Below are 144,179 nucleotides of genomic sequence, written 5' to 3' on the forward strand. Positions count from 1 at the left end.
AGCTTATTCCATACCACCCAAATAGTCAGAGCCCAGATGTCTCAGGTCCAATTCAATAGGGTGTTTACAGGATCATGATAGCACCAATTGCACTGGTTATACTCAATGAAAGTATTGAACATGCTCTCAACATTTTCTGTCTTTAAAGGGACAGTCTCCTCAGATCAGATTGCAATAGTGCCTTCTGTGCACATTTCTCAGAATAACCAACATTAATTCAAATAGCATCTACAAGAATTCAAACAATCTGAGAGGCCTGTCTGAGTCTTGAGGAGAGTCTTAGGAGAAAAGGCAGTCTCCTTCTGCATACTATTACTTAAACATGGATAAAAACGTCAGAAAAAACAATGCAATCTCCAAGTCATAGTCATTCAGTCATAGTCACAGCTCATTGACTTAAAAGACAGTAAACAAACACAGGAATCTATGACTTTATGGAGAGAAGGGCACAAAAGTTGTTTCACTGGAACAGCAAATGAAAAGACAGAGGAAAGCTTTAAGATGCAGAGAAGTGTGCTCATGCTCTTTTCCCCTGACAGTTTAGCATCTAAGTCTTCTCTCTCTGCTTCTTGCTGAACACCTTTGATCTTGTTTGCTTCACATTGGCTGTCTAGGTTGAGGGATACACTCAAGTGCAAAGGGAATAGAAGGACATGTACAACACTCAAAGCAACTGTAAAATGGTCAGCAGATACACATACTGAGGTCACACATTTTTAAAGTATGACCTTATGATAGTATATGGTGTCTGCTGACAGTGGGATGCTAGATATGCTGACTGGTGCTTGCTCTGGCTTCTGCAATTCTTGTGCTGTGCACAGGATCAGAGGAGAGCACAAGTGGTCCTACAAAGTTTTCGAGTTGCCTGGACTTTGGGGAGATTGTTCTGGCCAACAGAACAAATATGGGGCACCCAGTCTATGCTGAAGACTGTTCTGTCACAGCTGTGCTGCAAATAGTCCTCAGATATTCCCTAAAATTCTTGCTCAGGAATGTCTACTCACACTACACTCACTCTAGTGTAAACACACCCTTAAAGCAGATGTAGAACATGCCCCAAGAGAAGATAATGCAACACCCTGGGATGGCTGCTAAATAAAGCAGTCTATGTACAGTCATTTTGCCCTGATTATTCATACTAAACTGAAGGTCAGACTTCAGATCAGTGGAAAGCTAGTGGAGCATGACAGACATAAAATACATAATAAACATATGGGAGTGTCACTTTATTCTGCTGCTATTGGTCCTCTTAGATGTCAGTGGAATGAAAATTTGGCCTGTGTTGTGTTGATGTACAGTAGTTTTACAAACAAGGTAGATTTATATGGCTATGGAATTAAGCTACTGCTGCAAAAATGAGTCCTGTAGAAATATTTGGTGTGAGAGGCTACACTGGTTCCTTTTGTAGTAATGCTGAGGCTCTTAAGGTTATGTTGAGCATAATTCTTTTCCATTTCTGCTTAGGGAGGGGTTGAAAAGTTATGCTTTTATGGAAAGTTCCACAATCCTAATATACTTGGCATAAACTAAGCCCCTTTACGAAATGACTTGAAAACCACTGAAAACCAGTAGAGAAAACTTTATATTGACTCATCCTGCATATGTAATGCAATCTATCAAGACATTCAGTTGACAATGCTGTGTAGCACATCCTTGAGGAAAGGCATGTCACCGCCATCACAATTTAACAGAATATTTCCTCTGAAGATCAATGAACATCAGAGTTTGAGTTTGATGGTTGCTGAGGTCTATTTCCCAAAGTTGCAAGGGTTCCTAACTCCCAAATAATTGTCTTGAATATCTTTGACGAGATCGACCCAAATTTTGTTTCTATTTTCATCTTATTTTCCAAACCCATTTCTAATAATTAAAATGTTTTGAAACACCAGGGAAAGAGATGTTCACATGCACATTTAACAACAATTATATCAGCATCTCCACTGAATCCTGAGAACAGTGTGCCCATGACCCTCAGGAAGATAACAGGAATATTTTTTTTCAGTGTGGTGCAGAAGTGACATGAGGGCTCCCATGCATCACTGTTGTCTGACATTTTGCTGAACTTCTTTAAAAGTAAAATAGGACTACCACACATAAATATGCATGTTGTATGTGAAAGTGAGAAAGTGTCCTCCTTTCCTACTGCTGTATGTGAAGAGAGCAATAAAAGTTTCAAATAAAAGTTTCTCTGACTGCAAAGCAGGGTCAGGAGGAGAGTTTTGTCAGAAGGAGGTTTGGGACCGAGTTGGAGGGGTGCTTATAAAAATGACCTTACGAATGGAAAGCACCCATTTCCAAGTGCTTACAAAATTTGGGGCATTGCATGTATCTTGCAGTATTTTGAATAAAAAATGACAGATAATGGAGTAGATCTTACCATGCCATTTGTCTTGAGGGTCTGGGACAAGGTTAATTTTGCCCCCGTGTCCCAAGCCACAGTGAGGTTTGGGGTTTTCCAGTCTCAGACCTGTGAAGAGCAGCAGGTGGGTGCGTTCATCCTGTCAAACTGTGGGCTCTTATCTCAGGTAGGAGTAAAGTTTATATACCACAGGGAAAGGCGAGTTTCCTTCAAAGCATAGAGTACACTATGAGCCTAACTAGGATTCTCCAAATTGCTTTTTTGAGGCTCATATCTCTCCTTAATGACTATAAAGAGAGTGTAGGGTGACTGGCCTCTGAAATTAGTTGCTTCTATTGGTATTGTTGAGTATATGGTGAGCACCACCTGGAAAGGATTTGCTTCCTCCTGACCCTCTGAAGACTGACCCTGTCTGTGCTTCTGGGAGAGCTTTTGCCCCTGCCTGAACTCGGATAGAGTAAAGGTTTGTTTACATCCAAACTGATGAATATTTCCAAATAGTTCAGGGTATAGAGCTGTGTGAAAACTACAGCTCTGACTCCAGGGAGTCTTGGTTTACAGTGAACCATTTCAGCAAAGAAACATGAATTTTCTTTTCCCTGTCAGTTCTCTGATTCCCCCACGATGAGCCAGAGTAATGCAGTCAGTCATAGGGTGGCTTAGACCGTGCTCTTGGGGCTTTTCACTGGAAAGATGCTGACTCTTCATGATGCTGCTGGTGGGCTGAGTGTAAATCCACTTTCCCACCTCAAGGACTTGCCTCTGGCCATGAACAGAAATTTATAATTTGTTTTTAAAAAAAATATTTCTCTCCATCATCCATAAAAGGCAGAGGCTTGTTGAAGCTGCACACCTCATAGGCACCGTGCTATAGGTTGCCCTGCTAGCCCTGTGATGTAAATTACCTTTGCACTTTGTAATAGAGTCAGCACCATGACAGGAACTCACACATCACTCAGTTGGCTAAGGGTAATAAAGAAGAAAATCAAAAGGAGCATGAGTTCATGCTGGAGGTATGTGCAATCAAGGAAAGAGATTTATGACAAAAGCTGAGTTATAATATTAAAGGGTATAAACAGCTTCTTACTGTTATGCTTTCATGCACTCTATGTTCTTTCACTAAGTACAGTGTTAAGTTTGGGAGAGACTTAGCTGCGAATCATTTACTTCTTAGACATGGTTCTGGAAAAACAAACTCGCATTTTTGTGGTGAAAAAATCATTGCTGAGGTTCAGCCTGCATCAGTGTGGGTGAATATGAGGTAGCAGTTTCTGGCTAACAGGCATCAAAAGCATGTTTTGAAAGTCTGGTGTGATAATCCTTATTTGTAGACAGCAGCTTAGCATCTACGTAACTTGCTCTATTCACCAAACTGCAGCAGTGTCTATCATCAGAGTCTATCATAGAATGGTTGGAAAACACCCCTAAGATCATTAAGTCCAACCATTATCTAATTCTAATACATCTATGCATCTTTCTAACACCTCCAGGGATGGTGATTCAATCACTTTTCACTGAAGAAATTTCTTCTAATATGCAATCTAAACCTCCCCGATGCAACTTGCAGCCATTTCTTCTCCTATCATTTTTTGTTAGGGAGAACACCTACCTTGCTACAACCTCCTCTCCAGGAGTTATAGGGGTTTAGAAGATCTCCCCTCAGCCTCCTTTTCTCCAGGCTAAACAACCTGTTCCCTCAGTCACACACACGTCAGATGACATGTCCTCCAGATCATTCACCAACTTCATTGACCTTCTTTGGATCCACTCAAGCACCTCAATGTCTTTCTTGTAGTGAGGGCCCCAAAACTGAACACAGTACTCAAGGTGTGGCCTTACCAGTGCTGAGTACAAGGGGACAATTTCTACAATCACTTCCCTGGTCCTGCTTGTCACACTATTCCTGGCACAGGCGAGGATGCTATTGGCCGCCTTTGCCAGCAGAGAACACTGCTGGCTCATATTCAGCTGGCTGTCAGTCAACACCAACAGGTCTTTCTCTACGGAACAGATTTCCAGCCACTTTTCTCCAAGCCTGTAGCATTGCATGGGGTTATTGTATTTACCAGAAACATAGCCAAGTGCTTGACACTGAGATGGCATTAGTACAGATGATACCAAATTGGCTGTACTGTCTTGAGCTAAAGCTTCACCCATACCAATTTTAATCCTCTCACTCAAATCACTGCAGATGCTGAAGGAGGCTTGTACCAGCAAGGCACAACACAGGGAGCAGCTTGGGCCCAGGATGGTAACTCATCCACCAAGCTGCTCCCTGGCCACCAGAGCCCTTGGGCAGTCTCCTGTCCACAGTGAGGTGGGTCAGCAGCCCTGAACCGTCCTTCCCCTCCCGGCACACCAACCCCTGCCTCCAGTGAGGAACTGACTACACGCTGAAAGAAGAAAAATTGTAACTCAGAAATAGCTCTGAAGAGAATAATAGAAGAAATGAAATTCCAGAGTATAATGAAGAGTGAGCCATTTCAGTGTACTTTTTTTGTCTCTATCTCCAGTGTAAGTGCTCTTTGCACTTACTAGCAGTACCTGATCTGCATTTTCCTAGAAGACAGTAAAGTCAGCCTTTCTGATTTCTATAATTTTTCCAGTGGTTTTTATGCCTTTTTTTATTCTCAGATGGGAAACCAACAACAAGCCCAAGCAATGAGATCTCCTGCCCACTGTTTGCTCACATCCTTTCCTTGTTAAGTTGTAGCTAGGTCAAAGTCCTACAGGACTTCAGTATATAGCACATATGTGAGCCCCTCCCTTTGGATGCCCATTTTGCACCCCATTTCACTACCCAACTCAACTTGCTGTGGTGAGATAAAGGAGGAACCAGGTTTGGCCCCAAGGATATAGTCTCATAGTGTGACACAAGGGTAAAGGGAATGCATGGGAAACAGCCCACTTTTTATGTTACACTGAAAAGGACAAAGCAGATGTTTTTAAGTAAACATGGGCTCTCGTTATGCATTTCTGAAAAGTCAAGAGAAGCTTTTTCAGGAGCAGGAGTAGCCCATGAATTTAAAGGAGTTTTAAATACTGTACTTTCCCATAAAGCTATAAAACTCTGGCAGAAAGCTCAGCAGCCAATCAATGAGGAATGAACCTGAGCATGTTATAACTCAGATTACCAATAAAAATGTCAGGCTGAAATCAGAAGTGGGTAGTTTTATAATCTTGAACTGAAAGTATTTTTTTTAATTGCTTTCAAATGGGGAACTTAACAATATAATTAAATATATGTATAAAAAGCCCCAAAGTGCTACAATCTGCTTTACTGTCCGACTTTGTCAAACTGAATATTATTACAGTAGGGGAAATGGTGGATTTGAATGTCTTTTCCCTGGCACTGCAATTTCTCAGCTGTTTTATTGGGATTGTATTAAAAGTAGACAAAATGGACTCTGCCGCTTCCATAAAAACCAGTTGAGCATTAAGAGTTAATACCCACATTTTAAAATCATTAAAACCAGCCCATAGCTACAGATTAGTGTGGGGTGAGATGTGTTATTTGAAGCAGGTGTGATCTGTCAGGAGCAGTGTTTTGGCATTTTACAACCAGTGGGGCTACGTGCACAGCTGTAGACTGAAGAAAAATGGACCAACGTGGGTACAATGGACTGCTTTGTATATAAGCTGCTATTTTGCTAATGCACTTTTAGCATATATATAGATAAACAGTTCAAATATTGATTGGTATTTTCTGGTATTAATAGGCTCACTTTAATCTGTTTTAGTCTCTAAAGTATATTACATTGATCAGTGACCACTGATATATTTTCTTAGCAAGACTAAATTATGCTCTTATCAAAAGGATGTGTGTGTAAACAAAAGTGCCTGGAGGAATAGTTTGGATAGTGAAAGAGAGCTGAGTATGTGCCAGTCAGGTGTAAACTGCTGGAAATAACCTGTTACTCTTTATGGACCAGGTTGTACAGAGAGCTTTAGAACAGAGTTGGTTGGGAGCCAGCGATCAAACACTTCTTTTGTTGTAAATTGCCAGTGTGGGGAAACAGAAGTATTTTGTAGGAATGTGTCAGGTCTGATGAAATGCAAACAAGTTCCTGCTGGAAATCTACCATGTTCCTGTCAGCCTGAGCACAGGTTGTTGTTGGACCAGAAAACGCTTATTCTTCTAAGGTTCATGTTGATATGACTGACCCAACCTTCACAGGTCCTGACCCTTCCTAGTGCTGGTGGGGCTGGGTGGTGTGGAAATCTTGGCTGCACTTTGTGGAGTGAGCTTCCAAGAATTATTTAATGATGAAAATTTCAAAACAACATCTCCATTATGACAAACAACTTTAATATGGATTTTCTTTTCCATGGGGTGTTTTGATATTTCTAGTTTTCCAAAAGGCATTGTTGTGATTTATAACAATTTTAAGTAAAGGTATTTTGCCATGAAACCAAAATCTCAATCTCATATAGCTGATGGCATGGAAATGGTATGCATGGATTTCCCAGTTTCACACAAACTCCTCAGGTTTCAACACCATGTTACTTGGGACAGGAACATGTAGTGGTGTCCTGCTGTTTAAAGAAGCAGAACACTTAACGTCATAGTAGAACACAAACCTGGTATTACTGCTTACAAGAGTGTTATACTATACTAGTAAAAAGAATTTATCATAAGTATGTAAATTCTGTACAGTTATAGAGGCATTGAGTTAAGCATCATAAAGACTGATCAGTAAATTAGATTTTAAGAAAGAGTACAATTCTGGGTATCTGACAGGTTAGAGATATCATATAGGTAGTGCTGTTTCACTTGTAAATACAGGGAACTGTTTTCCTTCCCACCTATACTGGTATTTTTTTGCCATTGTAACTCCTTTTGCTGCAGTGGAGCTCTTAGTGATTTATACTAGTGCAAATAAGAGGCAGAATTGGGAGCATTACTTTCAACCCAGCAGTGTCCATTTAACTGTCACAGTGGGTAGAGACAAGAGCTCTCAGAGAAGGTTGTTTATCCTTATGGGAAGGGACAATAAAAACCACAGGGGATTTCCCTTCTGGCTTGGGCAAAATTTTAAGGGATGAAAAAGGGTAATTTTTATTCTCCACTTTAATTAGCCAAACCCTTTGATGTTAGTGATAGATATCTGTATAAATCTCAAGGGCATGAAGTTAATGGAATTACATTAAGGGTGATTATTTCTCAAGGAGCAATTCACACACCCTGCTTAGCAGCTAAGAGTGCTATAGGTCAACAAGGCTTTGCTAATTATTACAGATCATATCAAACACGACTACCTAAACCACAGAAATATGCACTGTTCCAATACACATATATATCCAAAAAGATAGTGTTATTCTGAACCTTTGCTGTTGAGAAGAGTATCAGAACATTTTACTACCAGGCTCCAGCCAGGACCATTGGTATGTTAGCTGGAGGATTCTGAGTATAAAACAGGCTTTTTTTTCCCCTTAACTTAAACCTTGGACTTTTTGCCTTCTCCGTTACTGGGACATTCACACGATCCCTGGTGACTCCTGGGATGCAAAATGTGTATCCTGTGCAGCCAAGGAGCAAAGCCAGCACTGTCACATAATAAATACAACTGTGAAAGATCAAATGTTATAACATCCTGAAGGGTGAAATAAGTGAAGGAATGTATCCAGAAAGGCCTGCAAGACAAGACTAAGGATTTTCAGTTCATATTATCACACCATAGGCGTGTGAGTGCATTAGTTCCATCATCTCGAGCTAAAACAGAGGTAGAAGGAACAAAACAAACAAAAAAAAAAAAGATGAAGGAGGAGAACTACCACCAACACTTCCAGTGTCTCCAGGGCGTAGGAGTGGCTGTCATTAAAAAACCAGCAGTGGTCACATGTTATCGTTATAACCTCTCTTTTGGGAAGAGATGCTATTCTGTGGTGTTATGGGATGCTCCAAACCCCCCCTCACCCAGCTCCATCAGCAGAAGTTTGATGGGGGAAAACAAAAGTGCAAAATTGCCTTCCAAGATGCAAAGTGGACTTTCCCTCCACCTGGGGGACAGGTAAAAAGTACCCATTGTTCCTGCTGGGAGCTAAAGCCCCTCACATGCATTCACCTGTGGGGGGAAGCCCATGCTGGGATTCAGAGCTGTGATTGGCTGGGTTCTTCAGGCCCAGTATATATTGGCACTGGACACATTGTCTAAAAAAAAAAATCTTAAATAGAGTGACCAGAAAGCAGTCTGTGCCCTTGTTTCAGTGCTCATTTTGGACTCAATCTGCTCTCACAGCAGAATTGGAGAGATCAGCACTGGGACCTGGCTTCTCCCTGGAGATGCCCACCCTGGGGTCCTGCTCCCTGCCTCGTCCTGGAGCGACCCTGCCTGTCATAAAAATGCGGCTGCTGGCTTGAACAGGCTGGCAGTGCAGCTTCTCTTGCACTGCTCAGACAGTATTGCTCCATGAGTTCTGCCAAGCGGCAGCCATGTCTAAGGACATTTGGATTTCAGCAGGTCCCTTTTCCTTTGGATTTGTGTCGTGGTATCCACAATTTGTATTATAAACTTGCAGTTCTGGAGCCTGCCACTGAAGAGAGACCTGGGGACTACCTCCACATTCCTGCTCTGTCTCGTGAGTACAGCCAGCATTCTCATGGGCTTTCCCCAAGGTCCTGGCTTGCCTCCATTTTATAAGCAGGGTAAAGCTATTTTGTGGCTTTGGTCTTTTCCATTTTCCGAATTCTCTAAATTGTACTAGTGTTGCCCATAAGCATCCTTGTAGAATTCCTGACCAAATAGAACCTGTAAAGAAAATCTAAGTAGTTTATATGTAATTTTGGGCAGGGATTTCAGGAAATAAAGATAACTATGTTTTATAATTCCCACCTCATTAATTTAATGCTAATCAAAACATTAGTATGGCACAGCAAGCAGGGTTTTTCCATAGTTGAATTCTTCCATAAAAAGGGATGCATAATTACTGGAATTGATTTGGCTTGGGCACATGAAAATTGTAAAAAAATCCAGAACTGATTACTGCAAAAGTAGCTGAAAATGCTGAGGATTTGCTCTGTGATTCCACAGCTGAAGACTGTGCTGTGATCCTGGGTTCAGTGGTGGTCGAGACACAGGATGAATTTGCAATTTATGAGGGTAACTTTTGCACTGCAGAAAAGGAATTAAGAGAAGAGAAGGCATGAAACCAGAATTTGTAGGAAACAATGGTTATGCGAATTAAAGGATTTGCAGATGCCTTAAAGGCCCAGGCAGAAGCAAGAGCCATGCTGGTACTAGCCCAGCCAGCAACTTCCCCCTCTGCAGTCAAAGATAGTGATTTGAAACCATGGCAACAGGAACAGACTTCTTCATTTGATAATGCTGGGGAAGATGACCCTAGTGAATCCCAGAGAAGAGACTGTTGTTGTTACTGAGGACCCCATAGTGTCTGGCCCCACACAGATCTAAGTCACGCAAAAAGTCCAGAGACAGACTCTCCTGTGGCGAGCTGCAAGGAGAGTTGCGGTGAAGACATTATTGGACAGAAAAGTGTGTGTCCAGTGACTAAAACAGAGGTTTCAGATCACAGTGGCCAGCACAGGGCCATGACAGTCACATGGAGATACACCAGCACACAACTTGCTGACTTTCAGATCCAATAGGAGGTGTGGCAGATTAGGTTTATCATGTCCCGCACAGGGGGAGATAAAATTTCTTTGGACTCAAAAGAAGCAGCCAGGGCCTGGAGCAATGAGGTTTCCTTGACTCGCAAGCCAGAAGGCTCATGTAGCCTGACAGCACGGCTAGAAGTTTTTGTCCAGTTTGTAGGGGTAAACCATTAGAGTTGGAGGTTAGCAGCTCCTCTGAACTGAGCAGGGCACTTCATAGGCTTGCCTGCATACAAGCAATTTATAAAGAGGGGAAATATGAATCTCCATTAAGCGCACCAGTTAACCCTGATCAGTTACAGCCAGTGATGCACGGGTTTGCGGGGACGCACCTCAGCAAATATAGAGGCAATAGAAAAAGCAACAGAGAGGAATCATAAATCAAAAGACATCTGGGAACACAACATAACATAGACTGAGCTTTTGCTGGACTAGTCCACACATGGCCACAAATTTGGCTTTTGGGATCACAGAGGCAAATGCTCTGGCAAGAGAAGCCACAGTGGTACTGGCAAAAGCAAAGCTAAGGTAGTGCCATGGGACAAGCTAGCAGTTCATGTTGTAAAATTGCCCCCTCCTGCAACAAGTCCACCTAGCAGCCCAGATACATACAGGGGTCATCACTGTGGATAAAACAGGGGCAGAGATCAGAAATTCTTGACACAGGTGCTCAGATCAGCATCCTAAATTTAGACTTGGCAAAGAGCCTAGGGAACCAGCAATCACCTAAAAAGATTAAGATACCACATATTACTGGAGTAGCTATTTAGCTACTATTTATTTGCTATTTAGCAAAAACAAGGGTGCAGCTTCCAGGAGATAAATGGAACACCTTGGTGGAGATAGCTCTAAGCCACTACCCAGTGGAACAACAAGGACCAGGTGAGCTCAATAGCAGGAACCATCTAGGAACTGCTAACCCTATCTAACAGGTTAGCTATCCCCTCTGCCATGCGCCAAGGACAAGAAACTAAATTCCTTGGGGCCTGGTGGGTAGCTGGTGCAATGGCAGTGCCAGCTGATGCACCGGAGCAAACTGAAAAGGGCCAAACCCCAGGGAACAAAAGAAAAAGCTACAAAAGCTACTAGGAACCCCTGGATGCTGGAGAAAGCATATTCCCAGCTTCTCAGGGATTGCTAAGCTACTGTAGGATCTGCTTAAAAAAGCACAAGGAGCAGTCCTGGCACCAGGACCAGCCTCCACCCTGCCCAAACAGCTCCTGCTTCACCACCACCATTAGTTGCACCCATCCCAGAGCCAAAACCCTCAACCAGCCAAATTACCACACAAAGGAGCTCAGCCCCAGTAAGGAGGCCCAGCCAACAGGATGATATTGGAGTAGCAGAGAACCCTATCCTACCTGACCGGGGGGCCACCAGGCCCCCCGGCCTTTGTTGTCACCACCACCATCACCCAGTGTGCACCATGAGCACTCACCAGTGATGAGAGGAGGATCCTCAGCCCAGATGGGCTCAGCTTGGGGCTTCTGCCTTTCCTGGGGGGGATTTTAAAGGAGAATAAGAGGGGAGGGCAAATGGCCACACCTGGGGTGGGAGGAGACTCTAACAGAGCCCAGATGCTCTGCGATTTGAGGGGAAAAAGGGGGGAAATGGGGCTTCTTTCCCTTACAAGGGCTGTTAAAGAAACAGAGAAGCTTTGCACCACCCACAAAATTGTAGTGCAATGCCCTTTCCCTTTACCTAAGGCAATCCTGAAGGAAACCCCTCCTTCTGAGGGGGTGGCTCAGAAAGCCACCGTGAGGAAGTATTACATCTTCCTAGAGGGAATTGCTCAGCTCATGTCTTTAAAGGAGGGAACCACTAAAGTGTCTAACCTATACAGTCACATAAGCAAGTAATTGATTGCTCCATGTATATGGAGTCCAAGGCAGAGAATTAATAAAGTTCATGGTAGAGCCATAGCTGCTCTGAGTCCCTGACTGGAGGTCACACTCTCCGGGTGCTGACGCGGTCATCGATTGGCCACTCCAGTGATGTGTGTCTGCCCCCTGTGTAGCTGGTTCTGGTTCTCCTTCTCCCAGGTGCTGGTCAAGTATTGGTTGATATGCTGGTACCAGGTCCTTGGCCCTGACTCTGTCCTCGGCACACAGTAGCTGGGCTTGACAGGTAGTAGCTGGGGACAATCCACTGCACAGTGATGTGGTGGGTCCTCCCATTGGCATCCAGAGTTTCCTAGGCATATAAGCCCTTGGGCTTAGCCAGTGTCATGGGCTCAACCCCTGTAGAGGGCAGTTTAACTGGCACAGGTTGTCCCACTTGAATTTGGGGTAAAAATTTATCCTTGGTCCCTCCTGGCACGTGGTCAGCATCCACTACAGGCTTGGCTGGGCAGAAGGCTTTAATCTTGGGGCTGTCATAAGTTCCCCAACAATTATTTACAAGAAAGGCTGCCTGAGCCAGTCTTTTATCCCAGCCACCCTTACAGACATTTGTGTGCCTCTTGATCAGGCCATTGGTTCTCTCCACAATGCCATTTGCCTGGGTGTAATATGGGATATGAAACACCCATTTAACCCCTTCACTGTGTGCCCAGTCCTGCACGCATCCATGATAGCTCTAGATGCACTCAGGCATTGGCAGGATGCTGAACCAATATTTAAGGGTCTCAATTGTCTGAGCCCCTGTGGCTGCACTGGTGGCAGTGGCCATGCTCAGGCCAGAGACCACTTCTACCCCAACCAGTATGTATTTTCTACCATGTGAGGGTTTTAGGGGGCCAACATAATCAATCTGCTGGGTACTCCAGAGGGTCTTATCCTGGCAGATGTGCTGGGCTGGTGTCAGGTTTGGATGGTTGGCCCTTAGCCTTATCTGGCATTTTGGACAAGCTGAAATGATAATCTCACATGCTGACAGGGAGACTGGCCATCTGTGAGATCTGCACTCATAGTACAGATCAGCTTTGCCCGAGTGGCCCCTTTTAAGGTGTAACCACTCAACTAATCTCTGCCAATCCTGCCCCTCACTACCCACCATATGGATGTGTGCCAGGCCATCTACCTGCTGGTTCCATTTTGCAGGAGGGGTGTGTGTCTTTGAGTGCCCTTTCACACATCCCACCTTGATGGGTCTTGACCAGCTTATCTCCAGCAGTCTCTACCAGTATTCAGATGGCCATACTTTGGTGCTGCCCACCTCCCACTGATTTGTCTCCCACTGGCAAATACACCCCGCAGCTCCTTTGAAAGTGGCACAGGAGTTGGTGTAGATGGACTTGGCACCATTTTCCACTGCCAACATGAGGGCCTGCAGTTCACCGACTTGGGCACTGCCTTCACCCTCTTCAGTGACAGTTTTGCCTGTACTGATCTCCAGAGCTCCTGCCTTGTAGTGCCATTGTGATCCCACTCTGTGGGAAAAGGCATCAGTGAACCACACTGCCTCAGTGTTGGAGTCTGTGGTCACCTTTGGACCTACATCTATTGGAGATGGCTTGTATGGCTGTCCCAGTAAGGTTGTGTCTGGATTTACCGGTTGCTGGAGCTTAGACACTTTAGTGGGACCCTCCTTTAGAGACAAGACACTTCCTCACGGTGGCTTTCTGAGCCACCCCCTCAGAAGGAGGGGTTTCCTTCAGGATTGCCTTAGGTAAAGGGAAAGGGCATTGCACTACAATTTTGTGGGTGGTGCAAAGCTTCTCTGTTTCTTTAACAGCCCTTGTAAGGGAAAGAAGCCCCATTTCCCCCCTTTTTCCCCTCAAATCGCAGAGCATCTGGGCTCTGTTAGAGTCTCCTCCCACCCCAGGTGTGGCCATTTGCCCTCCCCTCTTATTCTCCTTTAAAATCCCCCCCAGGAAAGGCAGAAGCCCCAAGCTGAGCCCATCTGGGCTGAGGATCCTCCTCTCATCACTGGTGAGTGCTCATGGTGCACACTGGGTGATGGTGGTGGTGACAACAAAGGCCGGGGGGCCTGGTGGCCCCCCGGTCAGGTAGGATAGGGTTCTCTGCTACTCCAATATCATCCTGTTGGCTGGGCCTCCTTACTGGGGCTGAGCTCCTTTGTGTGGTAATTTGGCTGGTTGAGGGTTTTGGCTCTGGGATGGGTGCAACTAATGGTGGTGGTGAAGCAGGAGCTGTTTGGGCAGGGTGGAGGCTGGTCCTGGTGCCAGGACTGCTCCTTGTGCTTTTTTAAGCAGATCCTACAGTAGCTTAGCAATCCCTGAGAAGCTGGGAATATGCTTTCTCCAGCATCCAGGGGTTCCTAGTAGCTTTTGTAGCTTTTTCTTTTGTTCCCTGGGGTTTGGCCCTTTTCAGTTTGCTCCGGTGCATCAGCTGGCACTGCCATTGCACCAGCTACCCACCAGGCCCCAAGGAATTTAGTTTCTTGTCCTGGGCCTTGGCACATGGCAGAGGGGATAGCTAACCTGTTAGGTAGGGTTAGCAGTTCCTAGATGGTTCCTGCTATTGAGCTGGTCCTTGTTGTTTCCCCCCACCTATATGTTAGCTATATGTTGATAGATGGCAACCCTTTCTGGGACCTTGATAGTGTCCAGGAGTGCTGCCAGTGCATTGTTGGCAATTGTGGGCCCATATGTACCCCCGTGGGAGAAGATGAAAAGAAAATTTTACCCCTTGCCATGTAAAAGCAACCTGGGGCTTGTCTTCCTCCCTTAGTAGGATCATGAAGAATATGTCCTGGACATCCAGGGTGGCCATCCACTAGTGGCATACAGCCTCAATGGCTGTGACCACTGAGGTCAGGCTAGGCACTGCAGCTGTGAGAGAAGAAGTGTTGGCATTTAATTTTCTGTATTTTTTTAGTGAATCTCTAATGCCCATCTGCCTTTTTAACAGGCCAGACTGGGGGATTATATGGAGAGTGAATGCTATAGATAATCTGTCTTCTCTCCAGATCAGCAATCACTTCGGTGATGCCTTGCTTGGCTGCTGCGGGGACAGGGTGTTGAGGCATGCAAGTAATGCCAGCTAAGGATAATGCTGGGGCTTTCTGTAGGGTGCTTACATGAGCTGTTCTCATGCTCTTTGCCTCCCCACCATATAAGCTGAAGCTCCAAAGAGACCCATTTGGAAGGTACCATCTCTTGCCAGCCAGCACATCAAAGCCCAGTATATTCCTTGGGTAGGGGCTAAGAGCTACCTCCCCCAGGGTGCTCCATGTATGTCCTGGAAGCTACACCCTTGCTTTTGCTAAATAGCAACTATTAGGTGCTCTGGTAACACCAGTATTTTAATCTTTTTATGGGATGACTGGGTCCCCAGGCTCTTTAACAGTTCTAAATGTGGCAAGACTTGGGAAATTACTTTTTCCAGAGATGGGTGTCTATGTTTGGAAATGGCTCATGTCTGTTGGAGAGGCCTGCAGTTTGCTCTGGTGATACTAGGGTCAAAATGAGTTAGAGGGAAGCAGGGGCAAGAAAAATGTTTCTGTGTATACAGTGGCTCAGTCTGCAATAGCATTAGGTTAAAGACTTCCTATGCTTTACTATCATTAACACATTGTAAACACGTGAAGCTAACTATTCATAAAATGGCATCCATTTCATGAGCCAGATCATTTCTTTCCTGTGGGAAACCATGCAGGAAGAGAAAGGGGAGTCTCTTTGGAATGTGAAAATCTTCAAGATCATTCTTGAAGGGAAGTTTAGTATTTCTCTGGCCCATTAACAAACAGGTGATTTGAACTGGTATCTGTAAGGTTGCCATAGGGTCAAAATAAATAATAACAAAAAAAGTAACTCCATGATTCTGAATCATAGCAGAGCATCAGAAAGGGGAAAAAATGCAGTGTATGATTTATCATTCCTGAAATTAATACATATTTAGGAAAGTGGTGAATTGTTTTCCCTTTTCAGATAGAAGAAGATTTATGGCAGTGATGTACAATTGAATGTAATTTGTTCAGTAAAGATATCTAAGGCTCTTTTCATTAGAGTGTTTTTGTCCAGCATGACTTGGATTGTGCTTGATCCTTCTTTCAGTTTAGTGGATACATTAGGTTACAGCAATAGGGACAACAACAGATTTTGAGTAATGCCCAACAATGCGATGGCAATGTCAAGCTAGGGACAGATACCATCTCACCTGTCTGAAAGATGGCATCTCTTGGTCAGCACTAGGTTTCTGCCAAGCACCATTAGCTGTTGAGCAATGACTGCCACATTTCTCATTCTGCATTACACTGCATTTCTGAAAACTTGTGGCTAGTCACTGTTGTAGCTTCTCCACCCTTTCTTGCTCCTGTGGCCCCGATCTTCATCAAATGTTTGCTGAAAGCATGAAATAGGTGCTTTCTGATGATTTCTGAGGCAGGAGAGTAGGAGGGAAGAGGTGTCACCTCTACCCCTGCACTCTTGCAGTCAGACTTTCCAATGGCCATTGAATCAGTCTGGAAGGTGCAGAGGCTGGTGTTGGTGTCAGCCTTTCATTTCCAATTAGATGCAGTATGTGTGTTTGTGTTGTAGAGGACAGTCTGGTCCTCTAATGAGATACAAACTTACAGGAATATTAGACTAATTGTCCCAGAAAAGTTCTGAAAAACTCATGTGGTAGTGAGCATAAATAAAAGATCTCAGACTCTTTCAATTAATATTACTTGTATTGCACATGAAATGTATACAGTGCTACATGAAGAAAAGCATGTACAACTGGTGTGAGCAACAGCTTCCAGCTCTGTAAGAAGTGGGAAACACAGCTTTTGCTCAAATGAGGTTTGACTTAAACTAAAAACACTTTGGGCAGCTGCTAAATTATATTCTGGCTTTTGCAGACATCTTATCACATCCAGATTGAGGTAGAAATTGGACAGAGATGTGAATGTCCATGGTCCATCTGAAAGCTATTCCTGTACTCACAGCAGAACTGTTGATATTTGAATTACAGAAACACGCCCTCTCTCCAGTGTGTTTCACCCCTTCACCAGAAGCAATTTTGTTTTCCTGTAGCAAACCTCACTTTTGGGCTGCCTGTGGTATGGGAGGATCCACTGCTGTCATCTCCAGCATGACAATCTGGGAAAACCCAGCGTCATGTTCAATGCAGCACAAATGCAACCTATGAAACTTGGTTACATGATTACATGAAATATATGGGTATATTTATGTATGTGTCACTTTCTCTTGGAAAAGAGCTGTCAAAGTACACCTGGGCAGAATATCCATCTCAGCCTTCCTTTACATTTCACTTTTCAGAAGTTTTAAGAAGCAAGAGGTCTTACTGCTTCACTGAGCAGTGGTGAGGCAGAAGCTCTAGGCTGTGCTTTCACTTGTGACTGATGTACTCTTAAGCTTGTAACCAGGCATGGAACTTCTCTGAGACCCAGTTGCTGTGCCAGTATAACAGAGTAGTAAAAGATATCTCCCAGGGGCATAGTGAGGATTAATAACTAGTTGAAAGAACTTTGAGATACTCAGTTGAAAGGTACTTAATATTGTCAAATAATTGTTATATTCATTAATCATTGATAAATAGCTATTGGTACTTTCCTTGGGAAAATGTGGACATTTGAAAAGAGTCCAATAATATTCTTTACAGGAAAAGCAATGACCATAAATTTGAACATGCTTTATATAGGTTACATCTGAAGAATGAAAATATATCTGTAGATTAAATTACTACATTTGTAGAATATAAAAATAGGATATAGTCATAAGCCTCCTTTGAATAAAGCAGGCAAAGGGAGGAAAAGGCCCTTAAAACAGCTGCTACACAAAGTTTCTAGATGCAGAGTTCAATAAAACCTTGATGTATGTAGGATGTATAACCAGAACTGAACTTGGATATATTAATCTCCAAACCCTTTTATTTTTCAGCCAAAATATGCCTACATGGAGTAGATTAAAAATATTTATACAAGGCAAAATTCCAAGGCTAGCGAACATCCTGTTGCCAAAGACATTTTGCGGACAACAATATATCATTTTACCACATACAGTAGTTACTGCTTTCACAGTGCAAGAATATGATAACATAGACATATATACATGCAATTCAGAAATTATATTCGTACCCACAAGTCAGCTGAAGTGTCTCGTATGGCCATGCAGGAGGGAAAAAATCCTACAAGTTATTACCAGTGCCCTCCTTACAGGATTTTCAGTGAATAATTGAACTGTGTAAGGTGGAGGAAAACAAAAGCTGTTTAGGCATGAGGTATGTTTTTGGATGTTACCTGTAGACTTGGAATGAGTTGTCCTGCTGCACCACAGATCTCCTGACTGAGGCTAGGCAATGCTTTAAAACCTTCACACCACCTTTAGAAACATTGCTGGCATGACTAGCCAGAGCTCAAGCTTCCTCTGCCCTTCAGTGATGGCTCACAGAGATCCATTTAGGAGAACAAGAGCATACGAATGGGTCAGACTAAACATCTGCTCTGTATCTGACAGCAGGCTTTGAATGAATTTTATGCCACAAATACTGCTGATGTCCTTGTACCCTTTCCGGCATTCCAGGGAGATGAGTCGTGCATTTCATTTCTCCGTGTTAGCTACCCAACACATTTCTGTTCAGTATTTTTTCTGTTGAATCTCATTTGATAAAATCCCCTGTTGACAGCAAAAAACCCAACAACAAAACCAGAATGCGACAGCATCTCCTTCCACTTCAGCTTCTCTGAGGGACATAATCGTATATACCTCTGCAAGATCTTCTTGGGCTGAAGAATCAGCCAAATTACTTGTTTTGGTGGCACCCTTCCATATGAGTAACCATCTTTATCTTTGATCTCTCTTGATAGGTTGATATAACATTTTTAGAGATGAGGAGATCAAAACACAATGTTCAAGATGCACATTCACCAAAGATTTATGACACTACACAATGACAGTTTATCTTTTTTCCTTCCCTCTCCCCTCCTTTTGTAGTTTTCTTCTCTATTCTTTTCCAGAAAGGCCTTCTGTTTTATATGCTCCTTCGGTACAGGCTATGGGTTCAACCTCCCTCTGGTGGCTTGCTCTCGTCTGTCTTTGGAGACAGAGGGAATTTAGGGACTGTGATCCTAAAGCACACACACAAGCATGCTGAGTTAAATTTCTGAAGTGAGGAGGAATTAATCCAGAATTCTGTTTCTCAGTTTGTCACGCACACAAATGAAAATATACTATTAAAAAAACAAGCCCCAAAGACACAATCAGTTTTGTAATAGGTCCATTTCAGATGTGGTTACTTACATTAAGCAGCAACTCTAACAACTCAGTAGTTACGATTAAGTAGTAACAACTCAAGTAACTTAATCACATTCATTTAAATGTGGCTATCTCCATGTTTTGGTGAAATTATATTATTTTTATTGAGAAAAAATAGAGATGAGTCTCATGGAAAATAACAGTATTAAATGGAAGTGTTAAACATGCCTCCAAAATCAGGTACTCTAACTTTCTGCTTAATAAAAATTAGTCTGGGAAAAACAAACAACAAAGCCAGCTACCACCCAGCCAGTAAAATCTGTCTTTCCTGAATAACTTTGGCGGGCGGGGAAACCCAAACAACTGCTTTTACTGAGCATTAAAGTAGAATAAACCAGCTTGGAAGAGACCTTTGAGATCATCATATCCAACACCATCTAATCAACTAAACCATGGCACCAGGCACCCCATCAAGTCTCCTCCTACACACCGCCAGTGATAGTGACTCCACCTCCCCGGGCAGTCCATTCCAATAGGCAATCACTCTCCATGAAGAGTTTCTTCCTAACATCCAGCCTAAACCTCCCCTGGTGCAGCTTGAGACTGTCTTCCTGTTCTGGGTAAATGCATCCTGGCCCGCTGTCATTAATGACAAAGTTAACATTGTTTGGGTATTTTCATGTACATTTTCTAAAACAGTCTTGGTCTTGCTTTTGATGTTTGTTCTGAGTTCTATGCAGTTATCCAGAAATTCATGACAAGAATGTAAGGAAATTCTATTACTGGAAATTTTTTCATCTTAAAAGAATTTTTTTAAAAAATAAATTAAACTAGTACTTTCAGATTTCATTTTGAACACTTTGTTTAGATGAAATTGATAAATCATCCAGACCTTGAATTCTGAACTCTATGAAAAATGTTTTAAGAAGCAATTTCAATACAAAGAAAGAAAATGTCGAGAATTTCATTTAAAATTCCTTCATGATGCTTAGAATTTTCAACACAAAATTGCAAACCCCAATTTGTTTTCCAGACATTTGCAGTTCATTAACATTTATTTGTTGGCTTTTTTGTTTGTTTTAAAACTCTCAGTGAAGCAGCTATAATCTGTTCTAATTATAATGTTCCATTGTACAATAATTAGTACCATTTTTTATTCTACTTACTCTGAGAACAAACCTCAACTTAAGGAAACCAAAGCTACAAAATTTACCTTATAAAATAGATGAGTATCATGGACTCTTGTTTTGTCACACAGAGTAATAAACAACTTCTGTCCATCAACAGTCAAGTATTCAGAATTATTTAAGCTGTTTCATGGTACACATCACTGTCATTTTTTTTTTTTAACATTATTGCACATTCTGAAAGGATTTAATTTGCAGTGAAGAAAGCCTCAACTCTGCTTTCTATCTTCACTGAACTTTTAAGTAGAAACAAATACACGGGCCTCCCAAAAGTTAAAACACAAGTAATAAAGTACCAAAGAAAAGATGAAGAATTGTCTGTTCCAAAATAAAATTTTGCTGCTATTGGCAGCTACTTCCAGGACATCCTGTTTTGATTTTTCCATTTCATCTATTCTTCAACTCTTTTCCAGCCTCATCTGAAGCATCTTTATCCTTCCTTGCCTTGCTTCATTCACCTCTATCTTACGGTTTTCTGGTTTATTTAAAAATGAATCAGTTCTCCACTACTTTTTCAAACATTTTCTGTGAAGACTTTAATTCACAAACAACAGGGAAGTTACATCTTAATTTCTAAAAAAATAAAACAAAACCAGCCAATCAAGCAAATGAAAAACAAACAACCAAAAAAACCCAACAACATTTCAGCCAGTGAAAAAGCTCTTTGGATTGTTTAGAACATTCTGAAGTCAATGCCACTGAAGTGCCTCCCTCACATAGGCACACGAGTACTGTACTTTTGTTAACAATGATGTCCTGTTATGTGCTTTAGGCATATGCTTCAGTATTTCATGGCTCTAGACATAGTGAATAGCACTTAAATATTGACATTTGTTACACAGGCAAGACCTGATCTTTCAAATATTTAAAAATGGTCACTGGTAATTCTGATAGTCATTGTTCAACAAAAAGTTGATCAAATGCATAAAGTACAGAGGAACAGAAATGTAACACAATTAAGTGTAACTTCTCTTTTTCATCCATCTCTTTCTTCCAAATTACAAGTTGTAGCAAACAATTGCTTCTACATTTCCCAAGATTTTTATTTTCTCACTATTTTTTGGTGCTGGCACTTTTCTATAGTAATGGTAAACATGTTTTGAATGCAGTACACATTAATGCTGTTGATTGAAAATGACTTCAAGATACTTACGGATTGCTTTTTGATTTTTGTTTTACCTCCCTTTGCACTCTGTATTCCATAAGAAAAACACTTGGCATGCCGTTTTTTATTTTTATTTAAGCCCATTCTTTTCCAATCTGGCAAATAAAACTTAATAAAATTATATTCTTTGATCTCTACCTAACAAAGAACTGTATATTGTTAAATGAAGTGGAACTGCAGCTATGCAATTTGCTGTGGACGCATGCTCCTGGAATCAATTATCTATAGATTTTAGAGGAACACAAAATTTACAGACTTTTCAAATGGAAACTGATGGTGAGCTGACGGAAAAACACAGATGTTTCATAGTGGTGCTATGACAAGAAAAAGATCAGTAAAAACAGTGTGAAGAAAAATTTTAAAGAAAATAATGCTTCCAGATTTATGTGTAATATTTCATTGGGCACCACCAGAGGAAATAATTAGAGTATTTGCAGACATAGAGCTGTGATTTATTTTTTTTTTAAATGGTTTCTACAGAACTTCAAGTAAGTGACTTTCATATGTATCACCTATTGTTGATATAAGTGGAGATATAATGCCCAGCCACAGCACAACAGGAATAATACACTGTTCTGATAGGAATTGTGCAGTAACTACTGAGGGTGATAGGAACTGCCACTTTGATGCTGCAGCAAAATCGTGTCATTTTTGCATTGCTGTGCATGTAAAATATACTAGTTACTGTGGTGAAGAAAATCTTCTAAGTTCATAGAATGACAGAATTGTTTCACTTGAAAAAGACCTCTAAGATGATCAAGTCCAACAGTCAACCTAACACCTATGCGCTTACTAAACCAGGTCCCGGAATCTATACATATACAAGTTATTCTAGTACACCATCAGCAGACAGCTTCTTCAAGCAAATTGTTTCTAAAAGATCTAGCTGTGTAACCATTTAACACCAGACATCCATATCCACATTCAGGAAACAGTTATCTGAACTTGGAAAACTTAACATGGGTTTACACAGGCTTCTCATGCATTCAGTCAAGAGGGAAGGGATCTCCAAGAAAAGACTTGTAATCAAACCGGGTTCAGGCTATGAATCTACATATTTTGCAGGCAAGTAGTTCAGGCATCTGCATTAAATATTAGAGGTTTTGTTTTCCTGTACTCTTTTTCTGCTCCTTTTTGAAATCCATTAACCTTTACATTTTCAGATAGCTAAGACAAGGTGACAACACTTTCTGTGGATAGAATTTGCTTGCTGCGGTGCCCTGAACTAAAAAGATAGCTTCTGTCTGCTACTTTCTGTCACTTGATCTCCTGATTTTAGTCCATCATCTTTATCCTTTCATGTAAATATTTCAGATTATTTTTACACATGCAATTTCATTTGGCAAAAGTACAGGAATACTATGGGGCAGGGACCTATTACAAATAGAAAATACTAAGTACTTTGTTCTACTTGTGATAAACTTCTTACGATGCATACCTTCTGAAACTGGGAAGGTCTAGTTCCAGCTGTTGTGTTTCCTGTAACACTGTAAAAGGCAAGAAACAGGAGCCCTCTCAAACTATTTGGAGCTATTTGAGGAGCACTCTCAAACTATTTTTTCTTAAAGATAATGAAACTGCACTTCTGGCAAGTGCCCTGACCATCAGACCATCCTAGGCAGTCATGATATTCACTGTAAGTTGCTGCAAACTTACATGTTACTGTGGAGAACATGAAGAGCAGACTAGATGGCAGTTATCCACCAATAAAAGTAACTTCTGATTGTCTAAGTGTGATTAAAACTAAGGACTTCTAATTCTTTCATCATGTACAGATAAATGAATGAATTCAGGTGCCTACAAGACTAGGCAGCTATAGGAACTAATTTGTTCTTTGGGTCTGACTACACTTCAGGGCACAGCATGGGCACCACACTTGATGAAGTGGAAGGAGCAATTAGCAGAAGTGGAAAATCAGAAAGATGTTTAAAGCTGTGGCTCCTGTTTACAGCACAGGCATGTGCCAAGCACAGCTGCACTCAACATTTATCAGCAAAAAAAGAGACCTCCAGCTGTCTTGTTGACAGGTACTAACCTTGCATTGCTCTGCCTCAGTGATAGATTGTACTTATGATCAAAAATAAAGTATCCTTTTATACTCCCGTGGTCACCCACCCTTTCTGCCCTTTACTCATCATAACACATACACATTTTCTAGTTTAGTGCTTGTGCCACTGTGCAACCAGTAACACCAGACAGCATTGTTTCTTTTAAGGCCTTCCTTACATATCTCTGGTTGAAACCCAATCCTGACCTAACATTGCCCTCCTCCTCTAGAAATGGGATGGTGTTTGAAAATATGATGCTGCTACATAAGCCTGTAAAGCTGAGAACTGGGGCATTTAAGCTGAAGTGTTTGATCTTTGCACTCAGAGTTAAGCATCATTTAGACAGCAAAGTGGCTTAATTTTTAGAAGGGCAAACTGATCGTAAATGTACTGGGTAATTAACATCCCAACAGTCCATTTAAGTAACTTAATAATGTTATCCCTGATTTACTGAGTAGGCCTCTGGCTCACAAATCAATGGCACAGCCAGAAGGATATCCCAGCGCATGTAACTCCCCATCCAGCTCTCTCATTGTTAAGCAATGAGTCAAGTTTAAACCTCTACAGATATTTTGTGGATAGAATTGGTAACCTCAAGCAGCAGGTGTGGTCAAAACACAGGCATGGCCTCACCAGGGACCTCCTAAGTAATATCAGATATGCCTGCACCTTCGTTCCCTGTACAACTTCCCAGGTTTTGACTGTCTCACAGAGAGAGTCAAATCCAGCCTCAACCCAGTAGTGGCAGTAATATGAGCTTCCCCCAGGGCCAGAACTTCTGATCGCACACTCAGAAATATCTATGTGAACAATCCCCCTCTAAATGTTATTTCTGCATAAATTATGCACTGCTTCTTTCCAGCCAACTTTTTTTTAATCAGCAAAAGTTATTTGGTAACATTTTTGTTTTCATACTGAGTTTTGATTAAAGAGGAGGGGGGAAAAAGAGCCTTATTTCATTTTCACAGTATCTCAGCAGAGCAAGCACTCCTGTTTCTACTGTGGGATTTTGTTCTCCTCTGCAGTATATCTTGACAAATAGCCCTCTCTGATTACTATGCTTGCACAAAATTTCATTATGGTTTTGATAAAATGCCACAATCTTTAAGTTTCTGTTTGATATAAAGAGTCTCTCCCTGAACAGTAATCATGGGAGAGTGGGGAATATTGAGTGTTAGAGTTTCCATATTTTATGAGCTGCCAAAATAAATGATTTAGGGCAGAGAATCTTGTATTAGTAACAGATCGCCAGTTTCGCTAAGGCAAGAAACAGCACTGATGAGTAGGCCAGCTTGTGGGATTTTATTTTTAGGTCTATTGTTGTGATTTCAGTCTTTGGGACCTGGATTCCCAGGTGGTATAAGCAGCACTGTCTTCTGTGAAACTGGGTTCTCCACTAGTTGATGGTTCTCTCCATAGTCCATGTCTGTCTAAGCAGCTGGTCCTGAGACAAGCCTCTTCTAGACATCTCCAAGATTTTCATCTCACCACTACCCAGCACAAGTGGCGTTTTGATTATTTGCAGTACTTCTTGGGGTCTTTTTGATCCCTGCTGTGCTAATTCTGTATCTGACTGTAAAAAATTTTATCAGTCAAAGGAGAGTCAAGTTAGTTTTAAATTTTGACAGTCTACAAAAGAGGAGTAATACACCAGAGATCACAAGGAAATATTTTCCAAGGATTTCATCCAAGGGAACTCCTCTTGGATGAAAATATTCCAAAGGCCACACAGACTGAAAAAAGTCTCTCTGGGGGCCAGAACTGCCCATTTTCAGAATCTCTGTGTTAACAACTTACACCACATCTTTGGTGGTTCCTGTTTCACTGTATTGTTTATTATCTGTCTATTCTGGAAATAGCACGTAGGTTGCATTTCCCACCACACTAGTTTTATCTTATATGTATCTTAAAAAGTGATACTTAGTTGCTTCCCAAGTCTGAGATACAAGGTTGTGTGAATTTCTGTTTCTGGAAGGTTGCTATTTCTGGATAAATGTCTTGGTCACATTTGTCCAGTCAGTGGAATTTCAGTAGAAGTTAATTGAACTGAGATGGTAAGATGTCATCTCAGCATGATAGTCAGAACTTTTCTAACATTTTTTGGGGTTGTTTTGTTTTTATCTTGATGGAGAAATTAAATGCACCTGTAATCAGAGAAAAGTCTGCAGTCATGCAAATTCCATATAAAATGGGACCGAGTGAGGACATTGGCACCTCCTGATTGTGCCCAGACTACGTACTCCACTACCTTCTCTCACAAGCCAGAGGGTACCTGAAGGACTCAAATTTGATGAAATCATTCCTAAGTAGTCATGGTGATTTTCAAGGAAGGCAGGAGGCATTTAGATTTCTCATTGTCATTGCTCTAGGAAAATAATTTTTCTGAACCTTACTAAGATGTTGAAGTGGAGGAAAGGAAAGGAAAAGGAAGGGAAGGGAAATAGTTAATCACAGAATCAAAGAAACAAAGAAACTAGAAGGGATCTCCAGGAATCATCTAGTACAACATGCTGGTTAAAGCATGACCAGCTGAAGCTAATCTGGAGCACTTCTGCTATGAGGGCAGACTGAGAGAGTTGGGGTTGTGCAGTCTGGAGAAGAGAAGGCTCTAAGGAGACCTAATTGTGGCCTTCCTAGCTGAAGGGGGCTACAAGAAAGCTGGGGAAGGACTTTTTAGGGTCTTGGGTAGTGACAGGACTAGGGAGGATGGATCTTAGCTAGATGAGGGGAGATCCAGATTGGATGTTAGAAAGTAGAGTCACCATCACTGCAAGTGTTTAAAAAGAGCCTGTATGAGGCATTCAGTGCCATGGTTTAGTTGATTAGATGGTTTTGGGTGATAGGTTGGACTTAATGATCTCAAAGGTCTTTTCCAACCTGGTTAATTCTGTATTCTGTATAGCTGAATCCTGAAACCCTCCATGAACAGACTTTCCACCTGGATGTGGGTGCTAGTGTTGCACTACTGTCCTATTGAAGAAGTCTTAATGTCCAACCTCCCAAGCTGCAACACTTTGCTCTTGCCCTTTGTTAAGTCATCTTCTACTACTGAGAGTTTGGGCCCACTGATTTTATAACTATCCTTCAAAGAGTTGTAGGCTGCCATTGAATGATCCTTTTGCCTCCATATCACTGCTGAATAGAAGTGTAACTTCCATCTGGCCACACTCCACTTAATTTAACCCATTACGCAGTTTCCTGTACTTGTGATAAGAGCACACTAGTGGCTATTACTCTAACTAGTGTTTCCTAGATGCCCAAGGCCCTTTGCAACAAGGCTGCTTTTCAGACAGTTGACTCCCTGACCTCTATTTAATCTGCTCCAGATACAAAGCTTTTTATTTATCCTTGCTGAAATTTGTGAGACCTATTAGCCTAGTCCTTACGTTTCTTAGGATGCCTTTGGTGTGTAATGCTACTGTTATAGAGTGTATCAAACCCCGCCTTCTCTATTTAATTAAGAATTGTCCACACATTTGACAAAGGTGGATTCAGTCTCACTATTCAGATCATCAATAAAGATACTGAACAGTGCTAATTCTAATATCAATCCCTAGACTGTTTTGCTTGTTGATGACTGCCAAGTTGATGTTGAGCCACCAATTAGAATGAGGTGCTTTGGACAGTTCTCAACCCATCTGAAGACAGTTTGTCTAGCCCAGATTTTCTCAGCCTACACATGAAAATACTGGACAGGGTGGTGTCAACAGTTTTACAGAAGTCAGGATGTATTATACGTTATCTGCACACTTTTCCTCATCAAAAACATTTGAGCTGGTGGCATGTGACCTGCTGATGTTGACTGTTCCTGATTACCTTCCTTCATGCTTGGGGAAGTAGCGGTAATGTGATGGTGTTGAAGGGGATAGAAAGCTCCTCTGATGGAACAGTTGTCAGCCAAATGATACACCAAAATATTTCAGCACTCAGTGCAAATGGTTAAGCATGACTGCACGTTAAACCAGTGCCAGTTTTGGTGATTTAAAATAATTCAGCTACTGACACTCTGCTTCTCCTTACCAGATCATGGTTGCTGAAGGTTTGATTTGTGTTGACTTGGAAAGAATATAAGAGTCTAAGAATAGAACAACATTTATAATTATGTAAAAATGCATTTTTAGCAAATATAGTTTGTTCATGGCACCAAATGAAGCTGTCTCTTACAATACCTGGTCTTTCCTGTGTCATAAGCTTTTCTCCTATTCTTTTTTCTTATGCACTTTGATGGGCTATTTTAAATGTTATTGTTATTAAATATCACTCCTGGACATAAGTCAGGATGAATAGCTCATTTCATGTCTCCCACAGTTGTTGTTTTAGGGTTTCCATAAACTCAGCTAGACATCAATGTATCAGTTACATTTGGGCCATATGTTCAAGACTTTCTTTAAAGCATTAGGACTAGCATCTCATATTTTATGCTGTTCAGTATGCTATAATGTAACATAAAAAAATAAATATGAAAGTCAAAATTAAAAGGATTTTGGTTTTGGCCAAACTGAAACCTTTCAATTGACCCCAAATTAATTTCATCTAGCAATTTCCCTTCAGAGAATTTTTGAAAATTTCAAGTAGGAAAGTAAAGCCAAGGTTTTAAATCCTATGTGAAAAAAGATTTTTGTTCCCTGCAGAGCTGTAAAATTCAAGTAACAAACATGTACATGTTTTATCCCCTCCTAAATCACATGTCAGCTTCCTGCAGGCGAATACCAGCGGTTCCTGTCAAAGGTATAAGGTATAAAACTGTTCTGGTAGGAGCTGAGCTTCAGAGACTTCCTGGCTAACATGGGGATTGTAAAAAAATCCAAAATAGATTGGGAGGGAAGCTGTAGCCATGTGAAACATGGAAGCTCTGCTCCAAGATCAGAGGTGATTTTTAAAGGGTCAGGATCCTCTGGTTTCTTAGAATGGCCTTAGGGTTTTCTTTGGAGAGACATAGCTTGAAGAAGAGAGTGTTAAGGTAATAAAAATTAATTCAGTTACAAGATTCTTCAGCTGGAGCTTTCTGAAAACTTTCTGAAGAAATATGTGTTCTTACTGGAGCTTACATAGGAGCTATGTGTGTATAATGGATAAGGTGAGAAATGATTACTTTTCAGGGAAAAAAATCTAAAACATTTCAGAGAAGAAACTGAAGCCAGAGTGATAATAAATAACTAAATAATATTTAGTTAGCTGTGCCAAACTGTCTGAGAATGTCCCTCATTTAGATGAGTGTAAATCAGAAGATGTGCAGAATGAGGAAGCAGTCTTTTAAAGAAAAAAGACAGAGGCATTTTTAAATTCAGTAAATGAAGGATATAGTCTGTGTTTTACTCACAGTCACAGCAGATACAAATAACAGAAAATGAATATTCTATTTAATGTATCTTCTGGCCTGTACTGGATTTTTCTCTACAGATTACACTCTTATTATTTTGGTTTTTTTGAAGTTAAGGATTCCAAATAAGTGTACACAATGACAGATATGACTTTGGAGACTATTCCCTAAATATATCTGTAGAGTCTTTTTATCAGTGAGAGGACTGTTCAGATCTAAATAGTAAAGCTTTTTTTTTTACCATGAAATGTAGCATCTGTGGTATAAACTGATTTAATCTAATAATTTCAAATCCTGTGTAATTTATTTCACCTGCAGTCCTGGATTTTCCTTTATTCCAGATTGCATATACAAATATCTATCCCAGGTGTGAGCTATGGAGAAAGGGTGTGCCTAGATACAGTGGTTCACCTTACCGCAGCTTACACCAGTAACTTCAGGCCATTTCTGTGAGGAAAATAATGAAGGCCACTTAAATCAAAGGAAGCAACCAAATGTTTGTATATCTTCTTATATCACTTTCCTTAAAATAACATTTTAATCAAATTAATATAACTTCTAACCATAGCTTATTTCCCCCCTTTAATTTAATAGCAGTATTTAATGCTATTTAAAAACAATTAAATAATTTTTATTTAGATTTTTTTTTTCCCCTGAATGGATATGCCCTTTCTTTAACTACATACTTGAGAGACCTTTGTAGACCTTCTTCATGTCCCCAGCACAGGGGATTGTGAGCGGTATTATCCTCTAGCTCTTCCTAGCTTGCTTCTGTTTGGCAGTGCAATCTTCATACAAAAAATCTATTTGTTTTAAATAAGTTGAGGTTGAGCAGGCAGAGACAGGTAGCTTCTGGAGCTGCATTAATGAAATAATATTTTCCAGTATTACTAAATTATTCAGAGCAGCAACAATTAATACTGTACGTGAAGAGCTGCAGAAAGATGGCTTTTCCATCAATAATAATAGCATTATTTTAATAGTAATAAAATGGCAAATATAATTAATTCTTGATAAGGATGCCTTCATACATCTATGGAAAGCAATGCTGGTAACATCTATAGTATTTAATAATCTATCTACTGACCTCATACTGCCTTGAGTTACAGGTTTAGATCTTTCTGTCTTTCTCTTATGGAAAGTAACTTGTAATTTGTTCATTTAAAAATAAAGACAAGATTACATGTTATCTCGTTTGAATAGGAGCGTTGGCCTATTGGTGGTCAGGGCTGTCAGATGGTCAGGCTGTTTAGGAAAATATTCAGCATTCAGCAAATGCAGAGTTCAAAAAAGGAAGTTCATCATGGCCAATTAAAATACACAGCAGTCACATTTAATTTCAACATTATCAAGGAAAAATATGATTATCTTTGAAACCAAGGTGTTTTTAACATCTTTTAGAAACTTACAGTGTTTCCAATACATTTCAGCCTCATGTTACACCTAATTGCAGTATTTTTCCCAGGTTTCTGTCAGAACCATTGAATTCTTAGTTAATTATCAACATTCATTTGATTTTCTTTACTGGGCTAGACTCTCCCTCCCAAGTTTTCTTCTCTTTTATTCTATCACGTTTCTCTAAGCAGTCTCTGCTATTAAAAAAAAAAATAAAAATGCAGCTCTTGCCAATTAGCCTCTGGAGCACATATCCATTTTAACAATGTGAGAAATCCCATTGACATTTAAGGAGCACCTTACACCCTCAGGGCAGGGCACACACTTAAATGTGGTGCTAAATCGGGGGGTTAGTACTATGCTTTTGATAAATCCCCCTTTTTCTTTTATTTTTGTCTCTTGCAAAGCCCTTTTTCCTGGAGCCGGTTGTGCTGTTAAAAGACATTTCAGCCATCAGGTGCTCCTCATGTTTCCTTCCTTGGCTCTGTCTTGGAGGCTCCCACCTCTGTAGCTTCACTGGCAGAGCTGATCCTCCTGTCCCAATGTTGGGCAGCACCTGTGTAGGCAGTTCAGCCCAACACCACAAACTGCTGAGGCTGACGGTGGCAACCACTTTCTTCAGCCCCACTGCCTCAAGAAAGGATGGTCTACCATGACCTGACTTCTCTTCCTCACACAGTAATGTAGAGGTGAGACTGGGAAAAGACCTAACACTTATGAAGCTCAATATAAAAGTGATTTAAGGTATAGTATGCAGCATGCCAAGAAACACTTCATTATGACTGTGTTACCCAAAGAGCACTAGCGTGTTTAGCATCTTAGATTTTCTACCCTATAACGCATGACGCAAGGCTTATTCTGCACATGCTTATGCCATAAAAGGTGTTGTAAGTAGAAAAATAGGGAAGGAATTAAAAAGAACAGAGTGCTCAGTGTCCTCAGGTTCACAAATAGCTTCTCCAAAGTAATACCTTTTTAGAAGATGAATCAGAGAAAGACTAGGTGGTTGGGGTGCCGTCCCTGGAGGTGTTTAAGACCAGGCTGGATGAGGCTCTGGCCAGCCTGATCTAGTGTGGGGTGTCCCTGCCCATGGCAGGGGGGTTGGAACTAGATGATCCTTGTGGTCCCTTCCAACCCTGACTGACACTATGATACTATTTACTTGTCTATGAAGCAAGAGAGCACAAGCGATTCATTCAACAGGACTGAAACATTAGACATCTGTAGGATGGTCAGCAAACATCCCGCTCCTATATATTCAGTATCACACAGCCATTGGCAGAACCAAAACTAAAAAGTAGTTTGTTCATTTGGGGGGCAACTCCTCATGGTTTTTTGTCCAACTCTTCCTACCATGAGCTGACCTGCATTCATTTAGGGCCAGGCACATGACAGTAGTCCCACAAAGGAAGAGATGAAATTAATATGGAAAGGTTTTATTTTTAAAACAACAATAAATGACCACAATCGACAACAAAAAGATCTCATTATAAACTGAAAGGTGAATAAGTTACACACGCGTAGGATCTCCTTCCAAGAAAGGAAGGTCAAAGAGTTAAAGGAATTCAGAACCTTTGACTACAATTTTTTTGATTATTCAATAGTTCTCTCATCAGTAGTTCTAAATGTATACATAAGGATGAAATGCTCATTTAAGGCAGGAAGGATAGCCTCCTGGAAATGGCACAGCATTTAAACATAGGGCTTTTTTGTTATTTTTGCCGAAATGAAAATTAAAGCAAAGGTATTTCAGTTCTGATAAAATTAAACACACTGCCTGACTGAAAATGCTTCATTTACCTCAGTCATGGTTTAAAATTTATTTCCATTTTACATTCAATTTAGCTAGGCTTACTCTCCAAATGTGTCAAAGTGATGAATATGAACCTTGTTTGTCTTTTTTTGAAAAGGGGTGAAAACAATTCTTATTTTAAACATAGGGTTTATTTGTGATTTTCATCAATAGATAGCCTTATACCACAGTTTCCCTACATTAGGAGAGTCTTTAAGAATCTCTTGATGACCTATGGACAGGAAAAATAAAATCTAATGGGCAAGTAGTCTAATATTTATAAGAGGCAAGGAATTGAACAGCTATAGGTAATTCTAAGTTAGTAAGCAGACCCAACAATGTCTTTTGATTAAGAAGATTTTTTTTTTCTAAACAACCTGTCAATGGTGCTTTTGCATTTTGAATACTCCAAAGAGTCACCAACCTTAGGATGTCTGGGGTGTACTACTGCCAGTGGGAAGAGACCACATTTATAACTCTGGAGCATGAATCTTCACTTCCTTTTAGATCTGGCTTTATTAAAGGAGCTACTTGACTAAATGTGATTTCACCTCTGCCTTTCTGCCATTCTGATGATGAAAAGAATTAGTAAATACCAGGGACGTGTCCAGGAAAAAGGCAGACCTTCCCTGCCAACGTGGTACCAATTTGTTTCCAATCCAATGGCAAATTAAAAAGAGAGGGGGGATCATTTCTCTTACAGAGAGAGAGGAAGAAAAATAAATTAATAAATATTTTGCTGAAGGTGAACTTAGAGGTCCTGACACAAATCCTGAACAAATTACAGAGAAGCAGAACCAGCTGGTGGAAGAATAACACAGCAGTAAGCACACTGCCTTGACCCAGCCTGCCAGCACTCTTCAGTTCCCAGCTTTACTGTTTCTAAACACCTTGGCAAAAAAATAGGCAGAATGTGTTGCATTAATTCAAGAAAAACAAGCAGAGATCCAAGTTCTTTTATGAAAGAACCTGAAGAGGACCCTAGGGTTTCTTCACCAGGTCACTCTGTGTACTCTGAAAAGCTCAGCAGAGGTAGCTTTCTAAAGGGAAGAGTCCAAGAAAGTGAGGAAGGCAAAGCGGTTTCTTAAGAAAGGGAGGTTATGATGCAAAGCTCATGAGTACAGGAACAGCAGTGGTGTGGAAGAGCTCACACTTATTATCTTCTAGATCATTAAGGTACAGAGATTCTGTACATGCTGTAACATGGTATGGGGAGAATCTGTCTTTATCTTTTGTTATTATAGCTTGCTTTTATTTTAAATTCACTATCTCAAATTACCATTAAGGCAGCCTGGCCATCATCTCCTTCTGAGAGAGATCGATCCTTTCCAGAGAGCTTGCCAGAGGCATATACCCCTGCAGGTGCAGCTCAGGGGAGACGTGGCATGCAAATGGCTAAGAGCTGCATGTATCCCATTACCTCTTACCTACATTCTCTGTGGCTAGCCTCCCGAGCCATTACACTTTTTATCCATCTGCTAGGTGTTGCTTATGTAATTTTTGGAAGGATAGGTTAGCATTTGCTCATACAACATCAGCACAACTGATCCTTAGCTTGGAAGGAGCTCAGATCCTACCAAAACCTAAGTAATAAGTAATGATTTTTACATTATATAGAACATAGAATGTAAATGAGGTGAAAGAGAGTGAGAGAGGAGAGGTGTCGCAATGTGGAAGGATCTTTATTGTAGCAGACTATTCAATAATTGAAATCTGTAACAACAGGAGTACTGTTTTTACAAACCTGAGCAACTACGGATTGTGGAGAACTTCAACTTCAAAATGGATCATTTTCTAGGAAAGATGCAGTAGTTCCTCCAGAAACTGCTGGCTCACTGCAGGACTCCTCTGGCAAGATTCTGTGACCTGCAATACGTGGAAAGTCAGAGTAAATCCTCAAAATGATCCCTCATGTTCTTCAAAGTATGTGTCTGAATATTCCAGTTTCATTTACAAAGAGTTAATGGATAGTTAGTAAATTTTTCACAGGGTGTCAGAAACATATAGGAGCAGTACTATTCTATGACATGTTCTACTGATGGACTGTCTCTAGTGTGGCTTGTAAATCTTTTGTTAACGGAGTCTTAATATAAAGTGTTACAATGACAATAATAATCAGAATGTGCTACCAATTGCCCCTCCTGTGCTGCCAGCAATGCTGATAATGAGATAACAGAAGAGCTGCTGATTACTGCAATCAAACCTGCAGGGGAAAAAGCCCTAAAGGCTTTTATTGGAAATACTAAGACACAATACTGTTTCATTCCAAACCAAAATGAATCACCTTTTCTATTTCTGGATTGGAACAACCATTGTCTGCATTATAATTCATTGCACAGTATGGTACAAAAAATGCTACCTGTGCTATTATTAGTCAGCTCCATGTATCCCTCTGAGTTTTATCCAGGAAGTTCACTTACTTTGCTTTTTTTTTACTCTTTGGTTTGTTTGTTTTGTTTTATAAAACGGGTAATGTAAGACAACCTGGCACATACTTGTCTTTTCTGAACAGGTAAAATGAAATTCTGTGTGCCAGGTAAAGCAATAGTGCTATAGAATCGTAGAATGGTTTGAGTTGGAAGGGACTTTTAAAGGTTACCTAGTCCACTTTCCCTGCAGTGAGAAAAGACATCTTTTAGCTAGCTCAGGTTAGGATCAGGACTGTCACAACACTATTGCTGACAACCTGATCCCTGCTTTGGATTAACTATTTCATGAGGAGAGCTTTATTCTGTGTTTGAAGTATATGTTGAGGCAGCAAGCAAGAAACTCAAGTAAGAGGCTAGGATTGGGAAGTCTTAGATTTTCTTTCTGATATATATTAATGATGTAAAATATCTCTCTGGATCCTTTATTGATTTTATAATGGCCATAAATGATGCAGAAGCAATTCAAGTGCCTATTTGCTATAAATTTAGACTTAGAAAGAAGATGAGGCAAACACTCTTGAAATGGCTTCTCATGCATGCTGTCTTCAAAAAACTAGAAGCCACTTCCAGCACAGTTACTGCACAGTCACAGTTCCCTTTGACTCACATGGAAGCTGTTAATTGCCCAACACCTCTGAAAATCAGGTCTGAACTATCTACAGCTGGGACACAACAGATGAATCAATACATACAGTCCTCAATGTGAGTGAGTCATAAAAACCTTGGGCTCTGAAAGTGAAAATCACAGTAGCTTACCCCTGTGCCTGTGTTGCACACCTTAAAAACAAACCAGGATATTTAAAAGAAAAGAAAAAAAAAAATGAAGGTGGGGGAGTCCTTGCTGCTGATTTTTCTGGTACTGTTGAAATAGAGCCAACAGAGCAGCACAAGGGATCCTCAAGAAGTCTAAGTGTTATTAATTACTATTATATTTATGTGCTAATGTTGGTAATCTTAAGTAACTGTTTGTGAGAATGTTTCAGCCTGGCCGAATCCAGAAGAATTGTGTAGATGCAGTAACTGTCAAGAATATGAGCTGTGGAGCAACAAAAGCCACCTGCATTGCTCATGAAGGTCTGGAACCAAAGTACCGGAAAGACGAGGTTACATGCCAAGAAAAGAAAAATCCATTCTGTATGTTCTACATATGGACCAAGGCATGAGGCCCATAAAGATGAAAAGCTGCCGCTAATTTTAGTGGGATGTTTCTGTGACTAATGGGCCGTGTCAGTTATAGGTCCTCTGGATATGTCACAGTGCCTGCTTGGAATAGAAGAAGAAATGTTTGATTCCCAGATGGACACCCTGGAAAACTGACGTGCCCACAAGCAATTGTGTACCTTTAAAATAATGCTGTAGCAACGGTGATGAAAATAAAATATAGGCAGATTCTCTGCTCTTGTGGTTGGAGGCAGTAATCAGTGAATCATCACATTGCCAGAGCTGACTTCATTTACACTTTGGTAAATCTGTGCAGCAAATCTGAAATCCAGGTATTATTATTTTCAGTCAAAATTCCAGCAACTGACATCTCTTGCTACTTTTCAAGTAGCCCCTCGTGACTCACCAGTGCTAAAGGACTTTGCCATATTTGCAGGAGCACAGCCACTAAAAATAGTCAAGCATGTGCCTACAAGATGGCTTAGTCTGCACAGGGTTATAAAACATACACTGGACATGTGATTTGCTTTGCTGTCGTATTTTCTGAGTTGCGAGCAGCAGGCTGCCAAAATAGAACTCGTTTGGTGATTTCTTCAGAGCCATAAGCTTAAAACTGTTTTTTCTGTTCTTAATTTATGTCATGGAGTCTCAACAGCAATTTAATTTGAAGCCTCAGAGTGGGGGAAAGCCAGCTACTGATGTCTGCAGGCTGGTTGAATGTGTGCTGGCAGAGGATTGGAGTCAGAAGCTGTGCTGGTAACTGCTTCAAAGAAGTGCCTGCTCAAGCTTCAGACAGTCTGAATGTTTTTTTTTCAGCAGGTGACATAAGAACTGGAGCAGAAGTCCAGAAATGCAGATGGGAGCATCTGGATACTGTACCTGATTGTTGCATGGCCAACTTCGTATAAATAAACAATAAAATGCATACTACTGAGGTGATTTAAAATGCCTCAAAAACATTTTCACCTCCAGAGAAATATTTGGTTTCTTTACACAGTTATATTTGAAAATTTAGAAATGGGCTCAAACTATTCAAACATTAGAAAATTTAAAAGAAGCCTTTAGTTTGAAAGAATGTTTAGTATTTTTTCTTTCATCTTTCTTCTCCTTTTTCTCATTTTCTCCCTTCCCTCTCCCTTCCCTCTCCCTTCCCTCTCCCTTCCCTCTCCCTTCCCTCTCCCTTCCCTCTCCCTTCCCTCTCCCTTCCCTCTCCCTTCCCTCTCCCTTCCCTCTCCCTTCCCTCTCCCTTCCCTCTCCCTTCCCTCTCCCTTCCCTCTCCCTTTCTTTCTTTCTGTATGCTATGATTGATAAGCTGACAGAAATTGATCTTTCTGCCACAGCTCCTCAGGGAGGCTCCCGTCATTGTCAGCAGGAGCTCGAACAGTGCCACCTTCTGATGGCTGCCCACCACGGAAAGGATTAACCTGGGAAACAGCACAACTAGCGCTTACCTGAAGCTAATTCTTGTGCTACCATTGAAATCTAGAAATTCCACTAGTAAATGGTAGATGAAGATCTAACCTGTGTTGTTGGACATGTAAGAGGTTTCTCGTTATGGTTATTTATGAATCAGTATTTTTATTTATTTTCTTCCTTTCTATTCTGTGAAGCTTCCCAACAGTCCAGAAATTTCTCAAAAGGGCTCTTCCATATCAAAACTGGAATCCTTGCTCTTTTTGCAAACACATCAGCCCACCATGGTGTATTCTATCTGCATTTTTTAATGTCTGTGGTTTTGCAAAAATAAAGTAAGTAGAAAGTGGTGTTATTAGGACTTCATAAAAAAAAAGATAATTTCCTAGCTTGGTTCAAAATAATCTCTCTTAATTTTCTGTTTACAAGTTAGACACCTAGATCTGAGGTAGTAATTCTGTATGTCCTTTATAGTCATAGAGATAAAATAGATGAAGTTAAGATGAGAACAATTCAACTCATTTTTATGTCTACTTTTCAAATGAACCACATGGTACTTTAGAAGTACTTACTTCCCCAGGAAGGACATGTGGGGCAGCCAGCTCTGCTGCAAACCTTCAGAGCCTGGGACATGCCATTCTGAACTATGCTGATGAGCACCTGAGATTAATCTGTGAATCTCTGCTTTAGTCTCTACTTGCAACACTTTGCTCTGGCCACTGCTTCCTATTCTGTAATTTTTATTTTTTTCCCCTTATGTCTCATGGGCCTGAAGCATAAACAGTATTTTCAGACAGACATAGGGAACTCTAAGGAGCTACTGATGAAGACCTGAGGGATGCCAATAGCTAGTGATTCAGTTTCCATTTGCAGCATCTACAGAAGTAAGCAGCGACAGGATTCAGGTGATTTAGCCAACCCATTTTTTAGCACACTGCAGGTGAACAAGAATGGCATCAAGGCTATTAATTATTTCTATTTCATAATTGTTCATGTACCTGGCCCACGGGCTCTCTTTCCCCTATCATAACCAGTACACATGCATTCAACATAGTCATGAAAACCTGCAGTGTATCATGTGCTGCCAGTCAGCCTACACTGAGTAAATGCAAATAGGAGGCTACATTACAGTGTGGGGAGTGTGATATCAAAAATATGTGTCTAAACAAGGGCTCACCTCATAATTCATGTGTGAGAGAACAAATATGACACAGCTAAGAGTTTTCATTGTTTCATTTTTTTTTCAAGCAGATTTTAATTGTTAACAGGCAGGAGCTGTGGCTCTGTGTGGTCCCTTTCACATCCTCCACTCATGGTGGTTGGAGGATGTTGGTGAGGAATGCTGACTTTGAGTGGACCTTTATACTCTCAGATCACCCCCCCAAGCAATTACAGAGATGGAGATGTTAAAGAAGCTAAAATTACCTGCACCACTCAAACCCAGATGGAACCGCAGAACTGATGTCTTTTAAAGCAACATCCCTTCCTCCTGAGAGCCAACAATTAATATCTGATTAGACCAGAGCCTACTCTTCTGGTGCATTATGGCAAATCTTGTGGCTTATCAGCTACAAATCTGAGCACAAACTGCTGTCAGCCAGGGAGCTGCCCACGTTGTCTTTGATGAAGATGATTGGAATAGATGTCACGGATTAAATAAGTCTGTTATGATTCTCTTTTTAATGCCTTGTACAGTAAGTTACCCAATTAAACTTGGGCATTGAAATGCACTATGAGCATTGTAGTTACAGCTGTTCCTGACTTTCAGAAAAGATTTCCCTATGTGTTGTAGTGCTGCACAGTCAATGTGAAAAATATACCTTTTAATAATGATTTATTTTTTTGTGTGCATGGGGGGCAAAAATGTCCTTCATCTTCCTCTGAGGATTTGTGGGGTTTTGCTTTGTTTTGCTTTGAGTAGAATTTTATTTTATTTTACTTTATTTCATTTTATATTTTATTTTATTTTGAAAAATAAAGAAGATATTTTCCCAGTCATTCTGACAAAGTATCATAAGCCAGTGGCGATGGGCATTTTAACAGTATATTCCTGCAGTAGATTAATCTATAATAAGGTTTGCTCTTCAGTAGCTACCTCTAATTTTTTGAGAGTCCAGTTACCTCTTACCTGACCAATAAGCTCAATAATATCTTTGAGAAACCTGGAAGAGCAGAGACTGTCACATTTGCCCAGGGAGGTGGTAGACGCCCCATCCCTGGAGGTTTTTAAGGCCAGCCTGGATGTGGCTCTGAGAAACCTGATCTATGAGGTATCCTTGCCCATAGCAGGGGGGGTGGAACTGGATGATCCTTGAGGTCCCTTCCAACCCTGACAATTCTGTGATTGAAATACACTTACAAACATTCCTAGTTGTGCTGGTTTTGTGGTTTTCAGCAATGTTCCTGCTGAATTCTAATTACATTTTTTTGTAAACTATACTTAAAATATTAGTCCTGGGAAGGTTTCTACCAACTGTCCCATTCTCCAATTCACATCACAGCCTTATGAAAAGTTAAATGAAGAAATTTTCAAACACAGTGATTCCTTTGTCATTTCATTACTTGCATATTCTTTTTTAATTTAAATAAAATTTAAAGTGCCACTGGAAAAAAACAAAAACAAAAACAAAAAAAAAACCAACCAAAAAACCCCTCCAAACATTAAAAAGAAGAAATGCAAGAGTAAATAACATTTGCTGTTTTATGAATGATATAGTACACCTGCATATACAAATGTATTATTTTTTAAAAACCAAAATGGCTCATAAATAAAAAGAAACAGAACTCTCTGAAATGTTAATGAAAACTCAAGAAAAGAAAAAAGAAAATTAAAAAAGGAAAGAAAAGAGAAAATAAAAGATAAAGGAGAGAGAAATGTTATCTGGAACCCATGTGTCTGTGTACAAGCTGACCTGACTGCACACCTGGACACTTCTGACAGCCTCCAGGAAATCCAGAAATAGGATGTGACAAATGTTGGGTATGTGCTGTGGTGACTTAGAGACATTGAGGCAGAAGCTTAATGTTCCTAGCATGAAAGATGGTTTATAGAGACATCATTGTCAGGAATCCAGTGAGTACCTTTTTATACCTTGATAGGAAAGCCTCCATTTAGATAAGATTTAGCCTGTGGTCTGTGTTTTCTTAGGACCTAAAAGAAGATCCTAAAAAAAAAAAAAGAGAGAACAACTGTCTCTTGAAAGGCTGCAGATGTATAGTCACAAAAGATATAACTGCATTAAGCTGAGATTTTGCCTTTGCTAAGGAGAGAAGGGCAAAGGTGTGAGAAGGGAGAGTTTATACGTTCTTCCTTGAGCTAGTTATGTTTATAAGAGAAAGGCAGTGCTTTGCAGAATGTGAATCTTGGAGATCTTCTGAGAACAGTTGTTTTACATGCTGGTCCAAATGCCTGCAATTATAGTATATGCTACACATTTTGATTTCATCAGCATTCATAGCCCAGCTAGGTATCATCCACAGGACTGAAAAACATAACTGAGCAGAACCAGGACTGTTTCTTGACATAGTTCAGAGATGTTTTGAAAAGGCTGAAGTACTGTCATCTTCATAGCTAAAATGTCCAGGTGGTGCACTCTATATATTATGGGCAGAAAGCTCAGAGGGAGTACATCTAGATGTGAGCACTAAAATATATCCTTTTCAATATTGCTGTAATAGATTTCCATATCCACTTGAATGTATTGCTATATAGATGAGAAATGATGTGAGGAAATCTGGGTGAGCAATCTGTGCCTTATGTTTAACATAATCTGTAGAAGTCCTAATTATCTTTGAAATATTTATATTTCACGTAATGCTTACTAGCATTATATACATCATACATTTATTTGACAATGAAAACATCTGACAATGTAAAAATCAGAAATTTCCAGAGTTAACTATGGCAGATCAAAGTCTGGTGGCTTATTATTGTCTGTCATATTTGGCCTGAATTTTGGTCAAACCACACTGATATGTAGTGAAAAAGACTGAGGCCATTGTAGTAATTGATGAAGATAGATTTCCTTCCACATACTAACAAATAACTTGTACTAACATATATTCTAAGGATGTCTGGCTACCTCATTATCTTCTGTAAAGCTCTTTATTCTGAATTCATTTAATTTGTACAGTACTGAACATATGTACTGAACATATTCAAAACAGAATAAGGTGAACAACGCGAGCACTGTGTTTCCTTTTCTACTTCTGCAGTCAGTGCCTATGCAAAATGCTCTCTTGCCCCAAGGTGAGGACTTCTCCATACACCACAATAGCAAATAGTGCTGCGGCTCAAGACTCACCATTAGTCAAGCACAGTGACCTAGGTGGGTGAACACTAAGTGTGTGCAGTTTTCCTTGATTTCTGTGCAGGAAGCAGAGGCAGCTGATAATCCAAGAGGAGGTAAGGCCATTGCATATTATATCTGTTAAAAATCAGGTCTGCAAATAAGGTTCAGTTTACCTTGCAGCTTAGTTAGACTTTGGACCTCAGCAGTGTTCTTGAGCTACTCAGTAGGGAAAATATGCACTTCCTCTGGTCTGCTAAGTGTCTGCTGAAGAGTGCGCTCTGCTGTATTCTAATGGTGCTTGTCCATGCCCATCCATGGCCTGGATGCCTCAGGTAGCTCTCTTAGGAGACACATTTGGGGTGGGGCAGGGAGACCTATGCCTGTCGTGGGCCACAAGCAAGATGTGGGCCCCAGCCCGGGCCAGCTCACTGTCCCCTTCCAGGGTGCGAGGACACTGCCCACTCAGGCATTTCAGGAGCTCAGCAATGCTATGGGAAAAAACAGCGAGGTAACGTCAAAGCCGCAGCGGAAAACCGGGGGAAAGCTCCTCAGCAAGGCTCTCAAAGGCAGCTTTCGGTTGCTGGTAGGCAGGAGGCGCCATTTAACAGCCGGTGAAGGGAAAGGAGCGGGGAGCGAGGGGAGGCGGGGCCGCTCGCAGCAGCCGAGCCCCTGCGAGACCTCCTGCCCAGGAGCAGCACCATGCTCGGTCGGAGAACGCTCGGGATTTGCACTCTTCGGTCACCACCACCAGCTCGAAGGAGCAAGGTCTTCCCAGCCCCAAACGCTGCCGTTTCCAGAGTTCGGCCGTGGAGGAGCCCGAGCCCTGCAGCAGTGTAGTGGTTGCGCCGGTGTCTCTCCGGGCTTGCGCAATGCCTCAGTCCCCCAGAAACGCTCCGCTCTGCTCCTAGGCAGAGAAACACGCCATGGGGCATCTCCTGCTGTCCCCAGCTCGGCAGAGGGTTTAAAAACCGAACAAAACCAACCACAAACAACAACGCCACAAAACAAAATAACCAAAAATCGGTAACATATTGACCATAAACATGGGAAACTCATCTGAAAATATAAGCATACGCTCCCTAATTTAAGTTTTTAGTATTTGATGTCCTTTAGCATGGAAGACAATGGGTCAGAATAAATATTATAGGGAGATGTTAATGCAGATCTTGCCACCTGGCAAAATGCAGTCAAATATGCTGCAGACAAATTGAGGTGGGATTCTGCCTGCTACATTCCAGGGCTCTTCTGCCTCCCAAGAAACTTGTCTCTGCTTCTGCAGGTAAAACGAGTCAACTAGGAAGCGTTCCGTTTCATTCTCAAAAACAAACCAAACCAACAACAGCAGAACCACCACCACCACAAGAAGCAACCCCCCCCCCCCCCAAAAAAAAACCAAAAAAAAAGCAAATCCCAAACCTTGTCACTAAAAAGCCAAAGCCTGTCATCTGGTTAGAAAATCCTGAAAAAAATACACATGTTCAAGGACTTTTTTTAAATTCATACGGTCTTCATATATGTGTCAGGGAGGAGGAGAGGAGACAAGAAGAAAAAGAAAAGTGAATATAGGGGCAGAAGGAAAAAGAATAAAAGAAGAGGAGGAGAGAGGAAAGGAAAAAGGTGTTTCCTTTAAAACTAAAAGTAATTCTCAGCTTAAAAATATATATATATATATATATATATATTCAGAAGCATCATCCAAAAGTCATTGTAGCAAGTAGTTAAACCACATGAATCAATTTACTCACCTGTACAGCATGACTTTCTTGATTGCATAAAGTTCGTGAACTACTCATATGTCAGACGGATTCCTGGTAAATAACTGATTTATTTCAGTGGAGTAATCCTAGTGCAAATTTGGTATAAGATCAAGATAGGTGTCTGGCTTCAGTGATTCCTGATTTACATTATGAGCCAGCAGAGCTGAACTCTGACATTTCTTCTTAAACATGCTTAGTATTAAATGAAACCGGCTTGTGTGACCTAATGTTCTTTCTTCTGCAGAGACACTTTTAAACTCTGCCCTGACACGTATGTACATTAACCCAAATTATCCTAAAGGAAAGCTGAATATGTACATATATTAGAGGGCAGAAATTACCCCCCTACTTATAATAGCCAGAAATTTCAATTACATAACTGGCACATGAAGAATTTTGAATCTAAATGATTGCTGAACAAAAGCAACACTAGTTTTATCACTCAGCCAAGCCGATTGGAAAGAATGTGTAAACTTTATCTTATGCCTACTCCATCTGCCTGTGCCTCAAGAGCTGCCTTTACATAAACCTTGCTAGATTTGTTATCTACTCTACAGCTACACTGAGATTTTTATTTTCTTTTTAACCACAGCAACCATCAATTCTAATACAAACTGGCATCCTGTTGAGATTTTCTGAGATAATGCTGTTTTTTTAAGTTTTATGTTTTGAGATGACTGTAGAAGCCAGCAAAAGCTGTGCTCCGAAGAAACTCTGGAAGATGCAGTGTGCCAGTAGGTGTCCTGTGCCAAAGTTGCTTGCTGGGACACAAGAAAATTAGTGTGTGCAGGATCACATAGTGGTCACCTGTTAGGTGCCCTGTAGCGAAGCTCAGTGTGAAGGATTTGGGGTGTAGAGGATAACTTTTTGGCTCGGTGAGGTTTCTCTCTGGCCGAAAATGCAGTCCAGAGACCTTGGAAGGTTTCCGTGGTGCTGTGGGCTCTCCTGTGCCCCGCGGGGGGAGCTGTAGGCTGCCGCAAGCTTCCCCCGCGCCAGGCTGCAGGAGCCGAGGGGCATGGATGGGGCCGATGTGGAGAGCCCCGAACTGAGTAAATCACTGCCTTGGCTAAACAGCCCACGATGGGAAAACAGTAATACAAAAACCGATGAAGAGTTGGAGCTCTTTTTCCACCTACAGCTGAGAATGTGTTTGATAAGCAACACCTAAAACATGTTAGGAAGGAGACAGCTTGTTTGCCTGAGTGTGACTTTCTTGGCAGCAGGATTTCTCCCTAATTTATAACCATTATGTAAACTTCTGACTTCCAGATTCACACTGTGAAAATATTCAAGATGAACTAATCAGGGTGGAAATCTGAAATTGTTTCTGCATGGTTTATATCCCCCATCTGGCAGCGCAGAACAAACAATACAACCCTGACGGTGTTTACACGAGTTACCTTGTTGGAGGAAATGGTTGTACTTAGAAAATTGTCCTTGCTCGACAAATTTAACAACTCGTTGGTCTAAACAGGGCTTTATCTCTTTTTAATCTAGTGCTTTCTTTTTTTTTTCTGTTTTATTTTTTTTTCTTGCGTATGTTTGAGGAGGGGGACTTTATTAACTGTGATTTAGAGCTTTCACACCACATCTAAGCCAAACTCAGGTTAAATGTTCAAAAGTTACACTTGGTCCCCTCTGCTTACTTTCTATTGAGAAAGTAGTGGTGATCGCCCTCAAAAATCCTGATTATTATTCTTACTCCCTATTAAGACATTCAGTGTGGCTGGTGCACCCCCCCCCAAGAAAACTTGTCTGTCAGCAGTTTCAAGTGGCTCTGTAAATGTAGTGTCCACATTCGCAAAGCATAACCGTGCTCTGTGATTGTCATTTTTGCTGCACTGTAAGTAGAGTTTCACTATAGAAAGGTTTATTACTGACAGTTTTCATGGTATTTGATTGGATTTGCAGTTCTGTCACTCACCAAAGTTTTCTTTTAGGGAAGAGTTAGGGAATAGAAGAAATAGCTCGACAAATACTACTAATGATTATAAGACAAATTTGTCTTCCAGAACTCCGGAGCTTTCAGCAGCATTAGAAGAGAAATTTTGTTTCAGTCATTGCCTTACAGTGCAGAATATTTTACATGTTTTGTAGCAGAATCTGCATCCAGACGTGTTCCAGAAAAAATATAAATGTATAACGTTATACCGTGAGAATTCATAACCCTAAAACGTAATTGTTTTCATAAAATACAGTCATTTAAACTGGAGTTATTGCACAAAGTTAACAAGGGAAAGACAATATGTATTTTTTTTTTCTTGTCTCCTTTTTTTTTTTTTTTTTAACCTAAAATAAGTGAGGTCTTGTGTAGTGAACCATTTAAATTTTTTGGCTCTAGCTTGTATTATTCTGTAGTTTTCGGTTGGCCTTCTAGCAATCACTGTGAATTAATGGGATATGACTCTGTCATGTGAGCTTTCCAAAAAAAATGAAGGAATTATATTAAATTTATTTTACTGTGAATTCCATCCATGTTCTCCCCCCCAAAAAAAGAAATCCTGGACAAAAATAATTTTAAAAGCAACAAAACTGGCTTGTCTTTCAGGCTGAACTTTAAAATTATTTTCCAAACACTTGAAATTATAATTAAAAAGTGGCTTTTCTTTCATCCTGATATAAGGAGCCAAGACAATGCATACTTTGCTTTAAAATTTTGGCAGTTTTTATACACTTTTTTTTTTTTTAAAAGGCCAATTTATGTGCTAAATTATTTACATTAAAATTGTTTTATGTTTCTTAACTTGAAGGTTTTAGATAACTTGAATCAAATCAACATGCCCAGTATTCCAAACTGGCTTTACTTTAAAACACGGTTTCTAAATGAAATAGATATGTATTTATTTTTTTAATGATATTTTTTCTTTCTTGTGAAAGAAGTGTTCTTTCTTGGAAGGAGCTGCATCTCTGTGAAGCAGTAAAAGAAGCAGATCCCACAGCAAAGCAAAAGTGACACTGATTCTTACATAAACGGCATTAGGGTAAAATCATGCAAAGAAGAAAATGGGGGATTTTATTCACAAGAAAGAAAATTTTATATCATGAATATAGTGTAATGCTAAGAGTGAGCCTAAGGGTGTTTGAAGAAGACAAAGCTTTAGACATGCAAGAATCTGGTGAGCATTTCAACAAACACATCCAGTTAAAGATTGAATTACGTATTACTCAATAGAATGCAAGGAAACAGAAAGAAAATATTTCTTTTTGGACGCTCTTTTTGCCTCATTTGTAGATCTAATGTGTAGAATGCAGATTTTTCTCTTTAATCACAATTTTTTTTATTTTTTTTTTTTCCTGGCAGCTGAACAGCAATCAATTGTAAAAGATTCAAGGGCTATTTATAAGTGCATAGTTACTAAATAGGTTTCACATTTGTTGACATGAATGCTCTTATCATTGCTTACAAGAAACGTAAGTTCTTGGGGAAAAGAAATCCTGGGAATCTTGAGTAATAACTAAAATAATACAGTAGAATGAGGGTTAATTTCAAATCCTTTACATGATGAAAAAAAAAAAAAAAAGGAAAAAAGTGAAGGTAAACTGCTGTTTAACAGCTTCCCACTGTTATATAAACTTTCAAACAACCATGAAATGTAGGTCTCTGGACATCACTTAAAAGAACCACAAATAAACAGAGGGTCATACCACACTTCTGTTCCCTAATGTATAACTAAAAGGTTTAGCTTAGAACAGAAAGTGTCTAAAACTCCTTTTTGTTTATCTACTGTCTTGTGCACCATAAACACAAATAAGCAAAACAGGGCTAGAGTAGGGAGGTAGGATGCTAGTTGCCTGTGAATAAGAAACAGAGGAGGTAAAAAGCTTGTTAATGTCTCTGGAGGGTCATCTTACCTTTGTGCATGCAGCAGCCCCAGACATTTATGTAGCAAAGAATCACCTACTAAAAAAATAGGGATGCTGCACTTAACACTCCTGTGTCAGAACATCTCTGGGGACTTGTATATCTTTCATGGAAATTTGCTTAAGTGTAGCAGTTTAGCAATTACTAGGGATTTAGTATAATGGTGTCCTTTTAACAGGGCAAAACACAAGCAGAGCTATTATGTCTAATGCACCTTCAAGCTGCAAGGCTTCATAGTCTTCAGACTTACTGTGATCGTGACCAGGAATTTGTAATGGTCTTAAATCATACAAAATTCCTTTGAAATTAAGGGTAGACCTATAGAAGCTGGCATTTCATCCTGGGAGCAAGAGCTGGTACTTGTGATGCTACTGGTTCTGTGTGGGGCAACACAGGGAGGAAGATCTGCTCCTGGGGAGAAGCCCAAATCTTGGTGATGGCACAAATCCACTACTGGGGAAAAAAAAAGAAAAGTCATCACCAGTTCTTAGTTACACTGATGTAAAGTAGGAGTTATATAAATTGTCCAGAAGGATACTTTGGCAGAAAGATTTTTTGCTCCAAAGATAATACTTGCAATGCTTTTATCCCTTGACATCAAAACAGTATAAATAAAACAATATAAGTAAAACCTGTAAAAATAATTTTCTTTGGGTCTTACTCTAAAACTGTCTTAAGTATTCCCACCCCACACCCAAAAACATAATCCTGTCTTTTGGGGATTTCATTTTTGCTTTTGATTTAGCAGAGAAAGTGTTTAGGCACCGTGGTGATGAGTATAAATCCAACAGCCCATGGAATGTAGCATGTTTAGGAGAAAAATGGGGCCTCTGGTTCAGAAACAGTAATTAATATCTATTGGGGTATAGGCTTCCTTGACATATTCATTATGTGAAATCAGGTACTTGCATGTGCAGCAATTAAGTTGATATATATGTGTGTAATATTCGTTTATTTGTGTAATGTGTGTGTGATAAATTACCACTGTATGGACATCTTTTAAAACCTGTTGCTAATCTCAGCATTGGTCATGTAACCTAAGAAGGAATGAAGATGTAAGCTGCAGTGATGATGATTATACAATACTGCAATGAGAGCAGAACATAATACAAATGTCATTGAAGCACAGGGTTGCACGCAAACATTTTGACTGCTTGCAGATTTCTTCTGGGTGATAAAACAAGGTGTGTGTGTGGCAAGGATCCATTGGTGCACTTCGATCCTGTTTACAGGAACATTTCATGGCAGGAGTTCACTGGTGAAATTTCTGAGGTGATGCGTTAGGTGGGAGATTATGTAAAGGATTACAAAGTGTAGAATGAAGTCAATAGCATGAGAGCTACCCAGTAATAATGCAAATAGCAGAAAGAGTGTGTACAGGAGCAGAAAGAAAGAAAACAAAATATTCCCCATGTGAGCAGTTATTGAACATTTTGGACCATGGGATACACAAAATGGGGTGGAGCAGAGATTTTCCTGACTTGCCTTCCACATCAATCAGTTTGTTGGGAACTATGCACAGCAAACACAGTTGTGCCACTCTGAAAAAGACAATGGATCAGAGAAAGAGCAATAACATTTTTCCAAAATGACTGCTGGTTCTGGGGTCTCATTGGACATACATAGAAGCTGTCAGACTTTCAGGAAATGCTGAAGCCCTGTTCTCTGAAACTGAGGCCCTCTCTGTCAACTGAGGGCAAAACACATTGTGTTAGGAAGGCTCTGAGTGAGGGACATGAAAATCCCCATCCAAGATAATTGCATCCAGGGGATTTCTATCATTGAAGTAAACAACTCTGGCAATCCAAAGTCGTTATTCTTATTATTGATGTAAGTGATTTTCAACCAAAATGAAGAAATAGCACATCATTGGGAAACACCAAAATAAAATTTAAATTATAGATATCCTCTATAATGAAAAGTATTACAGGTAGTGTGCTGAGCCCACACCTTTGATGTAAGAAGAACATGCAAAGTCACTTTTTGAAGTCATGCACGTATTTTTCACATAACACATACAGGCCAGATGATATTGGGGTTTTGTCACTGAAATGTCTTTACTTGGACTGTCAAATGGAATGTGAAAAGCTTACGGCCCCAAATAATGCTTTTCACTTCTCAAGTGCCCTACAAAGGTTTTTGTGGATTCTCAAGACTATACTGAACTTTAACTTTCTTGAAAATCAAACCACTTTTCAGATGTTTTCTAAACTAGGCCAATGTATGAAAGGTCATGTGTCATCTACATGAGGACCTTGTTAGCCCAGGATTAGCACTGGAGTTTACTGAATTTTTAGTGGAAGACTTTTTCTTTTAATTAAAACCCCCCACTTTCGTCATAATTTTTAACTCATCAGAAAAGAAGCAAGGGAATAAACAGTATTTCTAGTTATCAGTTTCTTTTCAAAAAGAAATATGCAAATTGGGCTTTTTTCTCTCTCTTTTTTTTCTTAATCAAATCCAGTTTTATGTTCAACTGTAAAACCGAGGAAAAGGGAGAAAGAGTTTCTCTTTCAAAAATGACATCAATAAATTTAATTGTTACTGGAAGCTGAAGGCTTTGATTATTGGAATAATTTTCTTTTCCTTTCCTTTTATATACTTTTTTGGTTTGTATCTGCCTTTACAAGGCTGCAAATTGTGATTAATGTACTAACCTATTACCAGGGATGAATTACATTCCTTGCTATGCTGCAAGACTAATTAATAGTCTTATGTAAGTGCAGACTAGTTGTGGTGTTTTGAGCCTTCACACACAGGGTGCTTTTGAGACTCCAATCTTAATTTCAAACTTTCAGGTTCATGTTCTGGGCAAGCCTGACACAGGGCCTGCTCTCTCTGCTGTAGACGCTGAGTGCTTAGCTCTGCCAGCCATTATTCAGATTAGTGGAGCAGAAGATGGACAAGCACGTGTGCTCTTTCCACACCCATCCTGTCAAATGTATGCAAGAATGCCCCATTCCTAAGAAATCCTTTTCTCACAAATTTTCCTAAATTACACTGAAGAGACTTGCTAGGTCACTGTTTTCTCCTCCTTATCCATACATCTTTGATTCTGCTTTGAGTTTTGAGAATGGTTGGACTAGAAGTCACAGTATGGATAGTATTCCTGCAGTTGTTTAATTCTCTAGAATACAAAGGAGCTTAAAATAGTAGATTGACTTGTGAAAGGTGCTTCCCCATCAACTCACTAGAGAGACAGAGGTAGGAAGGAATTGAGCACATAGAATACTTTTCCTGTTCCTATGCAAGCAATGTAAAATTCATGTAGCCCTCCACTGGACTCTCCCCAGTGGTTCTTTGGCTCTCTTGAACTGGGGAACCAAGAATAGGATATAGTACTCTAGATGTAGTCTCAGTAGGCCAGAATAAAATGTGAGGGTAAGCTCCCTCAGCCTGCTAGTCACACTTTTCATAATGCACTTGGGGTACCCTTGGCCTTCCTAGCCACAAGGACACTTGTATTCAGGACTCCCAGGTCCCTTTTCATTGTCCGCATTGAATAAATGAGGTATAACCTGATCCTCCTTGACTAAAGGAGAGTCTGCTTTCCCCCAGACTTTCTCTCTTACCTCCAGCGACTGGGGTTCCTGAGGGCTGGCCTTAGCTGTACATCAAATGCATCCTACTGTTGTACTTGAAGAAGCCCTTCATATTGTCTTTCACATCCTTTGCTTTATTCAGCTTTCCTTTTTGCATCCCTGCATACTCTTACAAAGTTCCTATATCCATCCCAAGTGGCCTGTCCCTTCTTCCACATTCTGTAAACTTCCATTTGAGCTACTCCAGAATATCCTTGCTCATTCATGCAGGTCTCCTGCCTACTTTGCTTGATTTCTTGCTCATAGGGATGCACTGATCTTGATCACGGAGGAAGTAGTGGTTGCCACTCAGTGGAATAAGGTTCCATATGAGTGCACTCAGCACTGATCTGTAACTACAGTTTCTCTTGGTGAGGTTGAACTACAGAGAAAGTGAGTGGAAACCAGCCCTCAAAGACACACTATCCTGAGAAAAAAAAAATACTGAGAACTGCCTACTGTTTTGGAAATGGCTAGAGGGAAGATCACTGTTTATTAGTCTTTCTTGTAATCTTAAGAAGATCTCCTGGCCTTGATGCTGCCAGTGAGATAGGCAGAGGAGCCCAACATGGACATACAGTATTTCTGTGCTGAAGTGTCTTAGTCATACAGGCTCACTTTATACTAAAAAAGCAAACAGTGTCAGTGCCTGTTCTCTGACCATGGGACCAGCTGGCGTGGTCTTGACATTTATGTATTAGTAAGAGTTCTTTATTCCAACAATGGAGACTATTTCATACTATCTGTTCTGAATGGTTGTTCTCCTGTATTAGCTTCCTCACTCTGCCAGGCAATTGTTTGGGAAATGCTAGGTGATTTTAACAAAACCATGCAAGGGGTCATTCTTATTGTTTAACCATGTAAGTGAGCGAGTTGCAGTGTCCAGAATATTCCCTGGCACTGGTTAATTTATTAGCATAAGTATAGTCATAGAAAGGGGATATTGTATCCATAACTGGCAATACAAAGCCTTTTTGCTTGCAAGTCAGAACTTATTTTTGGCAGATAAATTACTCCAGAATCTCATGCCTATTCTGTTCCTGTGTAATAGAACCACATTTGAGAAAAAGATTAAAACAAGAGGGCAAATTAACAGGCTGGTTATCCATCTTCAGTGTTCACATCTTTTGGATACAAAATTAGAGGCTGCCCGTTCCATTACTTGAGGTTTGATTTATGTTCTGAAGTTTAGTTGATCTACACTACTCCATTTTTCATTTTAAAATAGACCCAAGGACCCTGACCCTCTTGAAAAGAAAGAGCATTAGCTTTGTGGTATTGCTGTACAAAAAGTAAACAGCCAGTTTTATGAGGAAAATGTCTTCGGGGTGCATAACTCGCTCATGCCAAAGCCTGAATGTGGGATGCAGTGTGTGACAAAGACACAAAATGAGGGACACACAAAAACTATTCATCCAGTAAATCTAAAATGTGCTGAGATCCAGTCCTGTAGTATAAATAAGTCTTGCTCTAACCTCAGAATGATGATTCTTTATTCCTTTATTTTTGATGTAAATGATTGTCAACACCAAAGTGTAGTACAGCCACATGTGGAATGCAGGAATTCCAGTCTAAAACTGGATGTTGGAAAGGAATGTCTAAATATCTGTTATATACCTATTTAGTTCTTGTTATTGCTTGTGAAAGTCTTGGTTTAGAAATGGCATCTGATCCTTTTACTTATTATGTCACATATTGTGAACTGACTCCTCATTAATATAAACTGGATAACAACATGAAGTCAACCTGCCAAAGTGCAAATGAGGGATGTGTGGGGCAGTTGTGATTTCCACTAGCTGAGAGTTTGGACTTGTAAGTGTTTTGGTTTTTTTTCCATTTTTTTTTTTTTCTTTTCCCTGGGTTTGTTTTCTTTGGTTTTGTTTTGTTTTGTTTGTTTTTGTTTCCTTGTGTTTTGATTCCTTCTCTTTTTAACACAAGAAAGTGGTTTGAAATCTCAGCAGCAAGATGTAAATAAAACTTAGTAAACAAAACATTACTTTATGCAAAGATTGTTTAACAATGTCATGGATACTACTGTACTTAGTTGCTTGTTTATATCATGACGATCAACTGGAATATTTACTTATGTTTCTGAAGACTTGCAGTAAATTGGTACTTGTAAGGAAGTCCTAATGCAGCCTCTGCTGTGAGATAAGAGTGAAAGTGTGGTTAGTCATGTAGCTAACAATCAATTCCTGTTGCTTTCTTTACTAAGTATATGGATTAATATCCATTAGATGTGGTAGTAATGACCTGTTTCTAATCCAGACAGGTTTTGCAGTTGAGGAACACCTTTGACTTCAGTGAAATAGTTCCTGCATTAGTCTGATGCAAATGAAAAGAGAATCAGGTCCCAAATACTGCAGTTCTAATGAAACCCTTCTCCCTGATCCTGTCTCTGACCTCCCGTACTTTATCTTCCAAAGATCAGCTTTGTGGTGTTAATTATGGGGTAAGTAAGCAGTTACTTCCTAGAGCAAATCAGCAAAAGCCCAGGTTTGGTCTAGAGGTCCCAAAGATCAGAGTTCTGTGTTTCTTCAGGTTTCAATTTACCAGGCTTGAAACACTTAAAAGCACAAGGAGGAGAGGCTGGGGAGTGATCAGTTTACAAGTGACCTGGGAGTTCACAGTCTCCATCCCGTGAAATTACAGCCCATGTAATAGCTCTTGTGCAGACAAACCCACAATGAATTAACTCTAGCATCTTTGTTTAGAGGAGAAAAACACCTCTGCTTTATCAGTGATTCCCAGATTGTCCTTCATCCTAGCTCCCAGCTCTTTTGCCCCCCCCCGGAGGAATGTTTTGAGTCTGACACATGCTTTGCTATTCTGCCAAGCAGGTGTACAGCATTTAACAGTAGCACAACTAGGTTTGTGTCACATTAATACCCCATCTTTTTAAACATCAGTGTGCACCAAGAACTTCAGTCACATGTGACTTCTTGACCTGAATCTCATCATGCTCTGGTTGTTGTAGCTCAGCTCAGTTCCTACCAAGTTTTCATCATCACAAAATTCTTCTGTGATTGGTACAAATTTAGCGGCATGTAGAAGTGTGTTTGTCATCACATGTTGTCCAATGTGCTTGATACTATCTCATAGATGGGTCTGTATTTTTTTGGTATGTGTCTGGATTTTGTTGACCTTCACCAATGTTAACAATTGTTTGCTAATATATTTGGAAAAATATTTTATCAAGTTATGTTATTTTTTCTGCCTCTCTGTCAAAGGTCATTGTTTTTTGTAGATGTCAGGACTGAGAAAGATTCACAGATTTCACTTTGGAAAACCAGCCAATTTTAATTCTGGGCTTTTAAAATGTACTGTTAGTTCCAGGGCTGAATCCCATCAGTCCTTTGCGAAAAACTTGTATTTGCAGCTAGGGTGTACTACATCAATTCTGCAGTTAGACTACAGGTCCAGATTCAAGGTGATTAAATTCATCTGTCCAAGAAGAATACATTCAGTGGTGTATATAATCTACAGCAAAGAATTTAAACAAAGACCCTGGAGATGGAAGCACATTGCTTTCTCTGAGATTAGCAGTTGTTTCTAAGCCCTCACCTACTTGTGCCATTTCCTTGGCAGAGTCCCAGAGGATAACTTCTCTCCATATAAAAATATCATATAAATAACATTAGGGATATGTTTCAGTGAGGTTCTGCACTTAAGATGAAATACCGCTTGATCCTTCTGTGTATTTGGGGAATAAAAAAGAAACCAGCTGCTATTTAGAAAACCATTCGGGCCCAAAAGGACTCAGAAGGGTAAAAATGTTTCTGAATTTATGCTCTCCAGCGATACATTTGTCTGTAAAAGCAGGGAGGTGAGCAGAAGGCAGAGTTTCACAGAGGAGAAATAAACTGCCCTTTATGGGCAGGCACTGAAAACCCAAATACCTGGAAAACACTAGCCACTACTATGTAGGTGCAGTATATGTGTTTAGCTCAAACCATTCCGTTATTGCAATTGGATGATATGTTTCACTCCAGGCATTACAGCAGAGTAGTTGGACAGCCCCTTAAGTGGTTTTTGTAAGTTTTCAGTATTAGCGCATATGGAAATTAAAGAATGTTCACGTTCACAAAAGTCACAAACCCCCTGGAGGAGTGCTAAAATTTGTACTTGGGCATGCAGAACAGCCATCAAAGCTCTGCAGATGGTTTCAGCCCTTGCGTGACCATTGGAGTTGTTTAGAGCTGGGGTAGGCCTGTGAAACTTCAGTAATGAAACCAGAAGTAGATGTCTTATGACAAGTCATAGAATCATAGAACTGTTAGGGTTGGAAGGGACCTCAAGGATCATCTAGTTCCAACCCCTCTGCCATGGGCAGGGACAATTAGAATAGAATAGAATAGAATAGAATAAACCAGGTTGGAAGAGACCTTCAAGATCATTGTGTCCAACCTATCATCCAACACCACCTAATCAACTAAAGCATGCAACCAAGCATCCTGTCAAGCCTCATCCTGAACACCCCCCAGCGATGGCGACCCCACCACCTCCTCCGGCAGCCCATTCCAATGGGCAATCACTCTCTCTGTGTAAAACTTCCTCCTAACCTCCAGCCTAAACCTCCCCTGGTGCAGCCTGAGACTGTGTCCTCTTGTTCTGGTACTGGTTGCCTGGGAGAAGAGACCAACATCTGCCTGTCTACAACCCCCCTTCAGGTAGTTATAGACAGCAATAAGGTCACCCCTGAGTCTCCTCTTCTCCAGGCTAAGCAACCCCAGCTCCCTCAGTCTCTCCTCGTAGGGCTTGTGTTCCAAGCCCCTCACCAACTTTGTTGCCATTCTCTGGACTTGCTTCAGCAAGTCAACATCCTTCCTAAACTGAGGGGCCCAGAACTGGACACAGTACTCGAGGTGCGGCCTAACCAGTGCAGTGTACAGGGGCAGAATGACCTCCCTGCTCCTGCTGGCCACACTGTTGCTGATGCAGGCCAGGATGCCATTGGCCCTCTTGGCTGCCTGGGCACACTGCAGGCTCATGTTCAGCCTACCATCAACCAGCACCCCCAGGTCCCTCTCTACCTGGCTGCTCTCCAGCCACTCTGACCCCAGCCTGTAGCTCTGCATGGGGTTGTTGTGGCCGATGTGCAGAACCTGGCACTTGGATGTGTTCAGTCTCATGCTGTTGGACTCTGCCCATCTGCCCAGCCTGTTGAGGTCCCTCTGCAGAGCCTCTCTACCCTCCAGCAGATCAACTCCTGCCCCCAGCTTGGTGTCGTCAGCAAATTTACTGATGCTGGACTCAATGCCCTCGTCCAGATCATCAATAAAGATGTTAAAGAGCATGGGGCCCAGCACTGATCCCTGGGGCACACCACTAGTGACTGGCTGCCAGCTGGATGTGGCACCATTCACCACCACTCTCTGGGCTCGGCCCTCCAGCCAGTTCCTAACCCATCGCAGTGTGCTCCCATCCAAGCCATGGGCTGACGGCTTGGCCAGGAGTTTGCTGTGGGGGACGGTGTCAAAGGCCTTGCTGAGGTCCAGGTAGACTACATCCACAGCCTGCCCCACATTCACCAGGCGGGTCACCTGATCATAGAAGGAGATCAGGTTGGTCAGGCAGGACCTGCCCTTCCTAAACCCATGCTGGCTGGGCCTGATCCCTTGGCCATCCTGGAAGTGCTGTGCGACTGCACTCAAGATGACCTGTTCCATAATCTTGCCTGGCACTGAGGTCAGGCTGAAAATTCACTACATCGAGTTTCTCAGAGCCACATCCAGCTTGGCCTTAAAATCCTCCAGGGATGGGGCTTCCACCACCTCCCTGGCAACTTGTTCCAGTGTCTTACAACCCTCATGGTGAAGAACTTCTTCCTAACATCCAATCTGAATCTACCCATTTCTATTTCTGTTCCATTCCCCCTAGTCCTATCATTACCTGACACCCTAAAATGTCCCTCCCCAGCTTTATTGCAAGCCCTCTTCACATACTGGAAGGCCACAATAAGGTCTCCTCAGAGCCTTCCCTTCTCCATACTGACTATTCCCAGATCTCTTGGTCTGTCCTCATAGGAGAGGTGCTCCAGCCCTCTAATCATCCTTGTGGCCCCTCTCTGGACATGCTCCAGCACGTCCAGATCCTTCCTGTAAGTCATGCAGTGCTTGAGTGAATTTGGGATAGGACATGGACGGCAGAGGTCACTTTTGGGCAGAGAAGAAGAATGGAGCAAGATTGCTTGGGAGATCAAACAGCAATCAGTCCAGCAGATGACAGGTATGCTATGTTGGAGGTGAATCTAATAGTGAACAGAAAACTTTATATATGACAGTATTAGAAAAATTGTAAATTCCATAGTGGAACAACACAAGGAGAAGATTATACTGTCACTCTATAATGCTTGAAACATAAACTTAATCCTATCAACTGGTTGCTACTGTGTGCACTCTCAACAGTGGTAGTTAGCCCTCCTGCCCACTGAACACAGTACTGCAGACCTCCCTTGTGCTCCCTGGTGGCTCAAGAGGCCATCTCTACAAATCAGCTGCTGGGAAATGGTTGGAAGTAGTTTCTCAAACTGCCCTTACACATTTCAGAGTTCAGAACAGAGCTCAGCATCATATGCAGTCTCTCACCTTGGACCTTAGCAGCCACAAGGACTTAAAACTCTGCCATTGAGGGAATTGCAGCCTCAGTTTAGGGCTGTAAATTTTCGCACTCTTGGTAAGTTAGAGTTCAGATCCAGAATGCTGACCTGAGCTTGACATGCCATATAAATGTATCCTATGATGGGTTTATTACATCCTGAAGTCTGTTGTTACGGATCCACACTGCAGACTTTTCAGCTGTATCCTAAGGTTTCATTTTTACCAGGAAGTTAAACAGGGCACAGGCACAGACACTAAAATGCCATTATCTGTAGTGTTCAATGGTGCCTTGCCTGATTTTGACTCAAGATAACTAACACTCTCTTTGATGATTCCCAGGTGTGGTTTGAGAATACTGTATGGGATGAAGGTATTCTTAGTGTTGAGTTTGAATGTGACCACCTTTATTTTGCAGGTAAATGGAATTAAATACTATGGAGATAACAATATCATGTTTTGCTATCTTCAGGGACACAACAAAATTGATTTTGCTAGTACATATACGTATATATTCTGAGGGGAGCCCAGAAGTTACATCTGGTCTGCACCCCCAGATGATGGAAAAGCTGCACTTGGGAGAAGACAGAAAGGATCTCTGTGGAAAGGGTGCAAGGACTGTTTCCATACATACACGCTCTAAGGCAAACCCTACACTGAAAATATGCAGAATAGCAGAATGATGATGATATTTGCATGGAAAAGTCTAGACTGAGTTACTGTCTAGAAGCTGCTCAAGAACAATTCTCTGAGGCATCCCAAAAGCTGATGGGCATGTGTTAAATGCTATTTCTTAATAAGCTGCACAGCACATGCTCTTGATGTAACACTTTTTCTTGTAAGATCCTGAAAAAGCTGAGTTCTGCTCCATGCTTCAGCAAGGAAATACACTAAGGATCATGAAGAGAAAAAGTGTGAATCAAGATGAATAATGCATTCTAAAGTATAATATTTCTGCCTAAGATGTCCTACAGTTATTGTCACAGTTTGGGATCCTTTGGCTGTTGTTTTTAGAAACTCATCTTTCTCGAATCATTAAAAGTGGTAGTGACTAAGCTATCCTTTTAGAATGTTGCTTCAGGAACAGCAATACAGAGAGCTGAAAGAGACCATGCTGGATGATAGAGTTCGGTACTGGGAAACTGCATCATAGAGTCCCCATTACAAAACTGCAAGACCCTTCTGAACAGTAGGAGGGTTTCATTCTTAATCACTGCCAGTATTGCAGCGTTTTAAGTCTTTGTTCCTTTGTGGATTCCAAAATTTCCACTTTCAGTCTGCATTTTTTCCCAGGAAGTTTCCACACATTCATTCCATCATCCTAGCTCTTCTGCTTGCTGCTAATCTTCCTCAACTGTTTGCAGTATACAGACATGTCCCTTCACAACAGCATCATTTCCACATGCTCTTTGAAGTGATTCAGATGCCTCCCCTTCTGTTCTGGATCCAATACAAAGTTCTGGTGCAGCTCAAGAGCCTTCCTTGGTTACCTCCTCTTTGCTTATCCACAGGATCTAGTTTCTTATAGTTACCTAGAACAACAGTGAATGCTACTGTCCCTTCTCTCAAATTAGTGTTATATATTTACACAGCTCTAGCCCTAATAAGAAGCAAAAATGTGAACTTCTGTAAATGTGTACCTCTGTACATTAGGAAATTAATAATCTGTTCTAGTTCAAAAAGAAGAAATCAGCCAAGAGAATGCAGTGCAGCCTATCCTTTGGAAAATGTTGCCATAATCTTTGCCTGCTTCAGAGAAATTAGTATAATCAGAAACCAAGATAAAGTCTTCTGATACTGGTGCATTTTCCTAACAGCTTGATTCTATGGAAGAAACTGACTTATCAACACAGGAAATCTAGTCAAAAATGAATACGCGCTTAGGCTGAGAAGAAGAAAAATTAATGTATTGACACTTCAAAGTCAAGCCCACTTTTTTCCAAAACACTGTCATGGCTTCAATTTTCATAATTTTTAACAGATCACTGCTCTAATTATTGATGCAATGAATTTGCAGAGTTTTCTAGCTGCTTTTCAGCTTTTCTCAACATGTTTTTGCTTTCAGTGTAATCATAACATTATTTGTCATAAAACTGCAGAATATAAAGCTAAAGCATCCTTTGTAAAATGTTCTTGCATCAATTTAATAGATTAGTTTGTCTTTAAAGTGTATGATTATCCTGATTTTACTGCAGGAAAAAATGTTAGTTCTCTTTATTTTGACATGCAAGTATTCGGAATAAAAATGTTTCAATGCAGCTGTCAGATAAGTACTAAAAATATTAGTTCAGATTACACATATTTAGAGCATTGAAAACATGGGATATGAGAACAGAGTTCAGAAAGAGCCCTTTAATTGCAAACTAGTCGCATAGAAATTTTTAAACAATAGTAATGAGACCCAGGATATAGACATCTTGAATTCTGCAACCCCTGTTAAACAAAGTGCAGCCAGACGCAACAGTTAAAAATACGTAATCACACAAGTTCCCCATTTGCCCTCTTTTATTTGCTCTGTGTTTTCAATTTGTAATGACAATTTTGTATCAGAACAATAAACCAAGAGGATCATCTTTCTTTTGCCAGCTGTGACCCAAATGACTAGAACTGACTGTCCCATGAACAGAAACTGACAAATGAGACTTCAAAAGACTTCCCATTGCCAAGTTTAACAAAATTCTGCTATCTTTTAACCAAATATTTATGTATTACATGACTGTGTTTTATTATATTTATGTATTACATGGCTGTGTCCTATTAAATTTAAGTCTTCTCTGATCAGCGATACTCTCAGTGTCATTTGTCGTATTTGGTTTCAATTAATATACATGGAACTGAAAGAAATGAACAAAACCTTGTTTATTTTCTAGCAGTTGATGGTAACTGATTAAATCATTGCACATGGCATGCTCTCCAGTCCCTGTTTACTGTACAAAGCAGCTGGCAGGCCGCACCTGTCATCCTAGGAGAGAATCTCATAAAGCTGCCAATAAAACAGTGTAGCTGAATACACATCTGCTAATAAATTCTTTTCATCATATCCTAATCAAACAGCATATGTAGTTTATGGCCTTGCTAATAAAGGGATTGAAATATCTGCTTGTGAACTTGATTTTATCAATTCCAACCAGTATGACCAGTTTCTATTTACTCCTCTGCTCAATGGAAAGGTGTGTGCTGAAATGACAGGAAGTACAGGAAAAGAGGAATGAAAATTATAGACAAAAAATAAGCCAGTTCTTTTGCTCATTTTCTTTGTCAGTTACTGAAACTGTTTCACTGGTCTGCTCGCCACTCATTATTTTCCTGACTCAAACAACCATGGGCAAAGACTTACCAAGTGGTTCAGATGGGCAATCTTCTGACAGCATCTACAGTTAACAATACAAAGTGTAATTCACAGCTTGAATTTTAAGGTGCTCATGTTCAGCTATCTCATTAGATTGACTACAGCTTAATATATCAGGCAAATGACGATGGAAAATGCTTTATAGATAGAATATGAGAACAAGGATGCTAGCACAGTACTGTCTTGAAGGCTTTGTGGTGAATAGAATAGAATAGAACAGAATAGAATAGAATAGAATAGAATAGACTAAACCAGGTTGGAAGAGACCTTCAAGATCATCATGTCCAACCTATCATGCCTTTTCAGAGGCCTATCCACTCATAGTAACCTGGAGTGGTTATAATTGAAATACTGGTATTTAAATTGAAATAAGCATTTATGAGACAGATTTTGCTGTTCAGATTGGACTAGATCTCATCCAGGATGACTCTTCATCTGACTGAGCTTCCTTTTGGACAATCAGTCTTTCCTCTACATAAGTCAGTGTTGTTATAATGTGTCAGCATGGTTTGTCACTTGATGTCCCCTTCCTCCTTGATGTTTTGATGAGGTATATAGTGCAAATATATTGCACAGCCAGACCAGATCTCTGTGGAGTTGCTGACCCCACTGCATTAACTTCTGGAGTATTGTAGTCCTCAGAAGCTGGCCAAAAATAGTAGTTCCATTTCCTTCTCAATCCCAAAGGTCTCTAGTAATCAGCACAATTTATTCCTTGCTTTGCTTACTTATGCTATACTACATCTCAGCAAAGTGTTTTACCATGAGATAATATCTCTTACACCCAGCTGGCAAAATGTCACACTTAACACAGCTCCATGCCTTTTTAGGATTTCTAAAGATGTATAATGCCACTTGGTCGCAAACTCCTGCATTTCCATATTGTTAACTACAGGCATGCATTAGTTTTAGCCTTACTCTTTACCTCTCCCACTGGTATTACATTGCTTCATAAAAGAACAATACTAAGTTTATGTATTCATATTAAAGTTCCTCATTAGTATCTCAATCTTTCTTGCTCAAAGACTTGGCTAAAAAGTGCTATGAGTTGTGAAGGCAGGAGCAGGATGCAAGTGCAACCTCTGCATTGCTTTTCACAGCATTTTGCTACTTCAGGGGCCCTTACCCACAGCTCGTTTTCAGTACAATCCACTCACACCTGATGTCTAAGTTCTTTGTTACATTTTCTTTGGCAGCGCTGAGTTGTACAACATAACTATGTCAAGCCTAGATTGCTTTCTTGGCCCAGATAGCCAACATTGTCTTTCTAGCCTGTACATCTCCCGTCACTTGTGTGGAGTGGGTATCCATGTGAACTACAATAAGTGGAAATTCCTTGGTATTCTTCAGGATATCCTTTGCTCTTTTAGCCTTAGAAATCTTTTGAAAATTTTTATATATGAAAGACAATCACACAGATACTCAGCTATGACTGTAATTTTTTTGGTGTCACCTTCCTTCAATGTATTTTTTTGCCCTTCATTTTTGTTTCTTTCACTTCATGTTACATTGTCATTAGCAGGAAACTTCACTCACCTTGTCTCATTGTTTTCATATCTCTGAACTATAGATAAACCAGAGGACTGTTATTTTCTGTGTATCTAGCTCCAAAAAGCCTAAAGAGGAAGGAAAGAAAAACAAAGTCAAGACATTAGCAATGTCACATCACTTCCTCTCTGAATCAGAAAGCATTTTTCTGCCTTTGGAAAAAACTTCATGTGGAGAAAAAAATTGGGAAATTTTAAGTGCTACTTCTCCTTCAAAGGAAAATACACCCCCATCACCCCCTAGTATTACACCTTGAGTATGCATATTTTAAATACAATTTCAGCATGAAGGATTTTAAAATAATTTTTTTAAACCCCAGTATTTAATACCTTCAATATCAGGTCATTGCTTCAAAACCTAGAGTGTTTCATATGTCTGGGCTGTTTAACAACCCACTTTTCCAGTAGATTAAGACTGAGAGACGATGTCAGTGAAGAGCTAGAAAGAAAACTTATTGTACTCTGTAGTCTCATCTAATTTCTCTGGAAAATAAACTCCCCCCCCCCACCTCCTTAAGAGTAATTCATTTCCTTGCAGTTGTGTTTCATAGATCCTAATAAATATTTTTACTTTATCCATGATGTTCATAACACTGACTACTTTTATTTTCATGTTTCATTGAGCAGGCAAAATGCTGTTTTCTGAGATGACTGACAGTATTTGAGAAGGACATATGACTGAGACTTACAAAGATCTTTCATGAAAAGAAAAATGAGAAGCTAACATAGCCAGGGACAACTAGAAATACCCTTAAAGAAATGTAACTGTCCCATATCTATCTCTCTTCAGAGGCAGATGTTCAACATGATTTCCCTGTCCAGTTTGGAAAACCAAAGCTTCATAGGAGGTATCCAGCTGACAGTTTAGAATTTAAGACTAAATCCAGGATGTGGGAGGTGTTTTGCACCTTGGCTCTGAGAGAGAGCATTGTGTCGTGACATCTCAGATGGCTGTCCTGTTCACGCTGTTATATATCCCTTAATTGTCTCTCACATTTAAAGCAAACTGTCGCTTTGTGTTTTGGTAGCTGATATTAGATATGCTTTGTACATACCTGAAAGCTTAAGCCAAACTAATCAGACAGTTTCCTATCATAGCTTGAAGCATTTGGCTGTAGCCTGAAAATTACCTCTAAGCAGTTCTTTATGTGTTGAACATACTTATGGATGAGGGGAGATTGAACATATTAACTGGCAATGATCTAAGTATTTATAGAGAAAGTGATAGATGAGAAACAGTTCTGGGAATGACTCCACCTGTGTGATACAGTAGGTGTATCAAGAGACAGACAAATGCTTAACCAGTCTTGAATGCATGTCTTCTCTGAAAGCCAGAAAGACAGCCTGTGAATTCAGGCATTGTAACACTAGTAATTTCCAACTAAGAGTCTAAGAATTTCCACGCAGGTTATAATCAGTCAGCAAAAACTGAAGAAACTATTGAGTAGGGATTTTTTTGGACAGAAGGAGAAGGATTCAGTAATCTCTCAGAATGGGGAAAAAGATCTACTGGATAGATGTAGCTTATTCCTTTTATACATACTTGTAGGGTCATAAAATAGATCCAGATGCCTAGCTGATACAGGATAAATTCTCGATTTAGTGCTATGTTTTGGTACATAGACTTTTTTTTGGGCTGCAAAACATTATTAAAAGAATACTCAATGGATATCAGATTGAAGCAAAATTTCTTAATTATTTAGGCTGTCATATAAAACAGCCAGTGGCCACTATTTAAAATGTTTTAAAATTTCATGACCTGTACAATGGGCTGTACAATACATTAATTTCAAAACTGGAAATGTAATCCATTCTGGGTCTGTATTTGTCTTTAATACTCTAAGAAGATAGATGTGATCTGTAATCAAAGCCAAATCAAGATGAACTCTGACCAGAGGTGGTTTCTGTTTGTAAACACTCATTTTACTTGTAACACTCATTTTACTTTTCAGCTTGTGAAAGAATCAACAGATAAAAGGCAAAGACTGCCAAAGAAATGGGGTAAATATATTTACTGGGTAAATATTGCATTATGAAATGAAATGTGTCAGCACACGAAGCAAAACTGACAGAACTGGACAGAGATCTTTTGATTTAACTGTGGGGTTTTTTTTCCCACTTTTACAAGCACAGATTGTTTTTATGCCTGTCTGTTTTTAGATGGATGTAACAAAATATTCTTTGTAGTAGTAGAAAACATGGAAAGAGAGTCCAATTTTATCTTTAGTAGTCTGGAATGAAAAATTAAAATATTCTAGCAGGTGAGTCTAGGAAGAACAGAAAAAGTGATCTTATCTCTTCATTTGGCCCAAGGAAAGATCAAGTAGACCAAAACCATTCCTGGCATGTTTGCCTAACCTGTTCTTACAACTTGTCAGCAAGAAAAACTGCACCAGTTGCCAGGCAAGCTATTCCAGGGCTTAACTCTTCTCACCATCAGAAAGTGCTTTCTACTGTCTAACCTAATTCTCCCTTCCTGCAATTTAAACATACTGTTTTTCTTCCTGTCATCAGGGCATCTGGAGAACAGACTCTTCTGTTCCTCATTGCAGTAACCTTTTAATTGCTTCACACCATGGTCCTGCTCTCAAGCTGTCCAAACTGTGTATTGGGTCACCCTCAGGATTGGTTCTGGAGTTGAGCAATTAAGTGTCTCCCCAAACAACCTGTGGTTCATTTTTTTGATAGTCCAAGGACTGATGCAGTGAATCATTTAAACACCTCACACATCTTCCTATCCACTAAACATAGTTCTTCAATTTATACTCACCCCATTAGACTTTGTGTCCTTCTTTTTCCTCACACCATGTCCTTCTGCCCATAATCTATACCTAAATTGTCACTGTGTAGAAAGGTGTGTGACAGCTGGTAAAGTAGCCACTCTTCATGCCTAAGTTGAAAAGTATCTCCAGTTAAAGAATACCAAACGTTCCTGGCCTAAAGATAGACCACATGGGGGCAGGAGGAGATCTAGGCCTTTTGTAGGGTATTCCAGACTATCCTAGACTGAGGTGTGAGAGTTTGCAAGGAAGGAAAGTATGTGTGAAAATATCTGTAGCTGCTGACAGGGCTGTGGCAGGGAAGCCACAGCTGTTAGCTGTGAATGGAGTGAGTGGAGAGAGTGCAAAAGACAAATTTTCTGCATATCATGAGAGGCCAGTGAATTAGTTTATGCAGAGGTCCATGGGGTAAGTACCAAGCTAGGCTTGACTCCAAGTGCAGCAATATGTGGACACAATTAGTTCACATTACAGAATGACAGAATCACACAACCAACCAGGTTGGAAAAGACCTTCAAGATCATCAGTTCCAACCTGTCCCCTAACACGATCTAATCAACTAAACCATGGCACTAAATGCCTCATCCAGTCTTTTTTTAAACACTTCCAGGCATGTGACTCCACCACCTTCCAAGGCAGCCCATTTCAATGGCCAATCACTCTTTCTTCCTGTCATTGAGCCTAAACCTACCCTGGCACAGCTTCAGACTGTGTCCTCTCTTTCTGTCACTGTTTGCCTGGGAGAAAAGACTGACCCCATCTGGCTACAACCTCTTTTCAGGTAGTTGTAGAGAGCAATAAGGTCTCCCCTGAGCCTTCTCTTCCCCAGGCTAAACACCCCCAGCTCCCTCAGCTGCTCCTCATAGGTCTTGTGCTCCAGACCCCTCACCAGCCTTTTTTGCCCTTCTCTGGACATGTTTGAGCATCTCAACATCTTTCTTAAATTGAGGGGCCCAGAACTGGACACAGTATTCAAAGAGTGGCCTAACCAGTGCTGAGTACAGGGGCACAATGACTTCCCTGTTTCTGCTGGCCACACTGTTCCTGACACAGGCCAGGATGTCATTGGATGTCTTCTTGGCCACCTGGGCACCCTGGTGGCTTATGTTCAGCCAGCTGTCAAACAGTACCCCCAGGTCCCTTTCTGCCTGGCTGCAAATGAAAAAAATAAGTCACTTGTTAGAAATTAATTAGACAACTTGAATAAGAGAGCATGACATGCTACTGTGTAAATTCACTAAAACTACAAATGTGCACTGTACTGCAATCATCCAAATACAACAGCAGGACTGAAAAAGATTCATACAAAGGAAGGAGTATGGAAGGGTTTCTTACTGAAGAATGACTAAAGAAATGGGGACACTCAGGTCTGGGAAAGCAATGAATAGGGGTATGTAGAAAAAAGTCTTTAAAGAATGGAATGATGCCATTATTGAGAATTTTGTGGAAATATTCATTCCAGATGAGAATTTTCTCCTTGACCATGGGTAGTCAAGAGTTCACATATGTTCTATATAGGATGTTAGGTCACGCTGAACATTGTACTGTAATGCCATCATCTAATCATGTAATGATTTAGCAGATGCTTAGTCCATTCTCCACCTTGTCCTTCTTTCAAAGAAAAAAATACATTAATTGCATCTGCTCAGTAAGACTTCAATGATGATTTTAGATTTTGGTGTAATTCTTTTATGCCTTTGGTGACAGCTATAAATAATAGAAGTGGCAGCAGAGATAACTCTATTTTGAACTTCAGTAAGGTAAACTGTGGCTTAATTAAGTAGCTAATTATTTTACAATTGTAGTCTGAGCAATCTTTAAAGTATGATCTGAAACCAGATATACTGACTTTTTTTCCCCCAGTTATCTTACAGTGATGTTATGTAATGAAGTGAATTTTAAAGAGAAACTATTTCTGTTATTAAGTGTATTGATCTTTTAGCTATTTTCAGTAAAGATAAATAGATGTTCCAACTTACAGATATAACATTAAGTATTTCACACAGTTAATGTATATTGTCCAAGCTGAACACTACTCCTTTTAGGTGCTTCACAAGTGCTTCTTTTAAGTCCTTAATAATTTTCTTTAAGTAACAAATCTATCTAGAAGAAGCATTATACACTTTCAAATATATGTAATGCAACATGTGCTGTGGTATTAAAAGGTTTCTTAACAAAAGTTAAAATTTCAATAATAACTTTTTAATGAGAAGGTTTCATCCAAGCATTGTACAAGTTAACTGTTCTTAAATCACTACTGAAATTAGTTGGATCGCAGCATTTCCTTTCAATTTAAGTTGTTGAGAAACCAAATTATAATCAGCATCAATAAAGCATGCAGACTAGAACAGTAAAAAAATAATGTTGAAACAAAATAGTTCACGTCACTTGAAACAGGGAGATGGATTCCCAGGTGGCTTGTAAAGAAAAGAAAAATAGCCATAATGAACAGTACATTGAATCCAACCTTCTAGTCCTTCCTGAGGCAAATCTTCCCTTGAGTTCATGCCATGTTATTTGTGTGAAAAGTTGACCAGGGCTCTAGTATGGGAGAGCTTGCTTGTTTCCAAACACAAAACCCCTCAAACTTCACAAGCCCTTTAACTCCGTGTGTGTTCGTGTGCCTGCTCCCAGTGACTGAGGCTTGCTGTCCATTAAGAGCTGTAACTTATTTAATTCTCAAGTTTACTTGTGTTGTTGGGAATATTTATTCTGCCTTCTTTTAATGTGGAGTTCAAAGGAAACAGGATAACATCCCAAAATTCAGAATCACAGCAAGATCTCATTTTACACTGGATATCATTTTGTTCTATGTCCTCCCACTGGGATGGATTACTGGGTGGTGATGAAAAGTTGGGCTCTTGGTGAGTAAAGACATTCAACTTCTTTTGAAAATCTCATTTAAAAGACAGAGAAATCATAATTTTTTTGTTAGTAAGTTTTAAAATGTGTTTGAGCCTGAAACAGCTGGAAGATGAAATCTAAATGAATGCATATAAACAGCTACATTAGGCACAGAAGAAATACAGTAAACTTCTGCCTCACCTAATCTTAGCATAAATCCAGGTACTGCCTTTCCTGCTGCTCTAGAGTTACTGCTCAGGAATGTTTATCAAAATGCTTTCCTGACACTCAGACACAAACCCTAGGCAGGATTCATCTGACAGAATGCATGCATTTTCAGTGGAAATCTCTGTATCAGAGCTAGTTAGTCAAATTCCCTTTACAGCCTCTTTTTGTTCCCTTTATAGCACCTCCATTATAGCAGAGAGAAAAAGGTGCTTTTCAGGGTTAATATCCTCCTAATGCAGGTTTCTACAATGAGTGAGATGAATCCAGCTTCCAAAGTGCCTGTTGACTCTAAAGCAAGCTTAGACAAGCTACCCGAGGTTCAGATATCTGCAGCTGAAGTTAAATGAGTTATATCCAACATAAAATGTTTAAGTTTAGTGGGAATAATTGGGTAATTTAATATGTTAAATTGAGAAAAAAATCTCTGACTAAAGGAATAGCTTTTGTTTGGCTAAAGCACATCATTTTGAAACACAGCCAGTATTACTATGAAGAGAAGGAGAATTCACTGCTTTCCTTTGTGGCTGCTTTTTCTGACTAATCTCACTCACTGCTGAAAAATGTGCCTTATTTCCAAACTAAACTTGTCTGTTTTAAGCTTGTGCCTATTGATTTTCTTTACGCCTCTTTCCTCTGGTTTAAAGGTCCTTTCAGTGTTCAGTGTTTTTCCTAATGCGTACATGCGTACATAATCAAACCACTCTTAAATCTACTATAATCTAAACAGATTGAGTATTTCCAGTGCCCCAGTGTAAGGCATTTTCTCCATCCTGAAATGATTTTTAAGGTCCTTTCTGCATCCTTTCCAATTTCACCTCTTTTTCTGTCCTTTTTTTTTCTCCCCTCCCTCCCCCAAATGTGGACACCAGATGTGTATACAGTATTTTAGTATCAATCTCATCAATATTACAGAAGTAAAATCATCACCCTTCTTGTATTTGTTGCTCTGTTAATAGAATAGAAGGTTTATATGTGTTTGGTTTGGGGCTTTTTTTGTTTGTTTTGTTGTTTGGTTTTTGGTTTGTTTGTTTTTTTTCAAAACTACATTAGGATCTTCTGTTACTTGTCTCTTAAGATCCATGTTAGAATAGCTGTACAAGTTTAGCTTTATCACAATGGCTAGTTGTAGTTGTCTCAACTGGCTGAATAAGTCAGCTGATTTTGTACATCATTATGTGCTTTTCCATTTTTTTTTGTGTCACTCACATATGCCTTCTGTGAATATGTTAGGAATATTCTGTACTGGATGTGGTCATCCTTTAGGCAGTCCTTGAGAGCTGGCACTAGAGGTAGAAGTGTTCCATGTGGCCTTTGGGAACTCAGCTGGTTCTTAATCACATCAATTTATTCCTTTATTAGCTTTTTCATTAGTTTGACTGTAACTGATGTCCAGTGACTTGCCTAGTTCAACCTTTTTGGGTATTGGCACAGTATTTGTATTCCTCTAGTCTTCTGGAATGTCTTTGCTATTGCAAGATTTATTCAGAAGTAACATTAGTGATTTAGCTGCCTCCTTGGAAAGCTGCAGAGAACACTTTGATTCAAGCAATCTGACCTATTAGTTTAAAAATATTTAGCAAGTTTTGTCTAAAATTCTTGTTGGTAACTGAAGGACTAGAAAGATCTTAATTATCTTCATGTGAATTGATTGAATGGCCCTAATTTCACAGAATCACAGAATCAACCATGTTGGAAAAGACCTTTGAGATCATCAAGTCAAACCTATCACCCAACACCACCTAATCAACCACCTAATCAACCAAGTGCCTCATCCAGTCTGTTCCTAAACACCTCCAGTGATGGTGACTCCACCACCTCCCTGGGCAGCACATTCCAATGGCCAATCACTCTTTCTATGAAGAATTTCTTCCTAACATCCAGCCTAAACTGCAAAATTGTTTTAGAATCATAGAATTGTTGGGGTTGGAGGGACCTCAAGGATCATCCAGTTCCAACTGCCCTGCCGTGGGCAGGGACACCTCACACTACATCAGGTTGCCCAGAGCCACATCCTGCCTGGCCTTAAAAACTCCCAGGGATAAGGCTTCTACCACCTCCCTAGGCAAACCATTCCAGTGTCTCACCGCCCTCATGGAGAAGAATTTCCTCCTAACATCCAGTCTGAATCTGCCCATTTCTATTTTTTTTTTCCATTCCCCCTAGTCCTATCATTACCTGATACTCTAAAGTCCCTCACCTGCCCCTTTTTCCCCCCCCTCAAATCCCAGAGCACCTGGGCTCTATTGGAGTCTCCTACCACCCCAGCTGTGGTCACTTGGCCCTCCCCACCCACTCCCCTTTTTATTTCCCCCCAGGAAGGCCAGAAGCCCTAAGCTGAGCCCATTTGGGCTGAGGGATCCTCCTCTCATCACTGGTGAGTCTCCATGGTGCACACTGGGTGATGGTGGTGGTGACAACAAAGGCCGGGGGGCCTGGTGGCCCCCCGGCTGTTAGGACCAGGCTTGATGACTACTCCAATATTATCCATGGGTGCTGGCTGGGCCTTCTTATCGGGACTGAGCTCTTCTGGGTGGTATCTTGGCTGGTGAGGGTCTTGCCCCTGGCTCTGGGGTGGGTGAAAAAATGGTGGTGGTAGAGCTGGCTGTGTTATGGTGACATTAAAACAAAATATTCCTAGGGCCCAATTCCCTGTGTTTGTAAGATCATAGGATGTTAGGGGTTGGAAGGGACCTCTGAAGATCATGGAGTCCAATCCCCCCCAGAATCTAGCACAGGTTGTACAGGAACACATCCAGATGGGTCTTGAAAGTCTCCAGAGAAGGAGACTCCACAACCTCTCTGGGGAGGCTGTTCCACTGTTCTGTGACCCTCACAGTGAAGAAGTTTCTCCTTATGTTGAGGTGGAACCTCCTGTGCTGTAGTTTATATCCGTCACCCCTTGCCCTATCACAGGGTGCAGTGGTTTCGTATACTACAATAAATACTAGCAGTTGTAAAAGAAAAAATCATTTAACTAAATAAACCCTATCTTCAAAACATTGATACTTAGAAACAAGGGTTAGCACATGGTGCTGTGGTCTTTGCTCAAGAATGTGAAAAAAATGTCAGTGGATACTTTGAATATTTACCAAATGAAGCAGGTATGTATTTATGCCCCCTTTCTCTCCCCCCAGTATTAAAGGACTGAATATTGGTCCCTTATCATTATTTAAAGATTTAACATTTTTATCTAATGACAAGATTATCTAACTTCTGGCATACTTTTATTAATGAAAATTTGAAAAACTCTTAAAGACAATAATTATTTCCCCATACTTTTAGCTTCTCATATCATTATTTTCTTTTGTTTTTGAATTTCTCTTTTGTACAGCTAACTAAATCTGCAATTTTATGTCTATTTTCACATGTTATACATTGCTTTTATAGTCCAAATTTTCACAAAATTAGGTTGAGCTTTCAGCCAAAGGTTGTTCGTTCTTGATTGTGAAATATGGGGGTTTAATCATCTCAAACTCTTCTGAAAGAATGCCTGTTTCATTTGGTGTTCTCAGCTTACATTTCACTTCCCAGGAATTTTGCTCATGACAATCCTCACCTTGAGGAAATCATCTCTTTAAAGCACAAACTATGTGACTAATTAGGAATTTTCTTTATTTTAGAAGATGATGGCTACTTGTCTCTATGCTGCCTCCAGCCTTTGGTCTAGAGATATCATCTTAGATTTAGAGAGTATCTAACATTAAAAGGCTACATTTAACGTAACAAAGAACAAAACTCTCATTAGCAAATTTTCCAGCTGAATGACCATGTATTTAATAGCTAAGATTCTGGTGGTTTATTGCTGTTTGAACTGAACTTCCAGTCTTCCCAGGTTGAAGCTTCCACATAAAAAGATAAAGAATTCATTTTGTTGGGATGTGTAAAATATTTTAGAAACAGCAACTAAAATGGTTGGGGGTTTTGTCACCTGTGTTTTAACAGACCCTGTCCTGAATAGATATTGCACAAACCAAACTGTTTTATTCATTTAACCACATATATTTAGACATACAGAGTTATAACAATCTCTTATGTCTGATAAAGTGATAAGCTCTCTTAAAAACAGCTAGAACTGCAGTGAACTTTGGAAAACAAGGCCCCTAAAGCTTGTAAGTTTTATTGCCATTTTCCAGGTGGGCTTATGAGGAAAGGGGAGGCCTTAAAATTATAGAAATAGCCAAAGCACACTTGAGGGTAATTCAGAAATTTGAAAGTACAGCAGCCAACACAAATACTGTACTATGGTGAAGATACAAGCCAGAATAACAGTCTATTATCTCTTTGAAATATGAAATGTTAGCTTTCCTCAGGTGCATCTTGGGGAAGACACATCAAGCAGAGCCAAGTGTCTAAGAGACAGAATGCTAAAAAGAAAAGTAAGTGTATTTTTATTCAAAATTCAGGCCAAACTGTGGATCTGTTATCAGCTGTGTAAGACAAGATGTGTTAATAATACACACTTTTTTGATTTATATAGTGAAAAAAAATATGCTTTTCCTTTCCTCCTGTTCATCTGAGAAGGAAGACAATGACCACAAGACATTGCGAAGAGATACTGCAGCAAGACATTCAGGCATCCTCCTACAGCTGCTAGATTACTTGTTGGGTTCTAACATGTGTTTCCACCTCTTCCTGAGTGTGAATTTCTGTGAGTAACCAAAATCCAGCCAGTGCTTAAATCCCAAATCCCAAGTGTAGGTGTCCCTCATAGGAACTGAAATGCAGGTGTGCCTTACTGTTCTGCATGCAATCTATCCACCAGCAATCCGGGAAATGCACTGAAGAGTGCCATCTTATTTCTGCTTATTTCTGTGTAATTCTCATTTTCATAACATCTGACTGGTACTTACTTCCCATGGAAGGCTCTGATGTTATGGGCGAAGACCTGAGGGCTGGAAGCACACTGGGGTAGCTTATTCAAAGCTACATAGAAAAAATTGTGGTTGAACAGAAATTAAGTCTCTTGATTCCTGATTTAGTATCAGTCAGGGTTGGAAGGGACCACAAGGATCATCTAGTTCCAAGCCCCCTGCCATGGGCAGGCGCACCCCATGCTAGATCAGGCTGGCCAGGGCCTCATTTCTTATGTACAAGTACATAGGAAAAGTGGCACAGATATGGCAAATTGTCCTGTGCTGCTCCAGTTTTGTGACTAAATACACAGATCAAGTATTTCTTGGCTGTAGCAGGTACTATATGCAGATAGTCCTAGGACATTTCTGAAGGAGTGCTTACACCTACTATAGGTAATTGCTAGATCTGCAACTAGTCTTACTCTCAACTTGGGGGAGGAGGAAACTGGAAAGGTAGTACTTCAGGTTAGTTTAGTGCTTCCAATGCACAAGATCTGCAAAACACAGTGTGTTATACCATCACTGTATCACTTTGGGTATATGTGCTCTAAGGGAGTCCCTTGCAGAGCAAGAAAAGAAAGGGCTGAAAGGTTATGAAAAAAACATGCAAAAAACTCAGCAGAGAAGAATCAGTTACCACCATTTTTCCTGAGAAGTTTCAGTTTTCCTGTACTCTGTTTTATTATGAAATCTGGAAAATACTGACCAGGAAGAGAAAACAAACTGCAAAATCTGTTGTAGATCTTAGAAGGGAGTGGCACAAGAAAGTCACAGCACTTTTATGTGTTTTATGGTTCCCTGTAGCAGATTTTTGTGTGTAAATAATGTAGCTGAGATGACCCAGAGAAATGTAAACCTTCAGTTGCCTCCATTTCTTTCAAAAGCTGTTTGTATATGCATGTGTGTGTGTTTTCCTACATAGCTGTGAACAGTGTATTCAAATATCTTTAAATACATTGAAATAAAGTTTGTGACTTGTTGTTGAGCTCCTCAGAGTGTTCAGTGCTTTACAAAATAGAGGAAATACTAACTGCCATCTTTAGAGCTTTTTATCATATTGTCTAAATTAAAGAAATGGAGAAATGCAGCTGCTTTAGGGCCTGGAGTAAAGAGGTCCAGCTTTGTAATCATCACTGGGATATTGCCAATCTCTGTCAGATGAGGATCTGATATGAAGATAACACTTTTTAAACTGGTGGGTTTTCCATCTGCTCCAGGTCTTACCCTCACTTAATCAACTATAATGAAAGAGGAAAATCACAATTATGATAGTTGGAAGAGATGTAGTTGCTAATCCACTAATCTGATTGGGCAGGGCTGTTTAGCCCACAGCCTGTTATATTGAGTGCAACATTCAGAAGGTATTTGGCATCCCTCAGCAAGTGGCAAACAGACGTTACTACTTTGTGATCAGTTCACAAGCTGTACTCTAATGAGCTGCTACAAACTTTTAGGAGCATTGACAGTGCTATACAGCACTTTCCCAACCTCTGCAGAATATTTCGCACCACTTAGTGTTTGTCAATAAATAACCAAGGGGTCCATCTTATAAGATTATTATATTTCCCCCAACACAACATCTTTAATTTGAGAGTAAACATCAATTTCCATTACTGTCAGTCACAAACTTTTGGGGTAGACTTGCATCTTATATTTCCATAACTGGCTTTCCTGAATCAGCTTCCAAACTAAGGCAATCTACATTTGTTTGCAATGGGGCTAAGCACTTGCTTGGATTGCTGTTTATTAGATCTATTGATTTGAAGTTTTACCACAATTCCTTTGCAAATGGAAATATTCTTGGTCATTTTTCCCCACCCACAGAGGGCACTTGTTTGAGGAAGAATTTACTAGGCAAGTAGAGACTCTACCATTTACTAATTTCAGACAGAACTGTCCCTGTTTGCTATCATCCATTCCTCAACTCAGTGCTGCCACTTACATTAGTTATTTCCTATTACTTTTATCCAATAAAGAAAAACAAATAATCAAATGAGATGCATGTTAAGCAATCTTTCTCTGTTCCCTTCAGTAAGGTATAATTGAACAACTGTGTAAATAAAGCTGTCATTTTTGCAGAACACAAGGCAATGTAGCTCTCAAGTGCACCAAATCCTGTGGGACGTGGCTCCATATTGTAGTGGCTGCAGCCCATCCTATTGCATGACTAACACAATATGCAGTTTCTTGACCAGAGAAGCAGAGACTCCTTCAAGAGCATTAGCACCTACTCTGGGAAGCAGATAGCATGAGTAACTAGTCTGTCTTTGTTCTGGTGACTACTGCTTGTATTGCCATTCACTTCAAAACCTTGTGCTTGACCAAGGTCTTGTACCAGACCTCAGAATAATATTTTTCTATTTTCCAAGAAATTATAAGTTTCATAAGTTCATGTGCAGTGGGCTGCAAACTTCCTCATCCACAGGTAAAATACACCCTAGCCACTGAATATCTTTGACAGCAAGGATAAATATGGCACATCCCCATCCTTGGAGGTGTTTAAGACCAGGCTAGATGAGGCTCTGGCCAGCCTGATCTAGTATGGGGTGTGCCTGCCCATGGCAGGGGGGCTTGGAACTAGATGATCCTTGTGGTCCCTTCCAACCCTGACTGATACTATGATACTATGTGTTGGTTTCCTCCACCCCCCACCATTCTAAAGTGAGCATTAAAAAGCAGTTTCTGAAAACAGAACAACCACACACAGCACTGAAAAATTTGAATTTGGTGAACATTCATATAGAACAAGAATTGGATAATTTTTTATATTTAATGATAATTGTCTAACAAGCATCTTTGAAATGTAATGAAAGTTATACATATAGAATATTTTTGTTTGCACAGATCAGAGCTTTCTGAAAGTGTTTCTCATCTCAGAGTCAGACAGTATCCTTTATGTTTTATAAGTAGAAGCTATACTGATTTTATTATAGAAACACTGAGAATATGCAGCTGGATGCTTTTTGTTAAGAAAAAAAAAAAAGCCAAAACACTCCTGCTGTGGTGCATATTATCTGGACTGGGAGCTATGAGATATGTTACCCAATGAACCACTTACATCTAGTCAACTGCCATCCTATCTGGCAGTGCTGCATAGGAGCTACTGAAAAAAAAAAAAGGCATTGTATTTATACATGTCCTTCATTGCTATTAAGAGTAATTAATTAATTAACTGAGGCCTGATTAGCTGAGTTTTGATGGCTCTGTGGTAGACAATGAAGGTGAAAAAGAGACCTTGAATGGTTACTGTGTCATTTCATGCTTATTTTTGTATGACCATTGGGCAGAATGTTATGTACCAATTTGAAACAGCTGGTGCAAGTGAGTTAAAGCAGTTTAATATCCGGGATATATCACCAAGGGGATTACTTATTAAATTATAGGAAGTGATCTTAGATTTCAATGGTGGTTGATTATTTAAAATTGTTTTGCTTTACAACAAATTTTCCTTTTTGACCTGAGAGTTTGTATCTTTCATTTTAATATTGTGGTAGTTTATTAGAATCATAAATATTAAGATATAAAACTTTATTATCCAAAATTTCAGCGGAGACTCATTGGAAACTATTATTCCCAAATGCTTTTTTGATGATAGTAAAATGTACTGTAAGTTAAGTGAAAACTTCTATTCAACAGTTAAGCTACAATGCTATTTCTCCCCATTACATAAAAAAGACCACACTATTTCATTAGAACGAAATTGTATCATTCCATCATTCATGAAACATAAGGGTTTCTGCAATTTTGAAAGCAGTAGGCCCAGATTCTCACTTTCTAGTTGGCTATGTCCATCGGTTTTGGTGGAAATCACAAACAAATTCCAGTACTGTTCAGTCACAAGAAGAAAACACGGTTTCAGGTTTCATCACAAAACTTGTATAACTTAATTCTGAACATATCTTTGGACAGATAAAAAGGCAAGGCACAATGCAGATCTGAATTAGGAGAGCCTGACAAGGCAAGCTAAGTGGAAAGGTTTTGTCTAAACCTGAGATATGAGTAATCTTTTCTGGACCTCATTTTTCCTGTAGCCAGTCCCATCACTCTTGTAGAGCAGCTGTACAGTATTCACTTGCTTTATGCTAAATAGACCACGGAATTTCTCAGTGGATCAGGGTGGAAAAAAAAATAGGCTAAAAAAATAGAGATTTGGCTTCAGTCTTGCTTCCCTGCTCTGTGATGTATTAGACTCCCTACACAGGATTCATCTCACTTGGTGGATGTATCTATAACATAGAGGGGTTTTTTTCTTTCTCAAGTAGTCATCCTAAGTTCCCTTTCCATCAATGAGAAAAACAGGCATTTCTGGGATATGATTCAGCTCACAGGAGTTTAAAATAGGTCAGAGGGATTGCATTCAAAAGTTATTGACTTATTTGCATGGGCAACAAAGGGAGTTTATGGTGACTGACTTACATAGAGTTACCTACAATGTCAGCATCTAAATTATGTCAACTATATCCCACTGCAAGACCATATTCTATTTGTTTGGGTGAGAAAATCACAAACTAAGTCCTTTTCTCAGCTATCGGGGTATGATCTCATGACTGAAAGAGATTTAGTACTTTAGCATGGAACTTAATCAAAATAAGTTCTGCCCAGCTATTCTCTTCCCAGGGTGCAGGACAGTTTCCCTGTATACTGTGTAGATGCATGGTCTGCTTAACAATAACATAAAACTCATGATACTGTGGGCCACTGCTCACTGGACTCACACCAGTAATGCCTATCCAGCAGCAGTCCTATTGCAAAAGTCAGTCTACAGCATATTAGAATAAACCATGCTGGAAGAGACCTTCAAGGTCATCGTGTCCATCCCATTATCCAACACCATCTAATCAATTAAACCATGGCACCAAGCACCCCATCAAGTCTCCTCCTAAACATATTCCAGAGACAACATAAGTGTCTTGATCCAGCTGTACTGAGAAGACTGAGGGGAAACCTTATTGCTCTCCTGAAAGGAGGTAGTTTTTGGTCTGTTCTCCCAAGCAGCAAGTGACAGAACAAGAGGAAATGGCCTCAAGCTGTGCTAGGGGAGGTTTAGATTGGACATTAGGAAAAATGTCTTGTCTGATAGTGTTGTCGAGTGCTGAAACAGGCTGCCCAGGGAAGTGGTTGAATCATATCCATGGAGGGGTTTAAAAGACGTGTAGACATGGTACTTAAGCACATGATTTAGCAGCAGACTTTGTAGTTAATGGTTGGGGTCAATGATTTTAAACATCTTTTCCAGCCTAAACAATTTTATAATTCTGTGACACAAATATATAATTTCTTCTTCAGAGAAGATACATGCAAAGAACTAGACATGTCTCAGTACTTTTTTTTGCAAGTGAACTTTATATTCCTTTGAGCAGACATAGTAAAACTCAATCTAGTAGAATAGACCTTTTCTGCTCTACTCTGAGTACAAACCAGTTCTGCTGAGCATGTTTTATGTACACTGAAATATGATTTTGATGCCTTTCTGGTAAGGGCAGACTGAAGCTATTTCTTGCCTTTTTATCCAAGCATCACAGCAATAGCTGTGATATTAAAAAGGGCAAGAAATTGACAGTGACTGTGCTTTTTATCTGTGAAGCTGCACAGAGCAGAGCAAGTGGAACAACTCCTTTGCTTATATTTTTAAAAGGTCAGATTCCAGGCCTGTTATTCATGGTTTATACTACTGAACAGAATAATCTCCTGTATGAAATCTAAGTGATATTTGCATATAACATTGCAAGCTAGCTGGAGCCCAACCCCCCTTCTGCATCTGAAATGGTTTCTGCTTTGGACTTGGGCTAACTGGATGTAATTATGTAGATAATAGTGTAATTTCATTTCCAAGTGCAAAAGAGCTAAGTACTTACTCCAGTGAAGGATAGGGGCAAGTATTAAAAGTCTGGGTGGACATCTAGTACCCACACATAAGTCCCCAAACTGACTTCATACAGACAAAATTTCTAGAACATGAAAGCATCAGAGTAGCCCAGTTCACTGTAGAATATAGGGAAGTATAACCATTGGTATCTGTAATAACACTTAAGTAACTGCAGCACTTGGGAAGATGCTGTTATTTTTCTTACAGCATTATGGCTAGAGTGGATGACCCCTATGCACCAATACTGATGTCAGTCTTCTGTAATTTGGTCATGAAAGCATCTTCTCTTCGTGAATTTAGCTAAGAATCCTTCCCCCACCCCTAACAAATAAGAAATTTCTGACTTTTTTTCCCCCCACCTGTTTTAGTGAATTGTTTTAAGCATGATTTCCTTTCTTCTGTCCTCATGGTAACCCTCATAAAATATTTCTGGTTTTGCCTGTCCATATCTTCTGATTCCTCAACCTGTGATTCATTGTCTGGGAGATCTACTGGGAATACTGAGTGAGATTTTATTCTCCTTTAAGCCAGGATGACTCGCACTGCTACTGGATGTACTCCTTGCACATATGGTGGTAACACCTGCTCCAAATTCTAGAGTTCCTGAAACAGCTCTGGCTTGGACTTTGAACTGTTCTCAACTAATCCCTTCTTTTAAAGAGGTAGGGAGGAAGATGACAGTGGTTCTTTGATGTTTTTAAACAGTACCACTGCTAGGTTTTTATTTTCCTTTCTTTCATTCTTTTTCTTTCTTTCTTCCACTCTTTCTTTCTTTCGCTTTCGCTCTTTCTTTCTTTTGCTCTTTCTTTCTCTCTTTCTTTCTCTCTTTCTTTCTTTTTCTTTCTTCTTTCTTTCTCTTTTTCTCGCTCTCTTTCTTTCTCGCTCTCTTTCTTTCTCTCTCTCTTTCTTTCTTTCTTTCTTTCTTTCTTTCTTTTTCCTCTTCTTTTTTTTTTTTAAAAAAAAAAAATTGCCCCCAGGCAATTACAGAATTAAGATTGTTTGGGGTTTCTTAGGTTGGTTGGTTGGGGTTTTTTTGGGGGGTTGTTTGTTTGTTTTTTTCGTGGATCCATAGTTTTAAAATATTTCGAGTATGGCTTTGTAGTGAATTTGAGCTCTGAATGTATATTTCCATCATCAAACAATTAAACATAATTGATCTTTATTGTTACATTTTTCTTCCCCCTCTTGATTTTCATAACATTTTTTTTATTAAAAATCTGATGTATATTATTACCAAATATAAGTAAATATGAGGATGGTAGAAGAAACAGCAAAATAGAACATACAATGAATGTGAGGCAATATAGAAAGTTATCAGAATACTTTTTCCGTTAGTTAAATAGCAATTATATTTTTCTTTGAGAATGTGTACAGATAGCAGTGAGGAATTCAACAGATGATGTTTCTGACAGCCAGCACTGCAAAATGAAGCTGAAACAAGACAGACAAGCTTTGTTCTTTATCCTCACACTTTCACCATGAGAATTAATAGTAAAGTCCAGTAATGAGAATATAGCTGGCATCTTTGATGATACACAAAGCAGAATGGAATCCATCTTGCTCTTCCACTGATTCATTGTCTTTCTGCTGCTGAAGCCAGAAAACAGTTTATCTTGGTGAAACAAGCAGATGTGATCTGAAGATATAGGTGGGTCAGTATATGCCACAGATCAGATTTCCATTCCTCTTTCTTTTTTTTTTTTCCCCCGAATATATTTTCTGATGGCTAATATACTTTGAAAGCAGATTTTTCTGTTAAAACCAAAGAAATTATGTCACCTAGATTTTAGCCATTCATTTCATAATAATCCAGGTGTTCAGGTCTGCTTGTAAATGAAGTTGAAGAGCATTTCAGCATAAATTGTCAATCCTCTCCCACACTTTTTAGAAACGTCCATCTTTTCTTACGTATTTTACATTATACATACTAAGTGACTGAAAAAAATACCCCAAATTACAGAATCTAATGAAACCATTCATCCAGGCATTCCTAGAAGAGTCCCATTGGCTTCCATGGGGAATAATATGGCAGAAATCTTAAAAACAAACAAAAAAAGTTATATGGCAAATTGCAGCTTTCAGTTTTCCCCAAGTAAGAAATTGTCAAAGAAACAAGCAGAGTGTTTGACCAAATCATCATGGAAACATAACTTCTGATACCTTTATATAAAAAATGAGAGTGGTACTTGCTTCTTTTGTTATATATTGTCTGTGAAGAGGATGCAATTGGATGGGCACATTAGATCCAGTCTGTGTGACCACTGCAATTTTGTCCTGTGTCAGATTGTGTAGTAGGGCAAAAAACAGGAGCTCTTGCTGTCTAAAGAACCAGTTGAGATCTGAAAAAAGTTCATAGCTATCAAAGAGCAACCACTGATGGAATCATATCTCACATGCTTACCAATCAGAGGAGCCTGCTAATTATATGCAGGCTTTCCCATCCTCCCCACTACTTGGCTTGCAAGATGCAATGAACTCTTTCTTCTTTTCAAGTATGCAGTTGCCTCCTTTGCAAAGAACATGTAATAAAGCTTTGCTGAGTTGTTTGACCTTCTTAAAGTAGTAAAAAGATAGCAAATTTCACAATAACTAAGGTTGGGCATTCTGGCCTTGATTCAACAGTGCACTTAAATATGTGCTCAAGATCATCCCCATTAAGCAAAGCACTTAAGCACATTCTAAATTTTTAACATACGTACAAGTACTGTTCTGAGTAATGATAGATTTAAGCACATGCTCATGTGTCATACTGGATTGGGGCTAAAATCAGCACATATTAGTCCTTTCCAACAAATCAAAGCATCTGTTTCAAAAATAGCAATGAATCCTTCATAGCAAACAGCTGTACTCATCTACAAAGTGTTTCAACCCAGGGCATTTCTTGACGACTTGATGTGCATAATAAGAGAAATACTATTTAAAATGGACTGAAGTTTGCAGAAAAGTTATTAATCCTTTCTAAAGATGCAAGCTGGGAGGAAAAAAGGGGGCATTATATCTTTAGTGCCTGTAAATTTTCATTTGTAATAAGAACAGAAGTCTATGGATCTAAGTGCATGCTTAGGGAGAAAAAAAGAGGAAAATGTCACAGTTTGGATTTCATGTTTCTTCAGTGCTGTATTTAGAACAGCTAGAATTTCAGTTTGCTAAAACATTTCCAAAGCTACAGCTATTTTCATTCTTCCGTGGGCAAAGGTTTGCATACTTTTAGTAATAAATAGGCACCCTTTAAAAAGCTGTACAATAGAGAGAATAAGAGTTGTAATGCAAATTGTCTAGAGATTAAAGACTAATAATATAACACTACTCATCCCAAAGGATCCCTAAACACTAGAATGACTTTATAAAAAGATATCAGTCCTCCACCACTCACTCTTTCCCTTTTGGGCTAAACCACAGTAATGATTTATCAAGGCATAGCATTACATTTAAGGATAGAAAGAGAAGGATATTATCTTTGACTACAACAAAAGAGAGAATTTTACGTACTGTAGACAGAATAATTACCCAAATTGGAATTGGCCAGGACAGAGGAAAAAAAATTAAGGAGGTGAACAGAAGGTCAAAATGAAGAGATGGGTGACTTCTAGAGAGCCATTTGTCACCTAAAGAGGAGAGGAGGAGGGGAGAGAGAAGCAGAGAAGAATTATGATTCTCTGTGGAAATCAAAGTAAAAGTATGCATTCCTGACTTCAACATTGTTGTTTGGTAATATAAGGTTGTGGGGAGCTTGACAGAGAGCCAGAAATAAGTTTCTTTTACCCAGAGAGACAAGACAGATATATCTGGGAAAGGGGCTTGGGAGCCCTGTAACATGCTGAACTTGAGCCAAATATTATTGGAAAGGACCTGGGAGAAAAGAGAAACTCCAGGCACTGCACTGGCTTTCTTTGTTGGAAAGATCAGATCTTTTTGTATATGGTTTGAGATGTTATTGTATATATGAGTGTGCAGTGTGGGGGGGTTGGGGGTTCATTTTGCTTTTACAGGAGCAATGCTTTACCAGAAGTGAATTCATCTGAGTCTTTGGCTATCTCCAGACCTTGGGGTCAGCATAACTTTCTCTGTAAGCAGTTGAGGCCAGGTATTCATCTGGCATCTTAGAGCATGGTGGCACCATAATGTTGACCAAAGACTATTCCTATTACTGAATGATTATTTACTATCCATACTCAGGCATGTTTTTGTAATCTCTTGCACCCTACCTGAGTATTGCAGAGCAAAGATATTTCTATTGAAATATGAAAGACACCTATACTGATAGAAGATTAAGCAGAAGGATTGCTCTGGACAGAAATATCTGAATTGAAGTCTCTACTTTGGTCACTAGTTACAATTCACAAAGTAAAAGGCTAATAACAATTATTATGGGTATTTATTGTCACTGCACAAAGGAAAAAGGGAGAGAGAGAAAAATCTGAATGCTATACAAATTGCATATCTTGCAATCACGTAGATCATTGAGTCCCTATTTACTGAAGACGGGTCATTTATCACTCTAAGTAGAGAAGGAATTTGGAAATCTAAGTTTTGTAACTTCTTCCATTCCAAAATATACTTTTATTTCCATCCATTTGAAAGCAGCCATAACAAAAAGTGGTTTGAGTCAGTTAAAATGTTGTGTTTTGATAACATAGACGTATTTTGCTTCATCCTTTTTATTGCATAATATAATATTCATTGAGAAATGAAAAATCATGTAAAATAAAGCATTCCTTCTGCTTGTTTTCCAAATTCTTCTGCCTAATTTTTTCTTTAAACGTAAGTGGAACACCTAGATATGGGCAAATATAAAATCAGACCTTAATGAAACTTCATATTCTGATACAAAAAAACCCCCAACTTTTGTAGGAAAAAAAAATGAACCTCCCTTTTACTTAGTGTGAGAAAACCTTTTTTTTTTAATTCATGTTCATGAAATGACAGAAGGAAAGTAAGGCCCACTAGGACTCCTGGGTATCTGTACAAGTCTATGGATGAGTACTGAAGAAGCTGACAAGGTCATTTTGAAAAACCTCAACATAAATTCTTCTTGACAGCTTTAGCCTTAAGTATATGTACGTGCAAACATATAAGAGAGGCTCTGATTATCATCACCTACTTTTAATTTTAATCCCAGGACTGTGTATCTATGGGGGTTTTGGCTTCTTTGTTCCTCTGCTTCTTATTTTGTGTACCGTTTCTGTTTTACACACAGCAGCAATCAGTTGTGATCTCTGTCCTTATGCATGCTAGTCATCCAAAGTGAACCTCTTTTACTTCCAGTATGTCATTGCCTGGGTGATTTTTGTTTCCACGCTTTGGATCCATCAATGTGCTTCTGAATAAAGGGCAGTTATTACACCTATTAGCTTTGATGAAGTTTCTCTGGCCCTCCAGTATTGCTTTATAAATAGCTATACCTATCTATTTTACACTTAAAATGCAGGGAAAAAATGTTGCCTTAAAGAAACAAAGAGGCCACTGGGTTAGGCAGCTTGGTTGTAAAATTAGTTCTTAATTATTTCAGTTCACGTGGCTCTTTAATCTGATTATCTTTAAGTTAAATAAATATTTTTTAAGGTTGCAGCCACTCCAACTAAACCATTTTAAAGGTCTCCTAAAGACATGTTAAGAAGCTTGACTTGCTTATTCTGTATGATTATGCAATGTCGCATGATGTACCCTGAGTGCTTATGTGAATTTCATTTCCTACCCGTCTCTGATATTCTTTTCTTCCTGGGCAAAGGAATGTCAGTAAGTCAACCTCTGTGGAATAATTTTTTTCAGAGACTGGAAGGTATTTGTCTTGCCAAGTGGTTTCTACTCCACTGCTGTCTACAGGAGGCCCTACAAAGCAGCACTTAGCTTCTGGTAATAAAATGCACAGTGCCAAACATTCCATAGCAAAATGACAACTGAGAGTGTGCATCTTATATGGCAATTCATGCTTAGTTACTATCCTGACTTTTGGCAGGTTTATTTCCTAAACATTGTAGGGAAAAAAAATACATCAGCTAGAACTTAATTTTCATTGTGATAACAGTAACCTGGCGGTTAATGCCTGTATTGCTCATAGAGCAATGATGTGGTGACAGGGAGAAAGCCAGACATGGAATTTGTACCAAGACTAGTGCAACCTGGCTTTCAGTTCCCTGAAATTATATTAACTCTAACACTGGAGTTACATCATGCCCTGTTATACCTGTACTGGTAATTTAACAGTGCTAGGATTTGTTCTACAATGTGGAGGGCAACTTGCACAGTCTAGTTAGTCCATGCTGTAAACATCTGTCATTCAAAACAAAATGGTTATTGTTCTGAATGGTTGAATTCCCAAACTGTTTTTTCAGAGAATGCTGGATAGATTGACAAAATATGTGTAGAAATTTGACCTAGCAATGAAGAATATTTTGTTCTGTCATCTGGGTCTGGTCCCTAGCAGTGTTTAATTTGTCACTATTGTCCTAATCTCAGAATCTACCTGAGCTCTTTGCTCTTTAATATATATCAAACACTTAGGAACAATTGCAGCCTGGCAATTAGCGTTCCTAAGGCATCTTTCTGCATGACAAATTCAGTGATACAACCGCTACTGTTGCAGTAGACTTCTGCCTTGTAATGTGTTAGTTACCATATATATGTGACAATGAATAGTCTCTGGATTAACAGAAAATTAAAATGTAATTCAACACAAGAATTCAGTTCAATACAAGGGAAAAGAGAAAAGGCAAGAGAGGAAAACGGTACTGTAAGAAATGTACCATGTTTTAGCTGGGATTTCTTATAGAATAGTTTTCAGAGCACCAGTATTAACAAGATACTATTTGCCTAGTTGCCTTTAAATGGCAATTTTTGTAATAAATAGATTCAGATCAGTGGGCTGTTTTTAATATGAGGGTCTACAGTGACTTTTTTCCCATGCATGAAATGCATAAATTTGGTTTGAACATAAATCTCAGTCAGTGTTGGATAGAGCAGTTGACAGAGGAAATTAGAAACACCTCCTGCTAAGCCAATGGTAGGTAGGTTGCATAAGTTGACAGTGAGAGAATTTTCAGCATAGTTCTTACAGAATATTAGGGGGGAAAAAAACCCACAAAGAAGATACCCTACTTCACAGATAGCTACTAACCTTTTTACGAGTACCTTTATACATAATGATGGCTCTGCTGACAAGTCAGCAAAGACTGGATGCACAACTACTGCAAACTGGTACTCCACTGAATTAAGTTGAAGAATTGATCTGAAGCTGGTGCACAGTTAACCCTTCCCCTATTGGCTAGAGTTCTGATATATTTTAGGAATCTTGCCAAGCTCACCACAGGCTCAGCACAGGAGTAAGCTCTTCCATGTGTCCCTGTGACCCTTTAGCCTATGAATTCTTGAGCACTGTTTCTGAAACTAAGAAGAAAAACTCACATGTATGAGGTCACACAAATTTTATAGGTGCAAAATGGAACTTGTCAAGCTCTTTCTGCTTTCAGATCACCAATGTTCAGCAAGTTCCTAAGCCACCTTTCTCAGTGGTATATCCTTGCTTTCTTGGGTTTTGTTTGTTTGTTTGTTTTACCCTTCAAATCTTGCCTGGTTTTGTCCATATGGCACATCAAACTTCCTTGGCTAAACCATGGGCATCCAGTTGGTTTTAACCAAAGTGCTAGGCTTATTAGAAGACACATTTCAAGCAAAAACTACTTCAGATGTAAATAATTAGAGAAACTAATGAACCTGTTCCTATCAAACCAGGCAACTAACAGGAAGATTCACTGGTATTTTATTGAGGTGCACAAGAAACAAACATAAGAAGCTGCAAACTCCTGATTTATTAAGACAAATCCTGAAAGAGTCTGGCAAGTGGAAGGCTCAAGTATTTCCCCAGTAAATTCTGTAGCAGATGTAAAGATTGTGTTTTGACACAATCTGAATAAGACTTGTAAGTAAACTTGGCACTGCTGTGTAAAAAAAAAAAACCAAACAAAAAAAGAAATCTTTTTATGTTCACTTAACATGTCAGTGTGATATATGGATAGTGAGTGTTATGAGTAATAAATATTGTTACAAATTAAAATGCTGGAGAAGATTTTTAGGCTTACAATTCTTTGTCATTGACATTGACTTCAAAGCAGAGGGCAGAAAAACAATAAGAAATTACATGAATTATATGAGAAAAGATATATAAAGAAACAGAAAGATCTAAAAGGTTAGATTTTGGCTAAAAGCTCAGGTTTAAATCACTCAATTAATGATCCAGGTTTGATAATTTACCCTGTAAACTGCCATTCATTGCAATCATTCAAAATGAGTCGTCTGTGCCTAAATCAGACATACAGTTCATTTGACAAGTCTTGGATACCTTTACTAGGAAAGATGAATTCCACCATTAAGTTTGTTTTCCACACATAATTAAAATTATGATTATGGGTAGAAGTCCAAAAGCTTCAGGTGCTTTGAACTCTTGTGGCTGAAGCCTCTCAACATGTTCGCAAACACAAAATCAAGACATTTTAGTGCACTAGTCCTCTTTTAATAAGTAAGTTACATACATGAGGGTGTAAGGTATTAATTGGACTTCTTTACCTGTGTGCATATATTGTGAAGTCTACTGTTATCATGACCTCATTAAAATCTCATTATTTTAGCAAATCCAAATAATTTATAAAAGAAAAAAAAAAAAAAGAGAGAGAGAAAGAATAAAAAAGTTGAACAAAAGATATTCCCACTTTGAAGAAATCAAGTTTTTGAACAAAACTAAATAAGTTAGAGAAAGAACTTGGTATTTTTCCTGATGGGTAAAAATGGCACCAATTTTTAGCAGTCAGAATCTTGAGGTTCTGCTCATCGGTGCCTACAAATATAGTTTGGGAGGTATCGAAGACAGCGAATAATGTAGCTAGCTGAAGGAGAGTAGAAAGAAAACAACAACAGCAATGAATGAATCTATTGGGCTTTGTTTCAGAAGCAATGAATTTTTCCTGGATGGCTCATTCCAGAAGCTGAAATATTTGAACTAAGCCATGTTAACAATGGTCATAGTTCTAGCATCTTTTCTGCATTTTATTATAAATTCTTTTTGGGAAAGGAAAAGTTTTGTGTATTTTTAAAAGTCAAAACATGGCTCTAAATATTCATATTTTCTGAAAGAAAGCATATTGCTTTTCTATTGAGTCATGCTATAGGAATAGAACCCAGACCATGCTGTTGGGACTCCTACAAGAACTTCCAGTCACTTGTGCATATTGTATAATCTGAGAATCAAGGGACTCAGCTGCAGTTAATTTTCATTTGCTGTTTGTATATAAATGCTTTTAGTACTTAAACTAAATTCAGATCAATTAAACTAATGTTGTTTGACATAATATTCCTTGTTCCAAAATCAATATCCCTTCATTTGACAGACTTATTCTTGAATTCAGGATGTTTATTGTTCTTAAAGCTTACCTATAGACCTGGTTTTTGTCTTTGATGATGTAAAACAGTTCTTCCTTATATACCATGAGCCAGAGTATAATAGGGTTCAAATTTCTCTGGTAAATATCTTTAATTGTAAGATCATGCCTGTTAACCTCTTACCATAGTGCTAACTTCCTATCTTTTCCTTCTGTCTTTGCTATTTTCCCTTTGAGAAGATACATTTTTTTCCCAAAGAAGATACATTTTTTATTAATTGCACTCTGATGCTGAAGAGATCTTCCCCCAAAATTGTGATATTTGATGGCGAAAGGTCCCACAACAGATTTTGGGGAATCCTCCAATATCATAAAATCTTCAAATTTAATTTCAATCAACAAATTCCATAAGGTCCATGGCCTAAAAATCTTTCTGCAGACTAGGTATGATGATGTTTGTGGCAATGCCTAGAGAGAAAGGAATAAGAGGAACTATAGGGAATCACTTACTCTTTCAGTGTTTATTGCCTGTACATAAGGCCGATGCGCAATGCTGGCTGGTCCACTGCATTTCACGATGATCCAGAGTTGAACTGCATCATGGAGTCACTGTGATGCTTGATTCCTACTTTTTTCACAAGCCTATCCATATGTAAAGAAAGCTTTTGTGGGCAAATACTGTACACATCAAGACTGGGACTTTCTTGTGCTTCCATAACATAAGGCATGGCAATTTGACAGTTAATTGTTTATTTGTTCAGATATCTTCATACTAATGGTTGCAAGAGCTTAACTCTATGACTGCCAGTTAAAGACTGAATAGAGTCTTTAGGATTTGGTCCACTAGGATTATTTTTCTTGAGCTTTTGTTCTGTGAAGACAGAGGAGGGCTCATGCCCTTCAGATCCTCTTTACCCTCCCACTGCAGTACTTATAAATCTTGTGATTTTGTTTTGTCTGGCCCTTGTCCAAAAACAGACCTGTCGAAAGAAAGGCAGCTTTGGGATCATTTATCAATGTAAGAGTGGGAATAGTGGGCTGAACAGTAGTTTTGTGCTGTTACCAAGTGAAACCACCATGAGCAGTTACCTAATTGAAATAATATGGCACATGTTCCCATAATTGCTATCCTTTGATAGCTTTACTTAGGTCATGTTTTCTCAGTTAATTATCATTAGAAAAATAGCTAATAAAGGGAACAAGGACTAAACATTGCAAAAAATGGGTATAGGCTACAGAGTGACTTATTTTCAGACACAAATATTTTCCTTACATTAATGGTAATAGAAATGATATAACTTGGCATCAACTGCAAATGTAATCAACAGCTATGGTTCCCAGGTATTTATTATGACTGAAGGTCAGAGTGGAAGAGAGGTTATTAATGAAACTTAAGTCAAACTGTCTCAATTATGCTGCTGGAGGGCAGAGTCCTGACCTCGTAGTCCTCTGCAGCTGCCCAGACCTCCAGACAGAAGAGAAATTAAATCCTGCAGCTTCAGGTAGATCCTCCCAGCCATTCAAGCCTTGCTCCCACTTGAGAGTAAAATGAATGAAATGGGTATTACTCCATACTTAGAACAAGAATGAAGGCAGCATAGATGCTGATAAATTACATCATACTTCTGGGAGAGATTTCTGGACAGCTGCTCCTGAAAAAAAAACAAACTTTTTGCTCCTTCACACTGTTCTATTCTGTGGACAACAGTTTAGGTCTTCTGACAAAGAAACTTCTCAGTTCACCATGTTTTTCTGGAGTAAAAATCTGTAATTTAATCTGCATGGTCTTTAAAAGTGTATATAACCCTACAGATATGGTGATAAACTTATTAATATGTATTAGGCTGGTATCTGTCTCACTTTATCTCAGGTGCCTAATAGTTAGGAGTCTAAGTCTGACCTGGTGACCTCCGACTCACTGTATAGTCAGAAGAAAAAAATGGGCATTCCCAGATTGCAATCCATCTTATTTGAGCTAAGTACACAAGACAGGTCAGATGAATTGTGTCCTGGATTTGCTTCCACTGAGTATAACAGGAAGCCAGGGTAACTAGCAGAGGTTTAAATGTTGAACTTTCAGATGTCTGCATTAAGGTAGATGAATTGCACCCTGAAGTTATGCACGCTAATAAATTAAACGGCAGAAAGGAACATGCCCTGCCACTTTGTTGCCTACAATGCAAACAGGTTCAGAGGGTATCTAGCTGATTTTGACCCAGGCAAGCTATTGCCTTCCAGTTCTGCAGTGAGCTGGGGCTAAAGACTGTTGTTAACAGGCAGTTTGCATGTGGCTGCTCAGTGTCTGCTGGCAGAACAAGGATTCAATAAAACGGATGTAGGTCTTTCTGTATTGGTTAGCTGCAGTGCCAGCGAGTGACTGTTGAATGTATTTAATTTCCTTGTATGGGCATACAGGAAACAATTAACATCAAACCCATTTAAAAGCTACCGAAGTCAAGATGCACTTTCCTGCACATTTCATTGGAAGTAGTCTCTAGACAGACAGGTGGATAGAAATGCCCTCCTCCTGCGCCCAAGAATCCCCAGAAACCAAGAGCAATCTCTTTTCAGAAAATACAAAACACTAATCTTACTAACAGGAAATAACAAAGATGTGAGCAACTGTATGACATACTCTGGCCAAAACATGGGTTTAAGACCATGGTTCTGTTTCTACTAAGTTCCAAACTAAAGGATCAGGCCTGAAAAGTTTCTGAGTTTTTTTTGCTGGAATGATAATGGCCAGAAGTGGAGTTATTTTTATTCCTCATGAAAAACAACGAAAAAGAGACCATGATTAGTTTTCATTGGAAATTATGAACAACCAGTTCACTTCAGGAAAAAGAAAAGAAGCCCTGAATTATTTTTTTTTTTTTTCACTATGGTTGTGATCACTTGCAAAGAAGCCTGATTCAGGACAGCCAATGCAGGACAAAGCCAAGCTACTAAAACATCTTTCCTTTCCTTAAACATTTTGGGCCTGTATTCTCTTTGTATATTTTGTCACTGGGAAATAAAACAGCTGTGCTCCTGAAATCCTTGTTTGTCTTTCTTGTTATGTCAATTCACTTTCATGCATTGTGTTTGGCTCTGCTAATATCTGTGAGGGAACCTGTGCTTTGATAAATAGCATTTTGTCATCTTTTTTTTCTTTCTTTCTTCAAACTTGCCTATTGGCAAGACGGTTTTCATTAACCAAACCAGTAACTTAGACTCAAATATGCTAATTAAATAAAGCAGAATGTAATACTGTGGAAAGATGAAGATAACAATAAGAACTAAAGCCGATCAAACACAAAATTCTCCTACAGAAATAACTAAAACCAACCTATGCCATCTTCACTTTTGCTTCTCAAATTGTATGAAAGACCAATCTACAGTTCTGTGTTGCAACTCAACTCATAGAATCCTGGAATAATTTAGGTTGAAAGAGACCTCTGGAGGCGTCTAGTACAACCTCTTGATAAAAGCAAGGTCAGCTATGTGGTCAGATCAGGTCTTTCTCCATTCTGGTCTTGATGGCTTCAAAGGACAGTGATTTCACAACATCTGTTAGTGTCCTGGTCCCCTACTTAGAGTAGAATAGAATAAACCAGGTTGGAAGAGACCTTCAAGATCATGGTGTCCAACCCATCATCCAACACCATCTAATCAACTAAACCATGGCACCAAGTACCCTATCATGTCTCCTCCTAAACACCTCCAGTGGTGGTGACTCCACCACCTCCCCGGGCAGCACATTCCCATGGGCAATCACTCTCTCTATGAAGAATTTCTTCCTAACATCCATCCTACTTCACTGCCTTCATGGGGAAAAGAGCTGCTCTTGTTTCAGTCTTTGTTGCTCATCCTCCCACCATGTACTACCTTGAAAATCACATCTAGCTGTTCATCTCTCAATGCTGTTGGTTCAGAACATCAACCAGTTCTCCTTGTTTGGTGTCATTTTCACACTTAATGAGACTTCACAGCAAAAACTCTTCCAGGGCACCAGTAAAAATATTAAACAGGACAGTTACCAAGAGAGATCTCTGCAGTACTTACCAGCCTCAAATATGACCCATTAACCACTCTCCTTTAAGCCCAACTCTCAAATTAGATTTTACCCATCCTGATTTTACACCAGTCCAGAGTGTAATCACAAAAATCTGGGAGACCCTCTTGATGCAGCAAAGAAGGTGTTAGGTGCCTCAGCTTTATCTATGTCTGCTGTCACTAAACCACCTGCCTCATTCAATAGAGGTTTTTTTGTTTATTATTTTATTCATCATTTTGCTATTAAAATGGCACTAGACATTATTGCTAATATCAATGTCCCTTGCAAACTGCAACTCCAAGTGAGCTTTGGCTTACCTGACACCATTGATTTTTTTTTTTTCTTTGCAGCTTCACTTTTGCCCATCCAGACGATATCAGGTAGATTAATGTTTCCCATTAGAAGCAGGGTTTTTTGCTCTGGAGACTTGATTTATTTAGAAATCATGTAATTTCACAAAACAAACTCTGATGGAAGGATTTGTGAAGAAATTTCATGGCTTAAGCCACAACAAACACTATGGTGCTGATAGTTATAAAAATGACTTATGTATCCTGACATTTTTTGATGGAGCTAAACTCACATCAGGTACAGGAATTTCTCAGGGTAATTATGAGTCACTTTTACTACAGAGGACTCAGTCATGTTTTATATTTTATTGATGGTCCATAAAACCATTCTTAAATTTTGACAGTGTTGGTTGGAACAAATTACAGACTTTCATTCAGATTCATTGCTAAGAATCAAACTACAGTACGCACTAGCACAGTGAACAGTATCTTTTCAAATGGTCTTGTTTCATTTAAATCAACATGACTCTTCAAAAAATAGTATATAACTCAGTATTCATAAAGTTGTCAATATAGTTAAGAATGAGGCATCTATTTTCCTTTCACTAGAAGGAATAAAATTATTAACAAACAAAGAGGGGAATTTTGCAGATAAATGTGCCTCAGCGGCATGATTGTCATTTTCTTCAGACACCAAAACAAATGCTCTGCATTTAATCAACAATTGAATCCTGACATACTTTCCAAGAGGTTTCAAGAATGTGAAAACATTGTATTGCATCTGAGTCCAAACTTGTATTATTGAAGGTCTATCTAAAACCTGTAAATTATTCAGAACAAAGTGTTCAGCTTTCTAAAACAATGTCCTTTCCCTGTTTGCCAGAGACAGATAATATGACATTTTAAATTTAATATATTTCATCAAATGTATTTATGCTGGGGCTTTGGTTGGGTTTCCTTTTTCTTTCTCTTTTTCTTTTTCTTCTTGTTTTTCTTTTTCTTCTTGTTTTTCTTTTTCTTCTTCTTTTTCTTTTTCTTTTTCTTTTTCTTGTTCCTTTTCATTTTCTCTTTTCTTTTTCTTTTTTCTTTTCCTTTTCCTTTTCCTTTTCCTTTTCCTTTTCCTTTTCCTTTTCCTTTTCCTTTTCCTTTTCCTTTTCCTTTTCCTTTTCCTTTTCCTTTTCCTTTTCCTTTTCCTTTTCCTTTTCCTTTTTCTTTTCCTTTTCCTTTTTCTTTTCCTTTTTCTTTTGTAAATGAATGATTAAATCTCACATCTGAAAAATGGTAGCAATCACTCCACAAATTGAGGGTAGCAACCATGTTATACCTGGATCATATTTGGATGGTTTTACTATGATCAGGGTAGTGAGAGACTTCTAACAAAATTCGTTGTGTTACCTCCCCCTCAGTTCTAAGCTTCCAGCATTAAATCCACTGGTTCTTTTGTTACTTATGCCTGAGCCTGTAGGCATGCCCAGATGGAATTTAAATTGCTTAAATGATGCATTTGAATCCAACCATTCTGCTTCTGAAGTAAGAGAGTTTAGTTCTCTGGACACTAGTCATGTTGTGCCATGCCTTGAGGACAAACCAGGTTTTATGGCAGGTCTTTCTCACTAGTATGGATTTAATTTGTTTCTTAGGCCAATCAAATAGTAATTTATCCCTTGATAAATGGAACTGCCTTAATTACCACATCTATTAGTAGTCTATAGCTAGTAACACAGCACTGTTTTAGGAGATACCTGAATCCAGTGTTTTTATACAAAATAAAATTGCCAAACGATGACAAGAAAAAATCCCTCCCCACATAGCCTCTATAGTACTACTGTGCTGGGAAGAGGCAAATGCACATTCAGTCTGCCCTGGTGAAAAAAAATATGTGCACTATTCTTTACCAGCTAGGTGAAATCTAGGCAGGAATACTCCCATCATCATTTTCTGAGACAGAGTTTGCTAAACTGTCAAAGCCCAAGAGATATTTTATGTCTGTGACTTCTGGATGACAGTCATGACCTTTTCTCCCACTTCCTGAGCTAGACAACCTCCTGTCCATCATGCTGGATTTTATGACTGCAGTTCTTGATGCATTTAGCTCCCTTTTTGTTGTATAGGGAAGTCTCTGTGCCCAGTGCAGGGTTGTGCTCTTTACAAAGGACCATGTGCAGCATGCGACATGGGTAGTAGCACAGAGGTATTCTCAGAGAATAATTGTAACACCCAGGAGAACGGAAGAAAAAGAGGAATAATTAGAACAGCAAAGTTAGTAAGTCCTTCAGTAAGGTCTTTCAGTTTAATTCAATCTTTGTGAATATCTTCACTTTCTTTTGCGAATCTAGTCATTCAAACAGGAAAATGTAAACTTAGAACAAACTCATCAAAATTTTGAGAGATGAGAGATTTACCTGTCTCCTTACATAAGCTTTTATAGAATCATAGAAGGGTTTGGGTTGAAAGAGATCTTGAAGATTGTCTAGTTCCAACCCCCCTGACATCGACAGGGACACCTTCCACCAGACCAAGTTACTCAATGCCTCATCCAACCTAGCCTTTAATACTTCCATCATCTCACAATCCTTTGGCCAAAGTACACTAGTCAACATTTTGGAAAACAACCTCTCTAGTCCTTTCCTATTGTCTGTAAAGGGAGAGCTCATGGTACTACTATTCTCTATCTCAGACATTCTGCTGTTGATACAAAGGACTGGCCAAATTCCTGATGCAAAAGGAAACAAAATGACATATTCCAAAACAATCACTCCCCAGCAATGTGTCAACAAAACATAAGTTTGGCTTATAGTGCATAGAAAATGCACTTAATTATACCATACTATGTCAGTCCATCTCTGTTTAGGAAACCAATTAAAAATATGCATAAATGATGTCCTGACACAGGATTCTTTTCTAAACAGAGACTCTAAAGTATTTTTATCTCTGGTAGTTTTTAAAAAGCAATGTAAGTTTTATCACAAAGTACAACTGCTCTGTTAACAGTACATATTTTCTACAAGTGGACCCATCCGTACCTATTTGAGAACATATATAGTTGGGGTTTTTTTAAGTTTACAAGGACCTTCCTTGTTTTCATCCTTTCTAAATTTGCTTGTAAGTATATTAATGTTACACTCCTCATATGTTCTAGAAAAATATCTGCCTTGTTTGCAATATTTAGAATTAACACCAAGGTGAAGGCCACACAAAAGAGTGACACCATAGTTCTAAATATGATGTCAAAACTGGTTATAACATGTGATTTCCATGCACTAAAGGGACTCTGTCAGGTCAAATTAGCACACAGATTTTGTTTGGATACAGAGAAGGCTTTAAAAGTCTTAAAAATGAAACATTGTCGTGATTATTTGTTCAGCATTCCAATGGAAATTTTTCAAGCATTGACCTAGAGTATTCATAATGCAAACATTACACTGTTGGGCTTATCACTGCTGGCCCATGAGAACCAAAAAGCTCTGAACAGCGTTTAAAGAGGTTGTAAAACTTTACATGACAAGACTAGTTTTGCTGTCAGAGTTAAAAAAAAAAAAAAAAGTTAAAAAAAAATATAAAATATAAGGAAATTATATTCTCACTTATAGATAGAAATAAAGAGATTTGTTAAAGAGAAAGACGGAGCTTTTATTTTGTTTTTGTAATGGCAAATGATCTGTGTTGAAGAATATTCAATCCAATAAATAAAACAGAAATGTTATGCTTATGTTACAGATATAATCTCTTTAAATATAGCATTTTTCACCTAGAGAACAAATCAAAAGGAAGTTATCTCAAAGCAATAATAGATTCAAAACTAAACAGCAATAAATGCATAACAGTTTCAAAATATAAAATATCACACATGTGAAAAAGTTGTGAAGTCAACGTGTGGATGATTGTTTTGCTATATTCATGAGGATTTTGTATTAAGTGTAGATTGAGGAAAAATAATCAAATAAAATTCAAAGCTGTTATCTATCTGCCTGAAATCCTGAATGTTCTCAGAAAAATATTAGCCTTTTGCTCTGTTTCTCTGCATGGAGGAATGTGAAGAGACAAAGAAGCCTATGTAGATAAAGGAAAACATTATGAGCTTGAATAGGAATTTTTTTTAAGTCCTAATCACTAGAAATTTGTATTACATTTGTAATAAATGTGATAGAAATTTTTAGAATAGTTCTTTTTAAATATCAATAATAATCACACTGGTAGCAATTTAAAGAAGTGAATAAAAATATGTACAGATTGAAAAGGAAAGTAATTCTTGAGACAGGAATATATAGGGCATTTCACATGATGATAAGCACACTTGGTGATCAGATAGTTCATCTCCCTGTTTTTGAGCTGCTAGCCACCATTTCTCTTGATCTGATTGCTGGTTTTGACCCTAGGGTTGGCAATTTCTACTTTACTAATCTTAACTGTGAAATGGGGAAGATACCAAATTTATTAATACAATTTCTACATCTACTGGTAGAATGAAGGGCATTTTATTACATAACATTTATTACTATTAGTATTTTTTAGTATTAGTATTTTACATGGCCCTAAGACTCAGAAATCCTAGGATCACTTACTAAAAGTAGCAGGTTATTCCATCCTTTGTGACTGGAAAAGCCACAAAATCCTTGGTGCTTCTTGGTTTTTGAATCCAAAATATTGAGACAATCTTTATTTTATCGATTCAGATTGTAAGCCCTACTATGAAAGTATTTTTCTTAACTACATACTTAGACATACTTAAGAACCACTGAAAATTCACGCATACAGAAATCATAGAATTAATCACAGAATCAGTCAAATGTTTTAAGGTTACATTGCTTACAGATTTTACTTCCAAACTTCTGTGCTTTTTCCTCATTTGACCATAAGCCTTGGGATAGCACTAATCTCCTCATCTCTCTTAGCTGAACAGCATCTTAGCTACCAAACCAGTTTCTTTGAAGCTTGCCTGTGCATTTTTGGCCCTCCTGTTGTCTTCAAATAACCTGCAAATGCAACTGCTGCCTGGGCAGCTCATTCCAATGGCTAACAACTCTCTCTGTGAAGAACTTTCTCCTCACCTCAAGCCTAAACTTCCCCTGGCACAGCTTGAGACTCTGTCCTCTTCTTCTGGTGCTGCTTGCCTGGGAGAAGAGACCAACCCCTACCTGGCTACAACCACCCTTCTGTCTATCCCATTCATATAGTCTATAGGGTGATGATTAGGGTGGGAATATCCTTAAATAGATGGATTATTTTTAACCTTTCAAAAAAGAGGAGCAACAAGATCACAGATATCATCCTTTGTCTTGATTATTAAACTGGAATAATGGAAAACCAAGTACCTCATAAAACCTAATATATTTTCAACAAATGGAGGAATATACCATTTTGCATTACACTAGTAGCAGAACAATTAATGTGGTTATTCTGGCACTAAACCAGAATGTAAGAAGTAGGCTCTACCTCAGCGTTCTGAAGAAAAATTCACTGATATCAAGAGAGCTTCTAAAAAGAGAAAAGGGGGAGAAAATTCTGTTTTATTAACCTTTTAACTATGCTGTCTTTGAAATCTCAGATAGTTGAGCTGCATATGCTTGCATCAGATTGGCTTTAAGAGACCTGGGACTCATCCAGGGATCCAGGAGCTGTTTATTTCTTTTGGATGACATAAACCCACGATTTTACTTATAGCATATCTACTGATTCCAATCAGTCCAAAAGGCTGGAGAAAATTTAAGTGAAATGATTGCCAAGAAGACATTTACACAAAGTTCCCCAAATTATTTAGTGAAAGGATTATTTATATTTTTACTCAGCTCCGTGTACAGGACAGTGCATAGCTTCTCTTCTCCAAGAACAAACAAGAAAAGAGTAGCTTTTTGCCTTTGTATTCACAGCTCTCCAGAGAAGGAATGCTTTGACCCATATTAATTTCTCAATTCTCCCATGTCCCACTGCATGAGCATTGCACTCAGGAAAGGACTATCTCCAGACAAGTGAAGTGGAACAGAGAACCAGGGGTTTGAATGCTTAAACTTAGCATAGAGTTCCATCTTACTTTGAATTAGACTTCATCAGGGCTGTACCATGAACCTCTGTGCAGAACAAGACTGTTTTGACCAGAAATTCTTATGAGGTGGTATGAAGAGCATCAGCTTCTGTTCTCCAGAGCCCTGTGTTTCATTTGCTACCAAGCTGATGGATAAGAGATTGGCCAGTTAACTTATTCTGCAGCACAGCATCCCCTGAGGGGCTGGTCAGGTGCTTTTCATGATTAGAAATGCACATGATACAGACATCATGTGGGGGCTAGACTGAACAAGTTTAGCTTGGAACTTCTGTCTACATACATACAAGTAAATAAAACAAAACAAAGACATGGATTTGAATAGTGGTACTTCATTATGTGCTCCTTCACATGTCCTTTGCCTACTAACACATTAATTTAGAAAAAGAAAGATGTAGACCTGTTGGAGAGGGTCCAGAGGAGGGCCATAGAGATGAACAGAGGATTGGAGCACCTCCTTTGTGAGGACAGGCTGAGAAGGTTGGGATTTTGCCATTGAAGCCTCTCAAATGCTGATACATTCTGGGTCTGAAGTATGACGGGCACACGTTCAAGACCTTATGGGATCACTTACACATAGCAGCATCGTTTTAGCCACAGTGGTGTATTTAAAGCAAGATTTGCATATAGGGGTAAAACTTTTTAAACTTGCTGGTTAATAGAATTTACTACCTCTAACAGAAACTTTGACATTTGATAGGTACCTATTACTTTCATGACTAACAAGACCCCTCTCCAGACAGTAAGTTTCTACTTCAGCCCTGAACTGACCTGATTTTCTGGAACATTTTGCATGCATAGCAAAATCATAACTTTAAAAGGAGACATTCTCTGTAAAGGTAATCTTTCTTGTATTTATTGTAGGCCAATGTCATGTATTAACATTGCAGCAACCTCTGTGTAAAGAAAGATACAGAAACTTTAGTTTCATATAGGTCACAGCAGCCATACTACAAGGAAAAATAAAAATGTTCCTGATATTTGAAAGTGTTTTACTTTATATTTATTTCTTTGCTTAGGTTGGTTAATTAATGGGAATACAGCACTTTTGCTGCAGTTTCCTACTCGGTGGGTATCTGTTATCTCAAAGGCTTAAATTCTCAAAAAGCATTCTGTAAATGGTAATTTGTCATCAACTGAGGAGGATTAAAGAGGGTTCAGTTACAAGACAGTCTGCTGCTTATATTTGCTCTATCTACATCAACACTTCTCCTTACTTTAATGAAGTCACAACCTAGTGCATGAGTAATTTGTGTGTTTGTAACAAGTTTACCTGATATTAAGAGCTGATTGAATACAAAGCGCAGGCTGGAGTCTTTTGTCTCAATATTTGCCGTTTTCTTGTTGTCATGAATCAGCCATTGATTTCAAGAGCACAAACATTTCTCGATAGTGAGAGTTAATCTCTCTTTCATGCTTGTTTACACACTGTTCATTCTAAGATGCCAGTTGCACTTTTCACCTTGGTCTACAAGTAGTCATGCAAACAAATGTCCCAAACTTGAGCAATGCCCTTTTGTGTCCACCCCTGTTTATTTAACTCATGCTTCTACTCACTGTTCCTAACGTGGTTATGTATGCATTTTAGAACTAAGACTTGGAGATCAAAGAGTCTGAAGGTGTACTGTGAAAATACTAGTGAGCAAAGGGCTGGACTGACCTTTGTGCACATCTTTTAGTTTCAAAAATATGTCTGCTGATACTCAAATCTTGTGTTTGCATACCTGTGTATACATCCATAAACATATAGTAAACAGTGACTGTAGTGTAGTAAATACAAAGATATTATATATCTCTATAAAATAAAAAGATGCAGAAACATTACTTACCATGAAGAAAAATTAAGCATGTGCCTAATTTAAATCCAAACTTTTTTACAATGGGCCAGGGGTTTTATATTTGATTCAGATATGTAAGACCACAAGGGCAGATGGAATAAAAGCACCTAGTTTCAATATGCCTGTTAAATGAGCTGCTCATATACATATATTCTTGGTCTGCTGCTGATGCAAAGTTCATAAATCTTTTGTTCGATGATATGCTTATAAATAATGTTTTTGGAAGGGCCAAGCTAATGTGGAAATAGTTATGGACATGTAGTTGACCTACACATTTTATCTCCAGAAAAATGCTACTTTATATCAGTAATGTCACAACAATTTTTCCCTCCTCTGATGTGTAGATCTTCCTAGTAAACCTTTTTCCAAGGATGAGCATTACCAAGACTCAGTATCCATCATCTGTCCAAAAGGTATATAAGACAGTGTGAATATCTGTCTCCCTAGCAAAAGAGAATTTATCAATCAATTGCCTTCAATATGAGGATATTTGAATGTATCTCTCATGCAACCATAGGTAGAGGGAAATGGGACTTTATGGTGACACACTATACAAGCAGCTAAAAAGCAATTGTTCTCCCATAAACAATTCTTTGTAAGGTGGTTCTTCATCACCACACTGGGTGCTTGAAAGGTGACCCCAAGGTGTCCATAGCTTTTCAGTTTTTCTCAGAATTTCAAACCTAAGGACACCAGCAAAAATGCAGGAAAGTACTGATAGGCTGAATCCTTGAAAGTAGTATAACATGCAGTTTGAGTTAGGAGGAAACCATTCTCACTAGGATAATTGCTACCTGTGTGCTTTTGTTTTCTTGCATAAAGAATTCATTGTGTGTTCAGAAATAGCATGTCTGCCTGGGCTGGCCTTGGCAGCCTGGCATGTCTGAGCACACACTGGACATAGCTACTTACAGGAGTTGGCAAGAGAGTTGATGACTTAGGTTACATGTATGTGCACATTTGTGGTTGGTATTAAATGGTATTGATGTTATCCTGAACTCTGGTGTGCCTTGCTGCTAGACAGATCTGGCTTATCTGGGAAACTTGGTATTGGCGCTCAACTTCCAATACCAGAAAGGAGGCAGGACAGCACAGGATTTGAGAAAGCCTGAGAAATTATGTGAAGCAAGATAATGATGTGACTGTCTTCATGGGCCTTTCCCCACTTGCCAGTGAGGAACTGACATCTTTTAAACTGACATCTTTTAAGGAGTCAGATTTGATACTTAATCCTTACTAGTGAGAGATGGATATGGAATTTCTGTGCAGTATGGAGAAGCCTTCCTCTTAGGAGCATTTTCTTGCTAGCGTAATAACATGGGGACCCTGCAAATGAGAGAGCATTGTGTACTGTCTCTGCCACACAGCTTTTGAAGAGACATCTGGCACTGGAATATACTCACAGCTGTGTTGCATTTCAGGTTGCTCCATGTGGTGAGGCACTGGGGTGCAAGTTTTCCTGGTGGCTTCAGAGGGTACACTGAAAAGCTTTTGTGACACCTGGGGTTTGTTAGGTTTTTCCTTCCGGCATTCCAGATGGAGCACTTCAGTGGTACTTTGGCATGCACTCTGAGACCAAGACTAGTGTGTCTCCAACAACAATTTGCTTCGGGTCAGGAACATGCTTCTGAAGCTAATGATTCAGTTAACCCCTCCAAATGCCTCTTGGATTGCATCACAGAGTGGCCTTGTACCACAGGAAATCAATACATTTTTAGTCAGCATAAACCGAGGGGTGATGTTTGGCATTGCACCTGACATGCAGCAAGTGATAATGGGCTGAAATCTATGGGACAAAATCAGAGATAGTTTAAAATCAAGCTCCCAAAATGTGTATAATTGGGTTATTGCATTTTCCACACTAAAGGCTTAATAGATAAGCTTCCATCAAAACTTGCTGATGCAAATATAGCTTGTATAGACACCTGGGGAATTGAATTTGAGGATGCTGCTAGAGGCATTTGTAATGGCCAACATTTCAGAAGACAGTGCAAGAAACCATTGTTTGAGCCTCCCCACATTTAAGGAGAGGTATCTTTATACCCTCATTATAAATAGCTATTGCTGCAGTTATGATCACTTTTGTAGTGGTTGTTACTACAGCAGTGTAGTACTTCATCAAGAACTCTGTGATTCCATTGTGCTAGGCAATACACATGCACTGAATAAAAAAATTAAATCCTTTTAATCTGAGTGTAAAGCCTTTCTTGATCTATGCCCTGAAGCATGAGCGTTTATTTTGTTTCCATACTTTATTTATACCAGTGACATTTGTGCTGTGTATTGTTGAGAGGTCTTTCTGAGCATGCCTTTTATGTTATGGCTTATTCATAATGCTGCTGCTTCTTGAGTGATAACTTAAGTGTTAACATGACAAAGCATGCTCTGTCATTCTTGAGACCTTCACACCAGCTTTTGATGGCATGTCTAATTAAAAACAAAAGCCAAAAAAAACCCAGCCCTGAAATGAATGAATGTGATGCATGAATTCCCACCCTCTGTGTTGTACCAAAGGCTGAAGGCCAAGAACCATCAATGCAAATAGGTGTAAATTTATGTGACATAGTCTCCATGCATGCATGTCTTCTTGAGATGATAAATTACAAAATGATAGTTTAAATATTTGTGTCACTCACAAGTTGCAAACCCACTGAGTTTTGCATGATTTCTATCACAGATCTTGGAATCCAGGCTCTACTTTCCCAGTCTTTCAATTGTGCATAAGTGGGGAGCCTCATAAATTCAGAGCCTTTCTGAAATCTTACTATGTTCCAGTGATTGCTATCTGAATCCCACCTACTAAGTGATGATAGAACCAGGCTTCAAGTTCCTAGCAGCTGCTTAGGTCTCTTGATTTCTATTACATGTTTGTGCAGTTGACTCTGCCTTTTTACTCATTAATCTGGCTGTAACTTAGATGATCTTTCTGCACAGTATAATCTACAAAAAATTAGTGAAGGAAGAAAACCTGAGAGATACTGAGGTCTTTTGCATGGAACAATTATGTGGGAGCTAAGAGAATACTTCTAAAATACGCTAACAAACTCCTTTACTTGTTGTACCCTCTTTCTCTTATTCTTCATCTTCTTTTTTGCATTCTATCCACTGTCACTTTTCTCCCTGTCAGCAGTGTTTAGAATTTGCTGTTGATTGATTTATGATCTTTCTCCAAAGAAAGGTAATGCAAATTGCAAATGGTAGCTCTCCCTATATTTTAACCCTCTTTTTAACCTCAGTAAAAATCTCAGGTTTCTCAGGTATCAGATTTGTACCTCTCTCCTCAATGGAACTAAACAATTGCCCAAGCTTTTATGCAGGCCTGGCTTTGTTCTTCTATTTTTTATGGGGCTTTTTTGACAAATTTGGGTTACTTCAGAGTATTTGATTAGGTTTGAATGTACTTCCTACTGGCAGCTATGATCCATGGGTAATCATGTCTATAAAGAATCAAAGCATTTCAGGGGAAGAAAGTGAGTCATAACAAGGGTATCTGTGTGCTTAGTTAATCTTGTATCTACTGCTCATACCAGGTTTTCTGGTGCATTTGATAACCCAGTATATCTAAAAACTTCTGTAATTATCCCCTAAATAATATTTTCTTAATATTGCAATGAGAAAGGGAGCCAGCTGAAGACACTCATAACAGGAATGTTACTCAGGAATGATGACAACCTGGAAATTATTATTTGTATGCTCATATCATTAGTTTCATTAAGACATATGTATTTTTTCCCTTCTTGAACTTGTGGAACACGAGCCCTATGAGGAGAGGCTGAGGGAGCTGGGATTGCTTAGCCTGTAGAGGAGAAGACTCAGGGGAGACCTTTTTGCTGTCTACAACTACCTGAAGGGAGGTTGTAGACAGGCGGGGGCTGGTCTCTTCTCCCAGGCAACCAGCACCACAACAAGAGGGGACAGTCTCAAGCTGCACCAGGGGAGGTTCAGATTGGATATTAGGAAGAATTTCTACACAGAGAGAGTGATTGCCCATTGGAATGTGCTGCCCGGGGAGGTGGTGGAGTCACCATCATTGGACGTGCTTAGGAGGAGACTTGATTAGGTGGTGTTGGATGATAGGTTGGAAGTGATGATCTTTGAAATCTCTTCTAACCTGGTTTATTCTGTTTCTATTTCTACCAGTATTTGCAGCCTTGGATACTTGGAGTTAGGGAACCCCTGTTTTTATAACCTATCTAAAGATCATTCCTTTATATTTTGGGAAATCATGTGAATATACCAATAAATGTTCTGGGGTTTAAAACAAAACAAAACAAAACAAGAAGACAGCTTGAACTGCAAAGTATGTTAATATTATGGTGAAATGGGAATGCTCTTGTTAAATAACAATTTATAGCAAAGAAAGTAGCACTGAACTGAGTGAGCCCTTATTATGGGTTACATTTCGTCAGTGTGAGTTAAATCATTAGAACTAAGTCCAGAAAAAGCAAAGGAAGATTTTGATATATGTCCCAAACTACCTCATCTATTATTAAAAGTATAATGAGGAGACAGAAGAGAGAGACAATAGAAATGTCTTTTATTATTATTATGTTTTGCTTATATTATTCCATGTTAAATATTTTTGGTGACATTGTTGCAGTTTGCTTTGGGTATTTTTAGATATGCTTGACCTATAATGTGCACACTATAAAATTAATGTAATGTTTTACTACATTTGCCTTTGAACATGGGTCCTCTTCATTTTTTATGGTTAAGTGAAATGTGGAATGTTAAATTCCAGAGCTGGCAGCCGCATGCTCTAATAGTTATTCATTTCTACACCATAGATTTTGTTTCAAAAGCATCATTCCTGAGCTGGATTGTAGCCATTTTTCTACAAGCTACCCCCCAAACATGAACAGACAGTCTTGTTCTTGCTGATTTCTTAAGAGCACCAGAATCTGTAACTTTTATAGTTTCATAAACAAACTATATATATAGAGAGAGAAATCTTCCATTACTCTTCTGAAAATATGGACTTCCAGGTTTTTTCCCCTAAACAAAAATAAAAACAACAAACACCCCAAACCTCCAAAACTTTTGTTTATGTTAATCCTTTAAAATTATCCTGGAATTTTACTTATTGACGATACAAAGAAGGTTTTATTGCCAGCGGAAAAAAAATCTAAAGTTATTATTCTAGGTTATAAGACTATTTGGACTTGCATAATATTACAAATTGTAGTAGACATAGAAGTTGTAATAACCTGTGAGTAAAGTCTGCCCTCAAATCTAAAAGAAACACTTCTATAAGAAAACTGGTCAGTAAGTATCACACTGAGTCACGTATCTTTCATTCAGTTAATAGGTAAAATGGGGGTTCCTGTTGAGTTTTCCCAGAGTGAAAGCTTCAATTACATTTCATGAGAAAAACAAAACCAGTCAAGAAAAAACATCTAAATCATCATAATTTTCTGTGATACAATGAAAAATTACATGAGTTTCTAATTACTGCCTGTAGAACCTTTATTAGTGTAGATTTGCTTTGCAGTAAACTAATTCCCAGCCATCTTTCTCCAATGATTTTACCTCGCCATAACTAACTTAACTAATTTACACATGGAGAAGAAATTGAATAAGTGGAAGTCTTCAGTGTGCTAAGTAATGGATGCTGATGTCAAGGATTACATCATGCAATACAATAATTGTTAAAAATTGTCTGATCTAGTGCAAGCAAATCATGGAGGAAGGCAAGATGACAAACATTTAAATTAATTTTGAGTTATATTATCACACACAATTTATGTAATTTATGCCTGAACATCACCTTCTCCCCCTTCAAAGTCCCTTTGGAGACAAGTAATTATGTGAAATGTTTAAGATAACAGATCATCTCAATTATCTCTCATTGCAACTAAACTGACCACTGGTGGGTGGTTTTAGTTCTCTCAAGCTTGCTCCACGTGGAAACCAGAGTAAAGAAAGATACAGGTGAGCACCCAGGTCTGTATTACGGTGGAGCCAGTGTACATCTGAGACATGCACAGGCTTTTTTCTCAAATAACCTTGTTTGAGCAGAAAGCAAGATGTCTGTTGAAGGATGAAATGACTGTGCTCCTAGGAGTTCTTTCTTTCGGCTTTGCTGAGCCAAAGATGGCTACCTTAGATTTAGACAGAAAACTCTTGGACAAATTTGTCTCTAGGGAGAAAAAAATCAAAAAACCAAAGAGAAGTCAGAGTATGACAAAACTAAATTTCCTTCTCAACGTGAGAAGAATCTTAAAGCAAGAAAACCATAAGCTTTCAGTTCTGCTTTGTAAAATGCCACAAGATGGAGTGTGGTTTCAATTTTGACCTTGAAGCCTGTTGCTGCAGCATTCTGTGGAGGGAAGTCAGTGCTGGTCTCTCAGATGTTGCAAATAGCTGCTGTCCTGCAGTAAATATTTTGGATTTTGAGAGGTGCTCACATGTGTGTGATGTTGCTGTTGGTTTAGCTGGTAAATATTTCAGTTGTTGTTATCTTTTATTTTGCTTTGTGTTCCTAATTCCTGGAGAAATGGCTCATTCTTATGTATTCTAAACCCTTCAGTCCTCAATGGAGGAATAACTTCTTCAGCTGGGGTCTATTTATTTAATCAAGAACTTTTAAGAAAATAAATTTAACAGAATAGCCACTGGCATTGTGCACAGAGAGCTATTTTATGGTCTCATTTGTGCTGAACTTTCAAAATAGAAGCTATTTTCCTGTAGCAAATAAACCTGAAGGCGTCAGTTGTTCCAAGACAGAGAAATGCTTTCTTGTCTGTTTTCTTCTCTTGTCTGTGCACTTCTCTTTGTAGAAACTAATTTTTCAGAATGAAGTGATTGACATTTTAGAACCTGTGTTTATCCTTCTGTCTTTTCTCTGTAAAGCAGCACCGTTGATGTTAGTGGTATTGTACTTTCAAAGAACAAAAGCTGCACATTTCAGAGACTGGTATCATGCTGATAAACTGCTACAGACTGAGAAAAAGCTATATTAGAGACATCATTTCTGTTTCGCTCTGGAAGAAGTCCGCAAAACCACTCTGGCAGTAGGACAAAGCTCATGGCAAACGCTAAGAAAACTAAACATTTCCTCCTCATTCGAGAGTGTTCTTTTGGCCTCTGTTCTGTTGTCACTTGCTCACAGCGTAATATCAGTTTCCATGCACTTTAAATAAGAGCTGAGTGAAGCAGCTGTCTGTTTTAAAATTCAGTACTGGTGTTGGCATTCTGCCATCCCACTACCTGTGTACATGTCAGGTTATACTAGACTGGAATGAGAAATAACCAGCTAATATATGTCATGTTGACAGATGTTTAGTAGAAATGGTTAAATTTTTGCCAGTGACAAGTTTTGCTTCTGATAGTCTGGTCCTACTAAACCCATTCTGGCTGCTTAATATGCTCCTACTATTGCAAATCTGAGGATGTATCCTAGAACACTGGTATAAGTTTCATTTTATTTCCATTTACTTTAATTTGCTACATCAATACAAGAGATCACCTTCTACTTCATCTTGTATATACTATTCTTCTAGATTCAAAATTCTCTTCTCTTCTTTAGTAGACAGTATGGTTTAATCAGGGACTGAAATATAAAAATGGCTACTCTCTGCTGCCAGCTTGATAGCTTATCCATGAAAACAACTTATTTCATCTTTCACTTTTTCAGCCTTTTGCCTTTCTTGTCTCTTTGGCTTGTAAATTTTTCTGAGCTGAACTGATTCCCAGTATGTCAATGCCCAGAGTTTTGTATAGCAGGATCCTAACCTCAGTTATCATGCTATCTATATCATCTATGAATTAGAAAAGAAAAAAAGAGAAAAGGCAAAATAACTCCAGCACTCAAAAGATCTGTAGAGCAGCTCTTTAATTAAAGTAGCTTTACCTGTAAAGACAGGATCGTTGCACATTTCAGGAGTCACTCATAAAGTCTTAAGCACAATCACAAAATAATTTATAAAATGTTTTCTATGTGCTTCTTAAGAAATCTTTTCCTTTCTCTCAGAGTTGTACTAGTTCTTCTCTATAATACTAAATGTTTTAGGTTATTCCAAGTAATCTAAATCTCCTTCACAATGAAAGCACACTTCCAAAAGCCATATATTGTCCAGTAAAAATTACACTGATTTAAAGAGAATGAGTCAATTCCTCAGGAGAAATATCCTTTGGTAACTTTGTAAAAAGTGTGCATATGAAATTATATTGGAATTATGAGTTTGACAGAAACTGTACAAGCTATATACATCTTTATCCCAAAAGGCATCCATTAGGCGAGGAACCTACATGTGTGAGAGCACATAAAGGACAGGCTTTTGCTGTAATTACACAAGTATCATCATCTGTCTGAATGGGAATGAGCTGAGTAGGATGGATGAAGTTCATACAGAGAGGGATGAGAAGATCTGGACTTCATTCTCAGCACTGTTTCTGTCCGACTGCAGCACCTCATATCACCTTTCTGATGCCTTCCTTTCTCTCTTAACTGCTGTCTGCTTTGCCTTTGGTGATGACAAATTCTGTAATGATGGCATCCTCCCATTGATTTAAGATCATTGTGGGACTCTAGAAATTTAGTGGAAAATAGAAAGAAATTAAAAGCACAAATAGCCCTGGAAACACCTTAGGCAACAGAAATGCCTTTTCTGCATCTGATTTTATTCTTATAGCCACTGGAGTGAGAAGCCAAGTCTCCAGGGCAGAAGTGTATAAATATTGTGCAGGAAACTGTGTCATCATTTGCTCCTCCACAATAACAATGTGTAAGTCCAGGGCCAGTTCTTTGCCAGGCATTTGTCTAGGGTTTTCCAGTAGCAGCAGCTAGACCTAAGGCTTTTTCTTTGGCTGACTATTCTGATGATCTTTGGCACTACCCTGTTGCTGGTTTGGTTGGCTTCTGTGCAACAGAAATAAGCTTAGAGTTGGGCAGCTGCTGAGTATCTGGTTTGTCTTTCTTTCTGACATTTTTTCTGGTTTGAAGATTAAAATGCAAAAGTAAATTGAGAAAGTTGTCCAGTAAAAAACAAAACAAAACAGCCACTCTCCTCCATAAAGCAATGTTTTTTTATTATTGATTTAAGAAGATTGGAGTCTTTATTGTAAATAAACACTTAAAGCACTTGATTTCCAGCAATTCAGTTTGAACTTGTAGGATTATAGGATCACACAGTAATTCACAATAGAAGGGACTTTGAGAAGCTCAGGGCGAGGTCTACTATGAGGTCAGGTTGCTTAGGCCTTTTTCTGTCTGGGTCTTAGAAACTTCTCCTATAAGTACTTCCAAGCCTAACCACTTTTATTTCAACTTGTGCCTCTTGCCTCATCCTCTCACCAGGAACTGCAGTAAGCAATTCACCTTCTCCCTGCCCTGTGAGGCACAGGCTGGCTGCTGCTGTGTCCTCCGAAGCTGCCCCTTACATAAGATGAACAACCTGTTCATCTGTTTTAACATCTACCTCTTTCCCTGTGGTCTAAGGCAATGCTCTGTAATCTGGCTTAGCCTTGTTTCCAAAAGCAAATGACCTTTTGAATTTTCTATCTGATATTAGTCTAAGTTTCTTTTTCCTACTCTTTATTTTAACAACTGTCAGGTACTGTTGCATGTTGTACTCAAACAGTTACTCAGTAATAAATGTTCTTATAATGTTACACAGGAGAAAACTGAGGCAAAAAGCAAAATCAGCATCACTGAATGTAAGCAGTGTGACATGAAGGGACAGCTAGAGGAATAAGCCATGTGAATGCAGTAGTTAAATTGTGTGAGGCAACACAGTCTCTTGTTCTATGTAGTCCTTGGCTTAGGGCTGCCTGGAGTTCTGGCCACTCTCTCAAACTGCCCTGGCCACAGACTGGGAGCTGCTGTGGGGCAGGGTCCATTGACCATGAATGGCTTAAATGCACTGCATTGATTTGGGCACTGGGAAGTTTGAGCAGGAGGGATGAGGTCAGTGTGTCTTAGGGCTAGAAAAGGGGCTGGGAGTTGCACAGACTGAGACTTTCATTTAAGTTTCATTAAAGATACATAGTTATAAGCAGTGCTGGCATTATTTACCTGTCAGGGGCACTCAGGGGATGCATCCATCTGATTCTGGTTGGGGAGTCAGGGAAACTGTTATCTTTCCTTTTCATAATCTTCCTCTATACAATAGGCTCTGTAAGACAAATCCAGGGCACACTGTGGTCAAGTATGAGGCTTGAAATGACTCCTGGTACTTTATGGAGTTCATGCTCCCATTTAGCCTACACCTTTAGGTCTTTCAACACAGACAGGAAAGAGCTTTAGTTGTTCAGTGCCCTAGCTCAGTCCTTACCATTCGCAGTTTACTCATGGATATGCAATTCCACCAATATTTCTGTCCATTTTAATTACCTGCCTTCCAGAGGAAGAAATTAAGCCACATGAGAATGACTTTGCCTATGGTAAAGTGGGAAGTCTATAAAACCACATGGAATTCCCAGATGAATGCAGCTATCCTGAAGAGAGAGAGATTTGTTTTGGTTTGGGGTTTTTTCCCCTTCTTTTTAATGTTTATCCATAACAGCAAGAAAATCTGAAACATGGTTTAAAGCTGACAGATGAAAACAATACAGCAGCAAAATGACTTTTGTAAAATACATCTAAGTAAATGGAGATTACTACTGTTTAAAAATTAGCAACTCAAAGAATTTGACCTAACCCTGACAAATTCTGCTTAAAGCATCTGTAGTTCAAAAGATTCCAAGCCAGAATGTCTTAGTATTGGGTTTATGCATGTGTGGACATCTCTATTTTCTGTGCATACACCGAAAATAGATGTGTGTCTGGGCACACAGAAATAGATATACCTATCCACACTCAAGTATGCACAGGGACATTAGAATTAGAAACAAAGCATGGAACAGGCATTTCTGTTCTGGAAAAATCTCAAGGCTTTTATAAGAAACATTCTCTTTCACATGAAATAATTTTATTTGAGAGACAAACGCAAGACAGTAATTCAGGAATTCTTTTGAAAAAGTCTTTGTTCGTTTAGCATGGAAAATTTACCAAAGAGACTTAATTTAAAATCACACAATTTGTCTGCACACAATTGCAGGAGACTGGTGTCAGGACAATTTTCTTCAGTTGATAACCTTTTCACCTTTAACTTCTTTTTTTTTTTTTACTTCAGGCTGTCATGTATTCTGGAAGTGAATGCATTTAACCTACGAATTTGAGATCAGTTTTAAACCTTTGGAGAAAAAGAAAGAAACTTTGCTGTAAGCTGTATGTAATTTTTCAGTTAGAAAGGTGCTTATAGGCCACATCACAAAAACTGAAGACTTTAAGAAATGGCAATTATTTATACTCATCTTGAAAAGAAGTATGCATTTTTCTTGCCATTCAAAATGGAATACCCTCTCAAGTCTCCTAGCCAACAAATCTTATCAGTTGTTATAACAGCCAAAGGAGTGTCAGCTCTCCTGATCAAAATTCCTATACCCTTTGATATGAGTTTAACACTGCATACCAGGGTCAGGCAAATTAGTTATCAAACCATTTATCTTTGTGAGTTCCAAAGATTTTGCAGTAAAAGCTGGTTGGTTGGTTTGTTTATTTGTTTTTTACCACTTTACACCTAAAATATGTTTACAGATGTACTTTGTGGAATATGACCACTCATACAGACCTTGTGCATAAATTGGTGATTTGGGACCAGATGGCTCTATATTTACATGCTTTGTGATGCTTTCGGCTGTTAAGAAGTCTCTCTTCCTCTGCTTATAGCATACTTACGTCATGGTGGAATACACAAGCATATATTCTACATAATAGTTGTGTTTTCTTCCCCTCACTTTTGCCAAAGAAACTAGTGCACACTACAGTCAGTGTGCATTCTCGGAGCACAGCTTTTACATTTATGTACTTGTAAAATGAGCTTATTTGGTATTTAATCTGGTTTCATGTTATAAATCAGGAAATTATATATCTATGGAAAAAAACCAAAACATACAGTCTGGTTGTGCATTTGCTGATCTCTTAGCAGGCATTCAGCATCTACCTGGATGTGAGCATGACTGCAAAATATCTGACCTTAGGAATACACTTAAATGAGTTCAATGGCTATTGGGCTTGCAAAAAATAACCTTATATATGTGTGTCCAGTAATTCAAGATGCATCTCCTGGTGCTTTACAGCAAAGGCTCTGAACTTCAATTTTTTCCATTCAAGCAACCACTTCTCATTTACCAATATAGACTTGATGATCTTTGAGGTCCTTTCCAACCTTGTGGATTCTATGATTCTATGAAAAGGGTGAAATAACCCCTACTTTGGAGACAGAGGCTTTCAAAGACAAATGCAGAAATACAGTGAACATTATTTTCTTTCTTCCACTAAAGAAAAGAGAAAACCAAGCCCAACCAACCAAAATACTCCAAAACCCAAAATGAAAACATACCCAACCCCCCCACCCAATAAACAAAAAACCAAAACAACCAAAAAAATCCCCAAACAAACAAACAATCACTAGAAACATTTGGTGAGAGTTAAGCTCCTGTAATCAGACAAATCAGACAAATCCTATCTCACTTTCTCTGAAGGGTCAACATCAGATGTACGCCTTTCTTTTGGAGAAACTAAATTCTTCAGACTTCATAAAACAATTTAAAAGAAAAAAATACTTTTGGAAATTAATGAATTCTTTTCAGAAGAGGATAAATTAGAAAAGGAAAAAAAAAAAAATTGCCAGTTAAGACAAATTACATTCAACAACAACAACAGCAAAAAATCAGGCTGTTAAAATGACTTTTACACTGTCTTAATAAGAAATTTTGTATTAGATGCCCACTTTTATAGATGTCTGAACCCATCCTCTATGATCTTCACTGAACACTTTTTTTTCCCCCAGAAAGCTTTGAAATGCATGTATTGGTGAAGCACTGAGACCTAGACAATAGGCTAAATCTAAAGAAGCATCTTCAAATAGCAGAGGCCTGTACACCAGCAGTTTTGATGTGCTTACCTGTTTCTATTACACTGAACAAGTCACCAGTTGGAATTTACACAGCTAGGTTCAGAAAAAAAAACAAAACCACGTGGTATTTTTCCTCAAAGATATTAAAGAATTTTATCTGTCCAAACTGAAATTCTCTCTTAGGTCAGGACAATTTGGATAACTAATTTTGGCTAGTGACACCCACACCGTAGTTAGTGGCTCCTAGTTGTGTTCATATAGCTCTTCCCTGTATCCAGGGTTCCAATAGCACATTTTTTTTCCTACACTGTTTTCATTTGTTTGGTTGGTTTTCATGTAGAAGTTAGAAATAAGGCTAATGCAGAATGTAGATTTGTATGTGAATTTTCTTCTAAGAGGTCATCAGAAAAAATAGGCTTTTGAAAAGAAATAGTGTCAGATGAGGAGCAGTGTGGACAACACACTTGGAAATGCAAGTGGAAGCCGTGCAGATTGGTACTTTATAGTGAGAACATAAGGAAATGAAGTGATGTGTGATTTTTTGGCAGAGGTAAAGCTGTGAAGGGCTGTGAAGCTGAGTTCCTGGAGGCAACTTTTTCATCAATGGCTTTTAATTTCAGGTAGCTGAGCTGGGAAAAAACCTCCCCCAAACAAACAGAAACCCCAACTTGGAAGAAGTCCCAGAAATTGTAGAGTGATTTTAGAGAATCAGTCCCTCTTTAAGTTTGGAGATGGTTGTACAATAGCTGAGAAACTTTGAGTGTCTTGTCCTCTTAATTATAACTGGACAAATACTGACCCTTGAAGCAATCTCACTGTTTCTGAACTGGCACTGAAAGATTTGAAAATTTCAGATCACTGAAAAATATTATCAATTAGGCTCTGGAATTTATTGCCTTCAAAACATACTCTTTCATTACAGAAATAAGAAGATTTTATAAGCCTAGGAGAGTGTAATATTTACTTTCTGGTACACATGTTTGACAATGAGAGTCTTTTCCTTAGATAAGAGTTAGATTAGCTACCATCCCACATTCTCCACACATAGCCAGATGGTTTGAGGACTAAGTAGTGAAAAAGCTCAGCCTTCAATCAAATGAAGCACTTTGCATCTTTATTGTACCATTTGTTTAGTAGGCTGACATAGGATGCTTAACATCCTTAAATTTCAGTATTTAGGCAGCTGCTTAATTAAATTCTCAAGTCTGCATTTTCATGGGGGTAATTCATTTTAAATAAACAACAAAACATAAGCCCTTTCTTGCCTTCCTCTTAGCAGATAATACTTCGTTATCAGTTGCTTCTGGCTGACCACAAATAACAGTGACAGCTTGAAATGAGTCACTGATCTCTACAACCCCACCCCATCCCCTGCAAATCTGTCTCAAAATCTCATGGAAATGAATGTGTTTCATAATAGCTTCAAAAGAAAAAAAATAATACATTTTTGGGTCCTTTGTATGACCCTTAAGTGTCAGAGTCTATTCAGGAGAACACTCTTGTTTACCAGTAGGAAGAGTTTTGCTGAACAGATTGCAGCTGTTTAATTTTTTTTGCATAATGAAGCAGTTACAATTACTTCACAAAAGGCTGTTTATTCTTTAAAAATAAATAAATAACTAAATAAATCTGAAACCAACAGTTAGGGTTTCTTTTACCTTATTGAAATTCATCTTACTTCCATTGTATATCTAAATGACCACTCTGATTTTTCACATCCTAACTAAAATTATCAGTCAGAGAAAAAGTTGTGTGCTGTGTATATTGTTTGCTGGTCACATGCAATAATACAGTAGCAAGGGAATGCTTTGGGCAGAACTTGAAATGTGGTTTAGTTCAGAAAAGACTTTCTCAGGAAGAAAAGTCTTTGTGCTTCCCATTCATATATCCCTGTTTCTGTAAATTCTCATTTCCATAAATGGTTTAACATAAGAACCAATATGTCTATGTTTGCATCTCAGCCTGATATTCTGGAGCTGCCATTCTATCCCATTTCTAGCAGGGCAAAGGGAGAGGAAACTGATAAAAGTTATCAGTTTACTTATTATTCATTGCATACATATGTACATCAGTTCAATATCCATGTTTACCAAATGTAAGAGGTACTTTCAAGTCAAATATGGATGCAGCATAAATAAAAGAGCTTAACAGCATCATAGTATCACAGTATCACCAAGGTTGGAAGAGATCTCAAAGATCATCGAGTCCAACCTGTCATCACAGAACTCATGACTAGACCATGGCACCAAGTGCCACGTCCAATCCCCTCTTGAACACCTCCAAACAAACTTCAGGGGAATTGTGATAAGAAATAAAAATGTCCTCTTTATTTTTCTCTTTTGAGCTGCTTAGAGATGGGGCTGCCTTTCATATAAATTTCATACAGTTTAAAGCACGTTGTCAAATAGTGGTGATAATGGTAACAATGTTGACGAGATAGAATTGTTCATCATTAAAGTGACTACAATCCTCTTAAGTTAATTTGGATTTTCTAATAGGAGGTACTATACCCTGTAAAATATTTGTCAAGATTACTCTTAATTTGCCATTATGATACTTCCTGTGGTCATATCCCAGACAAAATTAGCTACTACTAACTGCAGTGGCTTATCCAAGGAGCAACTAATCTTATCTGAGTTTCACAAATACCACAAATGGTAGCTTGTGAGTTTGATTACTAGGAGAATGGACCTAATCTGATTCCTTTCCTTAAAACAGTGGTTCATTCAGATCTTTCACTCTGGGAGATCAAAGCTGTTTCTTCTCTCTATCTGCAGGGAAGCTCATTAGGAGGAGGTTGTCAGGGTTATAATCACGCAACAGTTTTACTTCTGGGTTATAACGCTTTTCCTTTCTTATCAGTCTGTGAGGTCCAAAGTGAGAAGAACAAAGTAGGTATCACTGACATACGATACTTTTAATACCTTCAGAAATCACTATGGTTTACTATCTATTTTATTTATCTCTTCATTCTGAAACCATTTTGCAATGTATCTCAACTATGCAACAGCTTAGAGGAGGTTTTATCTGGCTTCTAACATTTTAAAATCAGCAGCTATGTCAACAATTTACTTTAAAATTAAAACTTCATCAGTATGGCTGCGTCATATTTAATATACTGGTTGCTTTCACAAATGGATCTCAGGTTTGATGTCTCATTTACTAATGTTCTCATTGTCATTTCCAGATATATCTTAAAATAGAAAAGTGTATTACAATATGTTCCTATTGTAGACCACAATGGCAGTCTGTACAGTGGTTAGACTGTCTTGTAGCTACAAACTGTATAACTCCAATTCTGATATTGTCACTGAAATGTTTAGTAATGTCAAAAATGCTGCATTTGCAAGAAAATAATAGATCCTGATTCCACTGTCATTTTCTGTCTGCCATGAGTTAGATGCTGTGTGCTTGGCATTAGAGGACTATGTCTAATGATAATACATTGGTGATATACCTGGATACTGCTACATAATTAATGATTATGGGAGAATTGACAGGTAAAACAATATATATGCCTGCAAACATGCAAACTGTTGTATTCAAAACTCCAATAAATGCAGATATAGTACTCATCCAGGTGGTCAAAATATAAGATCAAGAAATCAGTTACAAGTAATTTGAACCATGGTGGAATGAAATACAAGCATATTTTTAGTCTCTTTTAATGAGCAATTATTGAAAAGTAACTACTCTCCTAAAATTAGGATTGAACTTTGGCCAAATTTCCCCTCTGAATACAAACCCATCAAAATTTAATAGTATGTCACATCTGTAAAAAGTGCATAAAAATTATTAAGATCTGCCTACATTGCATAACTGATTGTATAATAATGGGAATGGAACTGAGTGAGCTACTCTTGGAACCAAAAACCAAATGATCACACCTGTATGTGCAAGCCAAACATAAGGAGAGCAGTGTCTTCCAAACACAGTTGCACAGCTTTACAGATTTCCAAGAACTGAGCCAGTGAGCCAGTGCCTATACCACACTGTGCTACAGCTTCAGGCCTTCCTGTGTATGGGTTTATGTCTTCCAGTTTGCTTAAAGCTATCTGAGTAGTGATGCAGTTTAATGCAGTGTCTTGTACAGCAGTGTCATTACAGGTTCCTTAGTGTTCAGGCATTGCATATAGCACTGGGTAAGCTCCACTTTTTCCTCCTTCATCCCTTTCATGATCTAATCCATGTAAAATACTGTTATTCACGCCTGCCTCTGGGGTCCCCTTGCCATTTCATCTGCTGCTGCCTCTTCAAGTTTCCCCTTCCAGAGCTCTGCCATTGCCTACCAGCAGCAGATCTTTCTCAACACCATTTCAGCTCCCTGACACAGAGGAAGTTAGTGGGCTGCAGTGCTCCATTCTGCATTTCAGTTAACTTTCAAGGGTCACATGTCTTACAGGCAACATGTGTTTTCATGTCATGATCTGTTTTCTCCATAGTCAACTCTCTGGAATCTATTCCTAAAGATATTCTCTGGACTAATGCAATTGGAATAACATTTCAGGTTTGTTTGGGTTTTTTTTTTTAAAAAAAGAAAGAAAGGAAAAAAAAGGCCAAACAAAATCCTCCCCTTACAATAAACTGGGGAAAAAAAAACAACCAAAAAGTAAAGGGTAATTTAGACAAAGCTTTGCCTCATTCTATAGCTTGAGATATTTGCTCTCCTGTATGATTTCCAAGGTTGAAGTTAGTAGGTAGTTAACAATGATCTGAATATCAGAGAACCTGAACACTGCATAAAGCCAGATGGAATCAGTTAAAGCTGTGGGTGTTCAGTCACTCAGGCATATATGTTATCCATCCTAATACTTTATTTTACAGTTAAATATGAAGTTATTAAACTATGTTTGCTGAGTCCTTCAGTTCCCTACATCATGTTAGGCAATTCAATATAATTTTGCATCTACTTTGAGTATAATAAATAAGAACTAATTTTAAAATATTGGGGGGATTGGGAGTTTCCTGAACTGAACAAAGAATAGTGAAGAAGTATGTTCTTCACCTGGCTGTAATGAAGAGAAACTGAGCATATTTTTCAGGTCACATCTTTTACTTCTAATTTGCCGGGTCTGCTCACAGAATCAGAATGATAGAGGAAAATGATCCTAATGCCCTTTCCTAAAACACACTTTCTCAGAGGAAAGAGAGGGTGATGACTTTATGCATTCAAAATAAACTTTTACATACAAGTACATTGAAAATGGAGTATTTCCTGAGAAATTGCCTGTTAAAAGGTATGCATGCTAGGATCAAGAACCACCTTGATGGACAAACAACATAAAGCAAGGATAGTGCTCTTTCAGCAAATTCCATATGGTGATATGTTGAAATGCTCAGTGATACTCTCTAAGCTGAATTTCTCAAAAGTGCCCAGCACTGAACACGTGTCCACATCCCTGTATAAAGCAATAGAGAATATTTGGCCAACTGGACTGTGTGATTGGCAGAACATTCAGAAGTTTCATTTTGGAAAAGAAATGTCACTTCACGGAATGGAACTTCCAGCAGACTATTCCACTGCCACTGCTAAAGGAGATAGATTCTCTATTTTTTCCTTTATTTAAAAGTAGAATACAATATTGTTAAAACATGGGCATGTGAGTATAGGATTCTGATTTCTAAAGTAATATCTTGTTGCCAGATTATAAGAAAGCTGATGAGGGACTTTTTAGGATGTCAGGTAATGATAGGATTAGGGGGAATGGATCCAAGATAGAGGAGGGTAGATGTAGATTAGACATTAGGAAGAAGTTCTTCACCATAAGGCTGGTGAGACACTGGAACAGGATGCCCAGGTAGGTGGTGGAAACCTTATCCCTGGATGTTTTTAAGGCCAGGCTGGATGTGACTCTGGGCAACCTGATCTAGTGGAGGGTGTCCCTGCCCATGGCAGGGAGGTTGGAACTAGATGACAGCATCTACACTAATTAATTAAATATCAACAGTTGCTGGTTAATACCCTAACTATTCTTACCACCTGTGGATTAAAAAGTAGCTTTACAAGATCTGCTAAGGAAAACTGCCTTAATTTCATGCAAGGCAACTTTGAAACACTATGTTTAGTTAATTTAGATGGCCACCAATATAAGTCTAATGAAGCCATGGGATAAAACAAATGAAGTGTAATAATGTTTCAAAGCAAATACTGTTATGTGGTTGAGATGTACTCAGAGAGCAGCAATAGGTATCTTTTCCCTCCGTATTTTTTTTCAATTGGATGTTGCAAAAGCATGGCAAGAACTGAAGAAGAAAGAGCAGGCATGAACAAGCTTTATTTTTCATAAAAGAGGAACCAGGAATCAGTACGATGTTGAGAGCTAGCTCTCCTGTCACACGTGTGTGAAACTGCTGTTAGGTTGCTTAGAGAATTTGTCTTGCTCAGTGAATACCCTTTGTAAGCTACTCAGATAAAGGAACTAGGTACTTGGACAGACAGCATAACAATAAGGGATTTCCCCAAGCAGACCAGCAGGCCTACACTCTTTTGTATAATCATAAGACTAGCTCTAGTTCTAACCAAAGTCATATTGTTTTCCAGGAAATTTTTAAGAGCTGATAGAATCCTTTTTACTAAGTCACAAACCAGGACATTTTAGCTAAAAATCTATAATATTTTACATTGTACAGATCAAAACAAATCAGAACAATCACTAAAAAAAGTTTACATCCTGGGAAAAGTAAAGATTTAGTTGGTCTAGTTCTGACCTACTCTTGGTGGGGCAGAAGATGGAAAGAAAGATTGGAAGTGTGTGCTTCTTTTCTGGAAATCTTGCAATCCAGCAAGCAAGACACCCACACTCAGCTGGATAGTTTTCTTTCTGACAGTTCTGTTCTGACTGAGTATTTCTAGTGCTACAATCAGGGAGGAATGTATGAGCTGTTTTAGGGGCATCTCTTGGACAAGCACTAGCATATCTCCTACTGAAGTCATCCAGGACAGGAGTATTACTGAAAAACACTTGCAAAAAACCTCTTCTCAGCTTATGTCTATTGCAAGGGTGATGTGCTTTTGGACTTAAGCTTCTGGATTAATAAATCAGTTAAAAATGAAGCAGTATGCCACATCAAAAGATTTTACTCATCAAAATCCTTACATTCCTAAATATAAGCTCAGGCTAATAATTTATATCTGAACTTTTAATTTCCCTGAAATATTCCAAATTCTTAAATACACTTACATAAATGAGTGGTGATTAACCTATGCAGCCATTCCCAAACCTACCCTTGGATTAAGTTCACTCTGTTCCTCACTGTATATCTTGGCATTTGCTGTGAGCTACATTTTCTTCTAACGGTAGACATTCAGTAAGATAAGATAAGATGTTCCTCCCATTTCCCCATTAAACTTTCTCAGCATTAGCTTTCCCTAATGAGCAAGCACAGACTTTAAAGAGACCTACAGCTTCTTTGGTCTGTTATAGGTTCTTTACCACTGACCCATCAAAAACCCCTGTGGCTCTGTTGTATGAGTACCATCTGTACACGTCCTTCAGGCAACAGTGTCTGGAATGGAAAAAAAACATTTTTATGATTCTCTGCAAGTTTCCATTCCAGACCTTTTTGCCCTCAAAATCATCATTAGAAATGGTTGTTTTGCCTACTGACACTGTTTAATTTTCTTCAGATTTCCTCTCTTGTGCATGTGTAGGATCTTGTGTTTATGAACCCAGTGAGGTGTTCCAAGGAAGCATGACTTGACACATTAACACATTTTGTTGTACATTCGAAGGCATAGCATGACACACTGTCAGTGGCAAAGGAGAATGGTTCATCACTCAGCATGACACAATGTTCTTATGTGAAGTGGGAAACACTTCATTCTTCACAGACTATCTGTGTATCTAAATCTTCTTACCTCATGAACGATGAAGCTTTTAGAATGGCGATGAAGACATGGAAAGAAGGGAAACTAAGTCTTTGTCTCCATGTTATATCAGCTATATCTTGGGTTTTAAGTTTCTTTTTATTGCCCTCAAATACTTGATTCATTTACCTCCTAATGATACAGCTGGTATGAATATTTTTTATAACTTGTTTTTCAACATTAAAAGTCTGAAAATATCCATTAACTATATCATATGACTAAAAGCTGAATTAAAGGATGACAGGAATCTGGCAGCAACAGAATATATGCTATTGTTTTAATTTTAAAGTGTATAGAATTACCTTATTGTTCCAAATATTTGCTTGCTTTAACTGGCACAACTAGTTTTAAGCAGCAGAACAAATGTGTAACATTCTACTTTCATTCATATTAGAGCCTCTTGAGAAATTGTGACCCCATGTAAATACGCACACATCCTTAATTTTCCTTTCCAAATTAAGCCTGAACTCTGTTCCATTAAAGAAAGATAAAAGGGAAAGAAAATTGATTTGAAATACAATACATTTGCATCTTTTTCACAAATTATTTATACCTGGAATTTTGTAATGCAGATTATTTATTGAAGGATTGTGGTCTATGTTTGTGATCTAAGTTTTATGGAGATCAAAAATTACTGGTCAGAGAAAAGAAATATTATGTTACAAAGGGGAAGCAAGTACAAAGAAAAGTGATTTGACACCATCCCATTACAAATTAGGGGCAGAATTAAAAATAGAAATTGCTGGGTTTTAGTTTCAGTCCAATATTCTGTTTATGAAACCCTACAGCTGATAACAAAAAAGAAATAATTATGTAATTGATGAACTTTCACTTATCAATTTGTTTTTCTCCTTCAGTTGATTTCAATAATCTCTAAGCAAAACATCTAGTTACCGACTTCTGCTAGTAGTAGATAGTGAAACATTGGATAGTCTTTTAAGATGGAAACTGGAGGACAAATATATTGCATTTCTATGATTTGTGGATGAAAAACATTCTTTTTAATGACAAAGAGGATAATGACATAGGCATAACAATACCTGCTGCTTCCCTGAAAGAGTGTTAGATGAGTTCAGGACTCTGGCCTTGGTGTATAGATGAGACATGCTGGATGGAAGAAAAGTGAAACTCAGGACAGGTAATTGTATGCTGTAATCATTTTAGGCTTGAAGAAATTTCCCTAGATGAGATAGAACCTCTAACATACTGCATCGAGAGCAGCAAAGATGGTGAAAAGGTTCAAATCCATGTCCCATGAGGAGCAACTAAGGACTCTATTTTTTGTCTATGTTGGAGAAAAGGTGGCTGAGTGACATTATTGATTTCTGCAGATTCCTGATGAGGGGAAGTGGAGAGGTAGGTTCTCATCTCTTCTTCCTGGTATCCAGTGACAGAACAAGTTAAGCAGCTTAACAAGGTTCAAAGCCGCATCAGGGGAAATTCATACTGGACATTACAGATCATTTCTTTACTGAGAGAGTGATCTAACACTGGAACAGCCTTCCTAGAGAGGTAGCTGATGCTGCAAGCCTGTCAGTATTATAGAGGCATTTGGTCGTTGCCATTAGAATAGAATACATAGAATAAACCATGTTGGAAGAGACCTTCAAGATCATCACACCCAACACCTCAACCAATCCAACCCACCCAAACAACTAGCCCATGGCACCAAGCACCCCATCAAGTCTCCTCCTGAACACCTCCAATGATGGTGACTCCACCACCTCCAATGGGCAATCACTCTCTCTGTGTAAAACTTCTTCCTAACATCCAACCTAAACCTCCCCTGGCACAGCCTGACACTGTGTCCTCTTGTTCTGGTACTGGCTGCCTGGGAGAAGAGACCAACATCTGCCTGTCTACAACCTCTCTTCAGGTAGTTGTAGAGAGTGATAAGGTCACCCCTGAGTCTCCTTCTCTCCAGGCTAAGCAACCCCAGCTCCCTCAGTCTCTCCTCGTAGGGCTTGTGTTCCAAGCCCCTCACCAACTTTGTTGCCATTCTCTGGACACGCTCCAGCAAGTCAACATCCTTCCTAAACTGAGGGGCCCAGAACTGAACACAGTACTCGAGGTGCAGCCTAACCAGTGCAGTGTACAGAGGCACAATGACCTCCCTGCTCCTCCTGGCCACACTGTTCCTGATGCAGGCCAGGATGCCATTGGCCCTCCTGGCTGCCTGGGCACACTGCAGGCTCATGTTCAGCCTACCATCGACCAGCACCCCCAGGTCCCTCTCTACCTGGCTGCTCTCCAGCCACTCTGACCCCAGCCTGTAGCTCTTCATGGGGTTGTTGTGGCCAATGTGCAGAACCCGGCACTTGGATGTGTTCAATCTCATGCCATTGGACTCTGCCCATCTGTCCAGCCTGTCGAGGTCCCTCTGCAGAGCCTCTCTGTCCTCCAGCAGATCAACTCCTGCCCCCAGCTTGGTGTCATCAGCAAATTTACTGATGATGGACTCGATGCCCTCATCCAGATCATCAATAATGATGTTAAAGAGCATGGGGCCCAGCACTGATCCTCGGGGCACACCACTAGTGACTGGCTGCCAGCTGGATGTGGCACCATTCACCACCACTCTCTGGGCTCGGCCCTCCAGCCAGTTCCTAACCCAATGCAGTGTGCTCCCGTCCAAGCCATGGGCTGAAAGCTTGGCCAGGAGTTTGCTATGGGGGGCAGTGTCAAAGGCCTTGCTGAAGTCCAGGTAGACTACATCCACAGGCCTCCCCATGCTTTAATTTTTTGTCTGCCCTGAAATGTTCCATTGGACTATTTGATCATTGTAGGCCCCTTCCAATTGAATTTTCTATTCTAATTCCAATTCCAATTATAATTCTATTCTATTCTATTCTATTCTAATTACCACTTCTGTGAAGAACTTTTCAGTGGGAGAGCATGTGAGCGAAGGGTTTCCTTGGTAAGAAGTCATGCTGCTGTTAAAAGACGTCTGATAGGTTATAGCCATAGAGTAGCCATGTCACACTTTCACATCTGCAGTAGTTGATATATCTTCAGGTAGGGCTTTCTGGTCACAGCTTATGTTGCTGGCCTTTTCCTAAGAATTCCTCTGGCAAAAGGCGCAAAGCACACAGGAATGTCTGGAAGCAGAAGAAAGGCTTGTGATTAAGGTGGGAACAATATTGGTCTGACAGAAAGAAACTTTTCTGCCTACAGACGGATTTGCACTTTGAGCTCACTGTGGAAAAAGCTTTTATTTTGTTACACCAAAGGGAGGTGCTTTTTTATTGTAACTGAGATATCTCTGAGGGAATTGAACCCATAATGCCTAAGCATAACTCAACCCCAATCTTGCTGTTCTAGTCATAGACAATCAGTTTATATTCATTAGTATTGGGCTGTTGTCTTGCACAGGATGATTTTTGTGTCATATGCATGTGTAGCAGCAAGCTTCAACTAAAGAACAAGCTCCAGTGATGCTATTTTTGGTTTTGATTGGTTTCTTTAGACTTTTAGTTACTGACATGACAGTACGATATACATACAGGAGACTCAAAGTTTTAGGGTAATTCAGAGTTACTGAACAATCTCCAGAGATCCATCTCAAAATGAAAAGACTACATGTGATCTATGCTGATTTTGCAGAAATTTAGCATCATGTCTTCATTGAACCAGCCCTCAAAAGACAACAGACAGATAAGGTACTTTATTGACATTTTTAATGGATCTTTCCCTAAAGACTCTCTATTAATCCATGCAATTACCTCAGAGACTAAGACGGAACTTGTATGCTGTCTGTATGTGTGAAAAGTGGGAGAATTATTCAAGCAAACAATGTTGGGGCCAAGTATCTGAACTCACTACCTGCTTTCAACTACTACAGCTGGAAAGGACAAAATCATGTACTCCTTTCTTATTTCTTTCATGGATCCATCATCTATTGTTGTTGAGAACACATAAAGAATTTTGTATTATGATGTAATTGGTGTAACTTGTCCAAAATAATATTAGATTTATTCCATTTGCTATATGAAAGATATCGTTAGAATGCAGCCCATTTGGCAAAACTTGTCTCATAGTTCCAGGCAAAGATTCAATCACCTGTTGCTAAGATACTTAAAAAATATTGTCTGTTTTTAAATGTTCCTTTTAATTGAATAAACTGTTAGTTTGAAATATAGCTGCTGAGGGTAAAAAGGTTTAGAAAATCGTATAACATTTTTACTGGAAAGCAAGTGTTAGAATGGCTTGAATGCAACAGCTGCAGCTTTTATTTATTCTATTCTTTAGTTAGACATTAAGTGTTGTATTGATATAATGACTGCTTGAATAGTTGGGAACTGAGTTATTCACAGCCCAACTTAAAGTTTTGAATTCCCAATACATTTCATGTGCCCTATCCACGTCATCTCTATAACACAAATTTCCAGGAAATAAAGCTGCTCTTAGGAGTTCAGAAAATGCAAAGGAATCTTAGACTGACACTAGTATGTTACCTTCGTGTAATGGGACTGAAAGCATGGAGGCATGCACTTCCTGTCACTGTATATTTAGTAATCAAAGACACTATTTAAAAAATTTTGTTTCATTCTGACTAATATCTCCCTCTTTTGTCAGAGAGAATTTCCCAGAAACTGGAATTATGCTGACTTAATATTTGATTGCTAAAGTATGAATTTGTTCTGCATTACCTGCATTTCACATGCAATGGGAGAATTCACCTACTGATGGGATTACTTTTTATCTCATTGCAGTAGTAGTTACAGGCAAAAGGAGTGTTCTGCTTTTCTACTAAAATTGCACTTACTGTATATTTACACTTCTCAGCCCTGACAATAGCAGGTAAATACAGAACAGGAGTTTGGAGTCTGAAAAGAACTGATGATCCCTCCTTTAAATGTATCTTGTGTAGTCTGTAAAGAGGAGGGAGTGTTTTACACCACCACTCTGACTGCTTAGTTGTAGAACTGAGTGACACCCAAAGATTTAGCCATCTAAGTTTTATATTTCAATGAAGATTTTTTTCACAGAATGGTTTTGATGCAGCTAGGGCAGATAAAATCCATGCTTTTGGATAAGGGAAAAGAGAAAAAAATATATTCCAAATACTTGATAGGTCTGAGAAAAAAAATGAGTAACTGCATAAATCCGGAGCAGTTGTTTCTATCAAGATTTGATTTATTCCTCTATATAGAAAAGATCTGGTGTAAAACTTGGATCTGAATCTATGCTAATCTATCTCTGAAAGCTAAAGTTTTAAAAGCAATTTAAACCAAAATAGAGTAGATTCAATAGTGTGTTGGGTTTTTTCCTTTTTTTTTTTTTTTTATCTGTTATTTAAAGTAAATAAAAGGAACAAACCAAGTGCTGATATTTTGTTTCAGCTTCCCCCCCCCACCTCCCCCCACAAGCCTTCCCCTCTGACTTTTTATTAGCCTCATCAATAATGGGCTCATTTAGTCTGGAAGATACTGCTGGTAGGTCATGAAGTCCATCTCCCTGCATCTGAGTAGGATTGATTGCTTTACTTCTGAGCCATTCCCAAATATATGGGTGGCCCAGTCTTGAATACTCAAATGATAGTGATTCTATGACCCCTGTTGGCAGTGTGCACGACTTCCCTTAGAGTTTATCTGGGGTTTTTTGTAACATTTAGCCTAGGTTTTCCCAACTGAATTTAAGTTCCATCTCCTTGTGTTTTCTCTTTGAGGATGCATGTTAGCAATTGATCATCTACTTTTATCAAACATTTCTGTAGAAAACACTTAATTATGAGCTTAGCAATTCAGGACAGAGTGGATGAAAAATTTACTAAGGTCTACAAGACGTGACATGGGTCTACAAGGTCTACTGACATTAACAATGCATGTGACTGTAGATGAAAAGTTTAAAACCAGTAATTCATTCACTGAAAACCTACAGTTTTCAAAGCACTGAATTACTGGAAAGATGGTATAAGGATTGAAACTTGTTGCAGTTTCTAAATTCTGATTTTTTTTTTCCCAAGCATGTGAACAATGGGTAGTGCAGAAAATTGTAGCAAAACATTAGAAAGACATTCCTAGTAAAAGATAAAAAAAATGTAGGTGCTTCTTCTGAAAACCTCATCTGGACAAAATGATCCACACAGTAAGTCTGCTCCCCAACAACCATCTTTCTGGGGTATCCAGAGAAAGACTATTGTGAATAAATTTTGATATTTATATCTGAGCTGGCTGCCTACACTTCATTCATCTCTTTCGCCACTGTGATTAATGTTGTATTAATATGGCTTTCTAATCAGGATCACACGAATCATACCTCAAAAGTATTTATTTTCCTTCCTTTGTTGTTAAGCAGTCTGGAGAAATAATATTATCTGGGGACAGTGGCAGGTGTAGACAACTTGGGTTAAATGAAATGAATGTCACCTTGTCACTTTAACTAGCAAGTACCTGCAAATGCTCTTTTTATTTATTTTCTTCCTTTTTAAACTCAAGGTATGGCTAATGAACAATCTGATGTGTCTAATCATTTGTTGTCTCATCATTTAGCAGAAATGTGTTTCAGACTTTATCTGGAAGTTATCATAAAACCTAATGCTTCCACTCACTGAGAAATTGACTGCATTTGTGGATTGGAGGCTGTACAGGCTGTACATAGATGTAAATGTGTTCTCCACCTGCACACATGCACAGCAGCATTGTCCAGCTCTGATGCATTTCAAACTGATTGAAACTATAAATAGTGCTGCTGGCAAAGCTGCAAACAGTAACCCCTGGACTAAACTTCAGCCTTTACACAGTAAAGTCAGATCAGTGAATAGTACAGTTTGTTGGGTTTAAGGTATGTCTTTGAGTCCTCTACTTCTCATAACACTGTCAGACTTAGTTCTGTTTAATCTCATGCAGTAATAAGCTAGCAGAGTTTAAATAAAAAAAAAATCCCAGTATTAAACCCAAAAATTACTATCCTGCAATCCCCAAAGGCCCAGCTGTTGCCAAGAGTTTACCATTGATGTGTGAGAGTGACCTGGAGGTCAAAAGAGATGCCTTTTGTTTACATACTTGGTTTGTGCATGGGTCAGAGGTGTGACTCAATACTTTCTGTCTCTGGCAGATGAGGGGATATGACACTGGCAGAGCTTTAAGATTAAAAGGGAAAAGACAGGAAGACAACACTTTTTTTTCTTTCTTTCTTTTTTGGCCACACAGCTTTTGCCACGTGCCTAAAATCAGCTCTGTAGGACTTGTCTGCATTACGGTTATGAGAAAATCATAGAAACTAGTCCTCACAAGATAGGTCCCTGCGTTTTACAGCTTCAGCTAAAATTTTCATCCCAAATATGACTTCTCAATTAGAAAAACATGGCTAAGGCTCATGTTTTCCAACCAGCTGTCCCAAAATTTCTAATCTTACATCAGCCACTGCCCTGCTGTGTGACTGCAGGCAATTTCTCAACTCATTTATTTTCATTTATGATTATTTGTATTGCTGTATATCTAGGAGCCAGAGCCTCTTGTGCCAGGTGCTATAAAATAGAATGGAGGATAAGTTCTGTTGGAGAAAGCTGAGAGTCTAAAGATAGAGAACTGGGATGGACGCTGACAGACAGCTGAGGACAATAAGAAATGAGACATCATATCTCTGAGCACAAAAAGCAGCACATCAGTATTTTCTGCATCACTTACACTAGAAAAGAATCTTAGAGATGGGACAAAACACCCTAGTAGTTTGATGCCTACAGGGATCTCCTTCAAAAGCTGAGGTGCAGAACATGAAAGAACAAAGGTGTTTAGGAAGGCACATGGGAGAACAGTTTAGATAGAAAAGTCATTTAAGTTCATTGATTTCGACCATGAATCTAACACTACCAAGTCCTTTACTAAATCATGTTCCTCCACCACATCTACAGGCTTTTTAAATACCTCCAGAGATGATAATTCAACCACTTCCCTGGGCAGCCTGTTCCACTACTTGACAACCCTTTCACTGAATAATTTTTTCCTTAAGTCCAATGTAAACCTTCCCTGAAACAAATTGAGACCATTTCCTCTCATCCTGTCACTTGCTACCAAGGAGAAGACACCAAAACCTGCCTTGTTACAACCTTGATTCAGGTAGATGTAGAGAGCAAGTGGGTCACTCCTCAGCCCCCTCTTCTCTAAACCAAACTACTCCAGTTCCCTCAGCTGCTCCTCGCAGGACTCTGGACCCACTCCTGCACCTCAATGTCTTTCTTGTAATGAGGGGTCCACAGGACGCAGGGTGTGACATGCAGACCAGCCAGGAACTGCCGTGATAGTGAAGATTCATTTATGGCTATCCTGTGATATGAAGGGGAAGGAGGAGGGCTGCAGCAAAACAGCAATGGGGATAGGGTGATAGACTATAAGAATAAACTGTTTGGCAGAACTGCATTTAATAATAATAATAATAAACCAGGTTGGAAGAGACCTTCAAGATCATTGCGTCCAACCCCTCAACCAATCCAACCCACCTAATCAACTAAACCATAGCACCAAGCACCCCATCAAGTCTCCTCCTGAACACCTCCAATGATGGTGACTCCACCACGTCCCTGGGCAGCCCATTCCAATGGGCAATTGCTCTCTCTGTATAGAACTTCTTCCTAACATCTAACCTAAACCTCCCCTGGTGCAGCCTGAGACTGTGTCCTCTTGTTCTGGTGCTGGTTGCCTGGGAGAAGAGACCATCATCCGTCTGTCTACAACCTCCCTTCAGGTAGTTGTAGAGAGTGATAAGGTCACCCCTGAGTCTCCTTCTCTCCAGGCTAAGCAGCCCAGCTCCCTCAGTCTCTCCTCGTAGGGCTTGAGTTCCAAGTCCCTCACCAACTTTGTTGCCCTTCTCTGGACACGCTCCAGCAAGTCAACATCCTTCCTAAACTGAGGGGCCCAGAACTGGACACAGTACTCGAGGTGCGGCCTAACCAGTGCAGTGTACAGGGGCAGAATGACCTCCCTGCTCCTCCTGGCCACACTGTTCCTGATGCAGGCCAGGATGCCATTGGCCCTCCTGGCTGCCTGGGCACAGTGCAGGCTCATGTTCAGTCTACCATCAATCAGTACCCCCAGGTCCCTCTCTACCTGGCCGCTCTCCAGCCACTCTGACCCCAGCCTGTAGCACTGCATGGGGTTGTTGTGGCCAATGTGCAGAACCCGGCACTTGGATGTGTTAAATTTGTCAAGGCCATGGAAGAAGTACACACCAATCAATGCACAATACTGTAACAGCTTTTTGTAATAGCTTTCTTGAGTAGTAGCCATAGTGGGTGTAGACCCTGGTTAGGAATGTACCACAGAGATATGTCTCAGCCATCACATTTAAATTGTAAAGCTAAATGACAGGATCAATGGCAGTTTAGCAACACTCCTATTTTTTTTGCTTGTCAGTCCTGTAATATCTTTGGGGAAGGCTCTGTATTTTCTATACCCCTTAGCAAGATGTGTTCCCTCCTTCATAGTGGCAAACAGTATGTAAATAGGTCCCTTCCTTCTGCTTAAATTCATATTATAGATCTAGGTGTTGAAAAGCTCAATTTGAAGACTTAATTAAGAAAATAACAAACAATTAAAAGGATCAAATATATCCATGATACCTGTGTATACTGGGCATTAATTTTCCTGGGAAAAATTCACATCAAAAAACTTCACATCAAAACTAACACAACTGTTAAGCTGACATGTGATTAATATTTATCACTGCCACGTCCATAGTCCTGCAGGATGCAATCCAAAATGTGAATCTTTCCTAAATCATAGCACTTAAACTTCTAATCTTGTTTGTTTGTTTTGATTAAACAAAGATGTTCTGCCTTTTTTTTTTTTTTTTGTAGAAGTGATGTCATCTAATTGACTACATGTTGGTTTAGCCTCTAAAGCCATAAAATATGATTCTATTCTTTGTAGCTTTTAAGCTTGATTAAAGCAAGCTCCTCAAGTTGTTCCCTAATAGCAGGCTCCCCAGAAACGGAGAGAGATTCTCAAGTGGTTTAATATTTAGAAAATGAAGAAACATCTCCACCCCCTCATGTAACCACAGGAAACAAAGTATTAAAGTTGGGGAGTGGGAAGGAATGGGGAAAAAGAGAAGTTTGTTCTCTGTCTTTCCCCCAAAATGTGAACCACAAAGGATTGTTTTCCTTTCATGTGAAGAGATTTTCAGCGTTTCATTTCCTTAGTTTTCTATATGGTACAAGCAAAACTCTTAAATCACTAGTTAGCGGTTTCGATCTAAATCTCATCATCTAATTATTTTTACAACGCATTCTTGGAAGGGTAGGAAGGTTCTGCCAGGAGATGTTTCACAATAATTAGAAGCCCCAATGGGTCTCTTAAGAATGTTTAAAGGGTTCCATATGCAGCCTGCTACAGGGAACCATGCTGTACACAGCTCTTCGTTTGAAGCAATAAGTCTTGACAGCCCTTGTTGTATTTTATTATAGCAAACAAAATCCATGCCAACCAATCAGGTTCGTGGATGTCTTAGCATTCTTCACTGGGAAAAATAACAGCAGAGATCAGTTAGCTACAAAGATGCTGTCATGCTCATGCAAATATGGGGTGCTTAAAATACATTTCTCTGAACGACTATTCTTTGTGGCGCAGAGATAGCATGGTAAGGTGATTTTTGGCTACTTAAAAGTGCCTTAAAACCAGTGCATAAAGGCATTTTTGTTGTTGTTTCCCTGTTCATGCACTGAACATGCAGAATTGGCTTTTGAAGTCAAAAAGTGTACACTGAAATATGACTTTGTAGCACACGTGAATGGTCAGTTGGAGAATCTTAACCCTCCTCCTACTGCGTATGTTAGCCAATGAATAACTGCTGTATACTTTGGCTGAGAATATCTTGCTTGCAGTCAGGGGTGTTTTGGTATTTTTTGTATAGTAAGAGATGCCTAAAGCAAGTGGCCCAAACAGGGAGAGTTACATGGATACTTCATTAATTTCTTATGTACATGGTAGATACACATTAAGCAATGGATATTTACTTGACTAGCAAGTGAGACAGAAAGAGCTCTGCCACAGTGGAGGACCGATAAAACAGTGTTCATAAGGATCACACAAGCAAAAATAGGTAATGGAAGCAGAGAAGGAAATGGAAAACTCTGTTTGAACAAACATTATTGCTATGAGGGCCTGGCAAGAGAACACAAATTTCCAAGAGAATCCTTTTCCTTCTGAGCCTCACCAATTGCTCCCAGTTTTCAACTAGCCTTTGGGGAAATTTCACTGAAGCTAAGCCTTAGTCCCTAAGAGTAACACAGCATTTTTCTAGATAACTGGAGATGTATGTTTTCACAAATGCAATTTGCCTGCATATGTGAAATATTTGTGGCCATATTAGGCATGCTTAAATGCGTGCACACAATTGTACATGCCTGCACTTTCAAATCTAGTCCATCATGTCTTTGTGTTAGGATACAGACATGTCTCCCATGCCATCTGTAAAGCCATCGGCTTCATCTGTGATTTTATTTTAAGTGAATGCTTTGGCAAGGACTCAGTTTGAGACATTGTATTATGCAGAATTTATTATCACAAGAAGTTGATTACTTCACTAACACACTTCATGAAGATTAATTTAAAATACTTTTTCAAGATATGTATATTTGAGAATACATTTTGCAGGTTTAGGGCCATAGAATTAAATTGAGTTATACGATAATTTTATGCAAAATTTGCAATTTTTTATAAGTTGTTTGATTCATTGTTTCTCTTACAATTTTTAAAAGAGAGTCTTGAATATCTGGTCTCTTTGTGATGTGGGAAGAGTGGTTTTACTGACCATTCAACAACAGTTGTCATTGCCATTTCATCACCACAGATAGGCTATACATCAGAATCTGAAAGAGGCCATATGGATCTTTGTGTCCTGCTCCCTAGAAGTATTGAAGGCATCATGCAGCAGGTATAATAACTCTAGTTTCTCTTTGTATACTTTTCATAAATGGAAGCTTAAATGTTATCTAAAGACTCTTCCCCTCCCCCTATTTTTTCTATCTTGTGTTTCTGTGTTTGTCATAGTTCAAGGAGAGAAATAGACTTACTCAGATAGAAAAAATTAGAAACTGTTATAGATTGAAACCCCCCTTGAAAATGTCTTGTTGGAGATACCTAGTGTAGCCTTTAGAGGTAGATAGCTCGTGAAGGTGTCTGTAATTAGACTTGAAGAGTGTTATTCTAAGGTTGTGAATCTAAAAAGCATCAATGCTATCCACCTGCCCTTCCTATTGCCCATTGCAAACTGCAAAGTATTCCCTAGCTTGCCACAAAATACCAAGGTACCTGGTGCAAAATACAGTACTAAGTATCTCTAAAAGATCAATGAAACCAAAGGCTGCTGTCAAGAGTAATAGGGTGAAATTTTGGAGATGAATATGCCCAAGTGATCCTGAAGAATGACCGTGTTCTATACCACCAAAGACCACAAGCAGTCCTCAGTGACCTTGGCCTGTATGACTTGGGTGAAAGTTCCTTGCTGACTCTAATCCTGTCAGTTGCCAGATCAAGCTGCGCTTGTCCAACATGTGAGATTTTGCTCTGGATACAAAAGCACATTCTTTACAGATCCATGTTAGGTCCACCTCCAAAGAACTGGTGGAAAGAAAACATTCTTCCCCTTCCTAATGCAGGCAAGCTATACTTCAAGTTGCAAAAAAATGAAGTATTTCTTTCTATCCCTAGGAAGTGTCAGAAGAAAATTCAAAGCATAGGTTTACTACAAAACAAATGCAGTGGGAAACTAAGCCTCTACAAAGAGTGACCAGGGTATCTTTACAGTGTTCCTCAGAGATACAAAAAAGGAATAGCTTTTGTGTTTGTTGTTGGTGGGTTTTTTAATATAAACAAAGGATTCTTATTGCATTGTTTTGGATTTCTGGTTATAACATCACACTAGTCAGTTATGCAATCCTTTCTTTATATGCGGGTTCATCTTGAAACAATTTGACATTTGGGTTACTTGTCCCTGTCTATGTTCTTTAGAAAGCTGTCCTTGAAAATCATAATGTGGATGATTACAAGTCTCCACATTTCTACTCAAAATTCTTTCATAAGCATTTTATGCTTATCTGATCCTATACAAATATCAACTTTTAACTGATATAACAATCTTTGTCTTTCACATTTATGATCCAGGTGTCTTTATTACAAACAGTTGTATACCCTAGGTTTTTTATGAGTCGGTACAAACCAAGATTTTAAAAAAATCTCTTTTCATGAAGTAAATGCTTCATTATATTAATAATCTGGTAACTCTTACCTGTCTCTGTTACAATATAAATTGTTTTTACATGACTAATCAGAATCACATTATTTAAATGTGACCTTACCATAGTAATTATTTCCATCCTTGTAGCTCTTTGTATTAGTCTCCCCTCTTACCTGGAAACCAATTCCAGATAAAGCTTTTTATTATGTTCAAATCATTACTTTTTTCGGTGTTGTAATCTTCATTGACTCATGCCTTAGTTCCGTAGTTTGTGTCTTAAAAGTCAAATTTTACTTCGAGTGTTTTGTAATTCTAAAATCTGTTTAATCAGCTCATGATCACTTAATCCAAGAATAGTTTATATGCCCACCCTTTCTATGCAAACCTTGAACTTTCCATCTTAATCCCATCTTTTCTTTTAGGATCTTTGACTCAGGGATCACATAAAAGAGGAGAAATCCAGTCATCTCTGCCCAAAATATTCCAGCTGGGTCTGGTATAATCACCCAAGAAACTGCATCACCTGGCATTTAATATTAGTATATGTTTTTGGGTTTTTTTCCTTGCCAAACAGAGATTTTTATATCCTCATCCTCCTACACACTCTCTATTCCATATTATCACTTAATTGTCGTCTATTTCATCATATATACCCAACACATTCCAGGTGCTCCTTAGACAGTGTCTTGACATTGAGAAAGTCTAATCTATAAAAGTCTCCTTGAAGGCCAAATTTTAAAATTCCCTAAGAACTACCATTCTCAAGCTATTTGTTGACCTTCTTTATTTTGCCATGTATTCATCCTTCTTATCTAAGGATTTGGAGGATCTTGACCTTTTCACTGTCTTACATAAGTTATATAATAATTTTGGCCTGTGTCATCTGAAGACTAGTCAAGGCACTTATTCCAAAATGAGCAACTACTTCCCAACTCCAACCAGATCCTCTTGAAACTGATAAATGCTTCAAATCCTGAAAGAATGTTTTATTCCTTCTCATCCTCACCCTTGCAGACCTGCCAGGTAAAGAATCCCAGCTATTATCTCCTATAAACAGTGATCCAACCTCCTGTTACGACTTTTTTACTCTTCCATGTATCAGACAAGACTTTACAAGAAAGGAAGGCTTATTTAGAACCTTCCCCATAATCTTCCACAATTCCCTACATTCAATCATCTTCACAAAGGAATGATCAATGGGTTGTGTGCAAACTGCAACTTTGAAGCTGAAACATGAAGCAAAGAACTACAATTCCTTAAATTGTACCTCTCTGGAAATAAAATACATCTCTTGAACTCTAATAATGTAAAATAATGTAGGTTGGAAAGAACTTTGGAAATCTGAACCCCTGCTCCAGCAGGGCTAGAGTCCAAATTAGGTCAGATTACTCAAAGTACAGGACTTTGTCTTCTCAAGTTTTGAGTATCTTCAAGGATGGAGATTCCACAGCAACTTTATGAAATTTATTTCTATATTTCACTGTCATAGTTATGATTTTTTTTTCTTTTATATCAAAGCAGAATCTCCATTTTTTCAACTTAGTGTCCACTGCCTGCTTTATTTTCCACACGCACCTGCCAAAACCATCTAGATCCATCTCTTCTACATCTGCCTCATATTTGGAGAACAATTAGATTCCTTTTTAACCTTCTCTTCTCCAGGTTAAGCAAACCCAGCTCTATCAACCTTTCCTCATATGTCGTGTTTTGTGGACCCCTACCCATCCTGGAGGTTCTCCACAGAGGTTTCTCCTGCATACCAATCCCCTTTTTGTTGTTGTTTTGGGGACCAAGACTGGACACAGTGTTCCAGCTGTAGCCTCATGAATGCTGAATCAAAGAAAATAATAATTTCCTTTGATCTACTAGCCATGCTCTTGTTAGTGTAGACCGGTATGTGGTTAGCCTTTATTGCTGGAGGGTGCAAAGTTCAGTCCTCTACAGCTGAGAAGGTGAAGAGATTTTCCGGTAATAGAGCAGGAGTTTTACAGCACATTGATGACTTCCATGATGTTTTGCACCTGGGAGGTCTCTCAAGCAGCTGACTTGCACAGCTAACCCAGGTTTCACACAGAGATCCTGTGAAGCTGTCATTTGTGGAGTGGATTCTTTTCCCTGGAACTAGGGATAATACATTGATTTGCTTGGTGGTTAAACAATGATATTAAAAAAACACAGGGATGAGCAGAAGTAAAATTCAGAGCAAACAAAATATTTCAAAGTGTACAGTGTTGTTCTTGGGAGTTATTATATTTTTTTCTATTTGATGATCCCAATTTGTTTTAACTATGATTTTGAATTTAAATATTGAATAATTTATTTTATAAAGTAACAAAATAAAGGTCAATTTTTGTTTCTAGGTTGTTTTTTTTCTATACTAAACCAGTTGACAAAAATGATGCATAATAATAGAATGTTCCTGTTCTGGATGGAAAAAAAAAAAGCTTACAGCTGAGATCCTTAAGCTATTCCATTCCACTTTTTCTTCACAGAATCATAGAATGGTTTCAACTGGATTAAAGGGCATTTAGTTCCAATGCCCCTGCCATGGGCAGGGACACCTTCACTAGATCAGATTGCTCGGAGCTCCATCCAACCTAGTCTTCAACAATCCCAGGAAGGAGACACGCACAGCTTCTCTGGGCAATGTGTTCTAGTATCTTATCACCCTCATAGGAAACAAATTATTCTTTTTACCTAATCTAAATCTACCTGCTTTTCTGGAACTGTTACCCCTCATTCTATCACTACACTTCTTGACAAAAAGTTCCTCCCTATCTTTGCACTATACAATCTCCCTGGAGCCTTCTCCAGGTTGAACAACCCCAACTCTTTCAGCCTCTTCTCATAGTGTAAGTGGTCCAGCCATCTGATCATCTTTAAGATCCTCCTCTGGACCTGCTTGAAGAAGTCCATATCTTTCTTATGCTGGGAGCCCCAGAACTAAACACAATACTTCAGGTAGGGTCTTATGAGAGTACAGAGGCAGAACTGCTTGGGTTCATACTGAGCTCTCAAAGACCAAATTAGGACTTCTGTGATCACTTACTTTGAAAGATATAGCCTGTGGTATGATAAATCTTTGCACAATGGGTTCGAGGTCTGATTTAATCCCTCAGAGAGCTTCTGTGCTGATTGATAGTTCATATTCACATTAAAAATATCCCATAAATAAAAGACTCCAGGTTTCACCACAGAAACCCTTAAGTAGTATTTAAGTCTGATTGAATTGCTAACTGGTAGTACAGATCAGAAGAAACATGTTTCTGTTATTTAATTCCTTTGTAAAGGGTTTTGTAAGGGGTTACCCAACAATACAGTTACATCTCTTTATATAGAGGTCTCTCTTTACAATGTTGAGCAACTGTCCACAAAATCCTGTGGAAAAAATAATCTCATTGTTAGGAATATCATAGAAAGAACAGTATATTAAAAAATAGAGAATATATATATAATAATCTCACACAGTAAAAAAACACATCTAAAAGTAGGGACAGAGATATCAATTGCCGTGCCTTTTATCTGGGAGATAATCTAAGAAATGTATGGGCTGGAGGATCTAAACAGGGTAGTCAAGGTGTTCATTGCACTAGCACAGAAACACATCAGCTTGACTACAACACAGTTTAGTTGCTGATTTAATCATAATTAACTCTGAAGATTTTACATTAGTTGGAATCTTGTTTTCAGTGTTGTGCAATCTTTCCCGCAAAGATACTGAAGAAACATGCAGCCTGATGTAAATAAAAATAGCAGAATTTGGAGCTAACTAAAAGAATATACTCTAGACTACTCCGACTGCAGATAGTCTGAGCTTCTTAAAAATCCCAAAACAGAGACAATAAGTTACAGGTAACTATTAAACTCATTATTACCTAAATAGGAATCTATGGCCCGAAACCGCAGACAGCAGTGACTCCCATATTTTTACTCATACAGTGGCCGATATTTTCAGCTTTCAGTACAAGCAAAAGTACCATTTGATGACGATTACCTGTATTTGTTTAACACAATACAGATCACCATGATTAGTAAAAAGCCACTTGAAGCAGCTTTTGTAACCAAGTACTTGGCTTCCTGCCAGAGACTATTGGGTAACTATTTGCAGATTAGAAGAGGGGACCGAAGACAAATGGTGTCTTGAAAGTAAAAACGTGACCTTTCCAAAACAACACGATGCTAAAAAGCTAAGCGGGAGATAGCCCTGCAGTGCGACTTAAAAGAAAACCACAAGTTGTGTTTGCTTTTCAGCATCCACAAGCTATTATTCTGTAATAACAGAGGGAAAAGTTTTCTCTGGGCAACCCTTCCAGTGGTTGCAAACTGGAAATAACTTCCAACCACTAAATGATGTTTAATTTTTTTCTTTCCCATTTTTTCCCCCTCTTCTATTTCATGCATGTCCATGTTTGCATAACAGAGTAAATGCACTTCTAAGGACGTGTCACTCTAAATGCAAAGCAAGCTACCCTGATGAATAGAAATTTGCCATTGAGCTGCACATACACTCCAACGGAAGCAATCTCTAACAGCAGTTTCTGTTAGACCAGAGTCAACATAGAGATTCTACATGATTTTCTGGTACTTCTTGCTACCATGGGCAAGTCACTTGTAACAGCTCTGTATTGCAGTGCTTTAAATTGTAATCCAGCAACGATGGTGAAAGATGGTGCATTAATTCATCACTTTGTTAGGTTTTACTTTTCATTTTCTCTCAAAGTTCAAACTTGCTGCATGTATGCTACTGGGACAGCATGAAGAAAGGCAAAATTGGTGCAATATTAAAATCTGTTTTTAAAGAGCATTTCAATGTCAACATATTTTCAATTTATGAGCACAATTTGTTGTTTTTTCCTTCAGTCATTTTTTAAAGAAGGATCAATTCTTTCCATTAAGATATCAGACCAGCAGAATTAAAGGTATTAAGGGAAGAAAGAATCCTACTATTTTCTAGCCTTAACTCCCATACAGTATAGGCAATTATATTCCACAAGCTATAGGCTTACTTTTTAACAGAATATTTTTGGAGTTCGTTTAAGTATCTAGTCTTGAAGATTCCCTTACCTAAAAATCTCTCTTTTTACCATTCTTCTTCTCATGCTGTCATCCTGTGCCCATGTAACTGATCCCATTCCCCCTTTCCCACTTAAACAAAAATTTTAAAAAAGACTTAAAGGATTGTATTATATGCATGGCTGCTGAAAATTCATGTTCAATTGGCTGTCCACTCCAAATCCTGCACTAAAGCAACAGCTGCTATTAGACGAGAAGAACCCAGAAAAAGAAATTTTACACAAGCAATAGTTTCTGATTAGGGTTCAAGTGGATTAACTGTACTTCTGTCAGTAATCTCTGTAGATGAAGATATGGGGATAGACAAAGAAAGTGCTGCTACTCAGTTCTCACAGAGACAGTTTTTTCCATGTCTTGTCCATGTCAACAACAAACTCCACAATTGGAATTCCATCCTAGAAGGTACCTTTTTCTATGTAGCAGATGAAATTACAGTTGGATTTCCCATTTACTTGATGTGTTTCTTAGCCATTGACTTTATTCATGTGTGCCAAACACTTTTCTATTGTCCCTTGCTGAAGATGTTTCCATAGCTGTGACTTGGGTCACGTGTAAAGAACAACTGCAAGTCATATCATATTACTCGATTCAGTTTGTGCTGTACACTGAAGGTGTAGAACAGCCAAAAATATTTAGGATTATTGGCATTATTCAAGCTATTGGCATTATTCAAGCCATTATTCAATTGTAACTACAGTTGGAAATCATTTAAAAATACAGCTTCAAGTTTATTGATAATCCAGTCTTCTATACAAGCCTTCAAAGAGTTACATTTTTACTTTTACTAATGTATTTCTTTTCAAACGTTATTGATTAAAATGCACAGATGATCCTTACAAGAATAGTGAAGAACGTTGCAAACACCTCCTTCAGTTGAGATGTTCCTTTTCTATGTCACCTGCCAATATGACCTTCTAAAAGTAACATTCCATTGAGTTTTAATGAAAATCACATGCCTTTGAGCTGTCTTTGAATATGCCAATTGAAAAGTGTATATTCTGTCTTTTCATCTCTGTTTTCTGTCTCATGTGTCTATCAGGCCACCACCGCATTATAAACTGCATATGCAGACACTAGTGTATATGAGGGAGTCCATTGGTTGGTGCAGAGGTGGGTGTCCATCCATCAAGTTGGAGATGTTGGACAGTAAAGTACTGGCAGCATAGGTGATTTTCATTTGTGTCCTGTGCAATATCGGTTGTGTTATGGGTTACTTTGTCTTTTTCTCTCATTATGCAACCAAATTATAGACAGAAAACACATGGGCACAGTGGGGTTCCAAACAAGCTTCTTTACTAAATATAGAGCGATTAGGAAAATAAGTTACTTATACATGACATTGCTCAGAGACATTTTTAAAATATGGAATGCTACAGCTAAGAAAAGTGTTAAAAACTACTTTGAGAAGTCTTTCTTTGTCCACTACTCGTTCCAGCAATCAATGTCATTGCCTATTAAAAAATCATAAATCAGAAAATAAAAATAGAAATTGCTTCTGACTGAAGATAATTAAATCAAAATTGTCACAAAATGGGTAAGTGAAGATTGTTATAATCTGAAATCACATAGTTTTTCAGTAATGCCAAACCACCGGCTTTAAATAGAACCTGATTTTAATTAATAGTTCTACTTTCCATTTTTTAATGATTTTTTTTCAGCATACCTTATGGATAACATGTAATAATAATATGAGACCAAAAGGTCCAAAAGGTCCATTTTCAGATGAGATTCCAGGATTTTGCTTAATTTTATGAGCACTAGATCCAAACTCCAGTAGGACTTGCCAAAATTGTAACTGTTCATTAGCTCAAGCTATCAACAAACTTGAATAAAGCAATTATTTATAAAGTCATTTATATACATATGTATTCCTATATATATATACACCCATACACACGCACAAACATATGTATGCATACATATCTCTCTATATATGTCTGTAACCATATATGTATATATATTTGTGTGCTTTTATGTATAGGTACATATATATAAATATAAATAAATATACATACACATACATAGAATAGAATGGAATAGAATGGAATAGAATAGAATAGAATAGAATAGAATAGAATAGAATAGAATAGACCAGGTTGGAAGAGACCTTTGAGATCATCAAATCCAACCTATCATCCAACACTACCTAATCAACTAAACCATGGCACCAAGCACCCCATCCAGTCTCTTCCTAAACACCTCCAGTAATGGTGACTCCACCACCTCCCTGGGCAATAGATATGTATATGTACATATATACGTATATGAGACTATATATCTGCACCCCTGGAATAAAATGATATACAGATCATCAGAATGCATAACACTGTAACCCTCTGTCAGAGATAAAGGTCTCTTTGAAATCCCAAGAATGAAAACCAAAACAATTCACAGTACCACAGCCACAATCTCTGTTTCTGACTATATGGTCTGTTTGAGACACTCAGAGACATAATACAATTCAATTGAAGTAGCTACTTTAAGTTATATTTTGGAGTCCTGATTAATTTCTTCCAGCACATCCTGTAAAAATTCATGGCCAGGGGAGACAGACACCATGTTTCCTCCAGCACACAGGCTGCAAATTGTCATAGGTGCTAACAGAAGAAGGAAGCTTGGTCCATTCATTGTGTCCTGTAAATCTTAGTTAGGGAACTAAGGAGGCAGAAAAATCTCGTTCAAAGTTTTATTTAAAATAAAATTATCCATGTTACACAAAGTGTGTAGGGTTCCCATTTTATTGTGGATCTTGGATAAATGGATTTGTGCCATATACAAATATTTCCCTGGAAAGAGAAACCTCAGTCAAATTATGTAACCATCCTTTCCTACTCTAGATTTAGCCTCCTTGCTCTTTACAGACAATACCTCTGTTATTAAGTTCTGTAGCCTTGGTGCTAATTCTGGTCATTTAGTATAGGTAATAGTGATCTTGCCCTATATGCTCATTCACTAATTATCCTTATTACTGAAGCTACTTAATCCAATCTAAAATGGTCTCCTAGATGTGTTTTAGATTTCAGCATTCTCAAAGCAGAAATCTGAGACCAAATTCTTCCTTGTATTCCACTCATAAAAATGTGGAACATTTCCAGCAATGGATTTCATGGCCGTGTTCGTGGGATGTATTTTTAAGAGTATGATAGATCCTCTTGCCTCTGTAAAGCATTTGTATTTTGACAAATCGGCATATTTCCATCAAATATTTTTCCTTGGAATTTTTATGACCATCTCACCCATCATCTTTTTCACTCACGCATGAAAAATGCCAAAAAGCTATATAAATATTTTGTTTGATTTATGATTGTTTTCTGGGCTTCAGAAAGGCTGTGAAACAGCTAAGAGCAAAGAAATCACAGTCCAGAGAGCATGTGGCAAGGCATCAATTGCTGGTCCTTATTAATCCCTAAAGAACATCCCAGCTAAATTAAATAAATTAGTTAAGCCTGTTCACCAGGCCTTACCATTCTCCCAAAAAGGAATGGCTCCTGCTGCCTAAGAATCAACTGAAATGCAGATCATCAAATTACTGAAATTGAAAAGATGTGATTAACCTATGCAATTGTTCCATGCTCTTTCCTTTCTGCAGGGATTTTTAATAATTCAATGCAAAACCTATGAAAATCTGACAGAGAGGCTTTTCTTACAGAATTTCCATCTCATTTTTACAACCCAGAGTATTTGTAATTCTTTGAACAAGGTTCAGAAAAGCATCCAAACTTTCTGATGTTCCTCCCTAAATTACATGGGATGCTGGGGACACATTAAAGGATTTAAAAGGGTAGGAAATGTACTATATCATTTTTTGAGTCCATAAGTGATTTTCTGCTCTTGCCAACTGTACTCATGAGGCTCAAGGGCACAAACAGACAGCCAAAGAGCATTTTTAATGGATTCTCTCACATAAAAATTTCATCTCATTCTACTGCCCTTGATTATGTTTTGTTTTGGTTTGGGTTTTTTTTTTTAAGTTGGTTTTTTTTTTCCCCCTAAACAATATGCTATAGCAATCACTTCATAAGGGAAAGAAAGAAATTGTTTAACCACCAAGATGTGAGTTTATTTTTAATAATCCCTTGTGTTCATTGTGTTCTTTATCCAATGGCCTTTTAAAAGATTGGCAGGCAGCCTACAAGTGTAACACTAAAACTGTGGGCTTTTTGTCTCACTGGTGCAACTTTATTTTGAAGAATTAATTAAAAAAAAGTGACAGAAGCCATTTCAACAGTAGGCAGGTAGCTAACATGTCGCAGGAAACAGTGAGTTTGCTGTTTATTTACTCACTCAGGAGTGCATTACAAAGTGAATTTTCATCCCTGTGTGGAGGAAATTAGGTATCCCTGTATTCCTACTGGTTTAGGGAATTTAATTTCAAATATAGCAAGTTGTACAGAAACTTTCTCTTAGCACAAAATGGAGCAATCTGGTTTTAGGAGCAATGGCTCTGCTGGTTTCAGAGGACTCATCTGCACAGGTTCGTGTAAGGGTGTTTTGTAAATTAGTGTAAAAAGTTGATGATGAATTTTTCACCTTTTAACTTTTCTGAAGAATTCACAAAAGAAACTTCAAAGTTGGAATATTTTGAGTAAGAGTAAACATACTTCAAATGCTTCACATGGAAGATGGTTTGCAAATGGTAACACACCATTTTTAGTCTATATAGTAGAACAACAAATATGTTCATTCCTCAGTTTTGCTGTTATAGAGAAGCCCACAGATCCGTCTCCGTCTACCTGATTAACCTGTGATTAAGTCATGCTTTTTTGATGGGGATAGAATATAGAAGACAGTGACACAGCTAAATTGTTGTATACAGTTGTGGGTGTCCGAGTTCAGAACTGTATTCTAGCTGAATCAGCTGTGAAAAAGCATTTCATGAGAACTGCATGCTCTAACATGCTTTGACCAGAAGCTATCACTAAAAGTATTTTAAAAATAACCCCAAACACTTATGTACTTTAAAATAGGGTAGCAATCTAAGGCATCTTTTTTTCTGTATTTTCACGTCTACTCCACTGTGGTGAGTCCCCCACCTGGAGTACTGCATCCAGGTCTAGAG

This window comes from Dryobates pubescens, chromosome 3 (assembly GCF_014839835.1).
Source record: "Dryobates pubescens isolate bDryPub1 chromosome 3, bDryPub1.pri, whole genome shotgun sequence".
Lineage (NCBI taxonomy): Eukaryota > Metazoa > Chordata > Aves > Piciformes > Picidae > Dryobates > Dryobates pubescens.